The 139,644-nt window shown below is 46.2% G+C and overlaps 7 protein-coding genes across 8 annotated transcripts; all 7 read right to left on the bottom strand.

Moving 5' to 3' along the window:
- Window positions 1-1,319: 1,319 nt before the first annotated feature.
- Window positions 1,320-11,603, bottom strand: LOC122681413 (keratin, type II cytoskeletal 75). The gene is made up of 9 exons (XM_043883496.1): window positions 11,030-11,603; window positions 10,283-10,497; window positions 9,304-9,364; window positions 8,856-8,951; window positions 7,887-8,051; window positions 5,825-5,950; window positions 5,463-5,683; window positions 3,864-3,898; window positions 1,320-1,995 (listed from the first exon to the last, which is right to left on the bottom strand). Exons 1-9 carry the CDS (start codon window positions 11,513-11,515, stop codon window positions 1,769-1,771), a joined length of 1,632 nt encoding a protein of 543 aa, XP_043739431.1. The 5' UTR covers window positions 11,516-11,603; the 3' UTR covers window positions 1,320-1,768.
- Window positions 11,604-33,879: 22,276 nt separating this feature from the next.
- On the bottom strand, window positions 33,880-36,414 carry LOC122681387 (WW domain-binding protein 11-like). The gene has a single exon (XM_043883416.1). It carries the CDS (start codon window positions 36,225-36,227, stop codon window positions 34,305-34,307), a length of 1,923 nt encoding a protein of 640 aa, XP_043739351.1. The 5' UTR covers window positions 36,228-36,414; the 3' UTR covers window positions 33,880-34,304.
- An 11,189-nt stretch (window positions 36,415-47,603) lies between these two features.
- LOC122681400 (keratin, type II cytoskeletal 6A-like) lies at window positions 47,604-52,888 on the bottom strand. Its single transcript, XM_043883468.1, has 9 exons — window positions 52,274-52,888; window positions 51,181-51,395; window positions 50,783-50,843; window positions 50,548-50,643; window positions 50,257-50,421; window positions 49,688-49,813; window positions 48,608-48,828; window positions 48,356-48,390; window positions 47,604-48,245 (listed from the first exon to the last, which is right to left on the bottom strand). Exons 1-9 carry the CDS (start codon window positions 52,811-52,813, stop codon window positions 48,007-48,009), a joined length of 1,698 nt encoding a protein of 565 aa, XP_043739403.1. The 5' UTR covers window positions 52,814-52,888; the 3' UTR covers window positions 47,604-48,006.
- LOC122681396 (keratin, type II cytoskeletal 6A-like) lies at window positions 47,604-67,812 on the bottom strand. Of its 2 annotated transcripts, XM_043883455.1 has the most exons (10): window positions 67,187-67,812; window positions 66,072-66,286; window positions 65,674-65,734; window positions 65,439-65,534; window positions 65,148-65,312; window positions 64,580-64,705; window positions 63,539-63,759; window positions 63,287-63,321; window positions 62,901-63,176; window positions 47,604-47,969 (listed from the first exon to the last, which is right to left on the bottom strand). In XM_043883455.1, the coding sequence occupies exons 1-9, from the start codon at window positions 67,724-67,726 to the stop codon at window positions 62,938-62,940; spliced, it is 1,698 nt and encodes a 565-aa protein (XP_043739390.1). In that variant the 5' UTR covers window positions 67,727-67,812; the 3' UTR covers window positions 47,604-47,969; window positions 62,901-62,937. The 2 variants fall into 2 exon arrangements, with proteins under 2 accessions (XP_043739390.1, XP_043739379.1); XM_043883444.1 differs by lacking the exon at window positions 47,604-47,969 and having other exon boundaries at window positions 62,537-63,176.
- A 9,642-nt stretch (window positions 67,813-77,454) lies between these two features.
- Window positions 77,455-82,707, bottom strand: KRT6A (keratin 6A). Its single transcript, XM_043883482.1, has 9 exons — window positions 82,100-82,707; window positions 80,955-81,169; window positions 80,552-80,612; window positions 80,317-80,412; window positions 80,025-80,189; window positions 79,441-79,566; window positions 78,464-78,684; window positions 78,212-78,246; window positions 77,455-78,101 (listed from the first exon to the last, which is right to left on the bottom strand). Exons 1-9 carry the CDS (start codon window positions 82,637-82,639, stop codon window positions 77,863-77,865), a joined length of 1,698 nt encoding a protein of 565 aa, XP_043739417.1. The 5' UTR covers window positions 82,640-82,707; the 3' UTR covers window positions 77,455-77,862.
- An 11,104-nt stretch (window positions 82,708-93,811) lies between these two features.
- On the bottom strand, window positions 93,812-100,199 carry KRT5 (keratin 5). The gene is made up of 9 exons (XM_043883428.1): window positions 99,250-100,199; window positions 98,465-98,679; window positions 97,645-97,705; window positions 97,439-97,534; window positions 96,669-96,833; window positions 96,190-96,315; window positions 95,740-95,960; window positions 94,933-94,967; window positions 93,812-94,459 (listed from the first exon to the last, which is right to left on the bottom strand). Exons 1-9 carry the CDS (start codon window positions 99,805-99,807, stop codon window positions 94,164-94,166), a joined length of 1,773 nt encoding a protein of 590 aa, XP_043739363.1. The 5' UTR covers window positions 99,808-100,199; the 3' UTR covers window positions 93,812-94,163.
- A 25,362-nt stretch (window positions 100,200-125,561) lies between these two features.
- KRT71 (keratin 71) lies at window positions 125,562-134,095 on the bottom strand. Its single transcript, XM_043883392.1, has 9 exons — window positions 133,402-134,095; window positions 130,760-130,974; window positions 130,242-130,302; window positions 129,621-129,716; window positions 129,114-129,278; window positions 128,789-128,914; window positions 127,908-128,128; window positions 127,226-127,260; window positions 125,562-126,382 (listed from the first exon to the last, which is right to left on the bottom strand). Exons 1-9 carry the CDS (start codon window positions 133,846-133,848, stop codon window positions 126,171-126,173), a joined length of 1,578 nt encoding a protein of 525 aa, XP_043739327.1. The 5' UTR covers window positions 133,849-134,095; the 3' UTR covers window positions 125,562-126,170.
- Window positions 134,096-139,644: the final 5,549 nt, after the last annotated feature.

Below are 139,644 nucleotides of genomic sequence, written 5' to 3'. Positions count from 1 at the left end.
ACACATACACTTGATTATGGCCTTCTCGTTATGGTCACTTATGAGGGAAACATTTTTTTTTTTTTATTGAGGATTTCATCTGTGCCAGACCATGTGCAGGTCAGTTATAAGCATTAAGTTTTTTGATTCTCATTGTAAGGTTGGACGACAAGAATAATAATTGCCAGTATTTATGGAGCAGCGATTATAAGTAGTGCTTTACACCTGTTTCTCATTTAAACTTCACACAGCAGGAAGAGGGTAGCTCTTATTATTCTTGTTTTGCACATGAAGCCATTGAGGTGTAGAGTAGTTCAGAGACTTAGGACCCAGCGGTCTGACTGCAGGTCACCAGCTCTGCATCACTATTCCTTATATCAATGGCGAGGTGGCTAGTTTGAGGGAAGGAGCAAATTCAGGATTTCACTCCAAATTCCTGTGCCCTCTGCCCCTCATCCCAGGGTCTCATCTCATGGTAACCCCGAGGACCAGGGACATATTCTCAGTGTCATTTCTCTCCTTCCTTCCATCCTCTCCCTCCAGACCTTCCAAATTTTAGCCCCTGGTTTTACACTCATCTTTTCTCATCCTAGTTCATGGCCCCTTCCTTCCCTTCCATTTAACTTCCTGCTCCTTCACCCTGGACAGCTGTGTTTGAGATCCCTGGTTCCCAGAGCCCACGGGTGTGGTCCTGAGCACTGATCCCATTCCTCCAAGCCCACTCAGGCTACCCCAACTCTGGGGTCAGCCAGGGGCTGAGATCTGATGAGAGGCATCCAGAGGCTGTCCAAACTCAGGAGTGTGGGAGCTGCCTGCAATTATGGGCCTAAATGGCCCTTCTGTTGGGTGAAAGCATTGCCCCCAAGGCTGACTTTTAACTCCTCTCCTGGTCTCTTATTTTCCTGCTCACATCTGCAAGTTGGAAGCTGTCAGGAAACAATCGACCCTTTGCTGGCAGAGGGCTGGGCTGACCACCCTACGTCAGCGTCCTCAGAACTCAGTCTGGTTTGGGGAGAGGAGGGCATCGCCCTGCATGACATACAGACTAGGGAGTCTGAGCAGAGCTTCCACCCAGGGGCTTGGGCTTCTCAAAGAAGGCTTCCTGACAGGAGGAGGCGGGGAGTGGGCAGCAGGAGGGAGGGAGGGAATCTGGCCAGTGCTTGGCCCTCCTGCCCCTCCCATCTTCTCAGCCCAGTCTTCTTAGCCCTGAGGGAAAGGGAGGGAGGTCAGATGCGCTGAGCCCTCCCTGTGCCAGGACCCCACACTGAGAGGAGGTTTGGATGGGGAGAAAGATCACTCTGAGCTCCATCACCATTCCAAACAGAGGGCTGGACACCAGACACATTATACATGCATTTAATAGACACAATCCTGGCAGGAAAGAGAGAAAGGCTTCACTCTCGTCCAGCAGGCAGCTCATAAGCATCGTGAGACAGGTGGGCTGACACTGAGATGGCGTGGGAGATACAGACTGCATCTGGAGGAAGGGAGGAGGGAGGCAGAGCTGATGGGGAGTCTCTGAAAGGCAATCTGACAGTGAATTTTGAAAGAGGGCGGGTTTGGCACAGAGTGGGTACTAGGAGCAGTCTGGGAACCGAGGGAGGGCGGAGACTGGCTTAGGCTGGGGAATGGGATTTAGACAGGATGCCAGGCTTCCTGGCAGCACAGGTGGACCTAGAGGAGGGGAGACAAGGGAAAGCACCTAGGTGAGCAGGGACAAGTGCAGACAGGCCAGGTGAGCAAGCGGAGCTGGCTTCAGGGTAGGGGTGAGGGAGTGGGGTGACTGCGTTCAGTGCTTATAGCTCTTCCGGCTGGAGGACGTGGTGGAGACAAACTTGACGCTGGAGCCGCTGCCCCCGAGGCCCCGGCTGCTGCTGCTGCTGAAGCTGGAGCCGCCCAGGCTGTGCCCACCACTGGTCGTGAAGGAGTAGCCGCTGCCCCCACCGAGGCCCAGGCTTCCACTGCCAATACCACTGCCCCCTCCGTAGCCACTGGAGACGGTGGAGGTGACCACAGCTGCCAGAAGAGAGGAGACATGGTCAGAACCAAGGGCAGGAGAGAAGACACCTGGGGCATCATGGACAGCTCCCTGAAATCCATGGGATGGGGCTGGGTGGTTTGCCTCTTTCCAGTTTTCCTGCCCACTTAGTGAGGTCACTGTCCCATGGCTCAGCCTAGTTTTATCTGCACCATAGCATCAGGTGTCCTCCCGGTCCAAATGGCTTCCTGCCTCTCCTCTGCTACTTGGCGCCTCTCTTCTTCTTCCAGAACTTACTGGGATGCCCGTCCTCTGGGAAGTTCTTGTACCCACCTGCCTTCCCTTTGATTCCCCTGCTGTTCTGTTCCCAACTCCCCCTGGCCCTGGTGTCTCCCTTCCTTCTGGAAGCTCACAGCTGGGTGTGGATACGTTTCCCTTTGTGTCCTCCAGTCCACGCTCTCTGAATCCCAAGGCAGGGCTGGAGTATTCTCGATAGGCCAAGTGACAGATGACCACTGGCTGGCTAACTCTGTCCCTTTTCTCCTCCCGAACTGCTCTGTCCCTAACTTTCAAACCACTCATCATCTTAAACATCTAGTACCTTACTTTGGGCTCTTCTGAAGGAAAGCTGAAATAAAATATAGACTCTGTTATGGGATGAATTGTATGCTCCCCAAAATGTGTCAAATACCTGTAAAGTGTCTTTACTTGGAAATAGGACCTTGTAGATGTAATCAGGTTAAGATAAAATCATTAAGGTGGGCCCTAGTCCATTATGACTAGTGTCCTTTTAAGAAGAGGGAAGATGTCCAAGTGAAGACAGACACACAGGGAAATGGCCACACGATCAGAGAGACAGAGGCTGGAGTGAGGCAAGGAACACCAAGGCTGGACAGCCACCACCAGAAGCCAGGAAGAGGCAAGGAGGGTCCTCCCTACAGGCTTTAGGGACACATGGCCCTGCTGATCCCTTCGTTTGTAATCTCTAGCCTCCAGAGCCACGAGACAGCACATTTCTGTTGTTTCTCACCCCCCAGTTTGTGGTCCTATGTTATGGCAACCTTAGGAAATAAGCACAGTGTTTAGGTGCTTTCAAGAAAGGAAACTTTAGAGGTTATGCCATCCAGTCCCCAGATTAGCTTTGAGGGTCTCTGGAGCCACTGGACAAGGACCTTAGGGAAGGAGGACCTCTGGGTGGTTCAGACGGATCTGCTTTATTGAGTCATGGTTAATATCATCAATCGCTAAGGTGTCAAGAAAACTGAACTCCCTTGTAGAGTGTAAGTTGTAAAAATTGTCTCTTGGCCTCACGATGCCAGCACTGAGCTCTGTAAATGGTGACTTCTGTGCTTACCAGTGCAGGCTGTGCAAGCTTGCTAATGAATGCCTCTCCTGCCTCTGGGGAGCAGCACCCAACTGCCGGGTCTCTTGGAACTTTCACTGCCTTGAAACCCTTGGTAGGTTTCTGTGTTATACTCCATAGAGTTAAACCAAGCAGTGGGGCTTCTCCCAGACTGTTCTGGAAGAGGCTGCCTAACTGGCAATGCCCTAGTGCCCAGCATGAAGGCTCTCTCCAAAGCCTGAGAGCAGACAAGATCTCTCTAGTGTGATCCAGTCTGGGCAGGGGAAGGTGTGGCCTGAGGATCCTGCAACCCATGTAGAAGGATGAGAGCAAACTTCCCATTACTCCCTTGTGGTGCCCTCTCAATTGCAAAGAGGTAAGGTCGGTGACTTTAAGGTCTCTCCTAATAGAAACTCAGAATCTCAAACCTTCTCAAAATGAACCTCCCATCGGTGGGATCCCCTCCAATGCCCCATATATCCCTGGCACCCTCCGGCATGCCCACCATCTCCCCAGTCCCCAGCCACATACACTCCAGATGACACAAGAGGATGTCATACTCACAGATATTAACTGGAGAAACGCCCTCTCCACTCAGCCTGACGGGGAGGAGGGGGGAGAAGGAAGGTTACTGTGGTGTCCAGCAGTTTGTGGTCATTTGAAATGACATTTGTGCAATTGTTTTCAATTCACTGAGAAAGCCTTCAATTATTTTTATTGTAGAAGTAATGGAGGTTGAAATTATTTAAATACCAGTAGTATTAAAAATAATAATCTAACAAATTAAATAATGCAGAGTTGGGGTTCATAGGAATCAAATCTGTTATCTCAGAATTTTTGGTGTAAATGCACTGGGAAGACCCAGAGGGATGGGATGGGATGGAGAGGGAAGCGGGAGGGGGGATCGGGATGGGGAACACATGTAAATCCATGGCTGATTCATGTCAATGTATGGCAAAACCACTACAATATTGCAAAGTAATTAGCCTCCAACTAATAAAAATAAATGGGAAAAAAATTTAAAAAAAGAAAATTGAAATTAAAGCGAATCATATGTTAGCGCCAGCTGGAAAGGCAGGGCTGTCATAGAACAAGAAGATCGCTCTTTCAACAATGGCCTATTGTCAGGTTACCGAGGTTATTACAGGTGTGGAGAGGAGTCTGAGTCATAAATGTAACAATAGCAATCATTGGTCTAGCCTTGTTGTAGCAACCAGAGTAGTTTTGCTTTAGCATCTTGAGGACAGAAGTGGCATTCATTATAAATGTAGACCTAGCCCTTGAAAAGGGCTACTACCTATTACCCACATTATGCCGCTTAATTCTCTCAATAACCCCTAAGTAGGTACTACAATCTCGGTTTTACAGATGGGGAAATTGAAGATCAGAGAGGTTAACTAACTTGCTCATGATCACAAAGCTGGATTTGAGGTCAAATTAATTTGACTCCAAAGCCCACATCTTGGGCCGTTAAAATGAGAGGGAGCTAACCATTTGCCGTGCCTCATCCATTGTTCTGAGAGCTTCACTGGTAGTCCCTCACTTAAGCCCTTTTAATAACATAGATGATAGAAGCTCTGGTTGTCCCATTTTACAGATGAGGACTGGAGAAATCACACAGCTGGTCACACGACTGGTAACTGGCAGAGTACAAAGGACCCAGCGGGCTTTGGGGATCATGTGACCTGGGCTCTTTATTCCATCACTAAAGACATAGAAAGCTGGGGTGGGGAGCGTTGGTGGGAGGATGATGCTGAATTTCCTAAGCTTATGTAGCTAGCTAGTGGTAGACCTGTTGGCCCAAATCCTAGGACAATTTATTCTCAATTCAGAGTCTTTCATACTACATATTCAGACCCATTGTGTGACCTAATTTCTCCTTTGATTTTATTTTACCTAGATCAAATCAGCTTCTAGATTTCTATGGGGTGCTAAAAGCAGTTGCACCTCAAATTTGGGATTGCTGATTATGATTTCCCTGGAAAGAAACTGCACCTGTATTCTTTGTCAGAGTCCAGTTCTACCAGCATTTTACTCCCTTTTCCAGGCAAGGAAGGGCCTGTATCAACCTGCGTGTATGCACGCATGCTAAGTCCCTTCAGTCATGTCCAACCTGAACCCCTAGGAAAGCCCAGGCTGCTGGGATGGGTGATCTGCCCTCACCTGCACTCCTCGCCCTCCAGCAGCTTCCTGTAGGTGGCAATCTCCACGTCCAGGGCCAGTTTGATGTTCATGAGCTCCTGGTACTCGCGCAGCAGCCGGGCCATGTCCTGCTTGGACTTTTGCAGGGCCTCCTCCAGGTCCACCAGCTTGGCCCGTGCATCCTTGAGGGCCAGCTCCCCACGCTGTTCTGCGTCGGCGATGGCTGTTTGCAGGCTGGCACACTATAAGGAAAGGAGGAAGCCATGAACCTTACTGATAACCTCTGGAAATCTGGTGCTTCTTGGGTAGGAGGCCTGTAAACGAGGCAGAATGACCTGGAAGACGTAAGTGTGTGGGGAGCTCTGGGTCCTGCCAGAATGTACCTGCTTCTTGACGTTGTCGATCTCAGCTCTCAGCCTCTGGATCATCCGATTCGTCTCAGAGATCTCTTGTTTGGTGTTGCGGAGATCATCGCCGTGCCGGCCAGCTGTGACCTGGAGCTCCTCATACTGACAGAACCAGAGCAGAGTCAGTCAACCCATCAAACTCTGGCCTGGGCACTACCTGCATGCCCAGCCTGGCCCTTGGTGCTCTGAGCAAGCCCATCCATGCACTCATCATTCACCCATCCCCTTGCTTGTTTCTTGACCACATCTACTCACCAGGCATGTCCTGGACTCTGGGAATATCATGAAGAGCATAATCAGACTCCTGCCTACAGTTTTTTTTTTCCTTTGAGATGGAAAATAATTGAACCAGGCTGGCATTTGATACCAGCAGTTATCAGTAAGGCTCATGGTTTTTTCCATTCCTTACCAGCCTGCATATTATTGAATTTATAGCTTCAAATTGAGATGAGTGTCCCTTAGGAAGTAAACTGAGTCCTATGGGGCTGTGATAAAGGAATCTGACTTAGATATGGAAGTGAGGGATGGAGTGGGGAATGGGCAGGAAAGTCCCTCTAGAGATGGAGATATTCAAGCTGGGCACTGAAGGCTGGGAAGTATTGACCAGCTCAGGGGAGAACATTCCAGACAAGAGAAACAGACTGTACATGAAGTCCCCAGAGTATGCAGAGCACGAGGAGTGAGAGATGATTTGGCACTGTCCTTAGGGAGTTCTTGGTCACGGGGCATACGTCAAAGATCAACTGTGACCAAGAAGTTTGGTGGCCCTCCTGATGCCAGTGCTAGGGAAATGGAGGCACTGCAGAGAAACACCATTGGAAGGAGCTCAGGCTATAGAGGACCCCGTTCTGAAGACTTTGTAACAGAATCCTCCATCTTAGGTGGCTCTCTGTCTAATGGTGCGAGTCTAGGACACCATCATTTAGGAGAAATAAATGCACCCTGTGTCCTCCAGCAGACTGGAGGAAACTCACACCTTGCCCAATGGAAGAAGAGCCCCTGCCTGAGTGAAGAGCTGTCCAGTTTAGAAAGTGCTGAATGGTTTGGCTTCTTCGTTTCTGGACACACATGGTTAAAGGCAACAACAGTCTTCGCCAACACTACACTTTGCAACTACCCCACTTCGAGTTAAGTGCATCCCACTTCCACTCACTACCAAGAAGCTACCTCTACCCTTGTACCCCTGGCACCTGACACCTGCTTCTCTTCTACCACTTGCAGTGGCAGGGACTAAGGCAGTGCAAAGACCAAGGCAAGGGATGACAGCCAGCTTGTAGGTGAGCAGCTGCCCTGGAAAAACATCTGCATTTGGCCGATAACTGATCTCATGGGTTGGACTATTCAGGCTGCTCTACCCCTCCAAAACCAAACCTTCTGGCCATCTGCACCTTTGGACAATAGTTCTCTGCAGTCATGCCAACCTCCCTCTTCCCAGGGCAAGCTCTCTTGTTTGGCAAACTGCTCATTTCTGCCTCCCAGCCCCACAGGACTGCTTGCTCAGCCTTTCAAGCCTTCCCTGCTCCTTGGCAATCTTTTGTCCCTTGCCACTTCCAAAGTAAACTAAAGCCCACCTCTTCTTGGAAGTGTTTTATTAATGCTTTTCCCCTTCTTTGAGTGTTCATTCATCTCATGGCCTCCCAGACCTCGGATTCCTTTTGTAGTTTGTTCATTTACAACTTTGTAATCCTGCTTGGCATATAGTAGGAACTCTATAAATAAACAAGCCCTTTGGAAACAGTTTTATGAGCATTTCTTGGTTGTTTGAGTCTCATCCAGCCCCCAGTCAGTTGACAAGTGGTGGGGGGACTGTGGCTGTCCTTCTGAGCACCCAGCATTGCCTGACCACTTATCAGTGTGTGTGTGTGTGTGTGTGTGCATTTCAAGCTAAGTTTTCACAGCCTCCAAGACACTTCTGCCAAGTTGAAAGAAACGGGAATGCTCACATGACTCCTGAGGCTTGTGGCTTGTAGTTAAACAATGATCTAAGGCTTCAGAGAACACTAGACCCACAGCCTATCACGGAGGTGCCCATGCTCACCTTGGTCTGGTACCAGGACTCAGCCTCAGCCCGGCTGCGGTTGGCGATCTCCTCGTACTGAGCTCTGACCTCAGCAATGATGCTGTCTAGGTCCAGGCTGCGGTTGTTGTCCATGGACAGGACCACGGATGTGTCGCTGACCCGTGTCTGCATCTGACACAATTCCTGCAGAGCCAGTTAACTCAGTGTCACCACCGCAAAAAAAGAAGGGGTCTTGAAATTACACAATTGACCACCCATCTAAGTCAGGAATCCTTCTTTGGCATCCCCAGCAAGGAGTGCCCAGCTCTTGCTATGCCAGCCGACCCCTGAGGAGTTTCTGGGTCATAAATCAGTGGAATGGGAGTGTGTCCCTAACATCCATTCTCAGGTCTCCCCTCTGTGCTTTTCCCCTGAATATTAAGGATGAGCAAGTGTTCTCTGAATCCAAATTAGAACGATCACGTTGAATATGACATATGTGATTCATATGCCAGCATTAAATGTTTCTTCAGGATGGGGTGATTTTTAGGACCGCCCCCCCCCAAACACAGTGTGACTTCATTGCTCTCTACCTGTCTGTTCCCTTCCACAGGCCCAGGTGTCTGCCGTCAGAGTGGAGATGCCCAGAAAGAGGTATCTTCAGGGGCCAGGAAGCACCCTGACCAATGGGCTGAGGGGCAGCTTGCCTTCTGACTTCTCTGAGACAGTAAAGAGAGAGATGGGTCTTGGTTCCTTGGGAATGTTACCCAGTGACATGGGAGTTTAGGAATCAACACTTGCTCCTTGCTCGGCCATGGGATGGCAGGGAGAAGACCCAGAGCTGGGGTGGGGTTAAGTGTAGCAGGATTTCAAGCAGTTCTTCCCAATCTCCATGGCCTCTCAAACCCTCCATCCCAGGGAGAGACACTATATGGATAACACTCTGCACCATCCTTTTCTCTTCAGGCTTTAGACACAGGAGGGACAAACACATGTGCAGGATCTTACCGCCTCAAAGAACATCTGGAGGAAGTTGATCTCATCGGTCAGAGAGTTGGCCTTGGCCTCCAGGTCCACCTTGTTCAAGTAGGCAGCATCCACATCCTGAAAAGACAGCACAGGATGCTCCTCTGAGACCCTGGCCCCAGGCAACAAGCCCCAAAGAAGCTGGGCAGACTCCGTGGCCCTTCTATCTTGGATTTTAGCAAACTCTGTATCTGGGGTTTAGGATTGGGGATGGGCAATTGCTGGGCAATTGTGGCTTGAGTCTCCTGGGCTAACAGAAAACAAGCAAGGTCATTGGGGTCATAAACATGTAGGCAGAATTTGGGCAGGTTTGAGTTCTCTAGATATTCTAAGGGCTGAAGTCACTTTTCTTGGGTGGCGCAAGGGTCTGTCACCCCACACTCCCAGATTCGGTTTTGAATCTTCTCCTTTGAGAGACATTTCCACCCACCTTCTTTAGAGCCACAAACTCATTCTCAGCAGCCGTGCGCTTGTTAATTTCGTCCTCATACCTGTAAGGACAGAGGAGAGGGGGCGAGCGGTGAGTAAGGGCTTGATTGAACTCTTCTCAGGCTGAGGTGGACTATTTGTGTAGCAAGAGACCTCTGTGTGACTTCAGGTGATTCACTTAACCTCTATTTCTCCCCCTATAAAAGGAGAATAATTTCTTCTGACAGCTTCTTTTCCCTTTTTTACTTTTGTAAGACTGAAAGGTGGGCATGGAGCTGACAGGGATAGTAAAACATATTTATGCAACTCCATCCTCTTAGAGAGGCACAATTCCAATCTTTAAAAAATTTTAGCTGTCTTAAGTGCCTGCTGGAACTGTGTGATAAACTTTGTTCAGGACACTGTTTTGGTCGATTTTGATGTATTTTCACTGAACCTCAGGGCAGCCATTTAAATAGTGTGGGTTTTTTTTCATAAGCAGGTGTTGCTTTAAAACAGAAACCAAGGGTGAGCCACCTAAGGGGTTGGCGAGGACCATCTTTTCTGTTGGATACCTCACCTACTGCAGCCTGGGTGATGGCAAGTCAAAATTGACTCCCTCAGGAGGATTGGATTGCCTGGTTCATACTCTAGGGTACACCTTAGCAATGCAGACATCTCAATAATAGAGCCCATGTCCAGTGTAGTTAAATAACAAACTAACTGTAAAATATTGCTTTCAGAGCTAGAATGTTTTCTTAGATGACACAGATGTCCCTTTGCAGTCATGGACTCAGATAAGAGTAGGCTTCTTGTTGGTAGTGATGCATGAGATGAGAGTCCCTTTGTTACCCCATACCTTGCTATCTTCTTCTCATGAGATGACGACTGCAAGTCCAAACCTCTCCGACACGGGCCTCTGCTCCTTTGCTCTCCTCTGGCCCTTGTAGAGAGGCGTTTGGGGATGACTGCGTGTAATCAGAAGGGTCTGTCACTCTCACCTGACTTTGAAATCCTCCACGACATCCTGCATGGTTCTCAGCTCAGCATCCAGCCTGCCTCGCTCGGTGGTGATGCTGTCCAACTGCCGCCGGAGGTCGGTGATGTAGGCATCGAAGAAGGGCTCCAGGCTCTGCCTCACAATCCTGGTACCCTGCTCCTGCAGGAGGCTCCACTTGGTCTCCAGGACCTTGTTCTGCTGCTCCAAGAACCGCACCTGGATGGGAGAAGAAGAGAATAAATTCTGGAGAACCTGGGGAGGCAGAGCCAGACACCACCCCAACAAAATAGAAGAGAGGAAAAGTACTTTTCACCTGACACCTGTCTGCCAATGATATAACTGACAACTCCTGTCGAAATGGAAAAGCCCATCAAGTTACCCTGACATTCTCTGGGGCTCCACAGAACTAGTGTAGTGGCTCCTTGATGGGGAGCTGCCATTCTTAGAGTGTCTCTACCACCCCTGCTCTGGGTTAGGTTGGTTTTCTCAGGGAACTTAAGAACTTCACATTTCCCTCTGTGTTGGCTGGACCAGCCAACATGGCTCCCAAGGAGAAAAGGGAAATACCCACAAGTCCTGTGGGGCAAGCTGGCCCCACCTGCAAATACTTCTGCCCCTGGGGGATGCTTGCTGAGGGAACGTGCTTTCCCGCAGGGAGGCTGTTGGGTGATGGCTGCTCTCTGCACTGGGGCCTCCCCAAGAGTTCCTGGCACCCAACCCCATGGACCAGATGCAGCTCCCAGCTCACCTTGTCAATGAAGGAGGCAAACTTGTTGTTGAGGGTCTTAATCTGCTCCCGCTCCTCTTTCCGCACCCGTTGGATGTTGGGGTCGATTTGCAGGTTGAGGGGAGTCAGGAGACTCTGGTTGACGGTGACCTCTTGGATGCCTCCAGGGGGACAGATGGCGAAGCTGCAGCCCCCATGGCCCCCTCCAACTCCACCCCCATAGCCGAATCCACTGCTGACCCCAAACCCGCTGCTCGCCCTGCCACCAAAGCCACTTCGGAAGTTGCTGCCACACCCACTGATGGAGACCCGCTTGGTTCCCCCCAGGTTGTGGAGGCTACGGCTGCCGAAGCCGCTGATCCTTCCGAGTCCTCCGCTGCCCCCCGGGGAGTGGGTCACAGAGACGGAGCTGAAGCAAGAGCGGCCAGCGGCTGGGGTGGTGGCTGAGGCTGTGCTGAAACCCCTGCGGCTGCTGGTCTGGAAGGTGATAGTGGACTGTCTGGACATGGTGTCTGGGAGAGGCTGGTGAGGAGCACTCCTGCTGTGGGTATGTGTGAAGGGGGATGGAGAAGACAGGGCGTCTGGGGTGCCCTGGCCCCCTGGGCTTTTATGGGCTCCGGGAGGGGGCGGGGCATGCTCCTGCAGGCCTCTGATGGCATCTTCTCGGCATCCACCAACCCTGAGCCCACACTCAGCTCCCCTCCGAAAAAGGCGTAAAAGCCACGCGCTTGTTCCCTGGCATCCCTCCCCCACATGGAAACTCCTTTCCAGTTGCAACTTGATCAGCAGACGAATGAGAAGCATGTTAATTGTCTTCAGTCATGTCCTAATCATGCATTATAAAATGGACTCAGGAAACACTGCCTCATTTCCAAACCTCTCTTAGCCCTGGGACCAACTCCCTCCTGTGCAAACATCTTGTGTCAGCCCCAGTGACTGTGGTTCCCTGTTTCCTGTTCCTTCTGACCCCTTAGGTGTGCGTCTTACTGCTGAACTCTTTCTCAGCAATTATCCCCCAGAGCCCCCACTCCCAGCCCCAACCCTGGCCCAAGCTGTCCCTCCAGATCTTAAAAATCCTGCTCTCCACCCATCTTTTTCAGGAATCCACCCCATTTTGATGGCCCCTTTGTTTTACTCTGAAGCTGCCATCTGTACTGTGCAGGTCACATCAACGTTCTGGGCGTAAGTGTGTGTGTTTGTGTGACCATGTATGTCCTGTCCACTCCAGTGTAACATGACCCTCAAGGTCAGGTCCTCTGCCTACATGGAGAGAAGCTTCAAGAATGGGAAGATGGGTTTGAACCCCAGCCCTGCCACCTCCTGAAGGTGAGACGTGGGGCCAGTCCTGAAACATCTCTGGGCCTCAATTTGAGTGTCTGTAAAGTGGGGCTTGTGATGACTATTCATGGGAAAACAGATTTTGCAATGCCAAGGACATGCAGATGCTGAGCCAACTCAACAGAGCCTTCAGCAAGGTGCCCATCCTGAGGCAAGTACTCAGGATTTGAAAGCAGCACAATACACATTCTTTTTTCTTTATTAACAGGCTATGGTCCTGTTGGGAAGACTAAATCGAGACACACTGAGGAACTTATGAAACGATGATGCTGCTTAAAACACTGCCTCTTGTCTCTGTTTGAAGCCACCTCATCCCAGAAGTCTCCTTGACCAGCCACTCCTCCTGTTGATGGCCAAGAATGCTGACCCTTTAATCCTTCATCAGAAAGTCCCATGGCTACTCTGAATAGAGGGCTTGTTCATTTCCCCCCGTTAGTCTTAACATTTTTTTTTAATTAGAAACTTTTATACAGTTTTAAAAGGTTACTTTGCATTTGCAGTTATGACAAAATATTGGCTATATTCCTCACGTTGTACAACACATCCTTGTAGCCTATCTTAAACTCAATAGTTTGTACCTCCCATTTCCCAACAGCTATATCGCCCCTTCCCACTGGTAATCACTGGTTTGTTTTCTATATGTGTGAGTCTTTCTTTTTTTTTTATAGCACTAGTTTGTTGTGTTTTTTTATATTCCACATATAAGTGGTATCATACAGTATTTGTCTTTCTCTGTATGACTTATTTCACTTTAGCATAATGTCCTCCAAGTCCATAAATATTGCTGCAAATGGCAGAATTTTGTTCTTCTTTATGGCTGAGTAGTATTCCATTGTATATATATATTCTTTATCTTCCACATATTCTTTATTCATTCATCTGTTGATGTACACTTAGATTGCTTTCATATCTTGGCATTTGGAAATAGTGCTATAAACATAAACATGTGGAGGCTAAACAATATGCTATAAACAATAAGCAATCAATGGATCATGGAAAAATTAAAGAGGAAATCAAAAAATTCCTAGAGTTGAATGAAAATGAAAATAAGCTGATTCAAACCCTACGGGATGCAGTAAAAGTAGTTTTTCTTCATGCTTTAAAAATTGGAATAGAGTTGATTTACGGTGTTTCAGATGTACAGCAAAGTGATTCAGTTTTATAACTGCAAAAGCAGTTATAAGGGGGGAGTTTATAGCATCCCCGCTGGTCTTGTTGATCGTGTCTTCAACCTCCATCAGTCTCAATTGATAAGAAGGCTCCTGGTTCCCTTTCTTCTGTATCTCATCTCCCCATGGAGGGTGGAGGTGGAGTCAGACAGAAATTGTTAGATCTTTTGTCTTGCTGACTTCTTGCCTCTTACAGTGGCTTTAAAGGATGGGAGAGGGAGAGAGGAGCTGAAATGTATTCTGTTTGTGTTTTGTGCATGAGAAGTCAAGTCCCCATGTGGTAAATGAAAGAGATCAGCATTGTCTAGCTAGAGAGAAGCAGAGCTACATTCTGTGGTCTCTCCATGCAGGGGTCCTTTCAGAGGTGCACCAGTGGGTTGGCAGATTCTCACCAGCCTGGAACGGCAACTTGGCACTCAGGGCAGTGGTTTTCTGTTCTCTATGCTATTTCCTTATTGGGGCTGAGGCCAGGGAGTGGGCCTCTCCTCCGTTGAGAGAGTGTTTGAGAGTCTCAGTTTCCACGGGGAGCCTGTGAATCATAGCTTTTGTTGATACAGGCCAGGAGGAGCACAGGAGTTTTCTCGCTTGGTTGCCAAAGTGTCCAGGTCCCAGCTGGGGTGGTGCATGTGTCTGTGGTGGAAAGAAAAATTGTCTTTGTTTTCTGTACTCATGGCATGATAATCTTTCTTTCAAAAGAAGGGTTACTTGTTTTCTGAGCCATGCTGAGTAAGTTCTTCAGAGTTTTCCATGGAACAAAAGCTGGTAAAGGGTCAAGGCTGGGAGGGCCTTCACTGACCCATCCATGAGAATGGGGTCACCACAGCCCTTACCCATTGATTTTCCCATCTGGAAGCTGTTCCAGGCTGCCTGCCCTCCTGGATCATGCCTTTACTGGCCAAACCCTCTCCTGGGAGCCTATTCCAGGTGCTGCTATTCATCCCATTTCTAATCTTATTTCCCTCGGCCATCATGTCTTGTCTGGGGTTGCCCACTTCCTTCCTTCCCTTCTTTCTCTCTCTAATTCTCCTACCTGGACCATTGTTTCCAAAGCTGGTTTGTCTTAGATGCTGACTTTGATGAAGTAAATGGAAATAGATAAGTCTTACCCCTCCTCCTCCTCATTCCCTCTCCTGTAACCTTTGACCTTCACTGTGACCTTTACTCTGATGGGTGATGTCTATATGAATGCCTAGGACACCCCAGCCCCACAACAGCCTATGGAAACTTCAGGACTTAGAGATTACAAACATCTCTGCTTTCCTTCCTGCCAATGAAGTTTTTTGTTTTGATTTTTAACCTCCTTTATAATTCTGCTTTGAACCTTCCCCCAAGAAGACTTCCTAGTAAACTGTGCCCAAGGACTGCCCCTTCACACCTGTTCCCAGAGCAGGCCTGTGCCTGTGCTTGGCTTGCACGTCGGCATGTTTTTCACTTGCTTTGGCTTCCTGGTGGTCTGTGGAGGGGTAGGGTGTGTCCCCTTCCCCTGCGCTGTTTCCTAGCCCCCATAGGGAATTGTGACCATAGTTCACTGGATGTAGGTTGTCTAGTTTAAAAAAAGAGCTTTAAGGAACACATTTCTTTCTGTTCTCCGAAACTGCTGAATCTCTCCAACCCTGTGTTGTTGGGTTTGTCTGGGAGGAGTTCTCTTGAGGTTTGGGGAGTGGTGGATTCAAAAGAGATGGTATGGGCCCTGGTGCCTGAGGCTGGGAGTGGCAAACTCCTCTACGCCCTGGTTCCTGCCCCTCTGCTCAGGGTGGTCTCTCCTATCCTCAGAGGAATGCTGTCACTCTTGGCTGTGGTAGATTTCAAGGAGACTGACCTGTAGTGGCAACAGGGCTTGAGGTTGGTGGAGCAGGGGAGGAAGGCATGGAGGCATGCCTCCCAATGCTATGGGAGTAGAGAACACAGCAAGGAGCCTGGGCTTCCAGCCAGGCCAGAGCCAGAGAAGGGCAGGCTGGAGGGGGCAGAGAGGACTAGGCCATTCTCTAGAGCAGGCTGCCTGCTGCTTAGAGCCCAGGGTCCTTGGGCACAGTGTCTCCTGGGATTGAGGATAGGGAAGATAATTCTGTTGGATGGTACCTGAGACATCCCAACAGAAACACTCTTCAACCTTAACTGTTCTTGCCTGTGCAGCTGACTTCCTCTGCCTTTGGCATCTCCAACAGGCACCACCCAGCTTCCCTTTAGAGGTGTCAAACCCTCCAGCCCATGGCGCCTTTGCTCTCACATTCTGTGGAAACAATGCAAAGATGAAACTTGCCAGTTGACTTCAAGAAACTATCAAGATTCAGGGCTTGAAACGTGTGCTTGTACATGGCCAGACCTCACCTGATCTGCTCCCCTCCACAGCTCACATAACCAGACTTTCACTTGGGCCCAGATCTGATGGGCAGGTAGAGTCTAGTGTAAGTAAGCAGGTGGCCCTCAAGGTCCCTTCACCAATTTTAGCAGCAAATTAAGGTGCTCTTCCCATTCAAACTTGTGCTTAACAGAGGCAAGATGGAGCAGCCCCTTCCTTCCATGATCAAACACTTCAGACACACCCAACAGATGTGCCTGTACAAGGCACAGATGGACACAAGTGTTCTTAAGAACATCCACAAAGCAATGATCTACACATGAATGTAGTGTATACTGAGTGTGTCAGGATCAAGAGGTGAAGCAAAGGAACAGAGGCAATGTTTAGAGCTGCAGAAGACTTAGAAAGGAGGAAATCAAGAGAAGGAAGTATCAAAGATCACACAGCCAACTGGTAGACCAGCCAGAGCTTCCTCTCCCTTCTGATGCCACATTTGGCCTGAGACTCCTTCATACCACAGTGCCTGTGAGAAAAGCTCCCTGTTGCCTGGGCCACACAGCAGGGGTTCTTCCTGGAGGAAGGGGGTGGTACGACGCCAGTGTCTCAAGGGCTCTTGCAGTGCAAGCCTATAGGAAGCCTCTGGAAGGTTTCCAATGTGTCTTGGCCATCTGCCCTGACCACACTAATGGCTGCCCTTGTCCCCAGGAGGGGGCCCTTCACCAAGTCTCTCTGGTTGGTGCTGAGGAGGAGATGCCAAACAAGGACACTATTGTGAGAGGAAAGTGGGGTAGAAGAGCCCCTGTGGCTTTTCCTGGGCTGTCTGTGAAGAGAGGAACACACTACCTAGGAACCCTGGCGAGTCATTCATGGCTCATTGCCATGGCCTGTGGGCCCGTGGGTGGGCTGGGCGATACTTGAGCACCAAGGGAAACTCTTTACACCATCCCTTTGCCTCATTACGGGGCTTGGGGCTTGCTGTCGCGGGTGGGTGTGTGTGTCACCAGCTGGGAAGTAATAGCCAAAGGTGTCAGCCTTCCCCCCGGCACTGAGTTCAGTACCACCTCAGTGTCTTGTGAACTTGAACATCACAGAAACGCTCTCCTCCTTCCTGCTTTCTAGCCTCATCATCTCAGTTATTCTGAAGTGAGCCATCAGACAAGGTGTAGTTGTTCATTTATTTATTCCTTCAACAAATACTTGTGGAACTTACACTGTACTCAGCACTGGGATATGAGAGTGAAGAGGGTCCCATCACTAACACTGCATCCAGGGGAGAGACCATTCTGATAGTCACCATGTGGGTAGGAGTAGGCACAGGACATGTCTAGGGAGCTCTGACAGATCTGCCAGGTGTCTAGGAGGCCAAGTCAGGTCCCTGGGATATAGACCCCAGGCCCTTGATGCTTGCCTGGGATCCAGAAAAGTTCACAGGGTATGGTTACAGAGGTCCCTACTTTATGGATGAGGAGAGTGGGGCCCAACATTCCCTGGGAAGCTGAGAGTAAATCTGGAGCTGGAACTCTTGTCCTCTGCCCCTTAGCATAGGGTTTGTGCCCATGCCACCCTGATCCAAGCTGGATAAGAAGTTCTGCATGATTCCCATCCCCAGGTGCTTGCTGGGCTTTGAGGAAGATAAAATTGGTGTATGTATATGAAACAATAAAAGTCATACAAAGTGGCACATAGAATTTAAAAAGATGCAATTCTGAGCAGTATGACTAAAGGCAGGATGGATGCTGAGAGATGCAGAGGAGCCTCCTGAGCATGGGAGGGAAGGCTGGGGGAGCTGGCTGGACTTAACATTTCTCACTAAGAAATTGTAGAGTGAATCCATCCGTGTATCCTCGAGATGGGATTGCAACGATCTGCTGAACGCACACCCACTTGGTCTGTAAAGCTGTGTTCCTATCTGAGACATCTCGGTGTCACATTATTTACCTGGGTATTTCCACGGGCAGGAGCTTCTGGATGTGAGGCTGTGTTTTCCACCATCCCCTGGAGGGCTGGGCACCTGGACATCCAGCCTGGGCCTTGCAGTCTCTGCCTCATTCTGGACTCTCTGATACGAAACTGACTTGCTGGCGCTGAGTGAGTACATCCTGATGATGAGGATGGCATTGGGAAACCGAGAGCCATTAAGCTAGGAGCAATTGCCTCCAGGTAACAGGGGAACGGATAGCTCTCTGTGTTCTGCCTTAAGAGGGTAAATTTCCAAAAGCCCAGACACAAAGGGATGAAATATAGGACCTGTGATTTGTTACTGCAAAACAAGTTTTCTTTTCAAAGGACTCAGCAGGAGACACCTCCAACTGGTCAGCTCTCCTTTTGTACATCCAAAGTGTGATTGGCTGATATGCAACCACCCAGGAGGGCTTCTAGGAAAAAGCCCACTGCAAAACCACATGTTTTTCTGGAATATGATGGGATGAAATAGTTTCCACAGAACAGACCAGCACCATATTTGTGATGCAAGTTTCACTGAGGGGCCAGAACATCGCTCTCACCTCCCTCCCTGGAAAAGGTGTAAAACGGTGTGTGATCCCACTGACAGATGCCCCAGCAACCTCTGTGATTCTCCCCAGGGGATATTCTGAATATGCTCCCATCAGGCCAATGAGAGACACTCATTCCTTTTAAAGGAAGGCTTCAAAGTGCTTTCCATTTGCCCCGAGCACTGGTTTGTTAAGCAAGAGTTGGCCAACCTGGAGTGAGCCCAGAGACTAATACACATGACGAAAGAGTTGGGAAATAGGAGGTGTGAGGAGAGGGGAAAGGCAGGATGTGAGGAGGCTGTCTGCTTCTTAGACTTTGTTGTAGCCGCCAGGGAATACACTTCAACTCAACAGGAGGAATTCAACTCAGAATCAAAGGGCTTCCATGATCTAACGGTAAACACAGACATCCTCTCTCCAGAGAAATTGTGAGATTCCTGGAGATTGTTTCAGGAATGATTGAGAGGGTGTGATTCTACAATAAATGGAGTTCTTCTTGTTTGCTCGTTTTGTTTTTCTGGACATTAGTCTCTTTGACATTAGTGCCTGTATGCTTCACCTTGATAAGGTTGTTTAGATATTGTGGCATTTTATGGATTTTGTTCTAAAATGTAGCTTATCCATATTTTTAAAAACTTGCCCTTCACTCAAAGGAATTGACACTCATGCAGCCTCTCAGAAGCTGGACCCACCATTGTTCACGTACCTTCATATTTTGCATTCACCACTTTTGCCTTTTAGTTCACAAGTTGTATAGTTGTATGTATGTGTTTATGGGTATAGTTCTGGCTCTGCCAGATGAGAGGGTTTTTTTTCAAGAGTAGGCACATAATTCAGTTGAATCCAACATATGCTTAATAATGTACTTGCATGTGAGTGCTAAGTCACTTCAGTTGTGGCCGACTCTTTGCGATCCCATGAACTGTAGCTCACCAGGCTCCTCTGTCCATGGGATTCTCCAGGCAAGAATACAGGAGGGGGTTGTCATGACCTCCTTTAGGGGATCTTCCCAACCCAGGGATCGAACCCACGTCTCCCGGGGCTCTTGCATTGCAGGTGAATTCTTTACCACTGAGCCACTAGGGAAGTCTAACAGTGCACTTCCCTGCTTTTAAATTATCTGCAGTGTCCAGAAGCTAGCTCAACCACAGGTAACCTTACACTCTACTGCTGAGTGACTTTGCTGGGTTGCTGAGTGACACAGAGCATATATGAGCAAATAATGAGGTTTCGAAAACATGTTTTGAGATAAGAGTAATACAGGCTAAAGATAGTCACACTGCACTCATCACTCTCCCATCACTGAGGAATAAATGAGAAGTCAAAGTGGAGAAAATAGGCTGCAGGAACTGGTAAGGCTCTCAGGAGGAGGAAAGACAAAATAAAGCTTGGATGGAGTTCAGATCCAGGGGAGGAGCAAGCAGGGCACTGTGCCAGCTTGGGCAAAAGCAATCATTCCTCATCTTGCCAGTGTGGGCTGGTAGTCTCAGGCTCAAGGGCAATACAGCTTGGTTTTTGTTGTCGGGGTGGGATAAGTCACCAGCTGATGTCATGAGCCAGCAGACCTCCCATTGAGGTGAGGAGCCCACTCCCGGGTCTGCTCTTAGCATCCCAACTAAATGATGGCATCTCTACCAGACAGCGAGCAAATCAGGAGGGGCTGGAGCCATGGGAAGGACCAGCTGGTCCCTCCTGGTCCACACCTGCACCTCTCCCCACAGCCAGAGTGGGGACTGATGGAGCCAGAGTCCGTGGGCAAAACTGCACCACCCTAGAACTGGGAAAGAGCACAGATTATGAAAAGGGGCAGGTCAATTCTTGGATCCTGGCTCTGTCTCTTTCTTGCACTTCATCATTAGAACTGGGAAAAAATTTAGCAAGGTGGTTGGGTATAGGAATTAGTAACTCTCATTCACTACCTCCCAGTAATTAGAAAACATGACAGAAAAGAAGAGGTTCTAATTCACAACTGTGAAAGGAATTGACACTCACGCAGCCTCTCTGAAGTTGGACCTGCCATTGTTCATGTACATTCATACTTTGTATGCACAACCTTTGCCTTTTAATTCCTATGTTGTATGAGTGTGTGTGTGTGTGTGTGTGTGTGTTTATGGGTGTAGTTCTGGCTCTGCCAGGTGAAAAGGCTTTTTTTCCAAGAGAAGGCACATAATTCAGTTGAATCCAACATGTGCTTGGATTCAAGCACGCACGCACGTAAGTGCATTGTTAGTTAGTTAGTTAGTGTTAGCCGCTCAGTCGTGCCTGACTCTGCAACCCCATGGACTGCAGCTCACCAGGCTCCTCTGTCCATGAGATTTTCCAGGCAATGATACTGGAATGGCTTGCCATTTCCTTCTCCAGGGGATCTTCCCAACCCAGGGATCAAACCCAGGTCTCTTGCACTGCAGGCAGATTCTATACTGACTGAGCTACAAGGGAAGCCCCAAGTGCATTGTTAGAAACTGTAAAATCTCTAGGGAAACTTATTAGCAACAGCAACCACAAAACAAAACACACAATAATCACAAAAAAGAACAGTGAAAGCAAGCAATGAGTAGAAATCGCTGTATCAAAAGCTACTGTGGAATAGAAAGTCTTAGTAAAGACAATGGTGTGATTGCACAAAGAGGTAAATGGGACAGTACAGAAAAAATATGAATTCAACATGTGATAAAAGTAGTATTTCAATGTGGTAAAGGAGTATATATATATATATATATATATATATATATATATATATATATATATATATATATATACAAAATAATGTAGCAAGAAAGTACAAAAAGGAAAAGAACATTTACTCAAATTTCCACTCACTGGAATCTATCACTATTAATATTTTGACTTACATGTTCACTTTCACCCTTTATCCTCATTAACATCATTTAGAAAATCACATACTTAGTAAATAAGCACAACATCCTTTAGAAAAATCTACGGCTAAAGTTCTGGCTAAAATGGCCAAACAGCTGTACTGCTGTTTCCCTCCTCCAGGATCAAGTCTGAGCAATTATAGAAACAAATGGAAGCCCTGATACTAGGGATCACCAATGGTAACACATAACTGTAAGAAACCCAGGAAAGCCCAAGGCTGTTTGAATTAATCTGTGTGGGAGTTTGGTCTTTACCTACTGTCTGTCCCTTCCCAATGGGAATTTGGAGCAGCAGCTCAACCACCTGTGCCCTTGTCTGTGGTTCAATATGTCTGTAGTTCACAGGTAGGATTGCCCTAGTTAATAAATAAAAATATAAGATATGCAGTTCAATTTTAAGTTCAGAGAAACAGCAAATCATTTTTTTCGTATAGGTAAGTTCTGTACAGTCTTGGGGACATGTGTGTGTGTGTGCTAAGGTGCTTCCATCGTGTATGACTCTGCGACCCTGTGGACTGTAGCCCGCCAGTCTCCTCTGTCTATGGGATTCTCCAGGCAAGAATACTGGAGTGGATTGCCATACTCTCCTCCAGGGGATCTTCCCGACCCAGGGATTGAACCTGTCTCTTACATCTCCTGCATTGGCAGGCAGGTTCTTTACCACTAGCACCATCTCGGAAGCCCCACTGGGGACAAACTTATGCTAAAATGTTTTAGTTGTTTGTATGAAATCCAGGTTTCACCAAGCAGCCTCTTTTGTCTGGTGACCCTATTCACAACTGACGGGGATAGTGATGCCTACCCTCAGTGTCAAGCTGCTGGTATATAGCTGGCTTCCACAGAACTGGGGTCATGCCTGACCCTCATTCCAGGGCGGTGAGGAAGGCCTGTAAGTTAACTGATATCATGGAGAGCTTCCCGTGGGGAGGGGAAGCAGAGTCTGTGCCTGGCTCATTAGTAAGTTTCCCCACCAACTTTTGGGATTTTATGCTGCTTGGCAGTTCTTAACCTCTGCTTCGATCACCCCCTTGACTCAAACCCTACAGCTGCATTATGGCAGGGTAAAGAGGTCACTAATCCTCAGAAGTGTCAATTTTAAAAAAATTGCACAACATGAGCTCTGAGTTAAGTTTTATTTGGGGGCAAAATGAGGACTACAGCCCAGGAGACAGCACCTCAGCTGAGAAACTGTTCCAAAGAAGCAGGGTGGAAGGTCAGTATATATGTGATTTTGGTCAAGGGGGAATAATACGTGCAATCAAGCACATATTTTTCCAGAAGTTTTCTGCTAGTCTCATGAAGCTTTCTGCCCATGATGAGCAGCAGTCATCACTGTGAAAGATTTTAGTGCTTTTTTAGATATGAGGAGATACAATAATTGGGCTCATAAAATCAGCTCCTGAAAATATCTAACTCTCTGAAGACCTGCCCTGCCAGTCTTTCCCCAAGCACAGCATGCCTTGTTTCTGCTCTCCACCCTAAACTCCTTTCAGGGAGTGTTGAAGGTCAGCAGCCCATGACTTAATTCTTGTAGAGGCAGATGGCAAGTGCCAATTTGCAGTTGACAAGAAGTCTCCCCTAGCTCCAAAGTTTCTGCCTAGTGACCTGCTCAGCTGAGAGACCCTTGCCCACCTGTAGACAACCACAGAACAAGGCTAGATTGCCACTTGATCCATGACCCAGGATAGAGGGTCTCTGCCGTGGCTTCAAAGTAGCAAAATTATTATAACAGAACTGGCTCTTGTTGCTCTTAGGGAATTTTCCTTTATTTTTTATTTGTTTGCATACAGACAGGACCTGGTTGAAAAGCCTGATTAGCCAAATTCTAGAATAAGCTTGTGTAAACTTGGCCTAAAAGTCTGTTTCTGTCTAAAAGTAAAAAATCATAACATGACACAGGTATCTGGAAAGGTTTGAATAAACCTCTAACATCGATCTAGCTTGTATAGAATTTTACAGTGAAAATGGTTTTCGGATATCCTGTCACAAAAGGAGAATATTCCCAATCAGAACTACCTTCATGCTAATCTGAATGTCATATGTCAACTTGGACCATTTTTCAACCTTTTTTCTTTTTTTTTGCCAATAGCATTTCAAAGCAAAGTCTCTAAACAACACTGTTCAGAGGTTTTATTAGTTTATTTAATTGACTTTTTTGATAGCATCATTTTATTTCAACATTATGGAGATACAATTTACAGACAGTCAAATTCACCATTTTGAGGTGTACAGTTTTATGAATTTTAACCAGCATTTGTTGAAAGTTCTTCAGTGGATCCCAAATATCTTTGGGTAAAAGGAAATCCACTCCAACTCATTAAGCACCACATGGTTTTAAGTCAATCCATCAAGATCTGGAATATTCCTTTTCTGTACTCATCAGCTTGACTGATACATCTAAGATGTTGTAACAAAGCAATAGCTTTATGGCAAAAATTGGTATTATTACAGAGAGGGATCAAACATTTCACCTTCCTACCAACTATCCTCTGTTCCACTGGATCAGTGCAGAGGTTTCCCAGTCCTGGGTGGGGGCTGTGAAGGGAATCTCTGAGAGAGTCTCAGAGATCAGATGGGGACCAAGTGATGGAGATGGAAAAACAAACACCTCAGTTATCAGATCATGCTGATCCAGTTTCCAGGAACCCAGCTTCATTTTCTTTCCTAGTATATTTTCAAAGACTCCATTTGAAAACTTGTTTTTTATTGAAATATAGTTAAATTACAATGTTATGTTAATTACTGCTATATAGCAGTGACTCAGCTTTATATGTACACATGTACATTCTTTTTCATATTCTTTTCCATTATGGCTTATCATAGGATATTGAATATAGTTCCCTGTGCTATGTAATAGGCCCTTGTTATTGTTGTTGTTCAGTCTCTCAGTCATATCCGACTGTTTGCGACCTCATGAACTGCAGCACACCAGGCTTCCCTGTCCTTTACCATCTCCCGGAGCTTGCTCAAACTCATGTTCATTGAGTCAGTGATGCCATCCAACCATCTCATTCTCTGTCATTCCCTTCTCCTCTTGCCTTCAATCTTTCCCATCATCTTTTCTAATGAGTCAGCTCTTTGCATCAAGTGGCCAAAGTATTGGAGCTTCAGCTTCAGCATCAGTCCTTCCAATATATAATCAGGATTGATTTTCTTTAGGATTGACTGGTTTGACCTCCTTACAGTCCAAGGGATTTTCAAGAGTCTTCTTCAACACCACAATTCAAAAGCATCAATTATTTGGTGCTCAGGCTTCTTTACGGTCCAACTCTCACATCTATATGTGACTACTGGCAAAACCATAGCTTTGACTATATGGGCCTTTGTCGGCAAAGTGATGTCTCTGCTTTTTAGGATTGCTGTCCAGGTTTGTCATAGCTTTTTTCCAAGGAACAAGCGTCTTTTAATTTTATAGCTGCAGTCACCATCTGCAGTGATTTTGGAGCCCAAGAAAATAAAGTCTGTCACTGTTTCCATTGTTTTCCCATCTATTTGCCATGAAGTGATGAAACTGGTTGCCATGATCTCTGTTTCTTGAGTGTTGAGTTTTAAGCCAGCTTTTTCACTTTCCCTTTTCACCTTCATCAAGAGGCTCTTTATACCAATTTGCATCTGCTAATCCTAAACTCCCACTCCTACCCTCTGCCACCACCCACCTACCCTCTTGGCAACCACCAATCTATTCTGTATGTCCCTGATTTTGTTTCTGTTTCAAAGAAAAGTTCATTTGTGTCATATTTTAGATTCCACATACAAGTGACATCATATGGGATTTGGCTTTGTCTTTCTGACTTATTTCACTCAATATGATAATCTCTAGTCGCATGCATGTTGGTACAAATGGCATTATTTTATTATTTTTTATGGCTGAGTAGTATTCCATTGTATATATGTACCACATCTTCTTTATCCATTCATTTGTTGATGGACATTGAGATTGCTTCCATGTTTTGGCTATTGTGAATAGTGCTACTATGAACATAGGGATGTACATATCTTTTTAAAGTATAGTTTTGTGTGGATATATACCCAGGAGTGGGATTGTTGGATTATATAATAATTCTATTTTTAGTTTTCTGAGGAACCTCCATACTGTTTTCCACAGTGGTTGAATCACCAACAGTGTAAGGAGGGTTCCCTTTTTCCACTCCCACTCTAGCATTTGTTATTTGTAGACTTTTTGATGATGACCATTCAGACCATTATGAGGTGGTACCTCATTGTATTGATAACTTTGATTTGCATTTCTCTAACTATAAGTGATGCTGATCTTTCATTTGCCTATTGGCCATCTCTATTTCTTCTTTAGAGAAATGTTTCTTTAGGTCTTCTCCCATTTTCCGATTGGGCTGTTTTTGTTGTTTTTTTGTATGAGCTGTTTTTGAAAACTAAGCCCTTGTCAGTCACAGCATTTGCAAATATTTTCTCCCATTCAGTAGATTGTCTTTATATTTTGTTATGGTTTCCTTTGCTGTACAAAAGCTTGTAAGTCTGATGAGGTTGCCTTGGGAGACTGACCCAAGAAAATATTACTACTATTTATGTCAGAGGATGTTTTGCTTATGTTCTTTTTTAGGGGTTTTATGGTGCCATGTCCTATGTTTCAGTCTTTAAGCTATTTTGAGTTTATCTTTGTGTATGGTGAGAGGGCATGTTCTAACTTCATTGATTCACACATATGTGTCCAACTTTCCCAACACCACTTGCTGAAGAGACTGTTTCAAAGACTCCATTTTGAGAAAAAGCCAAGTGGCAGAAAGCCACATAACAGTTGATAGTCATCCACCCACGGGATAACTGAGTATCACCTGAAGTTGACCAACAGAGTTGGGTATGAGACAGGTTAAGTCATCAGTGGGGCTGAGAGGTGGTTCTACAAAGATGAGGATCATTGTGTGGGATAAGAAAATTTCAGAACCAGTACATGATCAATAATACAATCTAACACAGAATCTTTTTATTAGAAATCTGCTTTCTCAACACAACAAAAGAAAGCAAAGAGAGCAGGGATATAACTGCACCTGAGAGAGTAGTGTCAATACCATTTAGGGACACTGCAGAAGAAAATAACTTATTCATTCTGTGGTGAACTCTTGAGTCTTGTTAGAATGGATAGGATAATTAAAATTAAAGGGAAGAGTCCCTGCTCTGATAGCATGATGTGGATTGAGTTTCAGTTTTCAAGGGTGGCATAGTCATTTTTTCCCCAGAATCATGGTAGACTGATGAAAATGATAAGATGAGAACATCAATAGGATGTCTACATATCTCCATGACACTGACTGCTAACCTTCTGATGGTGAATAAGGGAAGCTCAGGTGAAGTTGGTATAGACAGAGGAAATAAGAACTTTGAAATTTAAACTCTAACTCATAGGCCAAGAGAAGTCGGAAGCAGGAGAGAGGCAGCATCCTAAGGAATGGGCAATGCAGTTGAATAGGGGACCTGAGACAACGTGGGACCAAATACCAATAGGATGACTTAGGTGCTTTTAGATCTTCTTGCTGGAGGAGGAGGAGGTGGTGATGTATTTGATGGTGGAACTGCTGCCCCCAAGGAGCTAAAACCAGCCCCCCATGGCTCTGCCACTGCCAGAACTGAAGCCACCTCCAAGGCTGTGACCGCTGCTGTAAGGTTAGCCACTGCCCCTGTGCAGGCCTAAGCCACTGCCGACACCACTGACACCGCCATAGCCACTGGAGATGGTGAAGTGCACGTGGCCATTGTCTATCTCAGATAGGTCTCTGGATCATGTGGGCTGAGCCCAGCAGTCTTCTGCTTGATTTTGTGCAGTTCATCCCTTTGTCTGTTTATCTTGGCCTGCAGCTACTTATCCTGTAGTCCAGAAGGACAGAGAAGACGTGTGCATGGGCAGAGATGCAGTGTTTCTGGACTTTCATGTGCCAACTGTGGCTTTCAATTCCCAGCCCTCTAATAAACTTGTACCAAATGACGTGACTTCTTCTCTAGAAAAAATAGATGGCACAAGATTATTTGCTGCTGCACAATTGAATAGTTCTGTTTGATCACTGAGCATCTAGTTTTTCAATTAACTAGTGATGTTCTTTGTGATATCTAAGGGATTTCATAATCAGAAAGAGGTTGAAGGCAAAACTCAGTAGGGCAATGTCATTAAACTTTTTTCTTTTTGTTCAGTAGGCCTTATTGAAAATTCTTTAATTGTCTACATGAATGGAACAATGACAGACATCCTATGAGATCACCCAGTGTCTTTGTATTTCAGACTCCACTCAAAAAAGTACAGTTAAGCTGGTGCAGCTGAGTGTAACCAACTGTGGGCAGGGAGTCAGGGACACAGAATTCCTCTCCCATTGCTGGAAACTGCTCACCTTTGTCTGGTATAAGGGCTTGGCCTCATTTGAGCAATCTTCTCTATAGGCCTTCACCCTCAGAGATGATGCTATCCGGGTCCAGATTATGGTGGTTGCCCATGAAGAAGACCATGAAAATGTCTAAGCTCTGAGATTGCATCTGAGGGCACTCCTACGAGATATGGATTGTCAGTGCCTCTGCTTCCAGTGATACATCTATGAGATCCACCCCCCAGCATTCCATCCACTCAGACCCTTAAGCAGAAAAATAAACAAACAGGGTGAGGAGCTCACCATCTCAAAGTAGGAATGTAAGAGAACAACTTGATCGCTAAAGGTACTTATCTTGGTGTGCAGTTCAGCCTCATTCATGCAGCATCTACCTCCTGGGAGAGGAGGAACAACTCAGACTCAGCTGACTCCCACTCCCAGCCCACCTAACATCTTCTCTTCTCAGATGTGGGCTCTTCTATCCTTCAACAAAAGGATAGGGACACCTACCATTGCTAAGCTCACTTTCTTCAGTGTTAAAATTGATTTTGTGCTTAAAGGATGAGGAGAGATGCTTGAGCCAATTCATAAAGGATTTTGAAAGAACCTGTCCTGACCCAACATTTTTGGGTCAATTACCCAATGGATAATTATTGAATGGAACTGTCAGTCTAAGGAGCCTAGGAAGTGACTATTCTCTAATCTTTTCCCCTAGTATTGGGGATATGTACTTGATAATGAAGTCTATTGTCCATTTTGTTCATTCATATTTTTCTTAGGTGATGTATTTATTTTTAATTAATTTTTATTGGAATAAAGTTGATTTACAATGTTGTGTTGGTTTCTACTATACTGCAAAGTGAATCAGTTATATGTGTACATATATTCCCTCTTTTCTGGATTTCTTTCCCATTTAGGTCACCACAGAGCATCGAGTAGAGTTCCCTGTGCTGCACTGTAGGTTCTCATTAGTTATCTATTTTTTTAAAAAAACTTTTTATTTTGTATTGGAGTATAGCCGATTGACAATGTTGTGATAATTTCAGGTGAGCAGCGAAGGGACTTAGCCATACATATACATATATCCATTCTCCCCCAAACTCCCCTCCCATCCAGGTTGCCACATAACATTGAGCAGAGTTACATGTGCTATGCAGTAGGTCCTTGTCAGTTATCCATTTTAAATACAGCTGTGTGTATATGACCTTCCCAAACTCTCTTACTGTCCCTTCCCCCATCTCCCCCCCCCCAACCCTGGGAACCATAATTTCCTTTTCTAAATCTGTGATTCTGTTCCTGTTTAGACAACAATTTACAATTTCCGTTTCCACTGGGTATTTTTTCTTAAGCAATCATGCCCACAACTGAACCTAGTCACTCAGCAGACTAAGTGTGGGTTTCAGAAAGCTGAACTATTTCTCTCCTGTAATCTACTTGTTCTTGAAATTCTCCACCAGACCCTGCATGTGTCAGTTCCCCACCAGATCCTGCATGAGCTCTGAATCTGGGCAGTCACTAAAAAAACAGAAGATAATCCTTCCACTCCCTGAGGTTGTTGATGTACTGCTCAAACATAGTCACGAGGGTCAGCCTCGCAGGCTTGGATCCCTGCTCCTGAGAGAGGGTCCTCTTGGTGTCCAGGCCCTTGTTTCTCCAGGAACTACATCTGGAGGAAGGCAAGAGAGTCATTTGCTGGCCGTAGAGAGCAACAAGTGTTGTCTTACTAGGTTTCCAAGAAGGCTGGAGTGGTGTCCATGGTGCTGAGCTACTAAGAGAATACAGAGACTCAGATTGGGAGGTATGCTCCCCTAATCTTCTTCCTTCTCAATTGACAGATCTCACTGATGAAATTCCCCCATGGATTTTTGAGCTGTTCCTGCCCTATAAGTAAGTGTACCTATATCAGTGAATTTTCATCACTTCCTGTCTTTATTTTGGCAAGCAGAATCAAAATTTCAGTTTAAAGTGGTTTTTATCTGATATAATACATAAAGCCTTTATTTTCTAGTGGATTTCAGTAAAAGGTATGTTAAATGTTATCTAATAATTAAATACTAATCTAAACTCACATTTAGTGCTTGTATCTCTTCTAAAGCATTGTTGTAGGTGGCCATGCTCTGTCTCTAGAATAACTTCTTTATAAAAGCAAATTATAAATATTTACACATCTCAAATATTTTTTTCTCATCTCTATGGAAAATTTTTTTTTTTTTTACTTTCCTTCTCTTTTTTTTTCTTCCTACTAGAAAGGTGGGCCAGAACCTCAGAGTAGGTAGTGACTGGCCTTTTCTTTGTATCCCATTGTAGACCCATTAATGGTAAGTGTTTATCTATTTCACTCTTTCCTTTTTCTCTGCTTCAGGGTTATCAAGAGTTGACAATGTTTCCTAGGGAGGAATGAGAGAAATTTGCAGGATCTAAATGATTTCATCATCTCCTGCCTGTGATACACATGGAACCTGTCCTGCATGCCAGTAGAGAGCTCCTCTGAGTCGCCTCCTCTCTTTCCCCCGAGTCTCCCCCTGATAGGACATTAGTTGGCTCTCTTGGACACTCTGCAATCCCCACTGGGGGCAGATGCTCTCAGCTCACCTTGTCGATGAAGGAGGCAGACTTGTTGTGGGTCTTGATCTGCTCCCGCTCCTCAGTCCTCACCCGCTGGATGGTGGGGTTGATTTGCAGGTTGAGAGGAGTTAGGAGACTCTGGTTGATGGTCACCTCTTTTTTTTTTTTTTTGAGAAACAGAGCATGCATATAGGACCATTGAATTTTTTTTATTTTTATTTTTTTTTTAAATTTTTTTATTAGTTGGAGGCTAATTACTTCACAACATTTCAGTGGGTTTTGTCATACATTGATATGAATCAGCCATAGATTTACACTTATTCCCCATCCCGATCCCCCCTCCCATCTCCCTCTCCACCCAATTCCTCTGGGTCTTCCCAGTGCACCAGGCCGGAGCACTTGTCTCATGCATCCCACCTGGGCTGGTGATCTGTTTCACCATAGATAGTATACATGCTGTTCTTTTGAAACATCCCACCCTCGCCTTCTCCCACAGAGTCCAAAAGTCTGTCCTGTACTTCTGTGTCTCTTTTTCTGTTTTGCATATAGAGTTATCATTACCATCTTTCTAAATTCCATATATATGTGTTAGTATGCTGTAATGTTCTTTATCTTTCTGGCTTACTTCACTCTGTATAATGGGCTCCAGTTTCATCCATCTCATTAGAACTGATTCAAATGAATTCTTTTTAATGGCTGAGTGATATTCCATGGTGTATATGTACCACAGCTTCCTTATCCATTCATCTGCTGATGGGCATCTAGGTTGCTTCCATGTCCTGGCTATTATAAACAGTGCTGTGATGAACATTGGGGTGCACGTGTCTCTTTCAGATCTGGTTTCCTTGGTGTGTATGCCCAGAAGTGGGATTGCTGGGTCATATGGCAGTTCTATTTCCAGTTTTTAAAGAAATCTCCACACTGTTCTGCATAGCGGTTGTACTAGTTTGCATTCCCACCAACAGTGTAAGAGGGTTCCATTTTCTCCACACCCTCGCCAGCATTTATTGCTTGTAGACTTTGGATAGCAGCCATCCTGACTGGTGTGTAATGGCACCTCACTGTGGTTTTGATTTTCATTTCTCTGATAATGAGTGATGTTGAGCATCTTTTCATGTGTTTGTTAGCCACGTGTATATCTTCTCTGGAGAAATGTCCGTTTAGTTCTTTGGCCCATTTTTTGATTGGGTCATTTATTTTTCTGGAATTGAGCTTCAGGAGTTGCTTGTATATTTTTGAGATTAATCCTTTGTCTGTTGCTTCGTTTGCTATTATTTTCTCCCAATCTGAGGGCTGTCTTTTCATCTTGCTTATAGTTTCCTTTGTTGTGCAAAAGCTTTTAAGTTTCATTAGGTCCCATTTGTTTATTTTTGCTTTTATTTCCAATATTCTGGGAGGTGGGTCATAGAGGATCCTGCTGTGATTTATGTCGGAGAGTGTTTTGCCTATGTTCTCCTCTAGGAGTTTTATAGTTTCTGGTCTTACATTTAGATCTTTAATCCATTTTGAGTTTATTTTTGTGTATGGTGTTAGAAAGTGTTCTAGCTTCATTCTTTTACAAGTGGTTGACAAGTTTTCCCAGCACCACTTGTTAAAGAGGTTGTCTTTTTTCCATTGTATATCCTTGCCTCCTTTGTCGAAGATAAGGTGTCCTTAGGTTCGTGGATTTATCTCTGGGCTTTCTATTGTTCCATTGACCTATATTTCTGTCTTTGTGCCAGTACCATACTGTCTTGATGACTGTGGCTTTGTAGTAGAGTTTGAAGTCAGGCAGGTTGATTCCTCCAGTTCCATTCTTCTTTCTCAAGATTACTTTGGCTATTCGAGGTTTTTTGTATTTCCATACAAATTGTGAAATTATTTGTTCTAGTTCTGTGAAAAATACTGTTGGTAGCTTAATAGGGATTGCATTGAATCTATAGATTGCTTTGGGTAGTATAGCCATTTTGACAATATTGATTCTTCCAATCCATGAACACGGTATGTTTCTCCATCTGTTTGTGTCCTCTTTGATTTCTTTCATCAGTGTTTTATAGTTTTCTATGTACAGGTCTTTCATTTCTTTAGGTAGATATACTCCTAAGTATTTTATTCTTTTTGTTGCAGTGGTGAATGGTATTGTTCCCTTAATTTCTCTTTCTGTTTTCTCATTGTTAGTGTATAGGAATGCAAGGGATTTCCGTGTGTTAATTTTATATCCTGAAACTTTACTGTATTCGTTGATTAGCTCTAGTAATTTTCTGGTAGAGTCTTTAGGGTTTTCTATGTAGAGGATCATGTCATCTGCAAACAGCGAGAGTTTCACTTCTTCTTTTCCTATCTGGATTCCTTTTACTTCTTTTTCTGCTCTGATTGCTGTGGCCAAAACTTCCAAAACTATGTTGAATAGTAGTGGTGAGAGTGGGCACCCTTGTCTTGTTCCTGATTTCAGGGGAAATGCTTTCAATTTTTCACCATTGAGGGTGATGCTTGCTGTGGGTTTGTCATATACAGCTTTTATTATGTTGAGGTATGTTCCTTCTATTCCTGCTTTCTGGAGAGTTTTAATCATAAAAGGATGTTGAATTTTGTCAGAGGCTTTTTCTGCATCTATTGAGATAATCATATGGTTTTTATCTTTCAATTTGTTAATGTGGTGTATTACATTGATTGATTTGAGGATATTAAAGAATCCTTGCATTCCTGAGATAAAGCTCACTTGGTCATGGTGTATGATTTTTTTAATATGTTGTTGGATTCTGTTTGCTAGAATTTTGTTAAGGATTTTTGCATCTATGTTCATCAGTGATATTGGCCTGTAGTTTTCCTTTTTTGTGGCATCTTTGTCTGGTTTTGGAATTAGGGTGATGGTGGCCTCATAGAATGAGTTTGGAAGTTTATCTTCTTCTGCAATTTTCTGGAAGAGTTTGAGTAAGGTAGGTGTTAGCTCTTCTCTAAATTTTTGGTAGGATTCAGCTGTGAAGCCATCTGGTCCTGGGCTTTGCTTTGCTGGAAGATTTCTGATTACAGTTCCGATTTCCTTGCTTGTGATGGGTCTGTTAAGATCTTCTATTTCTTCCTGGTTCAGTTTTGGAAAGTCATACTTTTCTAAGAATTTGTCCATTTCTTCCAAGTTGTCCATTTTATTGGCATAGAGCTGCTGGTAGTAGTCTCTTATGATCCTTTGTATTTCAGTGTTGTCTGTTGTGATCTCTCCATTTTCATTTCTAATTTTGTTAATTTGGTTCTTCTCCCTTTGTTTCTTAATGAGTCTTGCTAATGGCTTGTCAATTTTGTTTATTTTTTCAAAAAACCAGCTTTTAGCTTTGTTGATTTTTGCTATGGTCTCTTTAGTTTCTTTTGCATTTATTTCTGCCCTAATTTTTAAGATTTCTTTCCTTCTACTAACCCTGGGGTTCTTAATTTCTTCCTTCTCTAGTTGCTTTAGGTGTAGAGTTAGGTTATTTATTTGACTTTTTTCTTGTTTCTTGAGGTAAGCCTGTAATGCTATGAACCTTCCCCTTAGCACTTCTTTTACAGTGTCCCATAGGTTTGGGGTTGTTGTGTTTTCATTTTCATTCATTTCTATGCATATTTTTATTTCTTTTTTGATTTCTTCTATGATTTGTTGGTTATACAGAAGCGTGTTATTTAGCCTCCATATGTTTGGATTTTTTTTTTTTAGAACATTTATTTATTTATTCCATGGAACACTCAAAGTTTAGATCAGTGGGAATTTTAATCAATCAAAGAATTGTACATTTTCTTCCCACATATATCACTTTGTATTAGGAAATGACATTGTGATCCATTTCACTACAATATTACAAAATATTTACAAGAAAATATTAAAAATAACTCAAACATGAAAGGCAAGATGGGGGTGAAATAAACTGGTTTTTCCAGAAATCTCTACTCCAGTGCCCACAGCACACAAGAGAGCCAAAACAAAGTTCTCCTTGATCACAAGTTTCCAAGGAATTGGGAGTAGGGGAAGAAACCGGATGAAAATGGTGGTATGAAGGGGGATGGATGTTATTAGCAGCACTGCTTCAATAACCAATTTATTTTGCATGAAATACCCTCTCTTTTATATGCAGTAAATTCTGAACAAGGCTAAACTTTAGGATATTCCTTGAACTGAAATTAAAAATACCCTGATAGTGAAAGCAACCCTTTCACCTAAGCTGAGTAAGAGCCTCTTTCTCCATGAACCACTGATGTGAACAGAAGCCTGATCTAGCATCCAAAGCTGTCACAGCAGCCCTTCCATCTCTTTCATGAAAGCCTCATAGACATCGTCCTTAGTCTGCACCGACACAGGAACAGATGGGCCAGATTTGGGCGCTGTTTTGGCAAGAGGCACAGCAGAATCATCCTCTGACTTTCTCTGGGGAGCAGCAGCAGCCCCTTTATTCTCCCGACGCACCCACAGTGCGGTGGGCACGAATCGTGTGATCTCTGCCTTGGGATTAGTGATCTGTGGCTTGGCACTGATGGTTGCCGTAGCTTTCTTCTCGATGGTGGCTGCGCTTGTGTCATCCGCCTTGGGTCGTTGGATCAAGTTGGGGGGAGCACTTAGAACCCCTGGGTTGGGTAAGAGAGCTGGTGGGAAGAGCCCAGGTGGGGCAGGTCCAAGAGGAGGCACCAGAGGTGGGCGCATCATGCCAGAACGGGGTGGAGGGATACCTGGAGGTGCTGGGGGAGGTAGCCGTGGTGGGGGTCCCCGAGGAGGAGGGCCAGGAGGCAGACCCGGAGGTGGGCCTGGAGGAGGGCCAGGGGGCCGACCTAGTGGCGGGCCTGGAGGTAAAAGTCGGGGTAGAGGCTCTCGGAGCCCTGGCATTCCAGGTGGTCTCAGGAACGGAGGAGCTCCTGGAGGTGGTCCAGGAGGAAGGCCTGTAGGTGGTCCAGGTGGCCGTAAAGGTGGAGCAGGTGGCGGTCCAAGCGGAGGTGGTCCTGGCATGGGGGGTGCTTGTATCTGAGATGGAGGAACAGACTGTGGAGGGGCTTGCTGCTGGGAAGCTGCAGATGTGCCATCAGAGAGAGACTCCTCTTTGTGCTGCTTCTGTGACTGCTTCTCTGCTTCGGAATCATCTGACTCTTCATCGTCGTCCTCTGAAAACTCCTCGACTTCTCGGCCCTCCTCAGGGATTTCCTGCTCTGCCATTCGAAGCATCATGGCTTGGAGAGGAGTCAGCTCCTTCATGTTTTTTTTCTTCTTCTTTCTAGATTTTCCAGGCATATCTGCAAACCATACACTTAGACCTGATTTTTTTTCTTCATTGTTTTCTCTCTCAGTGTCATCACGGTGTACAAATTCATCCCCTTCACTTTCTCCATCTGATCTGTCACTGTCGCTGTCATCAGTACTGTCGTCATGCTTATCCTGGTCCATGTCTTCAGGATAGCCATCATCTTCACTGGTGCTAGAAACATCATCGTCATGACCCCGCTGAGCAAGTTCAGGACTATATAACATGTCTTCATCTCGCCTACGAGCGGGAAGATCTAGGGCAAAGCCCACTTTGCGGCCATACATTTGTAAGACTTGAGGAGGAGGTGGGCCCGGAGGAGGACCTGGAGGTTTCCTGCCAGGGGGCAAACGTGGAACGCCATGTCCAAGAAGAGGAAGTATAGAAACTGCCCGAGTTGGAGGTCCATAGGCTGAGGTCTTCTTAAGGATGGAGGGTGGCTGGGCCCCAGGAAGTGGAATGTCCTGGATCAAGATGTTGGAAGGAGCATGCGGCATATCTGGCAGAGGAATACTCTCCACTTCCACATGCTGGGCATTCTTGACAGCATCAAAATATTGACTAAGTTGAGCCCTCTTCTGTTCATATTCTACTTCTAGCTTTCTCAATTCTTTGTAAATATCTGGATTCTCTTTCTCATAGAGTCGTAGAATACGTTCAAATGTTTCACGTAGCTTTTTACGCTTGTCTTTCAGCACTTTCTCATTTAACTGTGGCTGCTGCACTGGGTTAAACTCCATTTCATCCAATTTTTCCATGTCCCGGATAATTTGTTTGGGATCCTTCATCTTTAAAACTGCAGCTCGTACCATCATGCGCTGTTTTTTGTTCTTCTTTAATTCTCTTTTCCGAGCTTCTTTTCTGGCTTGGTCTGTAGGGTTCATAAATTTTCCACTTTTGGTGGATGACGTGGATCTCCGCCCCATGTTGACAAGTTGTTTGATTTACTTGCTTATTTAGAAAATAAAACCTAAAACGCTTCTGCTGGGCTCCTGGGGCTGTGAGAAGCGGGGAGGGAACGATTCTCGGCCCGTTTGACGTCGTAGGGGCCTTCACCTCGGCCTTTCGGTCAACCACCCAACCACCGCCATCTTGAAACCTCGCGCCCCTCCGCCATCCCTACGTCACTTCCATATGTTTGGATTTTTAACAATTTTTTTCCTATAATTGAGATCTAATCTTACTGCACTGTGGTCAGAAAAGATGACTGGAATGATTTCAATTTTTTTGAATTTACCAAGACTAGATTTATGGCCCAGGATGTGATCTATTCTGGAGAAGGTTCCGTGTGCACTTGAGAAAAAGGTGAAGTTGATTGTTTTGGGGTGAAATGTCCTATAGATATCAATTAGGTCTAGCTGGTCCATTGTGTCATTTAAAGTTTGTGTTTCCTTGTTGATTTTCTGTTTAGTTGATCTATCCATAGTTGTGAGTGGGGTATTAAAGTCTCCCACTATTATTGTGTTACTATTAATTTCCTCTTTCATACTCGTTAGCGTTTGCCTTACATATTGCGGTGCTCCTATGTTGGGTGCATATATATTTATAATTGTTTTATCTTCTTCTTGGATTGATCCTTTGATCATTATGTAGTGTCTTTCTTTGTCTCTTTTCACAGCCTTTATTTGAAAGTCTAATTTATCTGATATGAGTATTGCGACTCCTGCTTTTTTTGTTCTCCGCTTGCGTGAAATATTTTTTTCCAGCCCTTCACTTTTAGTCTGTATGTGTCTCTTGTTTTGAGGTGGGTCTCTTGTAGACAGCATATATAGGGGTCTTGTTTTTGTATCCATTCAACCCATCTTTGTCTTTTGGTTGGGGCATTCAACCCATTTACATTTAAGGTAGTTATTTATAGGTATGGTCCCGTTGCCATTTACTTTGTTGTTTTGGGTTCACGTTTATACAACCTTTCTGTGTTTCCTATCTAGAGAAGATCCTTTAGCGTTTGTTGAAGAGCTGGTTTGGTGGTGCTGAATTCTCTCAGCTTTTACTTGTCTGTAAAGCTTTTGAATTCAGATATGAAGGAGATCCTTGCTGGGTACAGTAATCTAGGTTGTAGGTTATTCTCTTTCATTACTTGAAGTATGTCCTGCCATTCCCTTCTGGCCTGGAGGGTTTCTATTGATAGATCAGCTGTTATCCTTATGGGAATCCCTTTGTGTGTTATTTGTGGCTTCTCCCTTGCTGCTTCTAATATTTGTTCTTTGTGTTTGATCTTTGTTAATTTGATTAATATGTGTCTTGGGGTGTTTCACCTTGGGTTTATCCTGTTTGGGACTCTCTGGGTTTCTTGGACTTGGGTGGCTATTTCCTTCCCCATTTTAGGGAAGTTTTCAGCTATTATCTCCTCAAGTATTTTCTCATGGCCTTTCTTTTGTCTTCTTCTTCTGGGACTCCTATGATTCAAATGTTGGGGCATTTCACGTTGTCCCAGAGGTCCCTGAGGTTGTCCTCATTTCTTTTGATTCTTTTTTCTTTTTTCCTCTCTGCTTCATTTATTTCCACCATTTTATCTTCTACCTCACTTATCCTATCTTCTCTCTCCGTTATTCTACTCTTGGTTCCCTCCAGAGTGTTTTTGATCTCATGTATTGCATTATTCATTTTTAATTGAGTCTTTTTAATTTCTTCTAGGTCTTTATTAAACATTTCTTGCATCTTCTCAATCTTTGTCTCCAGGCTATTTATCTGTAACTCCATTTTGTTTTCAAGATTTTGGATCATTTTTGTTATCATTATTATAAATTCTTTTTCAGGTAGATTCCCTATCTCCTCCTCTTTTGTTTGACTTGGCAGGCATTTTTCATGTTCCTTTACCTGTTGGGTATTTCTCTGCCTTTTCATCTTGTTTAGATTTCTGTGTCTGGAGTGGGCTTTCTGTATTCTGGAGGTCTGTGGTTCCTTTTTATTGTGGAGGTTTCACCCGGTGGGTGGGGTTGGATGATTGGCTTGTCAAGGTTTCCTGGTTAGGGAAGCTTGCGTCGGTGTTCTGGTGCGTGGAACTGAATTTCTTCTCTCTGGAGTGCAATGGAGTGCCCAGTAATGAGTTTTGAGATGGGTCTATGTGTTAGGTGTGACTTTGGACAGACTGTATGTTGACGCTCAGGGCTATGTTCCTGCATTGCTGGAGAATTTGTGTGGTATGTCTTGCTCTGAAACTTACTGGCTCTTGGGTGGTGGTTGGTTTCAGTGTAGGTATGGAGGCTTTTGGATGGTCTCTTATTACTTAATGTTCCATGTTTTCTGGTGTTCTCAGGTTTTGGGCTTAAGTCTCCTGCCTCAGGATTTCAGTCTTATTCTTCCAGTAGTCTCAAGACTTCTCCAACTATACAGCACTGATAATAAAACTTCTAGGTTAATGGTGAAAAGATTCTCCACCATGAGGGACACCCAGAGAGGTTCACAGAGTTACATGAAAAAGAGGAGAGGGAGGAGGGAGATAGAGATAAGCAGGAGGAGAAAAAGGGGGACTCAAGAGGAGAGAGATCTACACAGTTGTCTGTTCCCAAAGTGTTCTCTGTAGCCCAGACACCCACAAAGATTCACAGAATTGGATTGGGAAGAGAAGGGGAAAGGAGGAAATAGAGGTGTTCTGAGGTAGAAAAAGGAGAGTCAAAAGTGGGAGAGAGTAATCAACACACTCCTGAATAAAAATGGGAACTGAATATTGGATTCTTAAATGTCCAAAATTTATATCACATACTGAAAAACAAAGATTAAAAATCTAGAGTAGAGGTTAGACTCTTAAAAATACAATATTAAAAACAAAAACACAAAAAATTTTAGAAATATATATGAAGTTCAGTTTAAAAATAGGGCTTCTCTTTTTTTTTTGCAAGGTTATAGTGAAATGAAAATGAAAATTAAGGAGTAGTAGAGGAGTAATAGAGAACTTTAAAAGAAAATAAGAGAAAAAGAAAAGAAAAAAAAAAACAAGAAAAAAATTTTTTTCCTAATTAAAAAAATCATAAAAATCTATGAAAATGAAAGTTAAGGAGTAATGGGAGAGTAATAGGGAATTTTAAAAGAAAATAAAAGAGAAAAAATAAAAAAGAAAAGAAAAGAAAAAAAAAATTTTTTTTTTTATTTTTTTATTAGTTGGAGGCTAATTACTTCACAACATTTCAGTGGGTTTTGTCATACATTGATATGAATCAGCCATAGATTTACACTTATTCCCCATCCCGATCCCCCCTCCCATCTCCCTCTCCACCCGATTCCTCTGGGTCTTCCCAGTGTACCAGGCCCGAGCACTTGTCTCATGCATCCCACCTGGGCTGGTGATCTGTTTCACCATAGATAGTATACATGCTGTTCTTTTGAAGCATCCCACCCTCACCTTCTCCCAGAGAGTTCAAAAGTCTGTTCTGTATTTCTGTGTCTCTTTTTCTGTTTTGCATATAGGGTTATCGTTACCATCTTTCTAAATTCCATATATATGTGTTAGTATGCTGTAATGTTCTTTATCTTTCTGGCTTACTTCACTCTGTATAAGGGGCTCCAGTTTCATCCATCTCATTAGGACTGGTTCAAATGAATTCTTTTTGACGGCTGAGTAAAATTCCATGGTGTATATGTACCACAGCTTCCTTATCCATTCATCTGCTGATGGGCATCTAGGTTGCTTCCATGTCCTGGCTATTATAAACAGTGCTGCGATGAACATTGGGGTGCATGTGTCTCTTTCAGATCTGGTTTCCTCAGTGTGTATGCCCAGAAGTGGTATTGCTGGGTCATATGGCAGTTCTATTTCCAGTTTTTTAAGGAATCTCCACACTGTTTTCCATAGTGGCTGTACTAGTTTGCATTCCCACCAACAGTGTAAGAGGGTTCCCTTTTCTCCACACCCTCTCCAGCATTTATTGCTTGTAGACTTTTGGATAGCAGCCATCCTGACTGGTGTGTAATGGTACCTCACTGTGGTTTTGATTTGCATTTCTCTAATAATGAGTGATGTTGAGCACCTTTTCATGTGTTTGTTAGCCATCTGTATGTCTTCTTTGGAGAAATGTCTGTTTAGTTCTCTGGCCCATTTTTTGATTGGGTCATTTATTTTTCTGGAATTGAGCTGCAGGAGTTGCTTGTATATTTTTGAGATTAATCCTTTGTCTGTTGCTTCATTTGCTATTATTTTCTCCCAATCTGACGGCTGTCTTTTCACCTTACTTATAGTTTCTTTTGTAGTGCAAAAGCTTTTAAGTTTCATTAGATCCCATTTGTTTATTTTTGCTTTTATTTCCAATATTCTGGGAGGTGGGTCATAGAGGATCCTGCTGTGATTTATGTCGGAGAGTGTTTTGCCTATGTTCTCCTCTAGGAGTTTTATAGTTTCTGGTCTTACATTTAGATCTTTAATCCATTTTGAGTTTATTTTTGTGTATGGTGTTAGAAAGTGTTCTAGTTTCATTCTTTTGCAAGTGGTTGACCAGTTTTCCCAGCACCACTTGTTAAAGAGGTTGTCTTTTTTCCATTGTATATCCTTGCCTCCTTTGTCGAAGATAAGGTGTCCTTAGGTTCGTGGATTTATCTCTGGGCTTTCTATTCTGTTCCATTGGTCTATATTTCTGTCTTTGTGCCAGTACCACACTGTCTTGATGACTGTGGCTTTGTAGTAGAGTCTGAAGTCAGGCAGGTTGATTCCTCCAGTTCCATTCTTCTTTCTCAAGATTACTTTGGCTATTCGAGGTTTTTTGTATTTCCATACAAATTGTGAAATTCTTTGGTCTAGTTCTGTGAAAAATACCGTTGGTAGCTTGATAGGGATTGCATTGAATCTATAGATTGCTTTGGGTAGAATAGCCATTTTGACAATATTGATTCTTCCAATCCATGAACACGGTATGTTTCTCCATCTGTTTGTGTCCTAATTAAAAAAATCATAAAAATCTATGAAAATGAAAGTTAAGGAGTAATGGGAGAGTAATAGGGAATTTTAAAAGAAAATAAAAGAGAAAAAATAAAAAAGAAAAGAAAAGAAAAAAAAATTTTTTTTTAATTAAAAAAAAAAAAAGGTAAAAATATATCTAGGAATTTCTCTGGAGCTGTTGCGGTCAGTGTGGGTTTGGTTCAGTTTCAGATAGCTCCTCGTTCCAGCTTACAGCTTACACTTCTCGATATCTGTAGGCCCCTTCTGGTGTAGTCGGTGTTATCTACAGGGATTTTAATCTGTTGCACCAGTCCCTTCTGAAGCGGTTCCCTTTGTTTATTTGGCTTCTGTTTGCCAGTCTCTTCAGTGCCTAATCTCTGCCCTGACACAGGCGGGCGGAGGTGGTCTCTTGTTCAGGTTCGCTAGTTCCGTCATGCTGTGGGGAGGGAGGGTCGCTGCTTTCCCCGTCTACACTGCTCAGGCTCCTGGCTGCTCTATATGGAGCGTGCCCTGCGTTGCGTGCGGTTCCAGTTTTCGGGTATTCCACAAAAGCACGGATTCAGTTGTGCCTGAGTTTTGTGCCTTCCCCGGCCCAAGCAGCTCAGGCAGCCAGGAGCTTGAGGGACGCACTCTCCCCGGGTGCGGAGCGCCCTCTCCCCTCCGCAGGCCCAGCCTCAGTTTCCGCCCGCGCTGGTTGGGTGCGTGCGCCTTGTGTTTAGCCGCGACCCTCCCCGCGGATGTCAACCATCCAGAATCTCAGGAGGTCTTTGGTTAGAAACTGGAGGCCTGTTTGCAGTGTGGTAGGGGATGCCGTCTTTGGGACCGAGTTTGCCCCTTTCCCCTCCCCCCTGCCTCCTGCCTCCGGAGGGGCTGGGCCGGTCCACAGCCTGCGAGCTCTTCTCTGGACTTGCTCAGACCCTTTGTTCTGCGCACAGCCGGCAGTGTGTTCGGCCAGTTAATTTTCTCTCTCTTTTGCTATCCCACAATTTAAGTTGGTATCTCACAAAAGCTCCCTCCGATTGCCCTCAGGGCACTCAGGCCCGGTCCTTACCCTAGGCAATGCTGCCCGCTCCTCTCCGTTCTGCCCCCACTTGCTGGTGGCAGATGCGGGGGTGTGGGGTACTTTTCTGCTGGGAGTTGCTTTTAAGCACGTAATCTGTGGGTTTTATTTATTTTTCCTCCTAGTTAGGTTGCCCTCCGAGATTCGAAAACTTCCCCCAGACCCACCAGTGCGAGGGTTTCCTGGTGTTTGGAAACTTCCTCTATTAAGACTCCCTTCCCAGGATGGGTCTCCGTCCCTAGCTCTTTTGTCTCTCTTTTTATCTTTTATATTTTGTCCTACCTCCTTTTGAAGACAATGGGCTGCTTTTCTGGGCGCCTGATGTCCTCAGCTAGCGATCAGAAGTTGTTTTGTGAAGTTTGCTCTGCGTTCAATTGTTCTTTCGATGAATTTGTAGAGGAGAAAGTGGTTTCCCCGTCCTATTCCTCTGCCATCTTGGCTCCTCCCCCTCAAATTTCCCTTTATTCTTATTTATTTTTATAATTTGTTCAACTCAGGGTCTAAATAAAGTCCATGCATGTTTATTTGGGTGATATGTCCTTTAAATAATACATCCTTTATATAATTTAGCTCTTAATTTTTTGGCCATTTATTTGTTAAATAAACTAGGTTGCCTGTTGAGAAAGGTCTGTATAGTCAAACCTATGGTTTTTCCAGTAGTCACATATGGATATGAGAGTTGAACCATAAAGAAAGCTGAGCGCCAAAGAACTGATGCCTTCGAATTGTGGTGCTGGAGAAGACTCTTGAGAGTACCTTGGACAACAAGGAGATCAAACCAGTCAATCCTAAAGGAAATCAATCCTGAATATTCATTGGAAGGACTGATGCTGAAGTTGAAACTCCAATACTTTGGCCACCTGATGTAAGGAGCTGACTCATTAGAAAGACCCTGATGCTGGGAAAGATTGAAGGCAAAAGAAGAAGAGCACAACAGATAATGAAGTGGTTAGATAGCATCACCAAGTCAATGGACATGATTGAGAAAACTCTAGAAGAGAGTGAAGGACAGGGAAGCCTGGAATGCTTTAGTCCATGGGGTTGCAAAGAGTCAGAAATAACTTAATGACCAAGCAACAACAACAACTTATCCTATAGAGTTTTCCACTCTTTGGCTTTTGTGATTGCCTTCTCTGATATCATTCCATATGAACCTGGGTCTCCTGCATTGCAGGAAGATTCTTTACCACCTGAGCCACCAAGAAAGCCCTATATAGATATATAGGTATAGGTAAATGTATAAATATATATGTATATATATTTGCAGAATGCTTGCATCATGTTGTGTTTCCACGGCAGTGTATGAGTGTTTCAGTTGCTCCATATTGTTGCCTTGGTATCCTCAATTATTGTGATGTTAGCTATCACATTCTAAGAATACATGATTGTATCTCTGTGGAGGTTTTTAAAATTTAATTTATTTAAACTTAAAACCTGCAAAAACATTTAACCCATTTCTCTCACTTCTCCCGCCTCTCCCCACCCCTGTTAACCAACAATCTGGTCTCTGCATCTATGAGTTTAGTTTTTAAATTTTTGAAAATGCATTTGCTTTTTGGATTTCACATATGAGAGATTTGCAGTACTTGTCTTTCTCTGTCTGACTTATGTCACTTAACGTAAAACCCTAGAGATCCATCCATGTTGTCACAAGCTGCAAGACTTCTTTCTTTATACCCATATATGATATTTGTTGTTGTTGTTCAGTTACTAATCGTGTCCAACTCTTTGCAACTCCATGGACTGCAGCATACCAGGCATCCCTGTCCTTCACTCTCACCCAAAGTTTGCTCAAACTCATGTACATTGAGTCAGTGACGCCATCCAACCATCTCATCCTCTGTCTTCCCCTTCTCCTCCTGCCTTCAATCTTTCCCAGTCTCAGGGTCTTTCCAATGAGTTGGCTTTTTGCATCAGCTAGTCAAAATATTGGAGTTTCAACTTCAGCATCAGTCCTTTCAATGAATATTCAGGATTGATTTCCTTTAGGATTTACTGGTTTGATCTCCTTGCAGTCCAAGGGACTCTAAGGAGTCTTCTCCAACACCACAATTCAGAAACATCAGTTCTTTGGTGCTCAGCTTTCCTTATGGTCCAACTCTCACATCTGTACATAACTACTGGAAAAACCGTTTGACTAGATGGATCTTTGTTGGCAAAATGATGTCTTTGCTTTTTAATATGTTGTCTAGGGTTTGCATAATTTAAAATCACTAAATTATGCACATTTGCCTATATTTATTTGTCAAAATGAATCTCAGTGCAAATCCCCAACCACCTAACTGAAGATGTTTCTGTGCTTTGGGAGGGACCGTTTGTGTGTGTGAGGTTGCGTATGTGTGTGTACACTCTTTTCCGTTAGGTGTTTAAATTATGCTTGTGTTGAATCTCCTTTGTATTCTTTGTCTATCCTATATCCTCTTGACCTTTTTTTAACCTCTTGTTAACTCCCATTAAGACCCCTGATTCTCTTTTCTCAATATTCTCCCATATGCTCTTTGCTGTTCATTCAGCATATGTCTTGCCCTTTGTACTGACATCAGCTTGGCCTTCATCTCCCTGCTAGTTTTATTTTTCTCTCTGCCTCATATCTGACTTCTCTAAATAACGTTTTATATCTTACTCTCTCATTATATGCTTTTTTCCCTTGAATTTTATAGAGGATTTATTTTGTTTTGGCAATATTTTATGATGACTTTGTTCTGATGAGTGCTCATTATCTGCCTTTTGATTTTCCTATTCATTTCATTTTTTAGTGTGTATCTCTTTTGTTGGTCCTGGAATGGTTTCCATCTGACTAGTGCTCATCTTTGAAAGAGGTGAACTCCTTCTAGATGAGTTGTTGGCAGAAAGTATTCTGGGGAGTGAGCCGGGGGCATATTCAGGCTAACAGGCTATGTAAATAATTCTGTTATTCCTTAAAAACCTTGCCCAGTGAATCACTGCAGAATAACTTATAATTCACAGTCTCCGCTTTTTTCCCTCTTGTTTAACAAAATGCTGCCAATAGGAGTAATCAAATGTCTCTGATTTGTTATCCAATTCTACTTCCCAGTTTCTAGAAAGTTCATGACTAACAGGGTCCTGCCTCAGGTCATGCACCCCGTGACTTTTGCAAACAAGAGATTCTTGGATTTGCGCCTGAGGACCTATGCTTCACACTGACTAGTAGTGTTAAATGAGTCAGCCAAGCCTGGCATGCTGAACACCTAAACATCAGGCTGCTCCTATAGCTTGTGTTCAGCTACTGTTTTTGATGAAGATTTTTTTTTGTATACCAGAAGCTGAAAAAGAACAACAAAAAATTTAAAAAGCCAAAACAGCAAACTGAGAACCACCACCTCTCCCTATGATGGGACACTCCACCACATAACAGGGCTTGCTCTGAACCTAGAGAGCAGTCCCAGGTGAATGCTGAAGACTTCTCAAGACATTTCTGAACATCTGTTTTGCTTGGACCTAGGCACAGTTTTCTAAATGTTCTCCTATACACAGCTGCCTTTGAATGTCCTCATTTCCCAAAGAGTCTCTCTGTAGCTTAGCCTCTGGACCTTGGATGATCAGAGGGTTTATTGTGTATCTTCTCCCATAGTCTTGCCCCAGGTCTCTGTATGTTTGTAGTCTGCCCTGTAGTTTTTACTGAGTGTCCCTGCTACTTCTCTTGCCTGCATCTGAATTTATGTGAAACAAAGGTGAGAACCTTGCAACATTTCTTCAGGAATGCCCCCCAGATGTGTTTGAAGAGGCTTGCATGATAATTTGCAAATAGTCTGCATCTGCATCTCCGATTCAAGATGCATGTGCTGGGGGGTGGAGGGTGACCAAGAGGAACAAATAGGTTTGAGGGGAGACGGGAGTGTGGGAGGGGGATTGGGAAAAAAGTTCACGAACAAGGTTGCTGTCTGCTCAAGACCACAACTGCACCACATATAGGGGAGGGAAAGTGCTAGGAACATTGTCATGAAATTTTGCTGTAATATGGAAGATGGATTTTCTTGACAGCGCATTTGCTTGACTATTGCATATTTTGAGTGTTTTCCAGATCTCCTACAATGTTTAGACAGCTTCTGGTTGTTTTCTCAATGTTTCTTTAGCAAAAGGAGAGTTTGGGGCTTTCCAGTCTGCTCTTTTGCTATCAACATCTGCACCTTAATATTTTAATTAGATAAATCCATGTCTACATATTATTTTGCAATCTGTTTATTATTCATTGTTGTATTCTATGTATTTTTCCTAATCAGTATTTTCTTTCCATTACTCCTCATAGATACATAATAATACTGACACTAAGTGGGCATAGATTTTGGAACCCAGTCATCACATACCTGCTGTTGGGGAAGTTTTGGGGAGAGTGAGGAGGTACCAATATGAGAGGCTGCCCACTTCACTGGGGAAATGGTTATAGGAGAACACAGCAGTATACTGATAAGAAGATCCAGAGGCACCCTGCCCATGCTACCGAAACCAGGAAACTTTCTCTCGTGATGTAAGAGCCTGGAGACAAAGGAGATAATAGTCACTCATGAGGAAATAGGGACTGGTATGGCCAAAAGGCAGCACAAGTGAATGAGGAGCCTTGCACCATATACTGAGTTACATTATCCCCATTCAGAGAAGTCATAGCAGCCAGGGCACACCAGAGAGATGAAAGACTCAGGTTCACCCATCTCCTAGAGAGTGTTAAGGTGTGAGAAGGTGGAAATTACCATTCTTATTTTGCCTTCACACTTTAAGAAACTAGCATCTGAGTTTTCTGCTAAATTTGATCAACTCTCCCACTTTCAGTTTTTCCAAGCTGGGAAGATGGTTGGAATTCACATCCATGTATATACGTCTTCCTGTGTTTGTACTATTTCTTCAGGATACATATACAGAAATAGAGTTTCAGTTCAGAAGTGTATATACTTTAATTATCCTTGATATACTTTCTCAGGCAAGTTTGTTGGTAAGGAAGTTAACTCTAAGTAAAAATCAAATATCCTATTTAATTGCTAAATGTTGTTCTGCTCTGATGGGCCAGAAACATGATTGCTCTAATGAACATTAAGACTTGACCCCTTGAGTGTGGGTTGAGTGGCCTTAGGAGGAGATACTAATTGATTACACTTGGCCCCAACAATAAAAAGCAGGGTATACATGATGCTGGACCAGAGTCCTCCCATGACACTTGCCAAACATTTGGATTCAATTGTATCTGTCAGGGAAAGCTGATTATCAGTATCCCAAGCTGCTGTTTGTTGACGTTCTCTACAGGAAGGGAGTGAGGCACATGGGCGTGGGGAGTGTGCTTCATGCCTGAGAAGAATGCTTCATTTGTCACATGAAAACCTCAAGAACCATTGGTGACAAAGAAAGGCTATGTGAAACCACACATTATCCCATAAATCTGCTTTATTTAGCAATACAAGTGAGCAAAGAGCAGAGGAAGCAACACAGGGATACAAACCCTGTACATCATAGAACTAGTCACTTGTGCTTTCACAATCATTGCAAGGGAGGAACACAACATCTCTGAGATTGGATCTCCTGGCCCAGTGGAAAGTAAGTGGGATTGCCCTGTCTGGACTAGGACCCAAGTAGCGACCTTCCAGCGGTGAACAATGGACGCTCAGTTGCAACAGGTTTGGGGAGAGAGAAGATGAGGACACTCAGCAACTTCAGTTCTAATTCAAGAAGTAAGAAAAGGAAAGAGAAAGCAACTGGAGGAGAGAGCAAAGGAGGGAGCAAAACAGAGGGAGCCTGAGACATTGTGGGAGCTTGAGCCCATGACAGGACTTCAGTGCTTGTAGCTCTTCTTGCTGGAGGAGGAGGTGGTGGTGGTGTATTTGATGGTGGAACTGCTGCCCCCACAGGAGCTGAAGCCACCCCCGATGGCTCTGCCACTGCCAGCGCTGAAGCCACCTCCGAGGCTGTGGCCGCCGCTGTAGGAGTAGCCGCTTCCTCCGCCCACGCCTAAGCCACTGCCGAGACCGCCGGCACCGCCATAGCCACCAGAGACGGTGGACTGCACCACGGCTGCGGAGGCAAGGGGGCAAGGTCAGGACAAGATGGTGAGCTCACTCTGCCACACAGAGTCCAGTCAGGAGGACGCAAGGGCAAGGGCCGGGGGCAGGTGAAGTACTTACAGATGTTGACTTGTCCAACGCCTTCCCCACTCAGCCTAGGAGAGAGAAAACACAGCCATGATGAGGCCCAGAGCCACAGCTGGACCCGCACGGGAAACCTCCGTGAGAGGAGACTCCCCAGGAACCTGCCTTCTCAGGGCTCTTCTGGGAGTAGCACTATGACCAGCACTAGAGTGCCTTCCACGTGGGCTCATTGGCAGGACTTCTTGGAGATGGAGCCAGATGATTGAGGAGGCTGTGTGCGTTACTCACCTGCACTCCTCGCCCTCCAGCAGCTTCCTGTAGGTGGCAATCTCCACGTCCAGGGCCAGCTTGACATTCATGAGCTCCTGGTACTCCTTCAGCAGCCGTGCCATGTCCTGCTTGGCCTTCTGCAGGGCGTCCTCCAGGTCAGTCAGCTTGCTCCTGGCATCCTTGAGGGCCAGCTCCCCACGCTGCTCAGCGTCGGCGATGGCGGATTGCAGGCTGGTGCACTAGAGGGGAGGAGGGGCAGATGAACCTGAGTCTGGGCTCCAGGGGAGAGGAAGCATACTTCTACTTTCCCAGTGAGGACGAGCCCTAGAGCCCAGATCTCATGGAAAAGGATGTTTGGTTTTTTTTTTTTTTTGTCCAGTCTTTCTCCATTCTACAAACATTAACTAGTCTCGGAGTCTGTTAAGAAAATCTATTCCAAAAAAAAAAAGGAAAGAAAGAAAATCTATTCCCTTCTCTGTTAACCACCCTAATGGTGATGGGGCTGAAAGATACCACAACAGACTGAAGACCAGGGGACACGGGAAGAAATGGACCTACTGTCTAGTTTTCAATGTTGACACTTTGGATAAGTTCACATGGATGTACAATAACTTATACAAAACCACAAACATTCTCACAGAAAGACGATTTTATCTCAAACTCTTGAGACCTCACCTTCCTTTCACTTCACAGTTTTTATTGAACAACCCTCATTTGTCCTGTGTCTTTTCTCAGATTCTTTTTCACATTGAGGATGAGCATATTTGCAGTATTCTTCCCCACACTTTCTAGCCTGAGCTTTTCTTTGCCAACCTGTGTCTTGCATACCCAACTCAATCATTCTCCTTAAGGAATCTCATTTCAATGCCTCTAGACTGTGTGTACGAACCATTGACCAGTTGAGATTCATCCTATCCTGAGTTTTTTTCCAGCTCTTGAGTTGGGATCCATCTCTCTAACCTAGGGAAACTCAACCATGACAGGTCCTCCTCTCTCTGCTTTTATCTCAGTGACCAAGAATTTTCCATATGATGTTTGATGATACTTGAGAGTCTAGGAAGGAAAGGATGCTTTTCTCTTCCATGGTCCCCACTGTACCTGCTTCTTGACGTGGTCGATCTCAGATCTCAGCCTCTGGATCACACGGTTGATCTCAGTGATCTCCTGCTTGGTGTTACGCAGGTCATCCCCGTGTCTGCCCGCCGTCACCCGCAGCTCCTCGTACTGTAAACCAGAGGGAGACAAAGTGGTGTCCACGGGCTTTATATGACACTAATCAAGGTTTTAAAAATTGATTCTAATGGTTTTCCCTAAGACATTTAGAGAAAACTGGTGTTACTAGGTCATTGACACTCTTCACCAATCACACACCATCCTTGGTAGGACCACTGACTGACTGGTTCTCTTCAGGAAAAGCAATGTTCTGTACTGTTACTGAGAAACAGCATTAAGATAAAACTAAAATGAAGGTCACTCACCTTGATCTACATTAGCTTTCATCTTAACCTGGGTTCTTTGATCTATGAGACTTGGACATAATTACCCAAAAGATCTACCCTGAAAGACCCCACTTCTTAGTTGTAGTTTCCCCACTGAAGTCTATAGCCACATTGATGTTCTCAGAGGAGGCACAGGGATTCTTCATCAGCTGCTGCCTCACCACTCACCTTGGACTGGTACCAGGACTCAGCCTCAGCCCGGCTCCTCTGAGCGATCTCCTCATACTGGGCTTTGACTTCAGCAATGATGCTGTCCAGGTCCAGGTTGCGGTTGTTGTCCATGGAGAGGATCACAGAAGTGTCTGAGATGTGGGTTTGCATCTGAGCCAGTTCCTGCAGAACAAGAGATCATCTGATCATCTTTGGTCCCGATTTTTAGAGAGGTACCTAGACCAAAGATATTCCACTCTTCACAAATCTCTTTAAAGGCAATGAAACAGAATGCAGAGAGATACTTACAGCCTCATAGAAGGTTCTTAGGAAGTTGATCTCATCTGTGAGAGCGTCTACCTTGGCTTGTAGTTCAACCTTGTTCATGTAGGCAATATCCACATCCTGGGGAAGAAGCCAACAGACTGGGATCAGATGAGCCCTCCTGCCCAGCCTGCTCCTGTTTTAGTCTCCTTGATGATTCTTTTCTCAGAATCCTCTCCTTCAGGAAAGGAGCATGAACCCCTGATCTGACCCATCTTACCTTCTTCAGTTTCACAAACTCATTCTCTGCTGCCGTGCGCCTGTTGATTTCATCTTCATATCTGGAATTAAAAGGAATAAAATCTAATTGAGTCAGCAGTGAAGATGATACAGAAAAAGCAGCCTGGGATCTCTGCTCCCCAGATTGGATATATACAAATGAGACCTGTCAATAAGCCTAAAGGTTGTAATTTGTGGTTTCTAATTTCTTTACTCCGCTACTCTTCCCATTCAACTTTTATGGCCCTTTTGTTCTTCAGGGTTTGTGTTTAGTAACAATTATAATGTCATGTCTATTGACATGTCTTACTAAGAATCATGCCCTCATTGGACACGGTCATCTAATAGACTGCAGTGTGGGCTTCAGGAGTCTAAGGTGTTTTCGCTCCTGTAACTCACTTGTTCTTGAAGTCCTCCACCGTGTCCTGCATCCCCCTGAGCTCCGAGTCCAGGCGGCCTCTCTCCCCAAGGATACTATCCAGCTGTCTCCTGAGGCTGTTGATGTACTGCTCGAACAAAGGCTCCAGGTTCTGCCTCACGGTCTTGGTACCCTGTTCCTGCAGCAGGGTCCACTTGGTGTCCAGGACCTTGTTCTGCTGCTCCAGGAATCGCACCTGCAGGGAGACAAGATGGTTATCTGTGAGTTGACAAGTCCCCAGGCCGATCTGGTGGTCCCGGTGGTGTTGGGCTGCTCCAGAGCCTGTACAGAGGCTGACAGTTCTGCTCCCCTGATTCTTCAGCTTCATACCACACAGGTCTCATGGCCAAGTTTCTCCAGGGAGCTGTCAGATGTTCCCTCCCTCTCACTGTGGAGACTGTCAGGGACTTTCAACCCTTCCTGTCTTCCTCTTGACATGAACAAGTACTAACGTACTTCATCATAGCATTTGCTCATGTTGCACAGAGCTTTTACAAAACACATGCCTCAGTTAAGGGATATCAGATATTTATAATCTAATTATTAGATTCCAATTCTATTAATGACTGGATTTAACCTTGTTTCCCATATAGTGCATGAATACAGCTGATACAAAGTCCCTTAATGCTCATTTTCTGGTTCTACAGGATATATACTTGAGTTGTGTTTCCTCAAACCCCCTTTTGTTTTTTACTTTCTTTCCTCCCTCCAGCATCCATCTATGTGGATGACTCAAATGAAGTTTCCACTGCAATACCCTTTTAACTTTCTTAGACCATTCAGAAGATCAAGCCATCTTATTGCACTCTCTCATTTTCTGTTCTTTCCTTCAGGATTATCAAGAACTGTGAATGTTTCCTCAGCAAGAAAGGGGCCAAGTGAGGGATGAGTAGTTATAAATGATTTGCATCACCTTCTGCCTGGGGTCCACATGGAGCCTGTCCTGCATCCCAGTGGAGAGCTCGCCTGAGTCCCACCTCCCTCTCCCCCGAGTCTTCCCGCCCCCCGTAGGACATTAGCTGGCTCTCTTGGACACTCTGCAATCCCCACTGGGGGCAGATGCTCCCAACTCACCTTGTCGATGAAGGAGGCAAACTTGTTGTTGAGGGTCTTGATCTGCTCCCGCTCCTCAGTCCTCACCCGCTGGATGGTGGGGTCGATTTGCAGGTTGAGGGGAGTCAGGAGACTCTGGTTGACGGTCACCTCTTGGATGCCTCCAGGGGGGCACACAGGGAAGCCAGCACCACCGAAGCCACCTCCAAAGCCAGCTCCACCACCAAGCCCAAAGCCACTACCAGCCCCAGCACCAAAACCAAATCCACTCCCGGCTCCACCTCCGAAGCCATAGCCAGCTCCAATTCTGCCGCCATATCCGCCACCGATGACACAGCTGCCCCCTGCGATGGAGATCCTCTTGGAGCCCCCCAGGCCGTAGAGGCTGCGGCTGCCAAAGCCAGCTCCTCCACACACTCCAGCGAGGCCGCCACTGCCCCTGGAGCGGGACAGGGACACGCTGCTGAAGCCAGAGCGGCAGACCCCAGGGACTCTGGCTGAGCCAGCACTGAAGCCCCTGCGGCTGCTGCTTTGGGTCTTCACGATGGATTTGTAAGACATGGTTCCTGAAGAAGAAGAGACTGAGGCAGGAGCAAGGGGTGGAGTGTAGGGCTGAGAGGAGCAGGTCTGTAAGAGGAGCTTCCCGGCAGCAGCTTATATATGGAGAAACTGGGCTGGGCTCAGTCCTGGAAGGTGAGCCTGCAGGTTGGGAAGGGCCAGGCTTCACAAAGAGTGAGATCACATCGGTTTATTAGAAAAGTTATGAAATATGAAGATTGCATTTTTGGTTTCCTTTAGTCAGGGAAAATTTCTCCTGCCTTCCAGCTTTGACAGCTCTGAGAACAGTAAGACTAGTCTCAACCCAACTGAGCTGGGAGTTAGTCAGCAACTCACACAAAGGTTCTCCACGTTATGCTCATGTGTGAAATGTACTGAGGCTCGTCTGCCCTGGTGTTTCACCCACCAGCCAGAGATCCTGGAGAGCAAAATAGCCTATTGCTTTTCCTATAACTGTAATTATTCGTGTCTGTCATTAATTACAGAAGTTCAACTTGACCTTTTTTGCTTTCCCTAAAAATTTCCCACAGGTAGGTATGTAGATTTGCAATATAAATGGGTCTCTGTATACCTATTGCTGGATTTTATAAAAATTAATTTCTCATGGTCAGCCTTATTTCTTCTACACTCTCATGCAATTCCTTATCAACTCTAATATTCTGAGAAGTAGTTCCCAAATGTCTTGTTATATCTTTAGAATACAATTCAATATTTATCTGTAAATGAGTTGCTCTTTTACACATACCCTTTATATATCCTTAATACTTAGATGTTCATTAACATCCAGATGCATTTATTCAATCTTGGAAAAGTCTCTTTTTGTTATTTATATTTTGCATCTGCTTTTCCAAATCAGGATTCTAATAAGTTCCATAAATCTTGTGTTTGGGTGATATATTTAACATATTATATCTTTATATTTCAGGTCATTAAATCTGCCTCCACCTTTCCACTTGCAGTTTATTTGTGAAAAAAAAAGCAAAACAGTTTTATTTATGTTTTTCAGTTGTCCAATCTGGGAGTGTTAATTTGCATAATCATGTCATCTTCTTTAAGATGGTCTCAAGTCCTTCTTCTATCCTATGAACTGACAGTTCAAACTAGAAACGTAATAAGCTATCTCCTTAAACATTACAGATATAAATGTCAGAATGCCTATTTATATACATAATATTGATATTTACACTTCTACTTATTCATTTTAAAATGTTAAATAAATACATGTTTAAGGAAAAAATTGCATGCTCAAGGCCATTCCCCAGTCCTGTATAGTAAGACAGGCATAGGTGTTACCATTCCCTGTGTATCCTTGTAGTCACCTCACCTAAATATTTCTGTGCTTCTCCTAGGGCATGTATGAAGCATGTGAGAATATATGTTGAATATATACATACATATATACATATATATATGATATATATATATATATAGACACACTCTTTTACAATTATGCTATGGTATATGTACTTTGTCTCTCACGTCTCTGTTCTCTCTCAGTTCTCACGCAGCATTCTCTGAGTGCTATTTCCTGTGGGTTGTTTCCTTCACCTTTACCTGTGATCCATTGTTGTGCATCAGCAAGGTCTTGTGCTGTTTTCAGCCTGGCCTTCATTTCTATAGTGGTTTTATCATTTTTCTCTACTGCATATCTGCGGTTTACCAGCTAATAATTTAATCTTTTATTTCTCACTCTATTGCCCCTTGGCTTTATTATTTCATTAAGTTTGTTTCATTGCCTCTTAAGAAATATCTTACTGTGATGCCTTCCTGTTGAATGTTTTCTAAGTGCCTCTTGCTTTTCCTTTTCCTTGTGTTTTTTTGTTTTGTTTGCTTGTTTATTTGTTTGCTTTAATGTAAATTGTCCTTTATGGGTCCTGGAATGGTTCCTTCCTGACAAGGGCTCATCTCTGAATGATTTGAGATCCTTTTGGACCTGCCTTTACAGACAGTCTTCTGGGAGGAGAGGCCAGGCCACAACCAGAATAACAGGAATTCTCAGTAGGACACAGGTTGTGTAAATAGTTCTTTTAATTTTAATTCATCCAAGCCAAGGAAGATGTCTGCAGAGTGGCTCACAGTTCAGTCTCGGTTTTCTTTGCTTCTCCAACAACAAGCTGCCAATAGGCATTGCCTCTGATTCCTTACTCAACCCTGCCTTCCCTGTGTCTTGAAACTTCAGGGCAAATAGGCCCTGCCTATAGCCCACACACCCAGTTCTGACTGTTGCAAAGATTGATTCTTCAATTCTTGGATATGCACCTGAGGATGTGTTCTTCATATTCACGTAGCAGGAGTTACATGAGTCATAGGTGCCTGGCAACAGGAAAACCTCAGGGTTAGCTTTGTGTGCTGTTCTGTATTCCCACGTTGTTTAGTTTTGATTTGTCTGTTTTTGAGAGTGTTCTTCACTGGATTTTCTGAGATGTGCATTGAGGACATCTTCTTTCTGAGTTTTTCCAACATCTATGATTGCTTTCTCTCTTTCTGTAGGAAGGATTTTCTATTCTTTTTTTTTTTTTTTTTTTAATTGAAGGAATTTAAGATGTTTTCCTTTTGGGGGCTGAGGGTGGAGATTACTTTTATGATTCTTGTTCTCCTTGTTTGGTTTAAGGCAATTTCTAAGAAGGAGAGATGCCTCCATTTCAGTTACATTCAGAAGTCTCCTGTTCATATATTTATATTTAAAACACATAGCATTTAAAATATTAAGTAATAATTGATGCTAGAAATATTGCTTTTCTTTTCTTGCACTACATGGAAACTATTGGGTTCAATGAAGACATCATTGCTCAGGGCCCCCCTCCTGAACCTGATGGGGTCACCTGAAAGTGGTCTACAATACATCAGATTTACCATCATCAGAAATTTCATTCCCAAATATATTAATGCTCTTCTCAGTGGAACAACCTCCTTTACTACTTAATCAAAGTTTGTATCATCAGAAGTCCAGTGGATACAATGAGAGACAATAGTTATGTAAACAGCCATGTACCAATCTTCCAGATTAAACACTTATCCATATTTCTCATTATTGTCTCATCTAATTCCCCTACTTCTCCTATTGAAATCTACATTTTTGTTGATGTATCTTCAAGAAAATTAAGACATTAAGTCATTTCAATTGTCAGTATTTGCAAGCATGCCTAAGAAAGGATGACTTTTTAATCTAACTGTATAACAGTTTTGTATCTGTAGCAACAGTTGCTTCTTAATGAAACCGAATGTCCTTTTATGTTCACACTTCTCTGATTATTTCAAAGATGTCTTTTTATACTGGCTTACTAGAAGCAACATCTTAACTAGATTCTTGGGTCTCTAAAGATTCTTTCATACTGTAATAGATCCCTTTTTAATACCACTGATTTGTGGACAAATTGGTTTTTTCTCTGGTATGTCTAAACTTGATTTGGTTCATTGTTTCCTGTTGGTGCCACATAACTTCTAACCCCAGTTTTCCTATATAGTAGTTACATAAGTTAATTAGACTTTTCCTGTTGTTTCAGGTAAGGTTATGTCTCAGTTGGTCCTGTGCCCATATTGCCTCAGCTTGTGAGACACATAAAGCTAGCTATCCAGTTTACTGATGTTAAGACTGATCCGTAGTATAGCTATAGTTCCAGGCTTATCCCTCCATTAAAAAGTGCTGAATAAATTTGTCATCTAATATTTTACCATTCATTGGTCAAGTCCCACAATCATTATTCATTAGAGATTGCAAATCTGTAATTTTGAATTTAACATCTCTCCTCCTCATTTATCAATTGGGAGTCATCTATAAAGAAGAAATCTTTATTGTTTACTTTTTAGATAGTAATAAGTATTTTATTCAGACAGGAAAGGCAGAATAATTGCTTCTTTCTTATAATTTTGTAATTTTCATAACAGTGAATTAGGACCACCATAATTTCCAAATATAATTGAGGAAGTTTTGTTTGTTTGTTATTTTGGTTTTGTATGATTATAAATCCACAGTTCAAAAAATATATTCAATATATTTCTGTCCACTGCAGGCATTAAACCTTTTGGGTACTTAAACTGTCCCATTTTACACCACTTGAGTTCTTCAGATTTTCTTCTGTGTCCTTTTCACAGGGTCCCAGTGGGTTTTGAAAGCTTTTTTGTTGACAAGGATGAGAAGTCTCAGGTTACCTTGTACTTACCTTGCAGCAGACATGGAATCAGTCATTTCTGTGAGTAGCTGAGGTGCCTTTTATTGGGAAATGGTATTTAAAAGCTAGAATTTGTATGCTAGGGATGTTCATTGTTACTGGGTTCTTCTAGGTTTGACATCTTTTCAAAATACAGATCTAGAAATATGTAAAAACAAATTTAGAAAATATTTAAATCAGAAGTTTATAGATATATTTCAGATTCAAATGGGAGGATATAGGATGATTTTATAACTGTTTTTTTAAACTATATCTGAAAAGCTTAGCTCTGAATGGCATATTCCTTATTTGCTCTGTTCTACAACAAACCTGACATCTGGGCTTACCAGATAGCTCAGTTGGTAAAGAATCAGCCTGTAATGCAGGAGACCTGGTTTGATCCCTGGGTCAGGAAGATCCACTGGAGAAGGGATAGGGTACCCACTCCAGTGTTCTTGGGCTTCCCTTGTGGCTCAGCTGGTAAAGAATCTGCCTGCAATGCAGGAGACCTGGGAAGATTCCCCTGGAGAAGGGAAAGGCTACCCACTCCAGTATTCTGGACTGGAGAATTCCATGGACTGTATAGTTCATGGGGTCACAAAGAGTTGGAAACAGCTGAGTGACTTTCACTTTCACAACAATATGAGAATCCAGATTAACTCTAACCTTGTGGTTGCAAACAGAAGCAGGAAAAAAAAAGATCTTCCATTATTACATTGGTTGGAGAGAAATTTCTTAAGTGAGGGAGTACAGATATGGATGGCAGTGAGCTTCAAGAAGGGGATGCTACAGTTGCATGAGAAGACTGGGGACAATAAGAGCATGGGAGAAAATGGCACATTTGAGTGAACCTGCCTCTAAGACTAAAGAGGATGATTTCCCACCCCTACTCCCTTTCTAGTGTTGAAGGGACATCCCTGGAGTCTTCAAGGTGACAGCCTTGAAGAGAAGAGATGGCCTAGAGAAAGTCATGGTCCAAGATATCCAGTTGCTCTCAAAGATGGACTCCTCAACACCTTTTTCCTCCCATCCTGAGGTCTTAGTTCAGTTCAGTTCAGTCGATCAGTCATGTCTGACTCTGCGATCCCATGAACCACAGCACACCAGGCCTCCCTGTCCATCACCAACTCCCAGAGTCCACCCAAACCCATGTCCATTGTGTTGGTGATGCCATCCCATCATCTCATCCTCTGTCGTCCCCTTCTCCTCCTGCCCTCAATCTTTCGCAGCATCAGGGTCTTTTCAAATGAGTCAGCTCTCCACATCAGATGGCCAAAGTATTGGAGTTTCAGCTTCCACATCAGTCCTTCCAATGAACACCCAGGACTAATATCCTTTAGGATGGACTGGTTGGATCTCCTTGCAATCCAAGGGACTCTCAAGAGTCTTCTCCAACACCACAGTTCAAAAGCATCAATTCTTCTGCACTCAGCTTTCCTTATAGTCCAACTCTCCCATCCATACATGACTACTGGAAAAACCATAGCCTTGACTAGACTGACATTTGTTGGCAAAGTAATGTCTCTGCTTTTTAATATCTAGGTTGGTCATAACTTTCCTTCCAAGGAGTAAGCGTCTTTTAATTTCATGGCTGAAATCACCATCTGCAGTGATTTTAGAGCCCAGAAAAATAAAGTCAGTCACTGTTTCAACTGTTTCCCCATCTATTTGCCATGAAGTGATGAGACCAGATGCCAAGATATTAGTTTTCTGAATGTTGAGCTTTAAGCCAACTTTTTCACTCTCTTCTTTCACTTTCGTTGAGAGGTTCTTTAGTTCTTCTTCACTTTCTGCCATAAGGGTGGTGTCATCTGCATATCTGAGGATATTGCTATTTCTTCTGGCAATCTTGATTCCAGCTTGTGTTTCCTCCAGCCCAACGTTTCTCATGATGTACTCTGCATATAAGTTAAATAAGCAGGGTGACGGCATACAGTCTTGACGTACTCCTTTTCCTATTTGGAATCAGTCTGTTGTTCCATGTCCAGTTTTAACTGTTGCTTCCTGACCTATATACAGGTTTCTCAAGAGGCAGGTCAGGTGGTCTGGTATTCCCATCTCTTTCAAGGACAAGTATGATGAAGTGTTAGTTAGCAGGGAGTCTGCAGGGAATGCCTCCTGGGGCATGCAGCAGGCAGAGGAGAGCAATCTGCTCTCAGGACCTTTGGAAATGTTCCCTCTTCTGCTTGTGCTGCACCCTGTGCCCCCATGAACTGTGATGTCATTCATTAGTCTGTGCTGGGGATTCTAGCCAACATAGCTAGAATCTACCTTGTATGGTTCACAAGTGATTATCCTGGATCACAGAAGATTCAGGTAAGGTGAACTTTGGATATGGCTTCTAAGCAGAAAAACTTATTCTATTTGAGATTGTTATGAAAAAGATGTATTTTCTGTATTTTCCAGGTACCTAGACCCCATCCTGGAGGAAGCAATTAACTTTAGGAGCCAAATCCAGTATCTAACAACCTTTGGTACTTTTGAGTCCTTCCTTGCTTCAAAAGCAAGACTTCACTGTTTCAATAGAAAAAAATGTTTATTCCTATTCAGCCTTCGTAGAACAAAAGAAATCAATCTGAAAATTTTAATCTCATGCACATTAATCAAGAGATTGAAATTTTTCTTCCTTAATACCAAAATTGTAACCACATTTAATTTCAGATGTCATACAATGAGGATATCATAGGGAACACACTTTCTCTTTTGAAATAACAAGGTTCAACATCAAAAGATTTAGGAAATACACAGATTTAAAAGATAGTTTACTGGAGTTAAAACCAACATGAGATTGTCAATATTATTGTTTTATCATTAGCCATTCAATGATTTCTCTGTATCTTTGTCCCTCCAACTGTCTTTCTGTTTCTTTGTGACTCTCTTTCTTTACCTTGCTTTATAATTTTGTATGAAAATTAGTAAAAATTACAGATGATACTTTGAACCCCTTGCCTTAAATGTTTTCCATAATAACTATGTTTCATTTAGTCATTGTGTCTCCTTAGACCCTTCTTGATTTAACAGTTTGTCAGATTTTCCTTGTCTTCGTGACTTAGAAAGTTTTGAGGAACTCTGCCCATCTGTTTTGTCGATGTCCAACATTGTGCTTTTTCTGATGTTGTCTCATGAATAGACTGGAGTTGTGGTGTTTTGGAGGAAGAACATAGAGGTGATCTACACTTTTTAACACATCATCTTAGGGTACATGCTATGAAAATAACTTATCGCTTTAATATTAGCCTTGATCATCTGGCTGAGGAAGTGTTTGATTTATTTCTCTTCAGTAAAGTCACTCTTTCCCCCCATTTTTAGACTGTACTCTTTGGAAGGAAGTCATCATGCACATCCCACATCTCTTAGCAGGGAGTACTTATTCACTCGTTCACATGGGGACCATGTATGTAACTAAAAGAAATTCTTTTGCCTGAGACTCTTCAATCATCCTTCATGAATTAATTTAATCAATCACTCATTCACATTGGTAGATACCATGAATAATTATTTCATAATTGGGCTTTAATCCAAATATTATTTATCTATTTATTTATGGCTCAAGAAGTTTCAGTTTGTCCACTAATAGCTCTTTCAGTGTCTTCTGTGACTATTTCTTCACTTTTTGCCACTGAAAGATGCTCCAGAATCACCTTTGCATATACTCCTCCCCATTCATAGAATCAGACATATCTCCTTGATTCTTCAGAAGAGAACTTGCATGGTATTAGGTGGATTCTCCAGAGAAATCATCTGAGATTAGGGCCGTGGATGAAACAGACTGGAAACAATTACTGGGTCTCAGGAAGATTGCCTGACTCTCAGACCAACCTGGCACTGTATCATGAGATTTTCTTACCCATTCAGAAAGGCAAAGGAAGCTAAGACACAGCTGAGAGAGAACTCAAGGCCATGTCTTTGGAGTGGCAAAAATTTGACCTCTTTGAGTCTCTGTGAGAGGTTTTTGGGCTGAAGAAAAATGCCTTCCCATTTCTATTTTGTCTCCATACTTAAAAAAAATCAGCAGCTGCATTTTGTTTCTGAGTCTGTAGATCCTAAAATTAACCAGTGTTTCCATTATTTCCCAGGTGAAACTTTATTGGGATTCATATCCCAGAAGTACAAGTTCTTACATTTGTACTGTTTCCTCAGGATACATTGCTAGAAGCACACTTTCAGTTCAAAAGTGTGTACTTTTAAATTGCACCTGATAGAAGACATACAGATGGCTAACAAACACATGAAAAGATGCTCAACATCACTCATTATCAGAGAAATGAAAATCAAAACCACAATGAGGTACCATTACACATCAGTCAGGATGGCTGCTATCCAAAAGTCTACAAGCATTAAATGCTGGAGAGGGTGTGGAGAAAAGGGAACCCTCTTACACTGTTGGTGGGAATGCAAACTAGTACAGCCGCTATGCAGAACAGTGTGGAGATTTCTTAAAAAACTGGAAATAAAATTGCCATATGACCCAGCAATCCCACTCCTGGGCACACACACCGAGGAAACCAGATCTGAAAGAGACACGTGCACCCCAATGTTCATCACAGCACTGTTTATAATAGCCAAGACATGGAAGCAACCTAGATGCCCATCAGCAGACGAATGGATAAGGAAGCTGTGGTACATATACACCATGGAATATTACTCAGCCATTAAAAAGAATTCATTTGAATCAGTTCTAATGAGATGGATGAAACTGGAGCCCATTATACAGAGTGAAGTAAGCCAGAAAGATAAAGAACATTACAGCATACTAACACATATATATGGAATTTAGAAAGATGGTAATGATAACCCTATATGCAAAACAGAAAAAGAGACACAGAAATACAGAACAGACTTTTGAACTCTGTGGGAGAAGGTGAGGGTGGGATGTTTCGAAAGAACAGCATGTATATTATCTATGGTGAAACAGATCACCAGCCCAGGTGGGATGCATGAGACAAGTGCTCGGGCCTGGTGCACTGGGAAGACCCAGAGGAATTGGGTGGAGAGGGAGGTGGGAGGGGGGATCAGGATGGGGAATACGTGTAACTCTATGGCTGATTCATATCAATGTATGACAAAACCCACTGAAATGTTGTGAAGTAATTAGCCTCCAACTAATAAAAAAAAATTAAAATAAATAAATAAATAAATTGCACCTGATACATGTTGTCAGGCACACTTTTGTGGTCATAAGGCATTTTAAAATATAAATCAGACATCTTGCACTCTAGTCAATGTTCTTCTGATCTAATTAGACTGTAATATGATTCTCTGAGGATGATGGATGACTACTGCGGCAGATGGAGGTAGAATATAGAGACAAGTCAGAGAAACTAAACTGCTGAGACTAATCTGAGCAGTAAAACCAGACTTCACTATGATGGACCCAGATCCCTCCCACTCCACATGTCAAGCTGTTCTGGGAGGACTGCTGGCATCAGGATGTTAAAGTGCTGTCTGTTGAAGTTCTCTAAAGGAGGAGAGTGAAGCACATGGGGACTGGGAGTATGCTTCATTCCTGAGAAGGCATTTATCAGATGAAAACCTCGAGATCCATTGGAGACAAAGAAAAGCTATGTGAAACCATACATTATGTGATAAATCTGCTTTATTTAGCAAATCAAGTAAGCAAAGAGCAGAAGAAGCACACAGAGATACAGACCCTGTACATCAAAGAAACAGTCACTTGTGCTTTCACAATCACTGAAATGGAGGAACACAACACCTCTGAGACGGGACTTCCTAGGCCAGTGGAAAGCAAGGGGAACTCCATTTCTGGACTAGGACCCAAGTGTGAATTTCTGATGGTGAGCAATGGAAGCTCAGTTAGAGCAGGTATTGGCAGAGGGAGACAAAGGCACTCAGTAACTTCAGTTCTAACTCAAAGTAAGAGATGAAGGGAGCAGAAGAGAGGAAGCAACTAGAAGAGAGGGTGGTGAAACTGGAGAGGGAGCCTGAGACATTGTGGGAGCTTGAGCCCATGACAGGACTTCAGTGCTTGTAGCTCTTCTTGCTGGAGGAGGAGGAGGTGGTGGTGTATTTGATGGTGGAACTGCTGCCCCCACAGGAGCTGAAGCCACCCCCGATGGCTCTGCCACTGCCAGCGCTGAAGCCACCTCCGAGGCTGTGGCCGCCGCTGTAGGAGTAGCCGCTTCCTCCGCCCACGCCTAAGCCACCGCCGAGACCGCCGGCACCGCCATAGCCACCAGAGACGGTGGACTGCACCACGGCTGCGGAGGCAAGGGGGCAAGGTCAGGACAAGATGGTGAGCTCACTCTGCCACACAGAGTCCAGTCAGGAGGACGCAAGGGCAAGGGCCGGGGGCAGGTGAAGTACTTACAGATGTTGACTTGTCCAACGCCTTCCCCACTCAGCCTAGGAGAGAGAGGACACAGCCGTGATGAGGCCCAGAGCCACAGCTGGGCCCGCACGGGAAACCTCCGTGAGAGGAGACTCCCCAGGAACCTGCCTTCTCAGGGCTCTTCTGGGAGTAGCACTATGACCAGCACTAGAGTGCCTTCCACATGGGCTCATTGGCAGGACTTCTTGGAGATGGAGCCAGATGATTGAGGAGGCTGTGTGCGTTACTCACCTGCACTCCTCGCCCTCCAGCAGCTTCCTGTAGGTGGCAATCTCCACGTCCAGGGCCAGCTTGACATTCATGAGCTCCTGGTACTCCTTCAGCAGCCGTGCCATGTCCTGCTTGGCCTTCTGCAGGGCGTCCTCCAGGCCAGTCAGCTTGCTCCTGGCATCCTTGAGGGCCAGCTCCCCACGCTGCTCAGCGTCGGCGATGGCGGATTGCAGGCTGGTGCACTAGAGGGGAGGAGGGGCAGATGAACCTGAGTCTGGGCTCCAGGGGAGAGGAAGCATACTTCTACTTTCCCAGTGAGGACGAGCCCTAGAGCCCAGATCTCATGGAAAAGGACATTTGATTCGTTTTGTCCAGTTTTTCTCAGTGCTGCAAACTTTAATTATTCTATGAGCACCTTAAGAAATTCTATTCCTTTCCATGTTAACCACCCAAATGATGATAGGCCTAGAAGATACCACAGCAGCCCAAAGACCAAGGGACAAGGGAAGAAATGGAGCCACTGACTTGTGTTGAATGTTGACAGTTTGAGTAAGTTCATGTGAATATACAATAAGTTGTACAAAGCCAGAAACATCCTCAGTGAGGAGATGATTTCATCTTAAGCTGTTGAGACTTTGCCTTCCTTCCTCTTCACAGTTTTGGACAACCTTCATTTTTCCTGTGTCTTTTCTTGGATTCTTTTTACAATGAATCTGATCATATTTGCAGCATTCTTCTCCGCACTATCTGTCCTAAACTTTTCTTTGTCAACTTGCATCTTGAATTCTCAACTCAATCACTCCCCTTGTGAATCTCATTTCAATGCCTCTAGACCGTATCTTTGTCCCAAAACCAGTAGAGATTCGGCCTATCCTGAGTTTGTTTCCTGCTCTTGAGTTGGGCTCCATCTCTCTAACCTGGGGAAACTCTCCCAGGGAGGAAATACATGTCCTTCTCTCCCTGCTTTTCCTCAGTTCCCAGAAATTTCCCACATGATGGTTGATGACACCTGACGGTCTAGGAAGGAAAGGATGCTTTTCTCTTCCATGGTCCCCACTGTACCTGCTTCTTGACATGATCGATCTCAGATCTCAGCCTCTGGATCACGCGGTTGATCTCAGTGATCTCCTGCTTGGTGTTACGCAGGTCATCCCCGTGTCTGCCCGCCGTCACCCGCAGCTCCTCGTACTATAAACCAGAGGGAGACAAAGTGATGTTCATAAGCTTCAGAGACACTAATCTAGTCTTTCAAAAGGGAATCTAATGGTTTTCCACAAGATATTTAAAGAAAACTGGTGTTACTAAGTCATTGACACTCTACACCCATCACACACCATCCTTGGTAGGACCACTGACTGACTGGTTCTCTTCAGGACAAGCAATGTTCTGTACTGTTGCTGAGAGTCAACATTGAAATAAAGCTAAAACAAAGGTCACTCACCTTGATCTACATTAGCTTTCCTCCTAACTTGGGTTCTTTGACCTATGAGACTTGGACATAATTACCCAAAAGATCTACCCGAAAGTCCCCCACTTCTTAGTTGTAGTTTCCCCACTGAAGTCTATAGCCACATTGATGTTCTCAGAGGAGGCACAGGGATTCTTCATCAGCTGCCACATCACCACTCACCTTGGACTGGTACCAGGACTCAGCCTCAGCCCGGCTCCTCTGAGCGATCTCTTCATACTGGGCTTTGACTTCAGCGATGATGCTGTCCAGGTCCAGGTTGCGGTTGTTGTCCATGGAGAGGATCACAGAAGTGTCTGAGATGTGGGTTTGCATCTGAGCCAGTTCCTGCAGAACAAGAGATCATCTGATCATCTTTGGTCCCGATTTTTAGAGAGGTACCTAGACCAAAGATATTCCACTCTTCACAAATCTCTTTAAAGGCAATGAAACAGAATGCAGAGAGATACTTACAGCCTCATAGAAGGTTCTTAGGAAGTTGATCTCATCTGTGAGAGCGTCTACCTTGGCTTGTAGTTCAACCTTGTTCATGTAGGCAATATCCACATCCTGGGGAAGAAGCCAACAGACTGGGATCAGATGAGCCCTCCTGCCCAGCCTGCTCCTGTTTTAGTCTCCTTGATGATTCTTTTCTCAGAATCCTCTCCTTCAGGAAAGGAGCATGAACCCCTGATCTGACCCATCTTACCTTCTTCAGTTTCACAAACTCATTCTCTGCTGCCGTGCGCCTGTTGATTTCATCTTCATATCTGGAATTAAAAGGAATAAAATCTAATTGAGTCAGCAGTGAAGATGATACAGAAAAAGCAGCCTGGGATCTCTGCTCCCCAGATTGGATATATACAAATGAGACCTGTCAATAAGCCTAAAGGTTGTAATTTGTGGTTTCTAACTTCTTTACTCTGCTACTCTTCCCATTCAACTTTTATGGCCCTTTTGTTCTTCAGGGTTTGTGTTTAGTAACAATTATAATGTCATGTCTATTGACATGTTTTACTAAGAATCATGCCCTCATTGGACACGGTCATCTAATAGACTGCAGTGTGGGCTTCAGGAGTCTAAGGTGTTTTCGCTCCTGTAACTCACTTGTTCTTGAAGTCCTCCACCGTGTCCTGCATCCCCCTGAGCTCCGAGTCCAGGCGGCCTCTCTCCCCAAGGATACTATCCAGCTGTCTCCTGAGGTTGTTGATGTACTGCTCGAACAAAGGCTCCAGGTTCTGCCTCACGGTCTTGGTACCCTGTTCCTGCAGCAGGGTCCACTTGGTGTCCAGGACCTTGTTCTGCTGCTCCAGGAATCGCACCTGCAGGGAGACAAGATGGTTATCTGTGAGTTGACAAGTCCCCAGGCCAATCTGGTGGTCCCGGTGGTGCTGGGCTGCTCCAGAGCCTGTACAGAGGCTGACAGTTCTGCTCCCCTGATTCTTCAGCTTCATACCACACAGGTCTCATGGCCAAGTTTCTCCAGGGAGCTGTCAGATGTTCCCTCCCTCTCACTGTGGAGACTGTCAGGGACTTTCAACCCTTCCTGTCTTCCTCTTGACATGAACAAGTACTAATGTACTTCATCATAGCATTTGCTCATGTTGCACAGAGCTTTTACGAAACACATGCCTCAGTTAAGGGATATCAGATATTTATAATCTAATTATTAGATTCCAATTCTATTAATGACTGGATTTAACCTTGTTTCCCATATAGTGCATGAATACAGCTGATACAAAGTCCCTTAATGCTCGTTTTCTGGTTCTATAGGTGAGTATTTCTATGGATATATACTTGAGTTGTGTTTCCTCAAATTCCCTTTTGCTATTTGCTTTCTTTCCTCCCTCCAGCATCATTCTATGACTCAAATGCAGTTTCCACTACAATACCCTCTTAAGTTTCTTAGACCATTCAGAAGATCAAGCCATCTTATTGCACTCTCTCATTTCCTGTTCTTTCCTTCAGGATTACCAAGAACTGTGAATGTTTCCTTGGCAGGAATGGGGTCAAGTGAGGGATGATTAATTGTAAATGATTTCCATCACCTTCTGCCTGGGGTCCACATGAAGCCTGTCCTGCATCCCAGTGGAGAGCTCGCCTAAAGCCCACCTCCCTCTCCCCCGAGTCTCCCCCCCCCCCCAACCACCCCCTGGTAGGACATTAGTTGGCTCTCTTGGACACTCTGCAGTCCCCACTGGGGGCAGATGCTCCCAACTCACCTTGTCGATGAAGGAGGCAAACTTGTTGTTGAGGGTCTTGATCTGCTCCCGCTCCTCAGTCCTCACCCGCTGGATGGTGGGGTCGATTTGCAGGTTGAGGGGAGTCAGGAGACTCTGGTTGACGGTCACCTCTTGGATGCCTCCAGGGGGGCACACAGGGAAGCCAGCACCACCGAAGCCACCTCCAAAGCCAGCTCCACCACCAAGCCCAAAGCCACTACCAGCCCCAGCACCAAAACCAAATCCACTCCCGGCTCCACCTCCGAAGCCATAGCCAGCTCCAATTCTGCCGCCATATCCGCCACCGATGACACAGCTGCCCCCTGCGATGGAGATCCTTTTGGAGCCCCCTAGGCCGTAGAGGCTGCGGCTGCCAAAGCCAGCTCCTCCACACACTCCAGCGAGGCCGCCACTGCCCCTGGAGCGGGACAGGGACACGCTGCTGAAGCCAGAGCGGCAGACCCCAGGGACTCTGGCTGAGCCAGCACTGAAGCCCCTGCGGCTGCTACTTTGGGTCTTCACGATGGATTTGCAAGACATGGTTCCTGAAGAAGAAGAGACTGAGGCAGGAGCAAGGGGTGGAGTGTAGGGCTGAGAGGAGCAGGTCTGTAAGAGGAGCTTCCCGGCAGCAGCTTATATATGGAGAAACTGGGCTGGGCTCAGTCCTGGAAGGTGAGCCTGCAGGTTGGGAAGGGCCAGGCTTCACAAAGAGTGAGATCACATCGGTTTATTAGAAAAGTTATGAAATATGAAGATTGCATTTTTGGTTTCCTTTAGTCAGGGAAAATTTCTCCTGCCTTCCAGCTTTGACAGCTCTGAGAACAGTAAGACTAGTCTCAACCCAACTGAGCTGGGAGTTAGTCAGCAACTCACACAAAGGTTCTCCACGTTATGCTCATGTGTGAAATGTACTGAGGCTCGTCTGCCCTGGTGTTTCACCCACCAGCCAGAGATCCTGGAGAGCAAAATAGCCTATTGCTTTCCCTATAACTGTAATTATTAGTGTTTGTCATTAATTACAGAAGTTAAACATGACCTTTCTTGCTTTCCCTAAAAATTTCCCACAGAGGTATGTAGATTTGCAATATAAATGGGTCTCTGTATACCTATTGCTGGATTTTATAAAAATTAATTTCTCACGGTCAGCCTTATTTCTTCTATGCTACCATGCAATTCCTCGTTAACCCTAATATATTGGAAAGCAATTTCCGGATATCTTGTTATATCTTTAGAATACAATTCAATATGTAAAGTTAAATGAGTTGCTCTCTAAAATTACTAACCATATAACATTTATATATCCTTAAATACTAGATGTTCATTAACATCAAGGAGTATCTATTCAACCTTGAAATAAATCTGTGTGTTATTTATATTTTATTTTTTGTTTTCCCAGATCAGGATCCTAGTAAATTCCCTTCATTTTGTGTTTGGGTTATATGTCTTTAACGTATTATGTCTTTATAATATTTCAGGTCACTAAATCTGCCTCCACTTTCCACTTGCAGTTTATTTGTGAGGAAAAAAAAATAGCTTATTTGTTTTCTGCAGTTGTCGAATCTTGGAGTGTTTAACCTGCGTAATCATGTCATCTTGTTTCAGGTGGTCTTGTGTCCGTGTATCCTGTGAAGTGACAATTCAAAGTAGAAGCTTAATAAGCGATCACTTTAAACATTACAGATACAAATGTCATAGAATGCCTATTTATATGCAGGATATTCATATTAACACATCTACTTGTTTATTTAAAGTATTTAATAAGTAATACATGGCTGAGGAAAAAATTACATGCTGAAGGCCATTGCCCAGTCCTGTTTAGGAAGACCATGAAGTGTTGGCTACTTCCCTGTGCATCCTTGTAGTGACCTCATTGAATGTTTCTGTGCTTCTCCTGGGGCATGTGTGATGCATATGGCTTCCCAGTGGCTCAGGGGTAAAGAATCTGCTTACAATGCAGGAGCTGCAGGAGACGCTAGTACGAACTCTGGGTCTGGAAGATTCCCTGGAGAAGGGCTTGGCAACCCACTCCAGTATTCTTGCCTGGAGAGCTCCATGGACAGAGGAGCCTGGGGGGCTACAGTCACTGGGGTCGCAAACTGTCGGACACGACTGAAGAGACTTAGCATAGAATGTGTGATGCATGTGAGAATATATTTTGAATATATCCGGACACATATACGTATATATGAAACATATATATATTCTCTTTTGCAATTATGCTTATAGTGTATGTACTTTTTCTCCCATATCTCTGTTTTTTCTCAATTTTCATGTAGCAGTCTCAAGTGCTATTTCCTACGGGTTGTTTTCTTCACCTTAAACCTGTGGTCCATTGTTGTGCATCAGCAAGGTTTTATGTTTTTAGTTTGGCCTTCATTTCTCTTCTGACTTTATCTTTTTTCCTCTGCTGCTTATCTGAGTTCTACCTGCTAATATTTAATCATTTATTTCTCACTCTATTGCCCCTTGGCTTTATTATTTCATCATGGTGTTCATTTTACTGCCTTTTAGGAAATACTTTATTCTGACTTTTTTTCTGTTGAATGCTTTCTAAGTGCCTCTTGCTTTTCCTTTTCCTTGTGTTTTCTGTTTGCTTGTTTATCTGTTTGCTTTAGTGTAAAGTGTCCTTCATGGGACTTGGAATGGTTCCTTCCTAACAAGGGCTCATCTCTGAATGATTTGAGATCCTTTTGGACCTGCCTTTACAGACAGTCTTCTGGGAGGAGAGGCCAGGCCACAACCAGAATAACAGGAATTCTCAGTAGGACACAGGTTGTGTAAATAGTTCTTTTAATTTTAATTCATCCAAGCCAAGGAAGATGTCTGCAGAGTGGCTCACAGTTCAGTCTCGGTTTTCTTTGCTTCTCCAACAACAAGCTGCCAATAGGCATTGCCTCTGATTCCTTACTCAACCCTGCCTTCCCTGTGTCTTGAAACTTCAGGGCAAATAGGCCCTGCCTATAGCCCACACACCCAGTTCTGACTGTTGCAAAGATCGATTCTTTGATTCTTAGATATGCACCTGAGGATGTGTTCTTCACATTCACACAGCAGGAGTTGAACGAGTCAGAGGTGCCTGGCAACAGGAAGACCTCAGGGTTAGCTTTGTGTGCTCTTCTTCTGTGTTTCCCACGTTGTTTAATTTTGATCCGTCTGTTTTTGAGAGTGTTCTTCACTGGGTTTTCTAAGATGTACATTGAGGGCATCTTCTGAGTTTTCCCAACATGTGTGATTTATTTCTCCCTTTTGGTGGGAAGAGTTTTCTGTTCTTTCTTTCTTTTTTTTTTTTTTAATTGAAGGAATTTAAGATGTTTTCCTTGTGGTGGTTGAGGGTGGAGATTACTTTTATGGTTCTTGTTCCCCCTGTTTGGTTTAAGGCAATTTCTAAGAAGGAGATATTCTTGTTTCCTCCATTTGGTTATGTTAAGAAGTCTTTCATTCTTATATTTATATTTAAAACACATAGCATTTAAAACATTAAGAAATAATTGATGCTAGAAATATTGCTTTTCCTTTCTTGCACTACATGGAAACTATTGGGTTCAATGAAGACATCATTGCTCAGGGCCCCCCTCCTGAACCTGATGGGGTCACCTGAAAGTGGTCTACAATACATCAGATTTACCATCATCAGAAATTTCATTCCCAAATATATTAGTGTTCTTCTCAGTGGAACAACCTCCTTTACTACTTAATCAAAGTTTGTATCTTTGGAAGTCCAGTGGATACAATGAGAGAGAATAGTATGTAAACAGCCATGCACCAATCTCCCAGATTAAATACTGATCCATATTTCTCAGTATTGTCTCATCTAATTCCCCTACTTCTATTGAAATCTTCTACTTTTTTGTTGATGTATATTCAAGAAAATTAAGACATTAAGTCACTTCACTTAATATCTGCATACATATCTAAGAAAGGATGACTTTTTAATCTCACTGTATAACTGTTTTATATCAATAGCAACAGTTGCTGCATAATGAAGCTGAATGTCCATTTATGTTCACACTTTTCTGATTGTTTCAAAGATGTCTTTTTATGCTGGTTTACTTGAAGCAACATCCTAACTAGATTCTTGGGTCTCTTAAGATTCTTTCATACTGTAATAGATCCCTTTTGAATGCCATTCATCTGTGGACAAATTGTTTTTCTTCTCTAGTATATCTACACTCTGGATTTGGTTCATTGTTTCCTTTTGGTGTCACATAACTTCTAAGCCCAGTTTTTCCTGTGTACTAGTTCTATGGGCAAATCAGATTTATTCCATTGTTTCAGGAAAAATTATGTCCCAGCTGGTCCTGTGTGCCTTGTATTGCATGAAATTGTGAGGCATATAATACTAGCTGTCCAGTTTAGTGATGTTAAGACTGATCTGTAGTTTAACTGTAGTTCCATCTTGTCCCTCCGTTAAAAAGTGCCGAGTAAATCTGTCGTCTAATATTTTAACATTCATTGGTCAATTCCCACATTGACTATTTCTTTAGACATTGCAAATTCGGAATTTCGAATTTAACATCCCTCCTCTGCATTTATCAACTGGGAGTCATCTATAAAGATGGAATCTTTACTGCTTACTTTTTAGATAACCTAGTATGTATATTATTCATACTGGAGAGGCAGAATAAGTGCTTCTTTCTTGTACTTTTAAAATCTTTATAATACTGATTTGGGACCACAGTAATTTCCAAACGCAATCAAGGAAGTTTTGCTTGTTATTTTGGTTTTATATAATTATAAACTCACAGTTGAAAAAACATATTTGATATGTTTCAGTCCATTGCAGGCATTAATCCTTTTGGTGCATTAACCATCCCATTTTAGGCCACTTGGGTTCCTCAGATTGGCTCCTGTGTCTATTTGACAGGGCCCCATTGGACTCTGGAAGCTTCTTTGTTGACAGGAACAATTGTCTCAAGGTTATCTCACAACAGACATGGAATTAGCCATTTCTGTGAGTAGTTCTGATGTCTTACTAGAAAGTGATATAAGCTAGAATTTTCATGCTATGCATGCTTTTCATTACTGGGTTCTTCTAGATTTGAAGTCTTTTTCAAAAGACAGGTTGAAATATGTAAAAACTTATTAGAAAATACTTAAATCAGAAGTTTGTAGCTATATTTCAAGTTTTAATAGAAGAAAACAGGATGATTTTATAACTGTATTTATTTTACTAGCTTTGAAAAGTTTAGCTCTGAATGACATATTACTTATTTGCTCTATCCTACAATAAACCTATGATAGTAGCAAAATAACAGTACTAATATTAAGACAAAAGAAAGGTCTACTAAATGCAATTTCTAATTTCTTTGTTACACTCTCCATATGCTATGAATAAAATCAGACTAGGCAAGAGGAATGGAGAGACAGAAAATGGGGATGAAGGGAAACTTTCATGAGAATCCAGATAAACTCTAGCCTTGCAGTTGCAAACAGAAGCAGAAAAGAAAGGTCTTCCTTTATTCAATTTGATGGAGAGGAGTTTCTTAAGTGAGAGAGTACAGATACAGATGGCAGTGGGGCTCAAGAAGAGCTCTATAGTTACATGTGGAGTCTGGGGACAGTAAGAGTGTTGGGAAATACATTTGAGTGGACTAGCCTCCAAGACCTAAAGAGGATGATTTCCCTCCCCTACTTACTTTCTAGTGCTAAAGGAATACCCCTGGAGTCCAGTAGGTGACAGCCTTGAAGAGATAGGATGGCCCAGAGAAAGTCATGGTCCAAGGGATCCAGCTCCTGTCAGAGATGGACTCCTTAACCCCTTTTTCCTCTCATCCTGAGGTCTACTATTAGCTTCTCTCAAGGCCAAGTATAATGAAGAGTTAGCTATCATGGGAGTCTGTAGGCACGCCTCCTGGTGCATGCAGCAGGCAGAGCAATCAGTTCTGAACTGTTCAGTTCAGTCGCTCAGTCGTGTCCGACTCTTTGCGACCCCATGAATTGCAGCAGGCCAGGCCTCCCTGTCCATCACCAACTCCCAGAGTTGACTCAAACTCATGTCCATCGAGTCGGTGATGCCATCCAGTCATCTCATCCTCTGTCGGCCCATTCTCCTCCTGCCCCCAATCCCTCCCGGCATCAGGATCTTTTCCAATGAGTCAACTCTTTGCATGAGGTGGCCAAAGTATTGGAGTTTCAGCTTCAGCATCAGTCCTTCCAATGAACACCCAGGACTGATCTCCTTTAGGATGGACTGGTTGGATCTCCTTGCAGTCCAAGGGTTTCTCAAGAGTCTTCTCCAACACCACAGTTCAAAAGCATCAATTTTTCGGTGCTCAGCTTTCTTCACAGTCCAACTCTCAAATCCATACATGACCACTGGAAAAACCATAGCCTTGACCAAACGGACCTTTGTTGGCAAAGCAATGTCTTGTCTCTGCTTTTTATTTTATTTTTTTCTTCATTTATTTTTATTAGTTGGAGGCTAATTACTTTACGAAACCAGATCTGAAAGAGACACGTGCACCCCAATGTTCATCGCAGCACTGTTTATAATAGCCAGGACATGGAAGCAACCTAGATGCTCATCAGCAGACGAATTAATAAGGAAGCTGTGGTACATAAACACCATGGAATATTACTCAGCCATTAAAAAGAATTCATTTGAATCAGTTCTAATGAGATGGATGAAACTGGAGCCCATTATACAGAGTGAAGTAAGCCAGAAAGATAAAGACCAATATAGTATACTAACGCATATATATGGAATTTAGAAAGATGGTAACTATGACCCTATATGCAAGACAGAAAAAGAGACACAGGTGTACAGAACAGAATTTTGTCTCTGTTTTTTAATATGCTATCTAGGTTGGTCATAACTTTCCTTCCAAGGAGTAAGCGTCTTTTAATTTCATGACTGCAGTCACCATCTGCAGTGATTTTGGAGCCCAAAAAAATAAAGTCTGACACTGTTTCCACTGTCTCCCCATCTATTCCCCATGGGGTGATGGGACCAGATGCCATGATCTTAGTTTTCTGAATGTTAAGCTTTAAGCCAACTTTTTCACTCTCCTCTTTCACTTTCATCAAGAGGCTTCTTAATTCCTCTTCACTTTCTGCCATAAGGGTGGTGTCGTCTGCATATCTGAGGTTATTTATATTTCTCCCGGCAATCTTGATTCCAGCTTGTGCTTCCTCCAGCCCAGCGTTTCTCATGATGTACTCTGCATATAAGTTAAATAAGCAGGGTGACAATTTACAGCCTTGACGCACTCCTTTTCCTATTTGGAACCAGTCTGTTGTTCCATGTCCAGTTCTAACTGTTGCTTCCTGACCTGCATACAGGTTTCTCAAGAGGCAGGTCAGGTGGTCTGGTATTCCCATCTCTTTCAGAATTTTCCAGTTTATTGTAATCCACACAGTCAAAGGCTTTGGCATAGTCAATAAAGCAAAAATAGATGTTTTTCTGGAACTCTCTTGCTTTTTCGATGATCCAGCAGATATTGGCAATTTGATCTCTGGTTCCTCTGCCTTTTCTAAAACCAGCTTGAACATCTGGAAGTTCTCGGTTCATGTATTGCTGAAGTCTGGCTTGGAGAATTTTGAGCATTACTTTACTAGTGTGTGAGATGAGTGCAATTGTGTGGTAGTTTGAGCATTCTTTGGGATTGCCTTTCTTAGGGATTGGAATGAAAAATGACCTTTTCCAGTCCTGTGGCCACTGCTGAGTTTTCCAAATTTGCTGGCATATTGAGTGCAGCACTTTCACAGCATCATCTTTCAGGATTTGAAATAGCTCAGCTGGAATTCCATCACATCCACTAGGCAGAGCAATCAGGACCTGTAGAAATGTTCCCTCCTCTTGCTGTGCTGAACCCTCTGCCGCCACCATGAGCTGTGATGTCATTTATTAATCTGTGCTGGGGATTCTAACCAACATAGCTAGAATCTACCTTGTATGGCTTGCAAGTGATCATCCTGGATCACAGAGGATTCAGATAAGGTGAATTTTGGATATGGCTTCTAACTGGAAAAAATTCTTCTATTTCAGCTTATTATTTAAAAGATGTATTTTCTATGTTTTCCAGGTGTACAGACCCGATATTGAAGGAGGCAATTAGCTAGCCTCCTTAGGAGTCAAATCCAGTATCTCACCACCTTTGGTACTACTGATTCTTTCCTTGCTTCAAAAATAAGTCTTTGCTGTTTCAAAAGAAATATGTTTCTTCTTATTTAGTCCTCAGTGGGCAAAGAAATCAGTCTGAAAATTTTAATTTCATGCACCTTAATCAAGAGATTGAATCTTTTCTTCCTTAATACCAGAAAGTGTAACCACATTTAATCTCAGATGTCATAGGATGAGGACATCGTGGGGAATACACTTTCTCTTTTGAAATAACAAGGTTTGACATCAGAAAATTTAGAAAGTACACAACTTTAAAAAATGCAGTAATGGAGTTAAAATCAACACAATATTATCAATATTATTTTTGCATAAGTCATTCAATAATTTCTCTGTATCTTTGTCTCTCCAACTGTCTTTCTGTTTCTTTGTGACTCTTTCTCTACCTTTCTTGCTTTATGACTTTGTGTGAAAATTAGTTTAGTAAAAAATACAGATGATACCTTGAGCCCCATAGCTTAAGTATTTTTCATAATAGCTACTTTTCATTTAGTCGTGTGTCTCCTTAGACCCTCTTTGGGTAACACACTTTGTTAGATTTTTCTTGTCTTCATGACCTAGAAAGCTTTGAGGAACTCTGCCCAGGTGTTTTGTAGATGTTCAAAATTAGGCTTTTTCTGATGTTGTCTCATGAATAGACTGGAGTTATGGTGTTTGGGAGGAAGACCACAGAGATGTCCTGCACTTCTCATCACATCATATCAGGATACATGCTATGAAAAAAACTTACTACTGTTGGTATTAGCCTTGATCACCTGGCCGAGGAAGTGTTTGATTGATTTCTCTGCAGTAAAGTCACTCTTTCCCCCCATTTTTAGACTGTACTCTTTGGAAGGAATTCACCATGCCCAGCCCACACAGCAGGGAGTATTTATTCACTCCTTCTTTGAATGGGAATCACATATGTAACTAAAGAAAATTCTTTTGCCTGAGACTTGACAATCATCCCTTATTAATTAATTTAGTCAACCACATTCACATCAGTAGTTTCCGTGAATAATTATTTCACAATTTGTGTTTTATTCCAATACATCATGTTCTATTTATTTATGGCTCAAGTTGTTCTGCTTTGGCTATTAAGAGTTCTTACAGTGTCTTTTTTGACTATTTCTTCCCTTTTTGGCACTAAAAGATGCTCCAAGATCATCTTTGTATATATTTCACCGCATTCCTAGAATCTCCTTGATTTCTAAAATCTCCTGTATCTCCTTGATTCCTCAGAAGGGAACTTTAATTCCTTAAGGTATTAAGTGGAATGCTCCAGAGGTATAAACCTGGAATTTGGGACATGGACAAAACAGTGACTGGCTCTCAGGAGGAAGATGACTGATCTACTTTGCACTGTATCCTGACATTTCCTTTCCCATTCATAGAAGTCAAAGGAAGCCAAGACACAGCTGAGAGAGGTTTTAAGACTGTGTCTTTGGAGCAGCAAAGACTCAACTTCTTTGAGTCTCTGTGAGAGGCTTTTGGGGTGAGGAAGAAGGCTTTCCCTTTCCTCTTTTGTCTCCACACTTCAAAAAGTTAGCACCTGCATTTTGTTTCTGAGTCTGTGGATCCTGAAACTGACCAGTGTTTCCAATATTTCCTGGCAGAAAGTTTATTGGGATTCATATCCAGGAAGTACAAGTTCTTGTATTTGTACTGTTTCCTCAGGATACATTGCTAGAAGCATACTTTCAATTCAGGAATGTGGGCATTTGAGTTACTCCTGATACATGCTGTCAGGCACAGTTTCTTGGTCATGAGGCATTTTAGAATATATCAAACATCTTGCCCTCTAGTCAATGTTCTTCTGATCTAATTAGACTGTAATATGATTCTCTGAGGATGATGAATGACAACAGGTGCAGAAGGAGGTAAAATCATAAAGACAAGTCAGAGAAACTAAACTGCTGAGACCTGATCCAAGCAGTAAAACCAGACTTTACTATGATGATGGAACCAGATCCTTCCCACTCCACGTGCCAAAGTGTTACGGGAGGACTGCTGAGCATCAGGATGCTAAACTGCTGTTTCTTGAATTTATCTAAATAAGGACAGTGAAGCACATGGGGACTGGGCATATGTTTCATTCCCAAGAAGGCATTTATCAGATGAAAACCTCAAGAACCACTGGTGACAAAGAAAGGCTATATGAAACCACACATTATATTATAAATCTGCTTTATTTAGCAATACAAGACAGAAAAGAGCAGAGGAAGCACCACAGGGATACAAACCCTGTACATCAAAGAACCAGTCATTTGTACTTTAATGATCACTGGAAGGGAGGAACACAACACCTCTGAGATGGGACCTCCTGGGTCAGTGAAAAGCAAGTGGGATTGCCCTGTTATGGAGTAGGACCCAAGCGGTGACCTTCCAGTGCTGAACAATGGAACTTCATGAGTCACAGGTTTTGGGAGAGAGAAGGTGAGGGTACTCAGTAACTTCAGTTCTAATTCAAGGAGTAAGAGAAGAAGGGAGCAGAAGAGAGGAAATAATTAGAGGAGACGGTGGTGAAGCTGGAGAGAGAGCCTGAGACATTGTGGGAGCTTGAGCCCATGACAGGACTTCAGTGCTTGTAGCTCTTCTTGCTGGAGGAGGAGGAGGTGGTGGTGTATTTGATGGTGGAACTGCTGCCCCCAGAGGAGCTGAAGCCACCCCCGATGGCTCTGCCACTGCCAGCGCTGAAGCCACCTCCGAGGCTGTGGCCGCCGCTGTAGGAGTAGCCGCTTCCTCCGCCCACGCCTAAGCCACCGCCGAGACCGCCGGCACCGCCATAGCCACCAGAGACGGTGGACTGCACCACGGCTGCGGAGGCAAGGGGGCAAGGTCAGGACAAGATGGTGAGCTCACTCTGCCACACAGAGTCCAGTCAGGAGGACGCAAGGGCAAGGGCCGGGGGCAGGTGAAGTACTTACAGATGTTGACTTGTCCAACGCCTTCCCCACTCAGCCTAGGAGAGAGAGGACACAGCCGTGATGAGGCCCAGAGCCACAGCTGGGCCCGCACGGGAAACCTCCGTGAGAGGAGACTCCCCAGGAACCTGCCTTCTCAGGGCTCTTCTGGGAGTAGCACTATGACCAGCACTAGAGTGCCTTCCACGTGGGCTCATTGGCAGGACTTCTTGGAGATGGAGCCAGATGATTGAGGAGGCTGTGTGCGTTACTCACCTGCACTCCTCGCCCTCCAGCAGCTTCCTGTAGGTGGCAATCTCCACGTCCAGGGCCAGCTTGACATTCATGAGCTCCTGGTACTCCTTCAGCAGCCGTGCCATGTCCTGCTTGGCCTTCTGCAGGGCGTCCTCCAGGCCAGTCAGCTTGCTCCTGGCATCCTTGAGGGCCAGCTCCCCACGCTGCTCAGCGTCGGCGATGGCGGATTGCAGGCTGGTGCACTAGAGGGAAGGAGGGGCAGATGAACCTGAATCTGGGCTCCAGGGGAGAGGAAGCATACTTCTACTTTCCCAGTGAGGACGAGCCCTAGAGCCCAGATCTCATGGAAATGGAGGTTTGATTCTCATTTGTCCAATCTTTCTCCAAACTACAAACCTTAACCAGTCTCAGTGTCCCTAATGAAAACCTATTCCCCTCTGTGTTAACCACACAAGTGAGGATGGGGTTGGGAGATGCCACAGCAGAATAAAGCCAGGGGATGTGGAAAGAAATGGAACTGCTGCCTTGTTTTGAATGTTGACAGTTTGGGTAAGTTTGTGTGGATATATAATAACTTATACAAAACCACAAACGTTCTCACTGAAAGACGATTTCATCTCGAACTCTTGAGACCTTGCCTTCCTTCCACTTTACAGTCTTGGCTAACCCTCATTTGTCCTGTGCCTTTTCTCAGCTTCTTTTTCGTATTGAATCTGAGCATATTTGCAGTAGTCTTCCTCACACTTTCTGACCTGAAATTTTCTTTGCCCACATGTGTCTTGTATTCCCAAATCAACCATTCCTCTGATAGAATCTCATTTTAATGCCTCTAGACTGTGTCTTTGTCCCACTGACCAGTGGGAATTGGTCTGTCCTGAGTCTGTTTCCTGCTTGTAAGTTGGGCTCCCGCTCTCTAACCTGAGGGAGCTCTTCTTGCTTTTCCCTCAGTGCCCAGAGGAAGGAAACAATGCTTTTCTGCTCTATGGACCCCTCCATACCTGCTTCTTGACGTGGTCGATCTCAGATCTCAGCCTCTGGATCACGCGGTTGATCTCAGAGATCTCCTGCTTGGTGTTGCGCAGATCATCCCCGTGTCTGCCCGCCGTCACCTGCAGCTCCTCGTACTATAAACCAGAGGGAGACAAAGTGGTGTCCATGGGCTTCACAGGACACTAATCAAGGTTTTCTCAAATCAAAACTAATGGTTTCTCCACAGGACATTATATGAAAATTGGTGTTACTAGGTCATTGACACTGTGTACCCATCACATACCATCCTTGGTAGGACCACTGACTGGTTCTCTTCAGGACAAGCAATGTTGCTGAGAACCAGCATCAGGGTAAATCTAAAGCAAAGATCACTCTGCCTTTATCTACAGTAGTTTTTGTCCTACATTTGGGTCTTTGACCTACTATACTTGGATATAATTACCCAAAAGATCTACCCTGTTAGTTCAGGGTACATGCCTTTTGAGAGGTCCCCCACTTCTTAGTTGTAGTTTCCCCACTGAGGTCTATAGCTACATTGATGTTCTCAGAGGAGGCACAGGGATTCTTCATCAGCTGCCACATCACCACTCACCTTGGACTGGTACCAGGACTCAGCCTCAGCCCGGCTCCTCTGAGCGATCTCTTCATACTGGGCTTTGACTTCAGCGATGATGCTGTCCAGGTCCAGGTTGCGGTTGTTGTCCATGGAGAGGACCACAGAAGTGTCTGAGATGTGGGTTTGCATCTGAGCCAGTTCCTGCAGAACAAGAGATCATCCGGTCATCTTTGGTCATGCCATTTAGAGAGGTGTACCCAGCCAGAGATTTTCCACCCTTTGCAAATCTCAGTATAATCAATAAAGCAGAATGTGAAAAGATGCTTACTGCCTCATAGAAGGTTCTTAGGAAGTTGATCTCATCTGTGAGAGCGTCTACCTTGGCCTGTAGTTCAACCTTGTTCATGTAAGCAGCATCCACATCCTGGGGAAGAAGCCAACAGACTGGGATCAGATAAGCCCTCTTGCCCAGTCTGCTCCTCTTTTAGTCTCCCTGATCACACTTTTCTCAGAGTCCTCCCCTTCATCAAAGAAACCTAAACCCCTGATCTGACTCATCTCACCTTCTTCAGATTCACAAACTCATTCTCTGCTGCCGTGCGCTTGTTGATTTCATCTTCATATCTGGAATTAGAAAGGATAAAATCTAACTGAGTCAGGGGTGAAGATGATACAGAAAAGGCAGCTTGGAATTTCAACTTCCCAGAATGGATATGTGCAAATGGGACTTTCCTGCCAGTAAGCTTCAAAGGTGAATTTTGTGGTCACTATATTATTTACTCCATTACTCTCCCCATCTACCTGCATGGCCCTTATGTTTTCCAGAGTTTGTGTTTAGGTAAGAATTGTGGTCTCATTTTCATGGACATGTTTTACTGAGATCATGCCCTCATTTGAACCTGATCATATAATTAGCTTGAAATGTGGGCTTCAGGAAACTGAGACTTTTTGTCTCCTGTAACTCACTTGTTCTTGAAGTCCTCCACGGTGTCCTGCATCCCCCTGAGCTCCGAGTCCAGGCGGCCTCTCTCCCCAATGATACTATCCAGTTGTCTCCTGAGGTTGTTGATGTACTGCTCGAACAAAGGCTCCAGGTTCTGCCTCACGGTCTTGGTGCCCTGTTCCTGCAGCAGGGTCCACTTGGTGTCCAGGACCTTGTTCTGCTGCTCCAGGAATCGGACCTGCAGGAAGACAAGATGGTTATCTGTGAGTTGACAAGTCCCCAGGCCAGTCTGGTGGTCCGGTGGTGCTGGGATGCTCCAGAGCCTGTACAGAGGCTCCAGCTGACAGTTCTGGTCCCCTGACTTTTTAGCTTCACACCACACAGGTCTCATGGCCGAGTTTCCCCAGTGAGCTGTCAGATGTTCCCTCCCTTTCAATTCTGGAGACATCTGTCAGTGACTTTTCACCTTTCTGTTTTTCTTTTTGATAAGCACAATCACAGATGTAATTTAAAAATCATATTTCTCTCATATATTGCACAGAGGTTTTTAAAGAGCATATCTCAGTTAAAGGGATATTTAAATGTCCATAATCTAATGATTAAATTCCAATCCTATTAATAATTGGAGTTAATTCTGTTTCCTATTTAGAGTATGAGTCCCTCTAAAACAAACTCTCTCAGTGGTTATGATCTGGTTCTACAGGTTGAGTATTTCTATGTATTCACATATTTTTGAGTCTTTTTTCCCCTGGAATTTCCCTTTTTTTTTTTTTTTTTACATTTTCTTTCCTTCTGCCCCTACACCCACCAGCTCAACTAAGGCTGAAGTACATTTTCCACTGTAATTCCCTTTTTAATTTCTTACACTGTTCAACAGATCAAGATAACTCTTTCCATTCTTTCATTTCATTTCTTTGCTTCAGGGTTGTCAAGACTTGTGAATGCTCCCCTCACGATTATGGAAGACATTTAAGGGGTCAGTAGTTGTAAACAGTTACCATCACCTTCAGCCTGTGGTCCACGTGAAGCCTGCCCTGCATCCCAGTGGAGAACTAGCCTGAGTCCCCTCTCTCTTGACTATCCCAAGGCTCCCTCTGGTAGGACACTGGTTGGATCTCTCTTGGACACTCTGCAATCCCCGTGGGAGGGGCAGGTGCTCCCGGCTCACCTTGTCGATGAAGGAGGCAAACTTGTTGTTGAGGGTCTTGATCTGCTCCCGCTCCTCAGTCCTCACCCGCTGGATGGTGGGGTCGATTTGCAGGTTGAGGGGAGTCAGGAGACTCTGGTTGACGGTCACCTCTTGGATGCCTCCAGGGGGGCACACAGGAAAGCCAGCACCACCGAAGCCACCTCCAAAGCCAGCTCCACCACCGAGCCCAAAGCCGCTACCAGCCCCAGCACCAAAACCAAATCCACTCCCGGCTCCACCTCCGAAGCCATAGCCAGCTCCAATTCTGCCGCCATATCCACCACCAATGGCACAGCTGCCCCCTGCGATGGAGATCCTCTTGGAGCCGCCTAGGCCATAGAGGCTGCGGCTGCCAAAGCCAGCTCCTCCACACACTCCAGCGAGGCCACCACTGCCCCTGGAGCGGGACAGGGACACGCTGCTGAAGCCAGAGCGGCAGACCCCAGGGACTCTGGCTGAGCCGGCACTGAAGCCCCTGCGGCTGCTGCTTTGGGTCTTCACGGTGGATTTGTAAGACATGGTTCCTGAAGAATAGGTTGAGAAGGGTATGAGAGGTGGAGGGCAGAGCTGAGAGGAGCAGATCTATGAGAGGAGCTTCCCAGCAGCAGCTTATATATGGAAAAAATGGGCCGGGCTTAGTCCTGGAAGGTGAGCCTGCAGATTGGGAAGGGCTGGGCTTTACAAATAGTGAGATCACCCCCTGCCTCTAGAAAGGTATGAAGTATGAATATTGCTTCTTTGGCTTCCTTTAGTCATGGAGAAATTCTTCTGGCTTCTAGCCTTGACTTGATCCCAACACAATACTACTGAATGTAAATTCACTGAAGTCATGGGTTAGTCATATTCTTAAACAAAGGAGACAAGGAGCTGATCTGTGATAATTGTCCCCTCCTTCTGCTTACTCAGACACTCTTCTCTGTGCCCCCTTCCCACACAGGTTTTCTCCTCCACTCACACCACCCTTCCCATCAGGTTGAACTATCTCTGAGGGCTAATAGGCATTTGCCCCGTGGTCTGAGCAAGAAGTGGCTTGCGGTAGTTTTTGGCCATGTTTGAACATGTCCTTCTGGTTCTCCTGGTTGCCTTCCTGGTGGCCTGGCCTGGGAATTGGGGGCTACTTTGGGGATATGACCCTCCTTTGAAAGGCAAGAGGGACAAAGGAGATGAGTTTTTACAGCATAAGAACAACCTTGTCTTGTGTGGAATCGGCAGTTTCATGATATAGGATAAGAGATCACCCAAGCCCACCCTGCCCAAAGAGCTGACTTATGGTTTCTACCCATGCCTGCACCTTCCTCCCCAGTGTTTGCTTTCCCATTGAGCTGGTGACTGTGTACATTTTTTTCCCTACCAAATGGAATTCACAGGCACCCTTTTTTCCAGTTTTTTTGGAATGTTCACTTAGAGCTTAATTTTAAGAATCTAAAATGAGTAGGACAAAAATCATTAAGGGAATTCACTGAATTTATATTCTCAGATTCTGATATTTCTTAGGAGTCAAGATCAGACACCTTAATGGGGTGTGTACAGAAAGTTGAGGGGCATATAGAAACAGTGAATCATAAAAATGTGTCTTTACAGGTGTGATGATGTCACAAGTAACTTCCAAGTTTATATTCCTAATTTCAGTGCTTGAAATCTCAAATCTCCAGACACATTCTTAGAGGGAGGGAAGGCTGTCAAGTGATCATGGTGTTTGATTTAAGGGGGAAGGAGATTCATTGTTTTAGGCCATAAATTAAGTACCATGAGGAGTACTGAAAGCAATTGTAGACAGGGTGTTTTATAAGACTATCTGGTTAAATGGACAGCCAGGGGAGGAAAGACAGACTCTCACACTGAGATGAGCCTGCGAAAAGCTCTTGTGACTATTTTATAAGCAATTCAATCTCTCCAGTGTTATGGAGGCAGTTTCCAGGGGAGCAGGGCATTCCCTACCCAAAGAAGTGCTTATTCAGCGTCTGGCAGGAAAGAGATACCTTCTCAAGGCCATGGAAGCAGCTCCTCTTCCTCCACCCTGGTTGCACAATGCCTTACCGAGAAGTATTCTTCCACCCAATTCTAAGAAAGAAGCTTTCCTTCCCATGGCATAGTGTTCTGAGCTACTTTCTTGGGATAGAGTCTTTAGACTTGGCATGGATGAGGCCGGGAGGGGTAGGAAGGGCTAGCAAGTCAAGTTGGAGCAACATCCTGTTTTTCTAATGCCCTGTTGTCTATGTCAATGTCCCAGGTCTGTTTCTGCTTTCACATTGTAGTAGGAGAGTTGAGTAGTGGTTGCAACAAAATGGTATATGACCAGCAAAGCTTAAAAGATTTATTAGATGACCCTTTAAAGAAAAATTTGCCAACCCCTGGCTAAGAGCAAGAGCTCTTGAGACAAGCAAGGTACTTTAGCTCACAGGCTTCTGTGCATCTTTATGCAAATTACTCATTTTTAGAGATGTAAACTGGGGATGAAAATAGTACCTATCTCACAGTGCTGTGAGGATTATGTGAAATAATTCATGTAAAGGTCTTTGCATTCTATATGCACATAAGTTCTCAATGAAGATGAGCTAATATCATCATTATAATGGAAGTATGAAGAAGCTTGGTGTGTTCAGGGATCCACAAGAAGCTTTAAGAACTGAACACAGAAGCAGCCTGTAAGTGTCTAGGAAGGGGAAGAAAATGCAACCAGCATTGCCGGTTTGTACCATATTAGTAAGGACCAAAAGCCACAGATAAAAGTTTGCTGAGTGTTGCCAGAGGCTGTGCAGAGGCATGAGACCAGAAGTATGACTTGCAAGCTTGCTGGCACTCACTGCCGCAGTCAGAGCAAAGTGCTACTCCAGAGAGGATGAGGCCCCCTGCCCAAGGGGCTGGAAGAAAACCGGTGGTCAGAGGGAAGGAGAATCCGAATCCTTGGAAGAAGCCTGGCAGGCTGCCCTGTCCTTCCTGTGGAGTCAGGTTCCCCTGCGCCACCCTCTGCTGGGTCCTTGTCTGGGCTGTGCACACCGGAACAGGCTTCTACTAACCAGCATAGGTAATCAGATCTGTTCCTCTTTCAGGACTACATGTGTGTCTTTTCCAGGGTGGGAGCATACTCACCCTCAAATGAAGTATATAATTCAATTGCAGAAGGAACCTCACATTCACTTCAAGAACTGAACACAGGAGCAGCCTGTACTTGTCTATGAAGGGGGAGAAAATGCAACCAGCATTGCCGGTTTGTGCCACGTTAGTAAGGGGCCTATCAGAGGATGATTTAACTTCAACATATTATCCAATGCGAAGTTTGGCCTGTGTGCTAGATAGCACCAGCAATGTAAAGCATAGTGTTTCTTTCATTTTCTGACCCAAGTATATCTCCTACCTACAAGTATAAATCATTTATATATATATATGTTCTAATTTGATGCATATATATATCAAATTAGAACATATATATCTAATATGCTATATATCAGAGAAGGAAATGGCACCCCACTCAAGTACTCTTGCCTGGAAAATCCCATGGATGGAGGAGCCTGGTGGGCTACAGTCCATGGGGTCGGGAAGAGTCGGACACGACTGAGCGACTTCACTTTCACTTTTCACTTTCATGCATTGGAGAAGGAAATGGCAACCCACTCCAGTGTTCTTGCCTGGAGAATCCCAGGGACGGGGGAGCCTGGTGGGCTGCCATCTGTGGGATCACACAGAGTCAGACACAACTGAAGTGACTTAGCAGCAGCAGCAGCATGCAATATATACACATATATATATATTCTAATATATTATATTAGACTACTATATTATGTCCTGGGAACCAATTTCAGAGACCCTGACCCTGAGTGAGGTCCACTGACAGGGCTCATGAGAGATGATGAGTGCTCCTGAGACAGCAGAGGGGGCCTTCCTAATCAGTAGAAATTGATCAGAGGCCAGACAAGAAATTCAGTGGAGGGGGGGAGTCAGAGAGGAGAGACCCTGTGACAGATCCATTCCTGTCCCTCTTTTCCCAGTCCCACTACCCTTATAAGGTCAAGTTTGAGCCTGGTTCATTTGCCCCTGATTTTCTCTGTCTTTGTCTGGGTGCGGGAGGTGGCCTGTGTCCCCTAACCATTTTCAGACTGCCTCCTGGACTAAACTGTACCTCTTTCCTCCTCTCAAGTCTGGTCCTCTGCGCTCTGCCCCTGCTTTAGTACCCTGGAGAGGGTTGCATTCATAGCCACTGGGGACCCACTGGATGGTTAGAGAATTGACTTCCCAGATGAAATCTCCTCGGTGATCCCGAATCATGTCCCATAATGGAGCCTAGGGGAGTTGTATTTTCCCAGAGGAGCAGGGTGGGGAAGCCAGACCATAATAAGATTAAAACAAAGAGTGATCGTTCAGGCAACTATGTGAGAGAAACTAAAGCAAAGCAGCATGAGTAACTCGAACAACAGCCAGCCTCCTCCCTAGCAGGCTGCCAAGTCCAGACTCTACTCTGTGCCCAGGGAGCCTCCATCCAGGCTGGTGCTGTCTTTGATGGCCATGGAATGAGGAAGGCTTTTGTTCTAGGGCCCAGGGATTAACCTGTGTGTACTCTTTGCATTTTTTTCCCAGCATGGAGAAAGGCAAGAGGGATCCCCTGAAGCCTGAGACCATGGAAAGTCTTCATCAAGAGGATTTGCTTTGTCTTTCTGCCTCCCTGGGTGGAGCTGACAGATGAGAAGAAGGAACAGGCCATTGTCACATTCCATTGAAAGCTCAAGACTAAGTGCCTAATCCTGCAAACTCCAGAGTAGGATTCCTAATCCTAATCCTACCAACCCCAATGCTGGATGATGTCCTTCCAAGGGAATCCCAGACATAATTCTGTCCCTAGGGAAGCACCCATCGAAAGAGAAACACATGCAGTCACATGTGTGAAGGATGGGGACAGTAGCTGTGTTGCTGATCAGGGTTCTTGGCCTCCTTAACCAGGAGAAACTGATCAGAGGTCAGACGAGAAATTTAGGCAAAGCTTGCCTGGGGCTCCTACTGCAGCAGGGGAGAGTGAAAGCAAGTAATAGGTTTCCTTGTTAGCCCAGGGGCCAGCTGGGTCCTTAAATGGGGTGAGGGGTCTGGCTGGAGGGGTGGTTTGGGTGGTTTGCCTCCCCCGCCTCTGGTGATGTTGTGTGCAGAGAGCAGGGCACTCTGCTTTTGCTCTAGGTTTTCAGAAGTGGCAGCTGGGGTGTGTTTTTGGTCTTTTTGTATCTAGTTGTTCATAATTTGCCTCAACTGCCCATGCGCACACTTATTTTTAATCTCTTTTAGTTTCTTTGTGTTTTGTTGCCATGGAAGCTGTTTGTCCAGGTGCAAACAAAGGGTCCCAGGTCCCAGCCTGTCTCAGCACCAAAGTTGGAGTGGAAAGTGCAGCCTTCTATGATACACAGAGTGATTCAGAAAATACTGAAACTTTCAAAATTACATTACTTAGTAACCAGGCTGTTTATGAACATGTATGGTAGAACGTCCCCCTTCTCAATTTTCACACCCACAGACCACCCATATTTGGCAGGTAACACAGTGAAAAGGTCACATATCTGGATATGATATCTGCGTGACTTTATCCACGGCTGCAGATCGTTTCTGTCAACTCCTTCTTCCAGCAGGATGGGGCTCAACCATAGGCTGATCCCGGGGTCCAGAGATGATGGAAAAACACCTCCACCATGCTCAGTGGGATGCTCAGTTCAAAGTATTGACTTCTGGAACTGAGGTCCCAAATCCCATGATGTCACTCCACGTGCCTTCTAGTGGGATAAGTCAAGAACCTTGTATTTTTCCAATCTCTTCCTCATAGCCTGGGGGAGATGAAGGGAAGCATTGTGGCTGCCATTTCAACAACCAAAAGTAATATGGAATGAATTGGGATGCAATATTAGCTTATAGAATTGGGGCATGTCATGTGCCCTGAGGGACACAAATTGAGTGTTTTTACAGTTAAAGAAAAAAAAAAAAACCTGATTATTCCCTTCAACTGATTTTAGTAGATGTTCTTATAAAACCTAGTTACTGAGTTATACATTTTTGAAAGTGTCCATTTCCTTCCAACTCACCCTATACAATACCCTATACTGGTATTGGGCAGATATTTGCTCTTGAAAGTGTAAGTCAGGGATAAGTACATCATTGGGCTGGGACTGAAGGGCATATTTGGATGAAGAGACAACCCCTGGCTTTCCTAATCAATGTGGGGAAACTAGTTGGAGGAGGATCAATGGATATATTGTGAGTGAGGCATTTTGATGCTCTGAGGCAATAGTGATGCTAGAGGTGAGAAGTGTTTTAGAGAAACTGTAAGGATGGGGAGAGAACAGGCTGAACTCCAGAGCTAGTGTGGAGCATGGGTAGGATAAGCAGCAAAAAAGAGCATGGAGAGAGGACAAGGAGCCAGATGCTCCTTCATCATGTATCCTCAGGTCTCAGTAAGAACAGGGGTTAAAGGCAGTCAAGCCAGGGCTCCAAGGGGGACCAAGAAAGTGTCCAAGAACTCACCAGTGGACTTGTTTCTTTCTCTCGCCCCTGCCTCCCTCGCATCCTTGTCTCCCTTCTTATTTCTGCCTCCTCTTTGAGCTTCTGGTTTTCACCTCCTCACTTCTGCAGCAGCCACCTCACTACACTGTGTTATTAAAAGAAAAGTATAGTTGGGTGAAAATACTCCAACACTTTAATAAGACACACCAAGTATCTGACTCAAATAATATGATCTGATGACATGCTGCCTTATGCCTGATGTCTTACTACCTCTGTCTTCTGATTAAACTCCCTTTATTTTAGTAAAGGGAAAATATTGATTAATTATGAATGTACTGGATAATTCCTCCTACCAATTCAGGATGATCTGGAGTAATTCTTCACCCCCCTCCAAAAAAAAATTCATCTCAAAGTCATCTGAATGTCCTAGAGAGCAAACATGCCTCCATCTCTTTTGAGATTTCTTGGCATTCAGTGGCTACTTCCATTTGTTAATCCTTTATAATCTCATTTTAAGCCTGGGGTTGGAATTAGTGACAGATCATTGATACACAAGTCTGCCAATTAACATTGCACAGGAGGCCTCAGGGGGATCTGATATATTTAACTTCCTTCCGTTTTTCCTCTGATCTTCCCTCAGCCACTCCCAGAAAATACCTTGGATTTTCCTGATAGGCCCAGAAGAGCGTTTAAGATGGCTAGAAAAGTTTGGACTCTGTAGCAGAAACTGTTGTTTTGGCTAATCTAGATTCCATTTCCAATTTACATTTTTCTTTCCCATTTCCCCTTTAGAAACTTGAAACATGAAATATTATTTGTCTTAAATTGTTTTTGTTTCTTGAGGTATAATTTATATACAGTGAAAAGCACAGAACTCAAGTGTAGCATTCAATCAATTTTGACAAATTTGCACACTTCAGTATCCACACAATATCAAGATATTGATATCTTGATCAACATCTCCATTTCTCCAGAAAATTCTTTTGTGCCCTTTCTCTTTAAGCCCACTGCCCCTAAACAATCACTGTATTGATGTTTACACCTTGAATTAATTTGTTTGTTTTAGAATTTTATATAAAGGGAATCATATAGCCTATACTTACGTATTTATAAACATATATGTATATATTTGTGTGTCTAGATTTTTCAGTTGGCAAAATGTTTTTTAGATTCATCCAGATGACTGTGAATATTGGTAGTTCATCCTTTTTTATTACTGAGTAAAGTACCATTGTATGAACAAACCAGTTTCTTTACCCATTTTGACTGATGGCTTCCTAAAATATTTCCAGTTTGAAATTACCTTCCATAAAACAGTTGTAAGTATACTTGTGAGTCTTTGTTTTGACATACATTTTCATTTTGCTTAAATAAATGCCTAGGAATATAGTTGCATCAACAGTAAATGTACAACCAGTCCAGCCAGGCACATGGTATGTGTACATAACCAGAACCATAGTAAATTCCATTTCTCTCTCTCTCTCTCTCTCTCTCACACACACACACATACACACAAGTAAATGTCTATGTTTTCTAAAATGATTGAATCATTTTTAAAATACAGTTCAGTTTTTAGAGCTGTTTTAAGTTCACAGCAAAATTGAGCTTAAAGTACAGAGTTCCCATATAGTCCCTGTCCTTTCACATGCATAGCCGTCCCCACTATCAACATCCCACATCAGGGTGGTACATTTTTTACAGTCAATGAATCTATACTGCTATAAACATCACATACTGGTTTTCGTGTGAACAAAATTTCAGTACTTGGATAAGTACTAATTTGTGCAATTGCGGGGTGCATGGTAAGAGTATGTTTTTTAAGAAATGCCCAAATTGACTCCAATGTGGCTGTGTCATTTTGCATTCTGGCCAACAGTGAGTGAGAGCTCTCGTTCTACATTCTGGACAGCATTTGGTATTCTCAGGGTTTTGGATTTTTACTATTCTAGTGGTGTGAAGTAGTGTCTCATTACTTTAACTTGAATTTCCCTAATGAAATGTGACGTGAGCATTTTTTTCATATGCTTATTTGCCATCTGTTTTTTTCTTTGGTGAAGTATCTGCTAAGATCTTTAGCCTATTTTCTAATTGGGTTATTAGTTTTCTTATTGTTGAGTTTGAAGAGCTCTTTATATTTCAGATAATAGTCTTTTTAAAGGATATGTATTTTGCAGATATTTTCTCCTAGTTTGTGGCTTGAATTCTCATTCTCTTGACAATATCTTTTGCAGAACAGAAGATTTTAATTTTTTTTCACCCTTTAAATTTTTTATTTTGTATTGAGGGTATAGCCAGTTATCTGCTATTCATTTCTGATTTATTTATATTTTTGATATGAACATGAATTGTACAATTTAATTCTTTCTACTCTGATGAATGTTGACAGCTTCTAAGCCCCACCCATCTCCCTTCCCCTTCTGCCTACACCTGAGAAAACTGGTAAGAAAGCCCGGGTGATCCCTCCTTTATAACTAGTGGAAATTTTGAAGTATGTGCAGGGTTCCTTGGCTTGGCCCCATCCCTAATCACCGTAAAAAACCCACTCTGGTCTCTTTTAAACAATAGTGAACCCGCTTGGGAGGCCTGCCCTGCTCTTTCTAGAAAGCCCTGTTACGTGAGTAATGTCATTTTCATACCATCTGTGTGTGTGTGTGTGTGTGTTTGTGAAATCATCAGTCTCAACAGTGGAACTACATTTTGAGTGAAGGTGTTCACAATAATTGGTGTTGTGAGCAAGATGTCTAGATGATGACTGCTATCAGTGGGATCTTTCTTGTTTTGGCTTGCAGCATGCCAATATGCACTTTGAGCTGCAGCATTCTGGCTAGTGGGCTCTTTGAGCTGTGTTGCCATCTTCTGTCAAGCTTGCACTTGAGGTGTACTGCTTTGTGCTACATTTACTGAATTCTATCACGGCCTCTGTTACAGACTTAGCTGACTTATATCAGAAGCTTCAGTCACTGTCATTTGGAGATGATTATGCGACTGGAGCCCTCCTTAAAGTGTCATGTGTCTAAGCCCAGACTTATCTGTATGTCTCATATTGAATTGTGTTTCTTGATTCCTTTATAAACAATGACTGACGCCAAGCTCAAGGGAATGACTCTTGTCCTGTGAAGACTTTTGAGTGTCTTAAGCAGGCGTTGGCCCGCATTCTATGAAGCACTCAGGAGAAAGACTACGCAATATATGATCCTATCAGGTGATCACTCATTGGGTGGAAGAGCAATTACACTGTAGCATACTGAGACCACACTCTTAAAGGTAAATACGAGAACCCTACAAAATGCTTTGCTGCTGCTGCTGCCTATGCCTCTGTTACCAAGAAAATCCTCTTCTTGCATTTGTATTTCCCCACATACAAAACTGTATTTTCCCAGGGAAAATACATTGGGCACCAGGGTGGCACAAGTAAGGGGTTAAACCAACTGTGGGGAAAGTCTCAAACCCTGATGATACTGATTTGAGGCCTTATACATTTATAGATATGAGCAGGGTAGCAAGAATTCTTCTCATAAGTAAATCTAGTAACCCTAGAAAAGAGAGGGGGCATGGCAAGGGAGGGGAGAAGGAAGTGGGAGGAGAGAGGGAGGAAGGAAAGAAGGAAGGAAGAGAATCAGAGTGAGGAAGCAAGGAAAGAAATAAACCTGAAAACAGGGGGAGGAAACAAACAAAAATACACACACACACACACACACAATCTGACCCAATTGGAAATCAAAATTTACAAAAAGAATTTATACATCAAAAAGATCAAAAGGGATGTGTACTGGCTCTGCACCACTACCACATAGATTCTAAATTGACTTTAATGTCTGCAGAAATACAACAGTTGGCCAATCTTCATGGCCTTAATACATACTGGAGCTCAAATTATACTGGTAATCTCACTAAATTTAAACAAGGTTCCCCTGTAATCTTGAAGAAGTCATTGAACACCAAAGAGAGAGCAAACAAGTACACCTCACCTTAATTATCAGAACTACTGACTTGCCTCAATTTCACATGATCTTACCCACTCATTGCTCCCCACCCCCAATATATCTCACAGTAGTCATGGACACTCTGATCCAATGAGCAACACACTACAATTAAATTAAGTCCTGACACGTAAAAATTGGCTTGTCACAATAGCACTCCATTGACTTTTGGGTATAGTTAATATGCTCCAGTGTAAATGAAAACAGGGCCTTCAAAAAGTGAAACCCATTATAGGGAATATATTTAGAGAAGGGGTGATTATGCCCACTGTTTCTCCATTCAACAACTCAGTTTGGCCTATTTTTAAACTTGAGAAGAATAAAGATGCCTCACAGTGAGTTACCAAAATCCTAATCCCATTGTCATACCCGTTAAGTCATACCCAATATTTCTGAAATTGTTGGCTCTGTTCAATCAGCAAGTGGTAAATATTTCACTCTTGTGTATTTGGCTGATAAATGTTCTGTTCAGTGCCCATTGCAACAGCACTTTGTCACAGTGCTTTTATCTCTGAAGGGGCACAATCCATCTCCCTCCACATGCTGGTGGGGTACCTCAGCAACCCTGCCATCACACACAGTCTTTGCAGGCAAGATCTTAAATGCATACCAGAAGCACAGGCATGACATTGCACTGATGAATTCCTGTTCAAAGAGATTCATTAAACACCCTCATTTAGGATCAGCAAAGACAAGCTCATGAAAAGAGGATGGGCCATGATCCCGCACATAGTGCAAATTCTTCCCACCTCCATTGAATTCCTGAAATTATTTGCTAATCCGAGGGCCCCTGCATCCCTGACACTATTAAGGAACTGTAAACTACTGACCCTGTAAGCACCCACATTATTAGAACAGGACCAACATCTATAAAAGGTATCTATATACCTTTTGGAGGCTTCAAGGCAACAAATTACTCATTTACAAATTTGACTTAAGCCATTGTGCAAAATCAGCCCACCTTGAATGGGCCCCCCTCCAACAAACAGCTCTACAATCTATACAAGCTACAAGTCAAGGAAGCTGCCCCTTCACGCCCTCCAGAGAGTCCTTCATCCTAGAGGCTTTAGCATCCCCTTCTCGTGCCTCCTGGAGTCTCTGGACCACCCACAATGGTTACTTTCCTTTCAAGGCCATTCTGTCCCCCTGTGAATCAAAGGAACCAATCACATCTGGACAGATGGACCCTCAGTGAATATCTAGGTTGGGTGTAGATCTTGAAAAAACAGTCCTTCCCAACAGCTTATATTATGAAAGCATTTTATTGAACACATTCTGGAGATAGTCAGACCAGATGGGATTGGGGTGAGGACACCATTTTGATGGTTTAGATACTGGAAAACATTGGATTCTTCTGTCACCGAGGACTAGGCTATAGAGACTCAAAGGCTGTTTGGGAGCAGAGCATAGAATCGGGACACAGCAGGCTAGAGACTGGGGGTTGGGCCTTCCAGGAACCAAAGAATGTGGGTCTGCGATAGGCTTCGTTGACTAGACTCCAGAAAAGGAGAAAACTTGGCTTGAGACACCACCTAGAAGAGATGGATGCCACGGCCGGCTGCTGGGCTTGGGAGGCAGTGACTTGCTGCAGGCTCTTAGCTCTTGAAGCTCTTCCGAGAAGAGGAGGTGGTGGAGACAAATTTGACACTGGAGCTGCTGCCCCCACCACTGCCAAAGCCCAAGCTCCGGCCACTGCTTGCACTGAAGCCAGAGCCCCCAACACTGAGCCCACCGCCTAGGCCAACACCCCCGCTGCTGCTGGAGTAGAAGCTGCTACTGCTGCCGCCTCCGCCAAGACCACCGCCCAGACCTCCGCCGAGGCCACCTCCCAGGCCGCCGCCAAAGCCACTGCCACCACCATAGCCTGAGGAAACGGTGTTTGTGACGACAGCTGCAGAGAAAGGAGGGAAAAACTTGGTGAGGCCAGTCTGGCAGATTGGTAATATGCGTCTAATTTCTTTGATCCTGCTGCTGTGAGCAATGTACATGGCCCCTTTTAGACAGCTGCAGATGAAGCCCAGAAGAACTAAGTCATTTAGTGACGCTCCCTAATAGAAAGCTGGTGAACACCACAGGCAAGGGACGGCGCTAAGTCGCCCAAGGGAATGGGGATCAGGGCAAGGCTGGGGGACAGAGTCCAAGATGGGTAAGATACAGGGCCCACCCTTTAGGAGATAAGACATGAGCCCTGTCGCTTCCTGTCTCAACCTGTGTTTTTGCCCCTGCACCACCTGCTTCTCACCAAGTATATTAAACAACCATTTGGGAGATGGGTGTGTCTAGTAGCTAGAAACAACGGGACTCTGAGTCGCACCAAATACCCTGTATTGTCATCATTGTTAATATCTGTTCAAAGTTACTTACAGATGTTGACTGGTCCAACTCCTTCTCCACTCAGTCTGAAAGGGAAAAATTGAAATAACAGTTAAAATCCCCCCAAAAGACAGCAGTAGTCTATGTGGATAACTCCCGTAGTTATGTTTAGAGCTTGTTCTCTGAGCTAGGAGACTGCATGCCTGAAAAACTGCTTAAATTAGAGAAAGAGATAGCTCTCTGGAGAGACTTCCCAAAGGAATAGGTCTCAACCTAGGAACAGGTTATCAAAGGAAGATTATAATTCACACTCTCCTCTACCCATTACATGGAAAATGTGAGGAAGAGACTGTGTGAACTGTGCATATGTATGAAGCAGTTGTTGCCTTATAGGAGCTACATCCTGTGAGAAGACTTGGCTTGGGCAGAGATACGTCAAGGAGGAAGTAGGCAATGGGCAGTATCAGAAGACTGAAGAAAATGCAGTTTGAGAATCCAAAGGCAGATGAGTTTAACTCAACTGGAGTAATCATGAAAGGCTTCCTGAAGGAAGAAGCACTTGAAGAATGAGAAAGACATGTGTGGGGTTGCTTAGTTGTTTGAAGGAGAGGCAGCATCGAAGAATACTGGTGGTGGGTCAGAACAGTGAGGTGAGGTCACATTGTGTAGGTCAGCTGTATGTCCATGTGTCAGATTGGGCTGGTTTGGATCATTGAATTCATGATGGATAATCATCAGGTACAAGGTAGTGGCCACCTGTGTGTGTGTTTTGACACCCGGTAGTGGAGTAGAAGCTCTACTTTATCAAACAAAACAGTGAGGCCACTGTGGATTCGCGATGTCAGCCATGTCACCCACCTGCACTCCTCGCCCTCCAGCAGCTTCCTGTAGGTGGCGATCTCCACGTCCAGGGCCAGCTTGGTGTTCATCAGCTCCTGGTACTCCCTCAGCAGACGTGCCATGTCCTGCTTGGCCTTCTGTAGGGCGTCCTCGAGCTCTGCCAGCTTGCTCCTGGCATCCTTGAGGGCCAGCTCCCCACGCTGCTCAGCATCAGCGATGGCGTTCTGCAGGTTGGCACACTAGAGGGGAAGGAAGGAAGGGTGGGGACACTGTAGAGGCTCACCTGGGCCTAAGGTGTCTCTTTCCGAGATTGCAGCGAGAAGCCCGCACATTTGCCCTGGTCATTGTGGATGGTGGAACACTGAAGTGCTGGTACCTGCTCCAGCTCTGTGTGTGTATGTTTAGAAAGTAAAACAAAGTCGGTTGCCCTTTAAGAACTCAAGCTCCTTCCCTGTCTTCTTTCCCTACCTGTTTCTTAACGTTGTCGATCTCGGATCTCAGCCTCTGGATCATCCTGTTCATCTCAGAGATCTCATGCTTGGTGTTACGGAGATCATCGCCATGGCGACCTGCAGTCTGCTGCAGCTCCTCATACTGATGACAATGGGAAAGAAGAAAGAGTCCATTACACAAGGGTGGAAACACTTCCCCAAGTTCACCGGTAGGAGCTACCACAAGGTGGTAAGTGGCATAGTTTTTGGGAGCCTGGAGCTGGTCTTAGATAGTTTCCTCTTTAGCCCCTTTGCTTTTCTGTAGACACTGGTGTGAAAGTCAGTGAGAGTCTCTTTAAGGTGGCAGAATTTATGTGGCAGATGTATGCATGTCTCATAACTCCTCCCAATAGGCCTCAGCAGGTCTCAGGAGCCCCATCCTTAGCCTTTGGTCAAGGCCTGGAATCCTCGACGTGTGTCCTTCCCTCATTCAGGACACTTGGCCATAGCACCCACCTTGGTCTGGTACCAGGACTCAGCTTCTGTGCGGCTGCGGTTGGCAATGTCCTCGTACTGGGCCTTGACCTCAGCAATGATGCTGTCCAAGTCCAGGCTGCGGTTGTTGTCCATGGACAGGACCACAGATGTGTCTGAGACGTGTGTCTGCATCTGGGACAGCTCCTGCAGGGAGATTTGAAGTCAGTCATGTGAGTCCATTTTATTTAACATCATTCCATTCAAATCTTCTATTCATTGTCCTATGTCAACTTGAGAAAAAAAATAATAACCTCCTACCTATTAATGAAAAACTCAGGTCAGTTAATAAATAATTTAAATCACTACTAAATCTATATTTTAAATTTAATAACTCTGAACATCAAGAAACCTCTACCATGTAACCTCTCAGACTTGACTCTTAGGTCAAAACTGATCTGAAAAGAACCTGATGGTGTGGTTTGCCATGCTGGGAGTTAGCAGAGACAGGATGGTATTCCAGAAAAGGGAGATGGCCAGGAAAAGTATACCTGGGCTTCTAATAACTCACTCTAAATCTCACTCTGCAGACTGATTATTGTAGAGGTCTTTTGCTTTAAATTTGACTTAAGAAAAGAGAGAGAATTAGCTTTATTAAGTAATAAAGTGTGAATAGTACTGAAAGAGTAGAAAAAACAAATATGTGCCCATGCCATAGGAACCACTGAAAGTCACTTAATCCTAGAGACCCTAATCCCTGGTGATGTCCCAGTGACCATCTCTCTGGCTCCTGAACGGGGGACAATTCTTACCGCGTCAAAGAACATCTTCATGAAGTTGATCTCGTCCATCAGTGCATCGACCTTGGCCTCTAGTTCCACTTTGTTCATGTAGGCAGCGTCCACATCCTAGACAAATATGGATGGTTGGCTCCGCACCCCATTTCCACCCTGACTTAAATGAACAACACCTTAAATGAGCATAACCACAGGCGACAGTTTCTCTGCTACCCACATACCTTCTTCAGCATCACAAACTCATTCTCGGCAGTGGTACGCTTGTTGATTTCATCTTCATACCTGGTGTAAAAAGGAATGGGAAGTGCTTATCAGAGGATGAGGCCTAGGGCCTATACTGCACATGGTCAACTGTGAGCCTACCTTCCCACTGGAAGAGGCCTCTCACATCATATGGACAGAGAGGGAGGGACACCAGGAGCAAGAATATTTGGGCAAGCTCCCTACCCATTAGGACACTGCTTTCTCTGTAATTGCCTAGCAGATATCTATTCTATTAATGCTGTGATTCAGTCACTTCAGGAACATTCCTGTAGAAAAACTATACGGCTTCATTCAAATTCCACATCTAGTCCATATCTCTAGTGCTTTGTTTTTCAGCTTTCACGGCCTTTGAAAAACAAAAAACTAGCAGCCCAGCTGCTGGTTCATAAGGACTAAAGAAATTGTTTAGTCCTTAGACCAACCTAGGTTATATCATCAGTTCCTGCTTTGAGGGGAATCCATCAAAAAGTTCATGTTGTGTACTTTGAGTGTACTGGGGAGGAAGGTCCCCCAAAGCAAGGACTACATGACTGCTTTTTTCACCAGGTCATGCCAAGGGCCCTGAGCTTGTTACTCTGGCTGGAGGCTAAGTATCTTGCAGAGGGACTGAGCTTGCAGCTAGAACTTTCTAAACATGGACCTGATTTTTTTCCCAGCACTTTAGATGTCCGTGAAGTGTATCTGCTTTGAGTCCTTGGGAAAGGCATAAGCAGTGGCCTGGTTATAAAGTATATCTGGTGCAAAGACTCGCTCTGTCTCCATTCTACCCCAGCTCACTTGTTCTTGAAGTCCTCCACCAAGTCCTGCATGTTCCTGAGCTCCGAGTCCAGGCGGCCTCTCTCCCCAAGGATACTATCCAGCTGCCTCCTGAGGTTGTTGATGTACTGCTCAAACAAAGGCTCCAGGTTCTGCCTCACGGTCTTGGTGCCCTGTTCCTGCAGCAGGGTCCACTTGGTGTCCAGGACCTTGTTCTGCTGCTCCAGGAACCGCACCTGGAGGGGGCAGAGTTTGAAGATGGAGACATCTGAATTTCATGTTTCAATGATCAACTTTCCAGTTTTCCTCCCTTCTCATGCTGTCCCCCTAAATCTTCGCATGGGCAGTACTTGGACCTGGGCTGAAGAGGACAGATCCAGAGTGAAGCATCTAAACTCACTCTTCTAGGACAGACAGGACACTTATTCAGGGCACAAATTCAGGGCTGTGGCTGGGCAAAGAGTGGCCCAGGGCAGGGGGAGCTGTAAAGACACTCAGGCTACTGTCCAGTGAACTCATCCACCTTTCTATGCAATCAGCCCCGTTACATGGAGCACAGAATGCATCTCTCTTCCCAACAGCCAGCAAAGAGCCTTCAGGGAGTCAGCTCTGAAGGGGATGAATTAAGACCCTCTCTTCCAAGTTGCCAGTCTAATTAAGAAAGTGGGCCACAAATCCAGGACACAGAAACAAAGAGAAAAACATGGGAAGATATTGGTACAAGGTCGGGAAATCTCCCCTCTTCCCACTTCCTTTAGCACATATCCCATACTCATGGTGGTTTTCCACCAAGAATCAGTTCTCACCTTGTCAATGAAGGAGGCAAACTTGTTGTTGAGGGTCTTGATCTGCTCCCGCTCCTCAGTCCTCACCCGCTGGATGGTGGGGTCGATTTGCAGGTTGAGGGGAGTCAGGAGACTCTGGTTGACGGTCACCTCTTGGATGCCTCCAGGGGGACAGACCGGAAAGCCAGCACCACCGAAGCCACCTCCAAAGCCAGCTCCACCACCGAGCCCAAAGCCACCACCGCCAGCTCCACCGCCAAAACCAAATCCACTCCCGGCTCCACCTCCAAAGCCATAGCCGCCTCCAGCACCAGCACCAAATCGGTTCCTGAAGCCACCTCCGCTGGCACTGATGGAAATCCTCTTGGAGCCCCCCAGGTTGTAGAGGCTCCGGCTGCCAAAGCCACCGGCACCGTAAGCACCCCCGAGGCTGACCCTGCCAAAGCCGCCACCGCCGCCACCCCCAGACCGGGACACAGAGGTGAAACTGGTGCGGGAGACGGACGGGGTGATGGCAGAGGCAGTGCTGAAGCTGCGGCTGCCCCCGCTCCGGAAGGACACGGTTGACTGGCGAGACATGATGGCTGGTTCCTAGTGGAGTTAAGAGTAGCGGGAACTAGCGGTCAGGAGGTGCTGGAGAGAAGGAGCAGAGCGGGACAGGACGCAGAAGGCGGCTCTGTTACCTGGGAGCCGCAAGCCCTGCTTTTATCCTCTAGACCTGGGTTGGGCGGGAGAGTTGTCGAGCTGTGAATGATTAAGTGGGCTGGGCATGCCTGGGGGGCAGCTGTGAGCTCACCGGCACACCTGCGGAGCCGTGTGGGGTGCAAACGCTGTCTTCCTGGCAGGCTCTGCTCAGCTAGGGATAAACTTGCCTCGGAGCCCTGATGTCTTGGCAGCAAATAGGCCATGCTGCCAGCAAATCTTTCTTTACAGCCGGGGCCTAGGGCTGTGAGTAGCCCAAAGAAGGGTGCTGGGAAGCAAGGGGGCATGTGGCCAAGGTCCTGAAGGAGCCTTCCAGGACCAGGGATGTCATCAAACATCACAGCACATTGCACACTGTCCACGAACGGGATGCAGAGCAAGTCCCCCACTGGCAGTGGTCTGTTCTGCTTACTCCTCTAGGGAGAGCTTGCTTCAGGGACTTCAGCTCTTGGAAAGCCAGCTGTGGCCTGAACTCGGTGCCAGAGGGGAAAATAGACTTCCATCATTTCCTGCAAAACTCCGTTTCTTAGAGGAGGCACAGTCATACCAGAGTCCGCTGGGCAGATTCTCCTGCAAGGTTTGGGCCAGAAAGTCTCCCTAAGAACCAAGTTCCAGAAACAGAGACTGTGGGATACCCTCAGCCCCCGGTCTATCCCACTTTGCTCTCTGCAGGGACAGACCCATCTCACCACAACGCCTCCTAATTCAGCCTTTTCTGCAGCATTGAACTTTTTCCTTGCCCTTTGGCCCAGGCAGGCCCCAGAGGGGGCTTAGCAAACCCAGGACCCCTGCCATCAATCCCTCCCCCAGAATCCTGTGACTCCTCCTGGCAGTCACGTCTCTCTTCAGGGGGAGCTGCTCTGCCCGCTCCCTGGCCCCCCAGGTGTGTTCCAGCAAGCCCTTGGTGATTCCACTAGGGAAGAAATGAGTCATCGTATCTGTTGATACAGGCTGAAGGCTGCCACAAACACATACCTGCAGAAGTTCCTAATCTCGTCAGGAACATGTCGAGAGTCGGCCAGCCTGTTATAACGGCGAACCACCCCGTTCCAAGCAGCGGGAATTGCTGGGCTTTCTCTCAGCTCCAGCCTGAACCCTCCTTCAGGGCCAGGGAGATGGAAAAGGAGTTCTAAATCTATGGATCATCCTGCCAGAGAGACTAGAAGGGACAGGTTTGGGTAACCAGGCAGCTGGCCTGACTATCTGCCAGTTGTTTTAGGGAGCACCCTCAGCCCAGCTCCCAGTTAGTCCTCTCTGCAAAGCTTGTCCAGGTGGGCTATGGTATTAGATGCAGGAAAAGGTTGGGTTTTTACAAATTTCTGTCTTAAATTACACCCACTCTTTTTGGCTGCAGATCTGAGTGGGGCCTTGTATCTGCCTTGTCAGAACAGAAATAGGAATCTCAGGCAGTGCTTGGGTCATTAAGAGTTGTTGGGGTAGGGGCGATCCCTAGGCTAAGGCTGGAGGCAGGGGTAGGGTAGGGATGGGTTTGAAGCCGCGGGACTGAGCGGCTCTGTTCTCATGAGTAAAGGAATAAGGACCCCGTCATGGCTTAGGAACCTCTAGTCAGGGCCTGCAGGCAGCCACAAGGCAGCCACGGCTGTGAGAAAATGACTAGGAGCCGCTGGGGATCAGCCAAGAGGCGATTGTTCACCTGAGGCTGTGATGAGAAAACAGCAGTGGCCAGGTAAATCCAGACAGACAGACAGACAGATCAATGGCCAGAGTTGGCCTTATAAGTCTTGGGCAATGAATGACGTTTTGTTGCCTCCCTCCCTAGAGAATTCCTTAGGCACTCAAAGGTGACTTTTACAGAGCTTGCCAATTTCGCACTTGCCTCTCACGGAACAAACATGAGTATCTTGGGGTCCCTGAGACATAGGGGTAGACCCTCATTCCCCAACAGAACAGCAGCGGCTATCTGGGAACTCCTAGCATGAGTCCTCTCTCTCCCCTGGAAGTCACCACCAGGGCATGGTCCCTCCTACTCCCTGCCCCCCACCCCCTACCCCCCACCCACATGACCTGAGTCTAGTCTCCGCTGCCCTTGAGGAAGCCCCACCCTCCCAAGACACTGGGACATTCTTTTCTCTCCATTCCTCCTCGTCCAGGAAGGAGAAGAACTTGGGGGAACAGGAATGCATTCTGGCCAGTCTGAGAAGGGCTGGAGTGTGCCAAGTTCAGATTCAGATGCCAGGGACCAAAGGGGTGTGGGTGGCAAATCAATGTGGTCGGGCGTGTTTGGGTGCCTCGCTGGGGAAAAAGCACCTCTCTCTGTGGGAATTCTCCCCCGAGCAGATAAGGCCACCCCCGCACCACCCCTTCCCCTCCACCCCCACAATGCCAGAGTGGAGATGCTCCCCTGGGGAACCAGGGACCAGCATCACTGCAGTGCAGGAGAGTCCCACCCCAGGCTGGAATTTCAGCCTGGCAGGAAGAGGGAGATTACACAGAGCTCCCTGAGCCTCTCTGCAGGCACCTACAGAGAGAGTTATCAAGGCTTGGCAGGACATAGTAATTAGCTTCTCCAGGCATCATTTTCCAGCAAGAGACGAGTGCAAGACTGAGGGAACTGCAGTGGCTGGCCCTGCTGGTCTCTGTGTCAGAAGGGGACGGGGGTGACTGCCCTGTCCATCCTCACGAGGTCTGAGAACACAGAATATGTGCAGCATTTCATCCACAGGGACACATCTCACACACCAGGCAGGGGGTAGGACTGGTCCAGGTGACAGTAGAACAAGGACTAGGCAAATCCCATGATCCCAGCCCAGGGCTACCTCCATGGGGCCCCCACCACTCTTGGGGTGCGTTTCATAGAAGACCATGCGATGGATGAATTTAATGGGAAATGGTTTTGCATATGGCCTGCAGGTCTCCCCAGAAAATAGACTCCCCCAGTTTAGGGAGCATGTCTGGCTCGCCTTGGCATCGCCACACACTCAGCCCAGCTGGGGACACCAATACTGCCCAGCAAACAGTTCTGAATTGAATTGACAGACGTAAGGTCATCTCCTTTCCCTAGGTCATTGTGGAAGGCCCTCCCTAGCCCCATCCTGAGTCTCAGGGTCCTGTCCACACACTTCTGTCCCTGGTTTCCTGTCCAGAGAGTAGATCTCTTATCTCCTTTAGCCTGGGCATCCTCTGAGGACAGAGTTCATGACTCTTCATTCCTTGGACTTCCCTTCATCCCCCGCCTCCCGCCCTCAGCCCCAGCCCCCACGTCCCCCTCCAGGAGAGAAAGAAAGAGGCAGTGTCCCCATTTTTGAGAACCTTCTATCCCATGCATATTCAGCACAAAGAGTAGGGAACAATGGTTGAGGCATGAGTCATCTATTCATTGGATGACAGTTGGCAGCCTCATCCGAGAGTGCTTGGAGCCAGATCCAGCAAGATGGGGAAGGGCAGACGGAGCCCAGAGCCAGCCTTCGCAACTCCCTACAAAGCCCTAGCCTTGGGGAGGAACTGAGGGAAGAATTCTCCTGCCTCCACCCAAAGTCGGCGGGAACTCTGGGTCCCAGCTTTGATCTCAGATTCAGGATTTTCAGAACTGCAGGGGCAGAGAGGAGATGCCCCTCTGTGGACAGTGGGATGAGGAGGATCCTCCATCCCTCCCCACGTGACCACCGCTGGTGGCGGCTGCCTTGTGATGCTTCAAGTGCCACCCTGCCTCTCTAGGACTCTCCAGAGCCCACATCTGAGAAGAGGCCCAGGTAGAAATGCAAAAATCTACTAGAAAAGGAACCAGTCTCTCTTGGCTTTGAAGCAGCTGTAGAGGGGTACCCTGTTGCCATTATTTGGATCATGGTGACAAGGGGGCCTTTGGACGTGAACACAAATTGTGGGTCCCAGCATGGGTACAAAAGCCCATGGCCCCACCCTGTGCTGGGCCTTGGTCTTAATCCAGCCTTTAAATTGCTGGAACCTGGGACAGGAAGCCCAACATCTCACCTCGGCTTCGCTCACTGGTGCTGGGAGAAGCAGCAGAAAAAGGGTCTTCGCTCACTGGAGGAGGAATTGTAATTTGAAGCTGGCCGGGATTGGCAGGAAGGGTGGGGCCCGCATGCAGGGGGTTGTGGGGAGCAGCCTCAGCCCCCACCTTTCAGACTGAGTGAGAGATTGGCTCTTGTGGGGTGAGAGCCACACAACAGAGCTCTCAGCCTCCCTCCGACAGGTCCCTGCAGGTCTGTGGAATGTTCTTCCTTCGTTGGAAGGGTGTTTTGCCAATGGCATACCAAAGCCTTTGAAAATCCCCCTTGGTTGATTGAAACTATGGGCTGGAAATCAACAAATACTTTAATTAGTCAGAGGGACTAAAAAAGGGATAAGCAGGAAAAACCTCTGGATTTTGCTTTCTCATGGAGGGAGGTTTTATTTTTCTTTTAATAAACACTCATAAAAATTACTGTACATCAGACACTGTCCTACAAACTCTGCATCAGTGAATCTAAAATTGCAAAGAAGGGCTTTTACCATTTTTTTGGCCTTTGCTTTGTTCCTTACACGTGGGTGTGGGTGTACCCGATCCTCTGGGAGTCTGCAGACTTTCTCTACAATGGAGAGACGGGGACATGATTCATTCACACCAGGCTTCTATCCTTATGGGGTCAGAGGCATGCCGGGAAACTTTTTCACATCCTTAACCTCCCCATGGCTTTTTCCCCCTGCTTCTTTCTACTCCCAGCATACTAGCAGCTTGTCACCCAGGGATGGAAAGATGGAGGTGGTGATGAGAGTTGCTTGGTGGATGGCTTCCTCATCCTAAGGACAGAGGCCCAGGTGCAGGGACCGAGTCTTTGTTTCCATCTCCAAGGTGTTGAGCTCCCATCACTGCAACATGAGTACAGATGGTGATGATATGATTTGGGGGAAGAAAAAGAGACAACAGTGCAGAAGCTGGAGATGTCATTCCTCCCAGGGCTGGTTTCAGAAACACACCTGGAGATTGGACAGTCCCGGGGCAAATGGACGCCTTCCCAGCCCAGTTGCACCCTCTGCACGCATCCTCAGCTCCTTCACATCCCCTGCGCACGCAAACTGCTGGCCTTGCTCACTGTCCACGGACCAACAGGCACTGTCCAGGTCTCGTGAAAACGGGTTAGTTTTGCCAAGAAAGACACAGTGTCAAGATACTTGAGAAAAGAGCGCAGGAACACGTACACCAGTCATTTGATCGTTTCTTCATCCAGCACATGTGTTTAGAACAGTCGTGGGGATGCCATGCACTAGCCTACAGAAGGGTGTACAGCCATGAACACAACAGGCCCATGAAGGACACACAGGCTCTAAGGACAAGCCTGAGTCCTGCCAGGCCCAGGATGGTTAACCCATACCACTTGCCTGGTGACAGGAGTCTCCATGCCAAGGCAGGGTTAGGGAATCCTGCCTGACCTGGCTTCAGGAAAACTCAGTTCCCACAAGCCGTCACAGGAAAGCCTTGGCCAGACTTGCCTGTGGGCATCTTCTGTCTCTGATTCTTACCCCAATCCCCCCCTGCCCAGCCACGCCCAGATTTCTACCAGTGATCCATTCCTAGATGAGAAAGCTGAGTGCAGAGCAGGGGGATCCTAATCTAGAACCCATCATCCTGCTACGGTCAGAACCAGGGCCAAGCCAGGATGTGCTCAAGCCAGCACTGCCTCACCAGCACCCCAGAAAGAGCCCATGCACACCGCACTCAAAGCTGCATGTCTTGACCCCCTTCAGAGGCACTTTCCCTGGCCCGTGTGGAAGGAGGTGTGTGTGTATCAGGGGGTGCCGACCAATGACTGCTTATGGGTGATGCAGTTTTACTGCTTTCCACCTCAGTCTCATCCAGAACCCTGACAGCTTCTGACATTGACCCGCCTTTCCAGGGCGAGACCAGCCTCAGCCGAAGTCAGCACAGGAGCCCTTCCCCAGGGCCCTTGCCTGTGCCAGGCTGCCAGGTCCCACAGGCTGTGGTTCTGACCACAGATGAGAAGAGGAGGAATGGTTGATGGGACGCCCTTTCTCTCCTGTCCCCCTCCCCACCCCCTCCTTCTGCTGAGTGAGAATTCACACGTCACTCCTGTGTGCCAGTGTTCAGAGCCCCACCGTGCTCTCCGCTGCCTCTAGACAAATTGTATCCTCTGAAACATATTCAAGGGCTCCCCACTCCAATCACCCACCCCTAGTTACCCATGGCTGTTCGTTCTCGACTCTGTTCCCCACCCAGGGGCATCCATCCATACCCTCACTTCTGAGCTACCCACTCCCCTTCTTTCATGCTAAGAGGGGTAGCTATGATGAGTGCTGGATCTGTCTCTCTCTCTATGTCCTGACTTCCCACAAAACATGAGGCAAAGACCCAGATGCTTTCTCAGACAGTCTCTTCCAAATGGGAGAGACATATCTGATGATTGCTGGAGGGGGTATCTCTCTGAAACTCCATGATCCTAAAGCAGCTCAATATATAGGTTGGATCAGTGCCCAGGATGTACTCTGTGGCATGATAAAAGACAGTAACAACAGCCACACTTACAGAGCACTGACAGTGTGCCTAGCATGGTTCTGGAGATATCAATTTACATAATCCTCATTCACCCCAGGAGATGGGACTATTATTCATTATCCCTATTTTTCAGATAAGGAAACTGAGGCTCACAGGAGTTAAGTAAATGGTAAGTGACAGAGCCTAGATAGGAACCTAAACAAGTGTGTGTCCTAACCACTGTGGATACTCAGGTTGTTGACCCATGACCCTGACTTGACCCTGAAGAGGAGGCCTTTAGCTGAGACTCTGGTCCCCAGCCAGCCTGTGAGGACAGCAAACACAGAGGGCCTTAGAAGGTTGCTAGATGACTTGGCAGTCAGTTTTCTCAGCATCTTCCAGCAACCCCAAGGGAGAAGCTCTAGCGTTGAGTGGTGATAGGGATGATAGGGGAGTGAATCCTTAGGGAGACCCTTCCCCTCTCTGGGCTGTCAGAACCTGGGGTAAAGCAGCTGGGACCCTGGGGCAAGGTTCCAGTGAGTTGGGATCACGCTGTACAATGCTCCTAGGGATGAAGCTTGGCCTACTGCCACACTTCTCGCCTACTGCTGTTCCTCTGCCTACTTCCCTAGCACCAGACACTAGACAAAGGCTCACAGGCCTCTAGCGGAGTCTCTTCCAGAGGGCCCAGACATGTCTGACAACCTCATGTGTGGACTGGTGTCTTGATTCAACCTTCATCTTTTCCTTTCCTTTCTCATGTTTCTCATCTCTCCCAGCCCTGAAGCTCCATAGCCAAGACTCCCAGACAGGGCCCCCCAGAAAAGACCATACCACCTAAATAAAAAACCATGTGCTCCCAGGCAAACCGGCTCTGAGACAGGTCTGCCATACCATTGCCTCTCTCTAACTAGATCATAGTTTCTAAACTTCAAGCCCTACCCATGAGAAAATTCTGGAGGAACCATTAGAGCCATCAACACCACAATGCCCCAACAAGATGGAACTTCTCAACTGTCTGGACCTATAGGCCTCCGTGTTCTCCACTGATCCATCACCTCCCCAGGCATGGTATGTGCCAAGGAATGAACAAAAGCTTCTTTCACGATGACCCTATCCCTGCCTCCACTATGCTCTGCTTCCCTCCTCAGCAGCCCAAGAGTCCCAGCCAGTTCCTGAGACTGCCCTAAAGACTTGTCCTACCTGTTGGCCCCCTCACCCTTCAGCCCTGCCCAGAAGGAGCAACCTCACCATTCAGAGCAGAGGAGACACTCAGCAGCTCTCCATGCCTCACAGCCGGAATGTCATGACCTATCCAGCCTCTTGGGAAGTCTCCAGCCGCCAGCTGACCTGGGCATCCCCGAGGGCTGGGCCCCCTCACTCTGGCGCCAGCCATGGCCTCCTTCAGGTTGGTATACTGCCATCAGCAGAGAACAATAACACATTATGGTCTGCAAGCCATCAGCCAGAACGTGACTCCATTGTTCTGAGTCTGGAAAATGATCTCAGGATAACCCTTTGAACAGAGGTCAGCCCCAGTCCCTCACTGAAGCATGGCCTTCTTTTGCTTAAGAATATAAAGTAGCTTCTTGTTGGCCTTAAACTCACCTCCACTTTCCTCTGGGTCCCCTTTCTTCATCATCCCTCCTACCATCTACAGTGGGCAGAACAAAGGTGCCCAAAGCTGTCCATGCCCTAATCCCCAGAACCTGTGAATATGGTGATCTACATGGAAAAGGTAAATTAAGGTGCAGAAGGAATTAAGGTTGTTGATCAGCTGACCTTAAAATTGTTGCCAAAGAATTGATACTTTCAAGCTGGAGAAAGACTGGAGAAGTGCTGGAGAAGACTCTTGAGAGTCCCTTGGAGAGCAAGGAGATCAAACCAGTCAATCCTAAAGGAAATCAACCCTGAATATTCACTGGGAGGACTGATGGTGAAGCTGAAGCTCCAATATTTGGCCACTTGATGTGAAGAGCTGACTCATTGGAAAAGACTTTATGCTGGAAAAATTGAGGGCAGGAGGAGAAGGGCGTGATGGAGGATGAGATGGTTGGATGGCATCACTGACTCAACGGACATGAGTTTGAGCAAACTGCAGAAGACAGAGAAGGACAGGGAAGCCTGGCATTCTGGATTTCATGGGGTGACAAAGAGTCGTACACGATTTAGCAACTAAACAATGACAACAACTATCCTAAATTATCTAGGTTGGTCCAATGTAATCCCTAAGGCCCTTAAATGTGGAGGAAGGAGGCAGGAGAGGGAAGAGGTCAGAGTGATGTCAAGCGAGAACTTGACTACTATTGCCAACGCTGAAGAAGGGAGTGGGGGCCATGAGCCAAGGACTATGGCTGCCTTTGCGAAAAAGAAACAGAGTCTCTTCTCAAACCTCCAGGAGACAGGCAGCCCTGCCAATATCCTGATTTTAGCCCAAGATAGACGGGTCATAGTGGAGAGTTCTGACAAAACGTGGTCCACTGGAGAGGGGAATGGCAAACCGCTTCAGCATTCTTGCTTTGAGAACCTCATGAACAGTATGAAAAGGCAAAAAGATATGACACTGAAAGATGAACTCCCCAGGTCAGCAGGTGCCCAATATACTACTGGAGAAGAGTGGAGAATAGCTCCAGGAGGAATGAAGAGGCTGAGCCAAAGCAAAAACGACTCCCAGTTGTGGATGTGTCTGGTGGTGAAAGTAAAGTCTGATGCTATAAAAACAATATTGTGTAGGGACCTAGAATGTTAGGTCCATGAATCAAGGTAAATTGGAAGTGCTCAAACAGGAGATGGCAGGAGTGAACACTGACATTTTAGGAATCAGTGAACTAAAATGAACTGGAATGGGTGAATTTAACTCAGATTTTGGCCTAGTAATACTCATTTCAGACCCTGATCTCTAGAACCATGAAATAAAAAATCTGTGGTTTTGGCAATTTGTTACAGTTGCAACAGGAAACAGATATCCCATTGCTATCCAAATTCTGTTTTGACCAAGGGAATCTACCCCATATCCTCCACATCCAGGTTCAGTTCAGTTCAGTTCAGTCACTCAGTCATGTCCAACTCTTTGCGACCCCATGAATCGCAGCACGCCAGGCCTACCTGTCCATCACCAACTCCTGGAGTTTACTCAAACTTATGTCCATTGAGTTGGTGACGCCATCCAGCCATCTCATCCTCCGTCGTCCCCTTCTCCTCCTGCCCTCAATCCCTCCCAGCATCAGGGTCTTTTCCAATGAGTCAGCTCTTTGCATGAGGTGGCCAAAGTACTGGAGTTTCAGCTTCAGCATCAGTCCTTCCAATGAACACCCAGGACTGATCTCCTTTAGGATGGACTGGTTGGATCTTCTTGCAGTCCAAGGGATTCTCAAGAGTCTTCTCCAACACCACAGTTCAAAAGCATCAATTCTTCGGCTACCCTCCCACAACTTTAAGACATCTTTCCTGCCTTCTCCACCCAGCCCGGCCTGCCCCTTCCTCTTCCTGAATTCTGCTCCTCACAGCTCCCCTCCAAAATCTGCCCACTGCCCAGGCTCACTGGTCACCTCATTTACTTGTCCATCCCATTAGTTGTGTTAATACCACCCAGCACTGGACTAGGCTACATTCCCCACCTACAGACAGTCCTCTTAGGATACCTGTTTTTCTGCCCCAGGGTCTGTACACATTTCATCCACTGCTCTCAGCTTGGAGTTTAGTAGGGATTAGGTCCCTAAGTCCACCTTCCTCCAGACTGATCTTCCCCCAATCTCTCCTCCTCCCATTGCCCAGGGCTCAGCAGGGACCATGCCTGGTGCGGACTGACAGGTACAGAAGTTCGCCCACTGGCTGAGGACAGAGAAAACCAGGGCTGGAACAGGCCCAGTCTTGGCTTCCTATTTGATGAGAGCGAGCCATCAAGCCACGCCTGCTCCACCCTGGGGCCTGGCCTCTCAGGGTGGGCACAGCCTGCTTGGTGAAGATCACCCCTTCTTGCCAGGCTGTCTTCCTGTCATTTTGAGAGGATTGGTTCCTCAGCAGCTCTGTTAACTTGGCGCATTGTTCCCTTTGTCCAATTTGGGATCTCCCTATATTGCCTGCCAGCTCCAGGTCTTCACGCTGGTGAGGTCAAGAAAGGCAAGGTGATGGTTCTTAGGGAAGAGGCTCTGACAGCTGGTAAGAAATGTGTCTTCCCTAGTAGATGAGCTTGATCACTGCCTCCCTGAGGATGCTGACCTGGTGGACAGATGCTGACATTTCCCAGGGCTCAGCAGTTTGAGAAGGAGGCAGTCACCAGCTCCTTGAGAGGACACCAGTCTCATCCTTTCCCCGGACAGCCCCCAGAGGGCTTTCCTCAAATAGCATGGGCTCCGTCCATCTGCCCAAAGCCCCATAGCCGTCCTGGTTGGCGAGAACAGAGAGTACCTTTGTGTTAGAATTGGGACAGAGGTCTAGTCCTGGAGGAGAACCTGGGCATGACCAATAGGTCTATCTCATAATGACTTCAGCTGGGAGTGCAAGCTCACATAGCTCTGGGCTGCTCTGGAATCATGCCCTCCCCTTGACCTGCACCCTGGTGAGTTTTCCCATGGCCTGTGTCCTGGGCCACAGTTTCCCTGTGGATGGGGGCAGCCCTGAGGGCAGTGGACAGGAGAGTAGGTGTTGTCTTGGGTTTGCTCCTTGAAAAAGCCGACACAGTATGCATATCCTAACTCCCATACATCGGGTTCATGGTACCATTGGGCCCCACCTGATGAGTCAGCTGGGCAGGCACCTCCGAAGGCGTCCAGCACCATCAATTACTTGCCTCACTCTGATACCCAATTCCAGCAGGGCCTCGGTCTGGCAGCAGGTTGGCCACGTGCTTCAAGTTGACACACTCAGATCCAGGCTGCGGTTGTTTTCCATGAACAGGAATCCTGATGAGTCTGATGCAAGATCTGCATCCAAAAATCTCCTGAGGGCTTGGGAGGGGGGTTTGGGGGAAAATGAATACAGGTACATGCATGGCTGAGTCCCCTTGCTCTTCACCTGAAACTGTCCCAGTGTGGTTAACCAGCTATACCCCAATACAAAATTAAAAGCTTTGTTTTTTTTAAATCTCCTGAGGGCTGAGGCAGAGAGCATCTTCTATCAGGTTGCAGAGTTTCTATCTCCCTGTTCTCCTTCATCTACTCCCAGCCACCAGAATTCGCCTTAAATAGGCCTGCCAAGCATCTCCCTTTGGGCACCGGGAAAGGATGGCCAAGGAGCCACCCTGCCCACCAGGTCTTCAGCCTGCTTCTGAGAACCTTGGTGATCTTCCACCTCCCTTGCTAGAGAGTCGTCTTGAACTTGCTGGGAGGGACCAGAGAGGGTACCCTTCCCCAGCCCCACTGGAGGTCAGGGAGGGCAATGTCCTCTCCTCAGACCCACCAGCCTATTTCTGACAGGTCTCACTAGAAGAGAGTTCTTCCTCACTGTGAGCTGAAATCAGTCTCCCTCCAACATCCTGTTCTGCTTTATGGAGCTACACTGAAGAAGATCAATTCTTCTCTCCCTTTGGCAAAGTATTTTTATATTGGAGGTCATTTCTCAGTCACCCTTTCTGTGACTCAGAGGACACCGACTCACAGGAAGAATTACCTGTTTACCTCCCAAGCTATCTGCACTGCGGCAGCCTGTGCAAGACTGCACTTCTCACTGCCTCAGGAGCTGGCCTCAGCGCCCTTGGCCAAGCCAGCCCTGGGCTGAGACTTCTGGCCTTTCTGCCTGTGCCTCTTTGCTCCTCTCCAATAAAGGAAATGGTAACCCACTCCAGTATTCTTGCCTGGGAAATTCCATGGACAGAGGAGTCTGGTGAGCCACAGTTCATGGGGTCACACACAACTGAGTGCCTGAGGACAGTATGGATACAATTTCTTAAGAATTTCTTAAACTATAGTCATTTAAGTGCCACCCTCAGGATTTTGCCCATGTTTCCAAACTGCTTATACTGTTATATTCTTTAATATTTTTTTTAAAATTAGCTTGCTTAATGTATTTATACTATAAGGAACTTTGTTGACTAATGAGTGACATCTTTTTAAATACACATTAAAACAGGGAGGGGGATCGGGATGGGGAATACATGTAAATCCATTGCTGATTCATGTCAATGTATGACAAAAACCACTACAATATTGTAAAGTAATTAGCCTCCAACTAATAAAAATAAATGGGGAAAAAAAAAAAACAGCACCAGAACCACAAAAGGGCCTGAAATGACTCTGTGTGCCAGCAGGGCTAGCTGCCAGCCATCTCTGCTTTGGAACAGGAAGAGACCACCGCCCCCTGTTTCCTGGCTCCCTGTATCCATTCTTCAGCCATATAGCCAGGCCTTGCTCTCTGCTCTTGAGGCCCAACTCTCACCAGATGAGGAGCTCCCTGGGGAGCAGTTAGGAGAGACAGGGCCAGAGCCATAACCGGGTTGCTTTACCTTCTCGGAACATACAGCTGTGAACATGGGCCAACAGGTACACCTGACCCAGAGTCAATGAGGTGGAGAGTCCATCTGTAATTACACCACTGAGTGTCTGAAAACCACAAATGAGCACTTAGAAAGCCAAATTACAGTCCTTAGAGGGTGAGTGTAGCAAGTGGCAGCTTCTGACCAGGCAGTCAAAACAACGGGCTGTGGGCAGTTCAGCCCAGGTACTTTTCAGAGAAGATGGAGGTAGCTGAGGCTCCAAAGCCCATCCCCACCTGAGACAGGTAGCACCTATCTAGAGATTCTGAGAAGCACTCTGCCTGGCCTTGGAAGAAATTCCTAAAAAGCTACTCATCTCAAGGCATCTGCCACCTCCCCAGGGCACCAGGCTCACAACCATGACCACGCTGGCCAGCCCTCAGGGCAGCCCTGATCACATGGGCATTATGAGCCTTGCCTGGCCTTGACTGTGTCTGGCGGCCCTGACCAGTCCACAGGGCTGGCTGCCACCTCACCTTTTGCCCTCCCAGCCCTGTTTCATTGGCCCATAAGGGATCCCCCACTGCTCTGAAATGCCTCTCCAGTGCCACGGTCTCAGGCCTGGCTCCTGAAGACAGACCCAAGCCCTGCAGCAGACACAAGATGAGGACAGTGAATTTCCTGTCCCCACGCGAGCACTCTGTACCTCATCATGGTACGAGAGAGTGTGGGGGTTGCTTCCGGCTGGTGACCAAAAGCCATCTCTCCAGCCCTCTGTTTCTTTATTTATGTACAGCGGGGGTGATAATGGTGCTGCTGTTGAGGACGGAATAAGGAAATGTCCTTAGAAGAACCTAGCGCATCATCTGGCACACAAGAAGCCCTCAATAGACTATAGCTCTTATTGTTGCATGCTATGTGCTAAGTAGCCTCAGTCATATCTAACTCTTTGCAACCCTATGGACCGTAGCCCACCAGGCTCTTCTTCTTCTTCTTCTTCCAGGCAAGAATACTGGAGTGGGTTGCCACGTCCTCCTCCAGGAGCTCTTATCATTATTCCTACCTTCAATGTTCTCTCTGTATTTATTCCCCATCTCCTTGATGGGCTCAGCATCACCCCCTGTTCTGCTCCATTCTCCCGGCCTTCAACATGCAGAGCTTGGCCCAGGTGTCTAGTTCTGCTCCAGTTGGTGTCACAAATGTGAGTCCTATGTCCAGCACCTTACACTTGGACATGAAGGGCTCCTGCTCTGGACCTCACTTTAGTGGGCCCTGCTCTGGCCCCTTCCAGCCACCCTCTCCCCACAGAGCAAGGAGTCTGCAAGCCCACAGGGACAAGTTCATCTGAAGTCACACTCCCCTTCTAGATCAGCTTAAGAAACCAAGACCTGGGAATTCCCTGCCCCGTAACCCCAGCCTGTGTGGGCCCTCCCAGCACCATCCTCAGAGCACAGACTATCTTGCTGGTGGGCACTCCTCCAGGTTGCTTGCAGCTCCAACTGGAACTTGGGCGTGTAGACTGGGATTTACATGGGGTCCTTGCAGTGAGGACAGAGCCAAGGGTAGGATGGGAAAGGGGTGGACTACAGACAGGACCTGGAGTGCTGTCTGCAGCCTCATTCTGACCTGGGACTCTGAGGAGTCCAAGAATACTCCATCTGAGCCTGGCCTGATGGCTCAGTTGTTGCAGACCAAAGCCTGGATATCTTTGCAGGAGCAAGGTGATCTCTGCCAGCTCCTAGATCACCAGCCTGGAAACATTTTGGAAACCTAGTCTTTGGCTCAGTGACTGGTGCTACCTGGGTGCCTGGGGAGGCTGCCTGGAGCTCTCAAGAAATCACCAGATGGTGGAACTTGTTAACTGTATTTGGCTTGATCCTTTAGGGTCTCTGGGCTATGGGTTAGGATACAAAGGGAAGTTTATGGGGTCTCCCTACCGTGACAGTAGATGCAAAACTGACATGTCCAAATACCTGGGCCCTCTCTCAGCGACTAATGCAAACTAGTAATTCTGTCAGGAGTTTTCACTGTTTTTTCATAGGCATTTTACAGTACTCTCTTCATTTCCCATGCCTTACTGAAGATGCCTTTTTGAAGAGTCCTGAACCCAAGCATCTTTGTACAGAGAAAAAGATTTTAGGTTTGTTTTCATCAATGATTATCCTACACACAAGCATCTGGAAATAAGTAACTAAGTGGGATAATTATACAAATAGGTGAATATGGACATGAATGCATTAATTACATATATCCATATCTATATCCTTTCACATGGATCTGATTTTCCCATCTGCTAGCTGTGTGACCTTAGGCAAGTTATTTACCCACTCTAAGCCTTAGGTTCCTCATCCAGTAGCTCTCTGGGTAAACCCTAAGAACCCTTCCGCCCCTTAACAGCCTGGTACTTACCCTCTTTGGCCTTTCTTCCTCACTCTGCCATCACACCAGGGCACTTGCCTCCTTCCAAAGTGTTCCTCCTGTTCCTTCTGCTCTACTTTTGCCTTCACTGTTCCTGATACCTAGGATTTCCTTACTTCACATCTCTATGCAATGAGAAAGGCATTTTTCAAGGTAACACAAATGCCACTTCATCCAGGGAGCCACCACTCCCACTCATCATGCAAGAAGACTCATTCTGGAAGCTGGAAGGGAACCGTTCACTCAGTCCAACCCTCTGATTTAACAGACAAGGCCAAAGAGGGCGAAGTGAGGCAGTGACCTAGAGAAAGAGGCACATGTCCTTGTAACTCTCCACCTCTGGAGTCCACAACCCTTGAGCCACCATTATAGCTTGACTTGTTATTGTTTCTGTAGGTCTCTGCGTGTCCCTTAGATCACAAGAATTCTGAGTGCCAGAGTCATATTGTGTTCATTCTATTCCTCACCACCATTCCCACCCTGCACCAGCTATCTGTATATGTGAATAGCATTAGCTCACATGAATAGAGAGACTGGCAAGTCCCAAGATCTGCAGTTGCCAAGCTGGAGATTGAGGAGAGTCGGTGGTATAGTTCGAGTCTCTGTTTGAAGGTCTAAGATCTAGGAAAACTCATGGAGTAAATTCCAGTCCTAGAAAGAAGATCAATGTCCCAGCTCATATAATCAAGTTTTTTTTCTTACTCAGCATTATTCTTCTATTTGGGTCTTCTGCTGATTGGATGAGGCCCACCCACATTGGGAAGAACATCTGCTTTACTTAGTCTACCAAAGATTCAAAGGTAATCTCATCTAGAAACACCCTCACAACAGGCCAGGAATAATGTTTGACCAAATGTCTGGGCACTTTGTGAACCAGTCAAAGTGATTCATAAAAATAACCAATAAATGTCTGTTTTGTTTAACAAAGAAAAATCTCATTTTGATCCCTGCTAAAAACTCATATGTCCCATTTGAAAGCTCCTTTTGTGCTGATTGGACTTCCCTGGTGGCTCAGACTGTAAAGCGTCCACCTACAATGTGGGAAACCCAGGTTCAATCCCTGGGTCAGGAAGATCTCCTGGAGAAGGAAATGGCAACCTACTCCAGTACTCTTGCCTGGAAAATCCCATGGATGGAGGAGTCTGGTACACTACAGTCCATGGGGTCACAGAGTCGGACATGACAGAGTGACTTCACGTTCTTTTGTTCTGATCTCTGACTAGTGTTATGCTGGACCAAGTTCTGCTGGCTTATAACAGCCAATTTAAATTTTCAAGAGCTTCATGAGTTGGTTTTCAAACACAGCTGTAATTCAAATTAAATTACATATACTTACAATTAAATAAATCAAATCAAAAGCAAAAGTAAAAAATGCTTAAAACTTATAACTTCCTAACTATTTTACTACTCTCCAAGCTCTTGAGGTTATTTACATCTATGGAATCTATAGAGTGGAAATACTGGGTTGGCCAAAAATTTTGTTTGAATTTTTCCATAAAATGGCTCTAGTAACACTTAGTTGTCCTTAACTTCATTCAAAATAATTTTGTTAGAGTGATTGTGACAGCTGTCATATAAGTGTGCATTTATTTATTTTTTGTTGTTGTTGTTGTTGTTTTAAAATTACCTTATTTTATTTTATTTTTATTTTTCATTTATTTTTATTAGTTGGAGGCTAATTACTTTACAAAATTACTGACAAAAACCACTAAAAAGCTTTGGGAAAATGGAATTATGAAGTTGACTGGAAAATGGTAGAAGGTATTAGAACAAAATGATGAATACGTTGTTCAATAAAGTTCTTGGTGAATATGAAAGATGTGTCCTTTATTTTTACTTAAAAACCAAAGGAATTTTTTTGGCCAATCCTACACTGTACAATGATGAGCTGTTGCACATTTCTGCAGCTCTGAGATCAGTGACATCATGTTGGCAGCTTGAAACCACCACTGTGGGAGGATTCACACCAAAGGAATCATCAAACACTGCAAATCAGAGCTTAGTTTACTGTTTTTCATTTTTTATTTTTTGTATTTTAAGTTGAAATATATGTGACATATAACATTATATTTGTTTTAGGTGTACAAAAAATGTTTATATATCTATATATACACACTACCTGTATGTGTGCATATATGCACATACCTATAAGTATCAATTCATGTGTGTACAAAATTGATTGTTTTATTAATTGTCTAGAACTATACTGTCTACCACAGTTGCCTCTAGCCCCATGTGACTACTGAGCACTCGAAATGTGGGTAGTTCAAATTTCAAAATGTTGTATATGTAAAATACACATTGGATTTTGAAGACTTAGTATGAAAAAAGAAGATCAAATTTATCACTAATCATTCTTATATTGGTTACATGTTGAAATAATAATATTTTGCATATATCAGGTTAAGTAAATACATTATTAGAGAGAATTTCAGCTATTTTTCTAGTGTGGTTACCAGAAAGTTTTACACTATGTATCTGGCTTGCATTGCACTTCTGTTGGATGGCTCTGGTCTAGGTTTAATGAAGTAATGGTAAAAATGTTATGTAGATTAAACTTAAAAGTGTGTCATGTTCATAACCATTACATTATGGACACCAAAAATAAAAAACCAAATAATCTTCCATGATTCAAAAACTTTTACCCGATTCAGCCATTCACATCACTAGGTAGCAAGGAAAGCTGTAAAACCATGTTCATTGTTCCACTTTAATCTTAATCATTAGCATGAAAATATGAACCAACTAATGTTCCTGTAGGAGCTGTATTTGTTGGGAAGTTGTGGTTAACAGGCTGGCAGTTAGGCAAGAGCTTAGGCAAAATCAACTGAAAGTATTTCATGAGATTCAGGAGGTTTTATAGTTTATAATTAAGACTATTGAATATTTTATTATTAGTTATAAATTACATGTTATACACCTCATTGTTGTTGTTCAGTTGCTAAGTAGTGTCCACTTTTTTGTGATCCCGTGACCTGTAGCCTGTCAGTCTCCCCTGTCCATGAGATTTTCCAGGCAAGGATGCTGGAGTGGGTTGCTGTATCCCTCTCCAAGGGATCTTCCTGACCCACAGACCAGCATCTTCTGCCTTGGCAGGCAGATTCTTTACCACTGAGCCACCCAGGAAACCCCATTACACACTTTATGTATCACTAAAGCATAAAATTATGTATGTACATGTATGTGTTATACATATGTACATATATGCATTTGTGTGTATATATTCGTGTGTGTATTTACATATACACACTTTTTTTTGAAGAGCTGATTAAGCTTTAACCAGTACACCACTGTCTCTGACCCTCCGGCACCCAGATCCTGCCCATTGTCCCTCCCTATCCTTCACTTTCCAAATCTGCAGACTTCAGCAGTGTGACTGGTGGACCCTTCCCCTCCCATCTCCAAACCCTACTCCCTCTCCCCCACCACGCTTTGTCCCTCTTAGGATGTCTTTTTTCAGCCTATTCTCCTCTTACCCATCCTGGCTCATAGCCCAGTTTCCAGACACCAGCCCTGAATAGTCAATCACCGTGTAACGAAGTTTCCATTCCCAGGCTTGGTTCTTAGCCCAAGCCCTGCCTGCCTGCTCTTGCCCTAAGACACTTGCCACTGGAAGTCAGCTTTGGCAGTAACTTCTGGCACACCTGGTCCTCCAGGATGAAAGGTGGCCATTCCCAATCCAGTCAAAGACAGGTCTTCAGTGAGGCAGAGAGGTGGGCTGAGCTTCAGCGAGGGGAGTGGTGCGGGGGAGTAGCCTTCAGAGTTCTGTGGGCACAACTCTGAGGGTGTCTTTTTCCTACCATTATCAAAAACAGCAAGTTCACCTGGAGACAGTTCTGTCCTGATCACTGCACAGGGAGACATGGACCTCCCAGGCTCTGCCCACTGGGACCCTGGAGAAGATACCTCCAGCACTAAGACTACTAATAAATAACCAGGAGGCCCTGGGGAAAATGTAGCAATCCTGTTTCAAGTAAACCACAAACTTAGCAACATCTACATGTTAGGAGAAAGGCAGAGTTTTAGGAGGAAACTCCAGGGGTTTCATTCAGGAAAAAGTTCAGGGGCAAAAACTCCATTCTGTGGGGTGAGACTGAGAAGGAAGCCATGGGCTCTGCAGACCTGGATTAGTTCCCTGGAGGAGGCAGTTTCAGAAACAGGCTCAAATGTATCAGTCTGGCATGTGCATGGCCAAATTGCTTCAGTTGTGTCTGATTCTTCCAGACCCTATGGACTGTAGCCCACCAGGCTCCTCTGTCAGTGGGATTCTCTAGGCAAGCATACTGTGGGTTACCATGCCCTCCTCCAGGGGATCTTCCTGACCCAGGGATCAAACCCACATCTCTTTTGTCTCCTGCATTGGCAAGCGGGTTCTTTACCACTAGCGTCACACCAGTCTGGGAGAAACGCCAAAGAAAGGACTCGCTGCTGGGAAATCAAATTAGGATCGGGGTCCCAGTGAACCTCTAAAAGTTATCGGTGGTTTCCTAGCTATCATTGTTCCTAATAATAGTAATAATAACAATAATAGCTGACACTTATTATGGGCCTGGCATTTTTATGTCTCAGCCACTACAATAACAGGAGGTGGTTATTATTATTTCCACTTTTGCAGAAGAGGAAGCAGGCATAGGGGACAAGGTTCTTGGTGTGGGTGCAGCCCTGCAGGGTGGACCAGCAGCCCACTCCTCCCTTCCCGCCTCGCCACATTCCTTCTGCAGGATCATCATTGTCATCACTCCTTTCATCGGGCCGCTCATGCTCTTTTTCTACAGACTTCCCCTTTATTGTTCCTTTTGATGATTTTCTCAATGTTGTGTCATTGACAGAGTGCTTTTACTCTCATTGTTTGGATGAGGGGCTGAGCTAGGAAGAGGTTGTACAATAAATGCTGAAGCAGTTTTCACTGGTCTGGAGCTAAGGGAGAAAGGTAAGTATGGTGCAGTAAGTTTCTTGTGTGGCTGACTTTGTTTAAATTCAAGGACTGATCTTGTTCTGAGAGCGTGTCCCTCCTACTGTTAAATGGTCCTTTTCTTTTTTGAAACAATAAAGGCAGTCGATGGTCATTGATCCCATTTTGGCCCAATTAGAAGCTGGCAGCCTTAGCATATTATTTGAAATCCTGTTGGATGATGGACTCTGGACCGTTCACACTCTCACCACTTACCTCTTTCAAGCAGGGGGCAATTAATCAAGTGCTCTTAGGACCTCTGAGAAACTGCAAAGGATCCTCAAAGGGTGGTACCCAACCCCCAGCACCTCTGACTGTAGAGGAAGGGGTGTCAGAGGGAATGCTGGGCCTGGGCTGACCTGCCAGCTGAGGACGTGCAGAGAGAACACCCCAACCTTTCTGGCTCCAGAGGGTGCGGTGTCCCCACCAACCCTCCTTTGCAAACCTGCCTCAGCCTGCATGGGGCCCCTTGCCCTGATGCTCTATTCACTGACTTGAAATGTGGGGATTAGGGGTGGGGGGGGGTGGGGAGTCAAACAGGAATCTTCCCACCATCTACCCTGTCCCATCCATCCTTTGGGCAGTCAAAGCCATGATTCATCCACCTCTTATTTGCTTCGAGGATTTTCTATGACAACTTGGAGGCCCCTCTTTCCTGATTTGGCTGGATTCCAAGGCTATCTATGAGCTATTCAAACAAACAAAAGAGTCAGGACGAAGTGAGAGGAGCTAGTTCCTAGAGCATAAATTTATTTTCTATTTCTCCTGATGGTAATAATCCTTGGATCCTCTACGCTCTCAGTTATCTGCTCTGTGGCCTATTCGTCATTTTTGGATGGCTTTTCTCCCTCTTCCACCAGCACTGGCAGTGCACAGTGATTGCATTCAGTCTAGAATGGTGGGACAGAAATAGCTAAGGCAGAGAGACTCTCAGACTTGAAAATGTCCCTTCTCCTCAAGTGGTGTTGATAAGCCCTCAGTTGATGAGATTTGGGCCAGTGGGGTTAGGCTACAGGACCCAAGGATCTCCAGCCCCTAGAGGCAGCAGGTGAGTAAGCCAGAGGAGAAACAGTCTTCACTGCTGGGCAAGATAACACACGCATGATAGGGAGACGGGGTCCTGAATGGCGGGAGGGGCGGTGGTCAGAGAAGTAACAGAACTTTTCCAAGGTCAAGTGGTGAGACATGAGGTCTCCCGAGTCTTCTCAGAAGACGCTCAGGAAAACTAGAGATACCTCTGTCATGGTGGTGGCAGAGGTGGCAGCCATCTTCAGCTGGCTGGACTGGCCACCATACTGATGTCTAGGCAAACGACAGTGACCAGAAGCACCAACTTGCATGGCCGGGCCATCTCCTTCTTATATCTCCAGATTCTTCTTGCTGATCTAGGATTTCATTTTGATGCTTCTGTTCCCAGAGCCCAGCCAGCTTCTCAAGATAAACTGCCCACTCCAGTCTGCTTCAGCTCATTCCCTCCAAAACCTCTCCACCCCCATCCACTTAGCCCAGCTCCACCACTTCTTCAGGGCTTCCCTGGTGGCTCAGCTGGTAATTGAGAATTGGCTCAGATGGTAATCCAACTGCAATGCAGGGGACCCAGATTTGATCCCCGGGTCAGAAAAATCCCCTGGAGAAGGAAATGGCTACCCATTTCAGTATTCCTGCCTGGAGAATTCCATGGACAGAGGAGTCTGTTGGGCTACAGTCCACGGGGTTACACAGAGTCGGACAGGACTGAGTGACTAAATACTCACCACATCTTTAACACCCCCACCTGCTCCTGATCCAGGGCCACCACCACCCCTGGCTGCCTCTAGCATGGGAGACCGGGATCAAGAGGAGCTTGATCAAGGTACTGCCTTAAAGACCCCCACCATTGAGGGGATGGGCTACTGTGACTGACCAGTGACTGTGGAGCCACAGCCTCTGCAAGAAGCCAGCAGTATGTAAAAGTGAGATGGCTTAACGGAGGTCAGGAGATGAAAAGGGAACCCAGCCCAGTGCCAAGGACTCAGAGACATCAGGCTTCAGATGACAGAATACGATGAAAGTTCCAACAGAGAATGGGCAGGGAGCCCATGGGATGTCAGGGGTAGGGTGGGAACAAACGCACAGCAGCTGGGTGGGCAGAGGCAGGCCGTTCCCACACCGGGAGGCAGGGTGGCGATGTGGAAAGAGTGTGGGCTCTGGGAGACAGAGCTCATGGAATCCTGGCTCCAGGTACTGTTCAGTGGCCTTGGATTTAGCATGTCTGTCTTAGGAACAACACCACCTGCCTCAGAGAGGTGCTCAGCCCAGGGCTAGGGCTCCATAAACATCAGTTTCCAAATCCTGTCCTAAGACCCCTACGTGGTACTCTGGGCCTGAAGTATAGGAAAGGGGCTAAGGGCTGAGGCTCCACAGATGAAGAAAAGGAGCAGGGCATAGGTCAGTGTCAGGAGGCTTCAGCCCCTTGGCAGGACCCCTGGGTGCCATGTGGAACACCCTTTGCTCTCCTTGCCCTCCAGAGATGTCCCAAGGGTGCCAATGTCCACATCTACAGCCAGCCTGACTCACATAGCCCCCGATAGTCCCCCAGCTGGGCCACTGATATGTCTGGCCTTCCTGCTACAGGGGCCTTCAGCGGATTATACCAAGGACCAGCTCCTGTCAGGACCCACCATGCAGCCTGGCGTCAGAGTGTACTTGGGGTTGGGGGGCTCTTAGTTCACCCACTTGTGCTGAGTGCAAATGGTGTGCCAGGTACAGGAGTACACAGGTGAAGGTGATTCATTCCCTGTCATTGGTATGGGAGGAGGTGATGAGTCAGGTGGGTAGGGGAGCAGAAACAAGGTCTGAGAGCAAGAGGCACTTGCCAAGTATCAAAGGGCTTCACTATCTGCATCTGAGGAAAGGAATACTTGATGACTCCTCTCTCTCCTCTTCTCCCAGAGATACGGCCAACCATAGCCTCTGTACCCTCAGGATCCACCCAAGCCCTGCCCTTGCCCCTCAACTCCACTCCAGGCTCCCTCTGACACAAGCCATCCTGTGCAGTGGAGCTGTCCAGTAGCTTCCAGGCTGTCTCTAAACCAGTCTCCAGCCTAAGAGCTGCCCCAACATCTCCATCACCCCCACCCCCCGACCCCCCACCTGGTGATTAATCTGGTATCAGTCCAGTTCCTGCCTGCAGCCCCAGACACTGGCTGAGAGGTGTTAGGTGGGCCCTTTAGTCATCCCCTTCCCACTCTGGGAGCCCATTTCAAGTGTCCTTTGCCCTGGACCTGGCCCTTTAGTCAGGGAACCCAGCTAGAGAGCATTTCAGGGCTCCTGGTCTTCCAGGACTTGGGCCACCCTCCCCAGGGCCATCATGTTCTTCTACTGGGATGATGCAGCCAGGCCCAGGACCTGCTGATTGCCCATGGACAGAAACATGGATGTGTTTGAGGCCCAGGCCTGCTGGTTCCTTCCTGGAAGGCACCCTATGCCTTGACTCCCTCCACCTCCCGCCACAGCAGGCATTACTAATCGATCTTGACATTCTTCCTTTCTGGATCCCTAAGACCACATCCTAGATCAGGGGTTCTCAGCTCGAGCCGTTCCCTAGAATTCCTTCACTAACTTCAAAAGATACTGGTGAAAGTTGGACCCCACCCCAGTAGCCTGACTTAACTGATTTGTAATAGAGGCTCAGGCAACAGTATTTGTTTTGAAATTCCCAAGTTATTTTTCAGTCAATGTCAAGAACCATTGCTCTCAGTAACCACAATCCAATGACCTTGTAGACTCACATAACACAGTGGCCACCCTAATTGCTAGTCATTGTCACTAGTCCTTCCCCAGAGCCCTCTCATGTTCCCCAAACCAAGTCTGCAGTGCACATTCAGCCCAGCCATCCCACTCTCAGACCTGCCAAGCTGATAACTTAAGCCCTGACCAGGGGCCTCAGGGTGGGGCTCTCGATTGCCTCATGCAAGAAGTTTCTCTCACTCTCCAGCACCTTGATCTGCTGTTCTAGAAAATGGACCCAGAACCCAGAATCACCCTGCCCACCCGGAAGACCCCCATGAGCCCTGGGGCAGAAAGAGACGAGGGAGTGGTCTTCAGTCCCTCCCCTCAACCTGGCTGATAAAACAGCAGCATCTAAAGAGGCAGTCTCCATCTCCACATTTAATAATCTAGCATCTCTTCTAAACCTCTCACCTGGAAAGTTCTTTCTGCTGTCCCACCTCAGTCCTCACTGCTGCAAAGGGAGCAGAGTGACAGAGACAGCAGGTGTGTGTGACCCCTTTGCTGAGGAAATGGCAATGTCTCTACCCAGTTCTGGAAGCACACATACACACCAGCCTCACCTTGGCAACCAGGGAAGCAAAACTTGCTTCTGAGTCTTGATCTGCTTGCCCCTCCTCCACCCACACCTGCTGAAAGGTGGCGTTGACTTCCTGGTTGAAGGCAGCTTGGAAGCCCTGGCCGATGATCACTTCCTGGGTGGTTGGGGGCATTCAAGCCTGGCCTTGTGGCCTTGCTCTAAGCCCTAACCACTACTCTCAAGTTCTATCTGCCTACCTAGCCCATCCATTCTATTATCCAATCCCTCCTCCTCCCTCTTTGGAAGCCCTTGTGAACTCCAGGGACTTCCTGGCTGAGGTTTGCCAGCTCTCTCTGGTCACTGTGGAATCCATCCATCTGCCTCCTTACAGCCCTTCCCGCCACAGGGCAGGAATGGCCTCCACCACAGTGGGAGCAGGACAGACAGGTGTCTGGGGAAGTGCCAACTGCACAGTCACTAAACCTCACAGTCTGCCCCATGCCCAACTCACTCTGCCCCAGTCTGGGCTCAGGCTGTGAAAACTTGGTCCCTATCTTAGATTTTCTAACAGAGGGTCCAGGGGGCTGGGTCCCCACCAGCTCCACCCTTCTTGGGAGATCCCCCACCCTGCCCAGGGGCCAGGACTGTGACAGTGAGGCACAGGTTGAACAAATGCAGATAACTGCCTGCCAAGCTCCCACCGTCCGTCTAGAAAACAAGCAGTTCTCAGAAAGACACCAGAGTCTCTGTCAAGAGCAGGACCATTTCTGCCAGTGGACACAGGCAACACTTGTGTTGAAAGCCACAAACCAGGCCACACACACACCCTGTCTATGTTTCCCTTTCTTTCCCCCACGCCCTCTCCCTCCCTCTTCCCAGCTCTGCTCCACACTTCATGAGCCTGCAGCCCAACAGGTGCTCCAGGCCCCTCTGCCACGTGGACTCAGAGAACATCTTCTCTTTCTGCTCTACAGAGAAGATTAACCTGGAAATGCGGGCTGCCCAGGTGATATGTCGTGGTGTAATGTGTGTGTCCATGTGCCTGTGTGGCGTCTGCTCACAGAAGCATCTGAACTGAGGTCTGTGCGCGCACCTTGACCACTCAGAGACCAAGCCATCAGATCGTGCTGTTTATTGAGGATGCAGTGGGAAGGTCTTTAAGGAGAAAGGAGAAATGAAGGGGCCTCCTCTTCCCTGCTTGTGGGTGCAGGATAGAATGAAGAAAGAGTCCCTGTGTTGTACTCGGTCCACTCAGAATGAGCCGTGAGCCAGCCAGGGTGGAGTGGGGATGGTCTCGCTTGGTTGTCTGTCCTTCAGCCCTCCTTTTCCTGAACATAGAGCCAGCTCCTACCACAAGCAGGAGCTGGGACCAAGGCCCCAGTGTGAGAAGAGGGCCTCGGTCTGAGACCCACGGAGCCAGACAGAGTAATCAGCAACTGAGTCAGAGGCTGTGCAGAGGCCGAAAGGCTGGGAGCCCATGGCATGGTTCAGGGACCACAGCCAAGGAGGCAAACCCCAGCATGTGCAAGGAGGAATTTCACCAAGCTTAGTTGTCCACACCTGTCCAGGTTCAGGAAGACACAGTCTGGGAGAAGTGAGGGGCCAAGGCCAGCACCGAGGTACAAGAGCAGGTTGGGTGGGGTGGGGTGGGGCTGACAGTGGGCTGGGGGAGCGCATGTGCGCAAGCCAGAGCCGGGACGCAGGGATGGCGGGAGGGCAGCCGTCTCTACCGACTGGCTTTCTTGGAGGGGGCACTCAGGCTGGAGCCCTTCCCCAGGGCATCCTTGTAGTCGGTGGTGCTGCTCCGGCTCCGGCTCTCCCCGCCTCGGACACTGCACACTCCAGAGATGCAGCTGCCGCTGTTGGCCACGTAGCCTCCGCTGACCGAGCTGGGCCGGAAGCCATAGCCACCGCTGCCGCTGGTGCTGCTGATGATGGCTGCGGGGCGGGGAGAGCAGAGGGGAGAGCCCGGTCAGCACCCCGCAGGCACAGCTAGGGCCTGGGCCGGAGGAGGCTGCCTTTCCCCAGGACAGGTGCGGCTCTTCTTGGAACAAAGGTTTGGCTGGGGGACCCAGTCACAGTCAACTCCCTCCCCACTGGGGACAATATCTCAGAGGCAGCTCCCCCCACTCCCTACCCTAGGTTTGCCCAGTTTAGACTCAATCCAGCTGATTCTTAACTCTCAGAGGTCCACCTCTTTGGTCCCTGCATCATTCTGGACACCTCCTGCCTCTTCTGTCAGCCTTTTCTCTAAACTTCTCAGCCTCCAGCCTCTTCCCCCTACCTCCTGCCAGCTGTCCTCCAGGGGCATCTTTGGGAAGCTATGATTTAACTCTTAGCCCTGGTGAGAAATCTAGACATCTAACAACTGTCAACTTGACTTCCGAGGTCCACCATTCCCCAGTCCCCCAGCCCCGAGGTCCACCATTCACCAGTCCCCCAGCCCGGGTGTGATCATAACCTCGCAACCTGGCTCTCCGGGCCTCTCACCCATACTCATTTTCTTGTACCACGTCCTTTGTTTCCCCATTCCCTTGATGAGAGCCTTCCTAGCTTCCGTCCCCTGGGAACAGGGAGACCGTGATAAGTGGGAAGGAGCCCTGGGCTGGGAGACAGGAGGCCTGATTGCTTGGCAATACTCTGCTATCTGGCTGTGTGATCTCAGCCAAAGGTTTTCCTTCTCTGGTCCTTAGATTGCTCATCTCCACATGTGTGGTATAACTAAGGCCCTTTCAAGTCCACAGAGTGTGCAGTTTTAGGTCCAAGCATATAGGTACTTACAGATGCTGACAGGGGAGGGAAATTCTCCTGACATCCTGTTAACAAGGGGAGAAATAAGAGCAAGCAGTCATTCAACCTGTAATCTATTAACCTCAAAGCTGGGGCCCCCACCAGACTAATGTGGGTTTCTGAATTCAATAGGCACCTATGGAAATTCCAGGGCTCCTCTGGCACAAACAGAGCTTGAGAAGCTATGGGGGACACCCTTGAATCTTTGGGGGTAACCAGGCAGCCATCCAAGTTAAACCTAATGAGGTTTAACATCTGAGAGACAGGAAAACACCTCCCAAAGGTCAGACCCAGGCTTTGATCCTTTCCTTCTCCCAAGAGCACTGGGGATGCTGGAGTGGCCACCCATCTCTCACAAGCTCATCTTGGACCTGGGCAGTTAAGGAAGATGGACCAAGTAATGGGTTTTTCTTTTTCTTTTTGGCGGGAATGGGAGTGTGCCCAGGTACATACAGGGAAGTTGTGAGGATTGAGTGAGCCAATACACATAGCACAGTGCCTGGTATGAAGTAAGCACTCACGTCTGGGTAGGTATTATCAATTCTGTTATTTTCCCTAGCATCACCACCTCTTCACTCCCCAAGAACTCATCTTTTCTGGATTAGGATGTATTGGGCTTTCTCCTTGGGTCCTTCCCCAACCCCTGCCTTCCTGCCAGAGCAGCCCCCGTTACCTGCACTCCTCACTCTCCAGCAGCTTGCGGTAGGTGGCGATCTCCATGTCCAGGGCCAGCTTCAGGCTCATGAGTTCCTGGTACTCGCGCATCATCCTGGCCAGCTCCTCCTTGGACTGGTGCAGGGCAGCCTCCAGCTCATCCAGCTTGGCCCTGGCATCCTTCAGAGCATTGTCACCCCTCTGTTCGGCGTCGGCGATGGCCGTCTCCAAGTTGGAAGCCTAAACGGGGAATTGGAGAGTTGGAAACCAGAAGGGCTCCCTGGAATCATCCAAATCCAAGTCCCACTCATTCTCTGAGATTCTGAAGCAGACACGCCCACCTCCACCTGTCAGACCTCCCTGTTCCTCTTCTAGTTGGAGCCCTTTCTGGCATTGGCAAGCCCTTCCTTAGCTTTAGCTTCACTGCCTTGTGTTTAGACATTGGTGGATGAAAAATAGTGCATTCTGCAGCCCTGATAGATTCAGAACCACTCAGTTCCTTGCAAAGTCATTTATTTGGCCAGCCTATGCTGAGAATACAAAGTGAGTGAGAATAAAGCTCAGCCTTCTGCTCTTGACTTTAAAGTCTGGGAGAAGAGACCACTGGAACACTGTATTGAAGGTACAGTGTCAGTGGCTGCCCAGGTGTGTGGGGCCAGAAACAAGGGCATGGGGAAGGAGATGCTCTAGGACCAACTATTGTGCTTACCATACCCCCGGCTCTTGAGCCGCAATTGAGACACCCCAGGGATGCCTGCTCTAAGAGTTTGATGTGGTGACCTCTTTGGCCCCTTTCCCTTCCTGGGCAGAGATTTGGGAGGCTGACACCCTCAGCCCATTCATCACCTCCCCTCAACCCACCAATTGTGCCCAATTGGCAAAAGCAACCAGCCATCTCACCTGCTTCTTCACATTCTCAATCTCTGAGCGGATTCTCTGGATGAGCCGGGTGAGCTCTGAGATCTCGTTCTTGGTGTTTTTGAGGTCGTCCCCATGCCGGCCGGCTGCCAGCTGCAACTCCTGGAACTGCGGACCCAAAGAACAGAGCCATGGTTAGGGGTGATGAGTGTGTCGTGGGAGTGCATGGTGGCTGGGGTTGGTGATGTCATGGGGACAGGCCATGCTGGACACTTAACTGGATATTGTCTCCACTCTGAGAATGATCTGGCCCAGCCCTCCTGTCTAATGGGGTCACCCTCCCCGGCCTTGCCACAGCCCAGCTCACCTTGGTCTGGTACAGTGCCTCAGCCTCAGCCTTGCTCTTCAGGGCGATGTCCTCATACTGGGCACGGACCTCATCAATAATGCTGTCCAGGTTCAGGTCACGGTTGTTGTCCATTGACAGGATGACAGACATGTCGCTGATGTGGGACTGGATCTGAGCGATCTCCTGCAGGGGAATCAGGGATGGTCTCGAGACATGACTGATGGAGGTCAACAACCTCCCTCATGAGGTGAGCAAATCCCAGTGATGCCATTTAGAGGCTCCAAACCAAGACTGCTGCTCACGGCGCATAGCAAGTTCCCTTCAGGCCCAAGACAGAGTCCTGCTGGCATGGAGGTAAGGCCAGGACCATTTCCCTCCCACCCAGAGAGTGGAGATGAGGAGCCTCTCGGGGCTGAAATGGAGATGAATAGATGAGAGCAGGGGCCTGGGTGTCCCTCCTGGTCTCAAGTAGAGTCTTACCCTAATGGTAGCCCTCAGAGGAGTGAAATGGAGAGATAGACTTACGGCTTCATAGAGACACTTGAAGAACTTGATCTCCTGGTCCATGGAGTCCACCTTGGCCTGCAACTCCACCTTATTGGCATAAGCCGCATCCACATCCTGAAAGATAGCCCAGCCATCCCCAGGTCACTGCCACTGCAGCCAAGAAGGCAACACACACTGCAGGCTCCTCCCTTGCACAGGGAACTAGCCACCTCTCCTCTCTGGGAGGCTCATGAGAAAGGGGAGGAAGGAGCAGAGGGCCCAGCCCTGCCCCATCCTGTGAATGGGCTCCCTCGGCAGTAGGGATGGGGTGCCCCGCTAAGAAAAGGAGCCCCAGCCAGGCTGCTATCAGTCATCCTGTGGCATCCGAGCCAGGCCTGCAGCTGCAGGGGACTTCTGAGTGTTGTTCTCTGCTGTTCTTCACTGTGGAAGAATTCTACCCCCATTAAGCGCTCAAGAATGCCCCCATCCTCTCTCTCTTTTTATTCCCTTCTCTGGATAATTTTGCATCATGGTTTTCCCCTGCCTTCCCCTCACCATTTTGGAATAAGCTCACTTTCTTTGAAAGCAGAGCACACTGGCTTGCTCAGCTCCACCAGCTCCCAGGCCAACCCCAGACCCCAGACCTGCCTGCCCCCTCACCTTCTTGAGCAGCACAAACTCGTTCTCCGCTGCTGTCCGCCTGTTGATTTCTTCCTCATACCTGTGGGAATGCCAGGGCTTTTTTGGTTACTATGTCTCACTGAGAACCCTCGCTTGCCCAGGGAAGAGCCTGAGCTGGGGGCAGTGTGCTTGACAGAGGGCACAGATGCTGGAGGGCCTGCAGAGTCCAGGGCCTTTGGGGCCAGCCAGGCAAGAAGGCTTCCTGGAGGAGGGGATGTGATCACCAATTTTGGAAGAAGGAGATTGTTGGAGATTGAGCTTCAAAAATGAGAAAGGAGCATGTGGAATGAATATCCTGAAGGAAACCACCCATGTGTCCCAAGTGCCAGGTTGGAAGAGCAGGGAGCAAGTCCCAGAGCTTTCTTGGGGTGATTCTACTTGGTATGACAAGGAACACTGCCCCCTGCCTCCAAAAACTTCAAGCTGGGGTAGCTGCCCACTCCTCCTCAAAAGGGACAGGGACAGTCATAGCTACAGGGAGTCCCCTCCCCACTCACCTCTTCTTGTAGTCCTCCACCACATCCCGTACACTCCTCAGCTCCGAGTCCAGCCTCACCCGGTCCCCGGACAGCGTCTCCAGCTGCTTCCTCAGGTTGCTGATGTAGCCCTCGAGGATGGGCTCTAGGTTGTTCTTACAGTTGTTCAGATCCAACTGCTGCAGCAGCTCCCACTTGGTCTCCAGCACCTGGTTCTGCTGCTCCAGGAACCTCACCTGAAACCCAGTGCCCAGAAATGTTGAGCCTCCATGGAAACCATCACACCCGTCACTCCTAGGACTCTGGGCAAAGTGATCCCCCTGCATTTTCTCCTCTACTCCTCACAACAACTATTAGAGGTGTATGCTCCTTAACCTTATTTTGTGGAAAGGAAACTGAGAAGGTAACCTTTCCCAAGGTCCACTGGTTTAATAAGTATCAGAGCCCAGAACTGGACCCAGATATATGTTCCAATAATCTGTGCATCTGATCACTCTGAACCCACTACGGCCAAACCAGTCCAGGGCAGGGATGAGCCTGAATTTACTGCAACAGAGTCAGGCTGAGTCCATCTTTGGAAAGGCTGACCACTCAAAAGACAGGAGTCTGCTCTTCATTTTCTGGTATTTCATGATTAAGAGGCTCAGTGGACCAAGAACTCCTGGGTGTTCTAAATTCCTACATCAGAATCCAACTCCATCTTTCTCAAGGCCTCTTCCTTCTCCCCTAGTCCTGCTCCTCAGAACCATCTTCCCTAGAGCAAACTTGGTTCATGGAGCAAGATGGACAGACAGAACTCCCATGCCACTGTAGCCTCTCTGGATCAGGAAACTGACCAGAGCTGGTGGATCTGCAGCTCTTGTTCGGTTTGGGTTGATTTTTGGTTTTTTATTTTTCATGTGACCTCTCTTAATCATATGTGAGCACAGCTACTTTAAACAAGGTTGTGTTCCTTAAAGTCAGAAACACAGGACGTCAGAAAACTGTCTGGGCTTCAGTGTTGAGGTGGAATTGGTCACCAAACAGCTTGCCTCCAGCGGATCCTCCAGCATTTGGTTTGGTTTAAGCAATCCTGACTTTTTCAAGTCTATACAGAAGACTGAGTATTCACCACAGAGAAAACCCTACACCCAGGACACCATAATGCACATCTGGACTCCACATCTGGATGGCTGATAGGATGTACCCATCATCCCTGGCTTCCTGGGATTATGGGATTGTACTCCTCTGGAGACTAAAATTATTTAGGAAACCTCCAGGCTTTTGAGCACCCCAGGCAGACCACCTTTTTCACAGAGGTGACTGTCTTCATGCTTGTCTTTCTTTCCGTGTCTCCAGACTTTTACTTCTTAGTGAGGTCTGACCAAGTCAGCCTAAGGTCAGTCCACTCCCATCTCCCCAGACCCCAAACCTCAGAATACTTTGATCTTCTAGATGTGAAAAGGCTTAGGAGGTAAGAAGCCACCGAGACAGTGCAGCCCCTGAAGTGAGCAGAGGCAGCAGGAACTGCTCCAAACTGGAGTCCAGAGCTGTAGGGAGGCAAGGTTTTGATGGCCATTGACTGTCACAACATAGGCTTTGTCCTGGACTGACCCATCCTTGGTGCCTGACTGTCATGTAGCCAGCCGAGTCCTCCAGTGCCCAGTACTGGGTCTGGAGTCAGAAGGCTGAGCCTCCAACTGCACCTTCCCTTGTCCGGAGATGACCTTGGGCACGGCATTGCCCCATGCCTTTGCTGACTGGCAAAATGGGAGCAATCATTTCTTATCTACAAAAAGGCAGGACCTATCTGGACTGGATGATCCCTTGAGGCTTCTTCCAGACCTTTGATTTTTCTCCTTCTCAACACTCCTCCTTCAGCTTTCAGAGATAAAAATGATAATAACAGTAACCACCATCTGGGGAGTACTTAGCATGCATCAGGCATCATGCCAAGATCTTCACATGCATTTTCTTTCACAAATCTGATAGTGACCCCAAGAAGTAGGTTATTATCTCCATGGTGGAGATGAAGAAACAGAGGTATAGACAGGGTGGATGACTCTCCACCCATCCACGCATCTGGCTACATGACTGGCTTAGCCACACAAAGTCACACAGCTGGTAGGTGATGGGGCCAAGGTGGAAACCAGGTCTGAATTCAGAGCACTGTGGAGACCTTGTCCCCACCATGCTCTTCTGCCTCTCAAGAGAGTCCTCACCCACCAAAACTAATGCCCATGGCCAAGCCACCCATGAAGGACCATTTGCTGATGCTCCCAGTCCTTCTGTCAAAGGACCAGAGGATAAGATCAGCTTGCAATGATAGGAGGAGGACTGCTTCCCTGGCCCCTCAGTGGCAGATTCCTTGTCATGGGCTCTCCCTGAATATAGCATGCTTAGACCCAGGCTTAGCAGTAGCACCAAGCCGGCTCTCAAGAGTAAGAAGCAAGGATCTGTCTTCTCTTTGGAGCTCCTTTCAGTAACCCTGACAAGCCTCTGACAGTAGAGATTGACCTACCTGTCTTTTCTCAGGAAGACTACACAGGAAACCTTAATTCAGTCACCCTGGATTCAGTGCCTTCTTATTTCTAACCTCAATCTCTCTGGTTGCAACAAAAGCACATGTTCCAAGAAGAAAAGACAAAGGCTGTTCACAGGTCCCCAGGTCCTAGCAGACCCACCTTGTCAATGAAGGAGGCGAACTTGTTGTTCAGAGCCTTGATCTGCTCCCGCTCCTGAGCGCGCACTTTCTGGATCTCGGGGTCCAGCTCCACGTTGAGGGGGGCCAGGAGGCTCTCGTTGACGGTGACCTGGTGGATGCCTCCAGGTGGGCACACAGTCGGGCACATGGGCCCCAGGGCCACGCTGCCAAACATGCTGCCGGCGAAACCACTGGCCCGGCCTCTGCCAAATCCATAACCTCCACTCTTCCCACTGCCACTGGCCACGTTGAAGGAGATGCTCCGGACGCCGCCCAGGTTGTAGAGGCTCCGACTTCCGAATCCCCCGCTGAGCCCTTTGCCGCCTGCCCGGTAGGAGGACGCGCTGCCTCCGGAGAGCACAGCTGAGCAGCCACTGAAGCCTCCCTTGGCAGCAGCTCCCGACTTGCAGGTGAATTGGCGGCTCATGTTTCTGGTGGAGATGGGGCTTGGATGCTGGAGGAACGAAGGCAAATTCCCACAGGGCTCTGCAGGTTGCAGTGAGGACTGGCAGGTGCCCTCCTTTATATGCGCTTGGCACTGGGGCTCGTGGCTGGCCAGTCAAGGGCTAATTCATGGGTTTGGCTTGCCTGGGAGCAAGAAGTCATTTTCTCTGTGCTGAGCTAGAGATCAAGCCTCCCCACCTCTGAAACAACATGAAACCATCAAATTGCTGGGCTTGCAAGCCTTGCTCATGTAATTTGGGTCTTATCTAATTAACCTGCTGTTATAGGGTAATTTGCCCCAGGCCCCAGCCTCTCCAGGGGGGGTGTCATTGGCTCTTCATCATCTCTATCCTGAGTAATCTTCTCTTGGCTGTGGGCTTCCTCCTGGGGACCAGGGGGAGCAGATGGACTGCCCTGGACAGGGAAGGTTGCTGGGTAGAATATCTGGGAGCTCCAACCAGAGCTGTGTCCTCTTCTTTCATGGAAAGGGGCCATTCATTCAGCTGTTCACCCTTTCCCCAGGCCCCCTGAGACACACCCCACCCCATGGCCTCATCTCCCAACCCACAGAGGACAGTAACTCTCTCAGTGGAGTATCAGGGGTGGAGTGACCCTCTCCCTGGCAAGGGACATGAACAGCCCAGACCAGAGTCAACCCTGGACACAGCAGGTCCTTGAGCTTCTGTAAGTTCTCCAAGAAATGGGATTGCCACACTTCACCTCTCTCAAATTCTCAAAATAAGACAGGTTAGAGGCTGTGCAAAGGATGTCTAGGGCTTCTGAGGGGGCTCAGTGGTAAAGAATCCACCTGCCAATGCAGGAGCAGCAGGACACACGAGTTCAATCCTTGGGTCCAGAACATCCCTGGAGGAGGAAATGGCAACATGCTCCAGTATTCTTGTCAGGAAAATCCCATGGACAGAGGAGCCTGTCCAGCTACAGTCCATGGAGTCGCAAAGAGTCAGGCATGACTGACTGAGCATGCCTGCACACAGGGATGTCTAGCCCTTCAAGCACCTGGGCAGAATGAAGAAGATGAGGAGGATGGTGTCAGGCAGGTGGGAGAGAAATTCCTGGAGTCCACTGGGAAGAGATATGGACACAGTGGACAGAGGCTCATCCAGGGCCTGGAGATTTCAGGGGAAGCCTCCTGAACATCCATTTTGTCATGTATGTCTCCCCTCCAATGTGTATTTGCTAATAAGATGTGGAGCAACTTGGTCAGGAACCATCTGTTTAAAATTTAAATGAAGAAGTTACTGTTAAAATGAGACTGGACTTCCATCACATCCCTCAACACCCAGGCAAGCCAAGGGTGAAGGTCTGGCCCAGAGTGTGGCCCAGGGAGCACTGTGCATCTTGCTTCAGACACTCCTGTGGTCCCTGCCCCAGACTCTGCCTGTTGTCCCCTCCCTCCTGGGTCCCTGGCTCCCGCAGTGAACCCCAGTGCTCCCCCATGATTGCCACTGAGACTGCAGCCCCAGCTCTGCCCATGGCCGGCTCTGCCACTGGAGATTGCCATTTCCCAAAGATCCTGCTGGGGCCCCATGGGTGGGCCGTGACTCTCGGCTGGTGTGGACACAGGAGTGAAGAGAATCTGGGGCCAGGCTGGTCTGGGGCTCTCTGTCACTTTTTTAGGTGGTTGACCTGAAATCCCTCACCCCACCTGCCACGTGCTCCTTCCCAGTCTCCCCCTGCCATTTTGTCTGCATGGTTCACCAGAATTTCTCTTTCCCTCCCTTCTCTCTTCCCATCTCCTATCTCCATCCTGCCTATCCCTCCTCTCCATTTTCCATCCTTCTTTCTTATCTCCCTCTTGTGCTGCTGCTCCCTCCTCTCACCCTCTTCCTAGAGGTCCTCCTGGGCCAGCATAGCCCATGTCTGACTCTTCCATCTCCCTCAGATCCTTGGCATGTTCTTGGCATGTGCCAGAAGGACAGGGACTCTGTGGGCAGCTCCCATGAGCTTCCTCTGAAGCCTGCATCACATGTCATTGCATCTTCCTTCATAAGGAGGGTAGAAGTTTCCCAGACACCCCCTAGTAGGCACCTCTGTCCCTCCTCTTCTCCCTCAATAAATCTCCACTGTGCATTATGTGTCAGGCAGTGAGCCCAGGAGTTTGCGGTACAGCACTTAAGGCCTTTTTCAGCTCTTGGAACCCAGTCTTCACACGATAGTGGTCCTCTCGATGGTTTCGCTGGCTGTGTGTTTCTCTGATAGGCATGGCGGTTCCCTAGCACAGCCTCCAGGGTCCCTGCACCTGCCCCCTCACCTCCACCCCATCCAGCAACCTCCTTCCTGGCTGCTCCTTTGCTCTGCCAAGGACACCCGCAGGGCTCATCTTCAAATACCTCCAAAACTTCACCAAACTGTTCTTACCCAGCCTGAAACACCCTCTCTCCCCATCTCTTCTGGTCCAAATCCTTACAGTCTCAAAATCCTGCTTAAACTCCTGGATTTAGCCTCATATCCAGGACTCCTCTGTCCATTGACTGCTGTGTGGAGGCTGCCATGTTCCCTAGGGCCAGGGGGCTGGGAGAGGGTTCCACGGCCCCCAGTTGGCTCCTCCCTCTGTATCTTCCCTCAGGGCACAGGACTAGCCTCTGGACATCCCTCCCAGGTGCGAGAGGACTGACAATGGTTGGAACAGCCACCAAACTGCTGGGCTGGAGCATCTTCAGGGAGCCTCTGTGCTTGCATCTGCCTCAAATGGCACCAGGTAAAAGCTCAGGCTCCAGGAGCTGGCTCCCAAGGTCTGATTCCCATGCTACCACCCAGCCCTGCTTCACCTCTAGAAGCCTCCGCTTCCCGGCTCTAAATGGGATCACAATTCTTGGAGGGACTTTCCTGGTAGGCCAGTGGTTAAGATACCATGCTTCCATCACAGGGGGTATGGGTTCAATCCCCGGCCAAGGACCTAAGATCCTGTATGCTGTATGGTGTGGCCAAAAAAACTAGAAAAATAAACAAATTCAAAAAGAAAAACAAAAAAAGACTTCTCATGAGGTAGTTGTGATGATTGCATGTATTAATTCATATAAATCCTTGGTAACTGCCTGGTGTATCTCAATGCTCAATACATATAAATCAATGACCAAAAGTAGAATTTAGGAATCAACCTGTCCTCTCCTTTCCTCCTCTCTCCCCTTCCTTTCCTCAGCAAGAGGATGTCTGGATTAGCACATTCCCATACAGTGTCATCTGCTGTTGGGGGACCTGGAGTAGGAGGTGTTCCCAAAGGTCCCAGGCTCTGGGAATCTCTCCGTTCAGACCATCTCTGATAATGGCAAATTCTCCATTAGAAATAATAATAATAATAGCCACTGTCTATAATAAGTGTTGCCAACTATAAGACTTGACAGGAAGCATTTTTCAAAAATTGAAGTATATTGATGTGTGAGTGCTGTCACTTCTGTTGTGCCCAACTGTTTGTGACCCTAAGGACCATAGCCCTCCAGGCTCCTCTGTCCCTGGGATTCTCCAGGCAAGAATACTGAGCTGGGTAGTCATTCCTTTCTCCAGGGGAATCTTCCCAACCCAGGGATAGAATCTGTGTCTCCTGTGGGTTCTGCGTTATGCGCGGATTCTTTACCACTGAACCCAGGAGAAGCCCAACTATATTGATGCTGAGCACCTACCAAGTGCTGAGGGGGCAATAAAAGGCATTCTGCCCTCAGAGAACTTAGTTTCTGGATTCCTGGAAAAAGCATCTCATCAAGCTATTAACAAGTCATTAACACCTTAGTATAAGTTAGTTAATTAGATACTGGCCATTAGGAATGAAACACCCAATGTTGTTGATGAGGATGATAGAAGAGGAAGGAGGAACATTCTGGGCCACTCACAGGAAGGGTGGGCCCAGGTGGGGCTCCTGGGGTGCTTACTGGTGTTTTTGCCGGAGGGATAAAGGGAGGAACTGGGAAAATCAGCACAGAGCTGTAGGTCACCAAGGTTATAAAGGCCCTGCCCCAGACTCAACTGAAATCTAGGCAGACTTAGGGGCAAGAGGAGACAGTCCCCTGCCTGGGGAGGCTGGTAAGGGAGACAGGAGGGGATCTACCACATCCCAGGTCCCGTCTTCATCTTCCCCTCACGCCCTTTGCAGTATTGGGGTGGCCTTTTTCTGTCTGTATGTGTTGCTCAGTCATGTCTGACTCTTTGTGACCCCATGGACTGTAGTCCGCCAGGCTCCTTGTGTCCTTGGGATTTTCCAGGCAAGAATACTGAAGTGGGTTGCCATTTCCTTCTCCAGGAAATCTTCCCGACCCAGGGATGGAACCCATGTCTCCTGCATTGGCAGGCGGATTCTTTTTACCACTGATCCATCTGGGAAGCCCTGCTCAGTTTTCCAGGTGAGAATTAAATTCTGAGAGATGATGGGCCAGGCATGGAGGTCTCCGAGCTGCATTTTTACTCATCTGTGAATTGGTGAGGAAAGTGTGTCCAATCAGAGACTCAGACCCCCAGGTTACCAAGAACATCTAGCTTCAATGTTCAAGAAAATTTTAAATTGCTTGTTAAATGAATTACATTTATATGGCTCTTGGTTTTATAACCAAATGTTTTGTTCAATTTACACAAATAATCTGTAGCTTTCCTTATGTTTTTGTTTCTACATCTGTGAGAATGATCAGTTTCGCACATTCTTGTGATTTCATGGCCTCCACAGGATCCATTGGCTCCCCATTCTCAGCATTCTGGGGTCCTATAAGCCTCCAGAGAAGGTTTGAGAGAGGGAAGGGTTAGAAAATCCAGTATAATTCAAGAGGGTATTTGCTGGGTGAGAGGAAAAGGGAACGCACAGAGGAGAGGCAAGACCTGGGGACACTGAATCCATAAGGACTGCCTGGAGGAAGAGGTTTGAATTCCAGTCTTTCAAGGAAAAAAGGCTTGGGTAGACTCTTCCTGAGGAGTAGTAAAAGAAACCCAGGCTGACAGGAGGAAGGGCATCTGTGAGGAAAAGACCCTTCAGGCTGGAATTATGAGTGAAGGGAGACCATGGGTTGAGGGACCCTGGATCCCACACTGTGCATGTGACAGGGTGAGTGATAGAGCCACTGAGGGCTCTAGAGCCAGACAGAGTCTGAGCCATACATGTTTGAGGAAGCAGAATCTAGCTGATGTAGGAGTAGGGTGGGGGAGGCTGGAGGTACTGAGAAAGGGGCAGGTGGTTCTCAGAGCAAATAATTGTCTCCAAAATTAGGGAGAATGAGCTAGGCTATTTGGATGACATCAGCTCCAGTCCTGCCAGCCCTGCTCAGCAGCTGAACTCTGGAAAAGGGCACATTGTCTGTGAATCCCGCACAAGTACCCCTTTTATCCCCCTATATCTTCCTATAGTTTTAGGCAGGCAGAGCACTCAGTCCCAAGCCCAACAGTTGGATCACAGTCCCTGGGGGACTTGGCCATGGTCAGAGCCATCCATCTGGGAGCAGGACAGCTCTTTAGCCGGTTTGTAGCTGGCAAGGCTGAAGGTGAGCTCATGCCAGAGGAACCAGGGTATAAAAGCCAAGGAGGACTGTCCTCCCAGACACTCGGCTCTGCTCCCACCCTGCTGTTTGGTTGCCAGAGAAGTGCCTTCCAGGGCTGCCCTGTCCCCCTCACTTCCTCCTTGCTCAACTCCGTGGCCAAGACCATCTCCTTTGAGCTTTGCTGGTCATCTTTCTCTAGCCCACCCCAAGCCTCTGGCAAGGTGTGTGGACTCAGGACTCTGTGCATCCAGGCCCTGGTCCTGCCATGTGACCATGGGTAGGTCTTCCAACATCCTAAGCCTCTGTTT

The sequence above is a fragment of the Cervus elaphus genome, chromosome 3, assembly GCF_910594005.1.
Source record: "Cervus elaphus chromosome 3, mCerEla1.1, whole genome shotgun sequence".
Classification (NCBI taxonomy): Eukaryota; Metazoa; Chordata; class Mammalia; order Artiodactyla; family Cervidae; genus Cervus; species Cervus elaphus.
The sequence above is the reverse complement of the archived record's forward strand: the minus strand, read 5'-3'. Positions and strand labels throughout refer to the sequence as shown.

Excerpts from the sequence above, each read along its gene's own strand:
- KRT6A (XM_043883482.1), bottom strand. The coding sequence starts at position 82,639 with ATGTCTTACAAATCCACCGTGAAGACCCAAAGCAGCAGCCGCAGGGGC. Across the intron at positions 80,613-80,954 it reads GTGGAGGACTTCAAGAACAA|ATATGAAGATGAAATCAACA; the intron begins GTGAGTTACAGG and ends TTCTAATTCCAG. Across the intron at positions 79,567-80,024 it reads AGTCCTGGTACCAGTCCAAG|TACGAGGAGCTGCAGGTGAC; the intron begins GTGAGTGGTGAT and ends TCTGGTTTATAG.
- LOC122681396 (XM_043883455.1), bottom strand. The coding sequence starts at position 67,726 with ATGTCTTGCAAATCCATCGTGAAGACCCAAAGTAGCAGCCGCAGGGGC. Across the intron at positions 65,535-65,673 it reads AGTTTGTGAAACTGAAGAAG|GATGTGGATATTGCCTACAT; the intron begins GTAAGATGGGTC and ends CTTCTTCCCCAG. Across the intron at positions 63,322-63,538 it reads CTGGAGGGCGAGGAGTGCAG|GCTGAGTGGGGAAGGCGTTG; the intron begins GTGAGTAACGCA and ends TCTCTCTCCTAG.
- KRT5 (XM_043883428.1), bottom strand. The coding sequence starts at position 99,807 with ATGTCTCGCCAGTCAACCGTGTCCTTCCGGAGCGGGGGCAGCCGCAGC. Across the intron at positions 97,535-97,644 it reads AGTTTGTGATGCTGAAGAAG|GATGTGGACGCTGCCTACAT; the intron begins GTATGTGGGTAG and ends ATATTTGTCTAG. Across the intron at positions 94,460-94,932 it reads AGTTGGACCAGTCAACATCT|CTGTCGTCACAAACACCGTT; the intron begins GTAAGTAACTTT and ends CTTTCTCTGCAG.
- LOC122681413 (XM_043883496.1), bottom strand. The coding sequence starts at position 11,515 with ATGTCCAGACAGTCCACTATCACCTTCCAGACCAGCAGCCGCAGGGGT. Across the intron at positions 10,498-11,029 it reads TTGCCTCCTTCATTGACAAG|GTGCGGTTCTTGGAGCAGCA; the intron begins GTGAGCTGGGAG and ends TCTCCCATCCAG. Across the intron at positions 1,996-3,863 it reads CGTTTCTCCAGTTAATATCT|CTGTGGTCACCTCCACCGTC; the intron begins GTGAGTATGACA and ends CTCTTCTGGCAG.
- KRT71 (XM_043883392.1), bottom strand. The coding sequence starts at position 133,848 with ATGAGCCGCCAATTCACCTGCAAGTCGGGAGCTGCTGCCAAGGGAGGC. Across the intron at positions 130,975-133,401 it reads TCGCCTCCTTCATTGACAAG|GTGAGGTTCCTGGAGCAGCA; the intron begins GTGGGTCTGCTA and ends ACTGGGTTTCAG. Across the intron at positions 129,717-130,241 it reads AGTTTGTGCTGCTCAAGAAG|GATGTGGATGCGGCTTATGC; the intron begins GTGAGGGGGCAG and ends GCTATCTTTCAG.
- LOC122681387 (XM_043883416.1), bottom strand. The coding sequence starts at position 36,227 with ATGGGGCGGAGATCCACGTCATCCACCAAAAGTGGAAAATTTATGAAC.
- LOC122681400 (XM_043883468.1), bottom strand. The coding sequence starts at position 52,813 with ATGTCTTACAAATCCATCGTGAAGACCCAAAGCAGCAGCCGCAGGGGC. Across the intron at positions 50,844-51,180 it reads GTGGAGGACTTCAAGAACAA|ATATGAAGATGAAATCAACA; the intron begins GTGAGTTACAGG and ends TTTTAATTCCAG. Across the intron at positions 50,644-50,782 it reads AGTTTGTGAAACTGAAGAAG|GATGTGGATATTGCCTACAT; the intron begins GTAAGATGGGTC and ends CTTCTTCCCCAG.